This window comes from Budorcas taxicolor, chromosome 16 (assembly GCF_023091745.1).
Source record: "Budorcas taxicolor isolate Tak-1 chromosome 16, Takin1.1, whole genome shotgun sequence".
NCBI lineage: Eukaryota > Metazoa > Chordata > Mammalia > Artiodactyla > Bovidae > Budorcas > Budorcas taxicolor.
In genome coordinates this window covers 42,658,031-42,796,772 of record NC_068925.1, presented here as the reverse complement: position 1 = coordinate 42,796,772, position 138,742 = coordinate 42,658,031, and the positions used below count along the sequence as shown (strand labels likewise).

Here is a 138,742-nt window from a genome sequence, read left to right as displayed (position 1 = left end):
TTCTCTTTTTTAAACCCATTCAGGCTGCTGTGCGGGGGATGGATTGGTTGTAGGGCAGAAAAAAAAGAAGGCAGTGATAGTGAACCGGTGCGAGGCCGGGCGGGGGTGGGGGGAAGAGGGAGGGGGGACTGGCTGATCTCACGTCTGACCCACCTTGCCTCTCTTCGCTCAGGGCTGCGCTGCTACGCCAAATTCCACCGGAACCGCAGGGTCACCCGGAGAAAGGGGCGCTGCGTGGAGCCCGAAACGGCCAACGGCGACCAGGGGTCTTTCATCAACGTCTAGCGGCCCGCGCGAGGCGCCTCTGCACCGGCCTGGGGACTGGGCTCCGGAGATTTGGAGAAGCCGGGCAGTTTTTTATAACTAGCGGTGGCAGATCAAATGCGGGACCAGCTGACTGAGGCTGCAGGCTCAGATCCAGGACGCTCCGTCCCGAGCCCTGGACAAACTGCCCCTGCCCAGGAGCCGAGCAGCAGCACACCTGCACCCACCCCTGGGCGGACTGGACACCGACACCGCCTGCGCATCCCGGTGTCCGTGTTCTCCGCGATGGCAATGTCGAGAGTGCCCTCTATCGTCCAACAGCAGCACTGCAACGGTTTCAAGTTTCAAAAGAAAGAGGTTTTTGAGCTGGAAAAGAATGGAAACTTCTGGAGAGATGGTGGTGAAGTCGCTCAGTCGTGTCCGACTCTTTGCGACCCCGTGGACTGTGGAACCAAAAGGCGGGAGATGAATACTGAAGCACCTTCTATGTACCAGGCAGTGTGCTAAACGCGGGCCATACGTTATCTCGTTTATCATATGACCTTTTAAAGTAGGCATAATCACCATTTTACAAGTGAGGAAACTGAGGCAGGCTTAAATGATCTTGTCCAGGGTCCCAGGTCAATGCTCCTCAAACCTTCACCTTGTGTAAGAATCCCCGGGGATCTGGTTAAAAATGCAGATTCCAGTTCAGTCGATTCTGCATTTCTAACAAGGTTCAGGGCTTGCTGATGCTCCTGGCGACCGGGGACCCCACTGAAAGCACCAGGTCCCAGGGAGTCAGGAGTGGAGCCAGCGTCTGAACCTGGGTCTGCCCTGCTCCAAGGCTCACATCCTTGCTCTTCCACAACCAAGGACTCATTCCAAGTTCTCCACGGCTTTCAGTGAGAGATGTGTGTTTCCTGGTGGTTCCTTTTGCTGTGGTGAAGGTCGGAATAACAGACAATTCTCTTCCTTCCCTGGACAAAGGTGTATCGTTTAAAAGAAAAAAGAAAACGTGCATTAAGCACCTGCTTGCTTACAAGGCAGGATTTGGGCAGATTGGAGAACTGGTGTTCTGAGACAGGAAGTGTTTAAAGGAAACAGTAGAGCTGTTCCTAATGTCTCTGACCCTGCTCACCCCGTCCTGGGATGTGCACTTTGGAGGGGCCTGAAAGCTGCCACCCCAGGGGTTCTTTAGCTTTTGGAGTTCATGACCTTTGAGAATCTAATGTAAGCAGGGGCTCAAAAACACACATTGCCAGTTGGCACCCACTTTGTATACGTCTTTAGTGGTTCTAGGCCCCCAGAGACCCTCCCAGGTCTACACTTCTTCAACAGAGTGTACTGAGGAGTTTGGGGGCATCTCTTCTACCTGCATCCATCACAGGCCAGACCCATGAGCCCACCCGAACACCTTCCTGAGCTGATGTGACTCTAGCAGCCAACTCAGGAGAGTCACTTAAATCCTTCCACCTGGCATCTCACTCCCGACCAACCCTCGGGTCCAAGGCAAACAAGGTTGCAAACCTTCCCTCTCCAGATGCCTCGCTGGCCTGGACCCCAGCCAGAGGGACCACGCCCACAGGATGCCAGGGCTGTTTACTCCATTGGGAAAATCAGCTGGAGTCAAGGGTATGGCACCGAGGAAGATAAACAGATCTAGAAGAAACCAAACACACCGGCTCTTTTCTCCTTATTCAAGTTCAAAGGGCATGGGAATCTTAGGGAGGGGAGGACCACAAGAGATCAAAGCCGGCTATTTGAACATTGAATCTGCCTGCAGTTTTGTCTGTTTGAGACCAGACAAGGCCTGTGCTGTGTGCCTCATATGGGGTGGCCGATTTGAGGTCATGATAGAACCCTAGCGGGGGTGGCTGCAGGCATAGAACCCAGAGTTGCTTTTGTCTGGCGGGGCGGGGCGGGGTGGGGGGTGCGGTGGGCAGTGGTAAGGGTGTCCCTGGCCATCAGTGATGGAAACAGAAAAAATTAGGACAAAGCTGGAAGGCTTAATGGAGCTATCAGTGCCTACCAAGGGAGCTCCACAGCTAGAAATTCAGGGCCTATCTCTTTGCCCTAGCTACTTCCATTTTGCATTTGCAAAGGCAAAGTGGGTAGAATTCTCTTAACTCCAGAGTTAGGGGTCTCAAAGCCCCCTCTGTGTTTAACAAACCTCTCTGCCAGAAGTTCTTCCTTAGGTCTTCCTTAAATTTCTTTTGCTGGTGCATAGGCCAATATTCTCAAATCCAGGGTTCAACAAACTTATCATAAAGGGCCAGATAAATATTAATATTATAGGCTGTGTTCCAATGAAGCTATTTATGAACACAGAATTTCAGATAATATCACTTGTCACAGATGATGATTCTTTTGATTTTCTAAAACACATTTTAAAATGTGAAAACCTCTTAACTTGCAGACTACACAGAAACAGGCAGTGGGCTGGACTTGGACCCCTGGCCATGGTTTACCAATCTCTGCTTTAATCTGCTGGTCTCAGCCTTGGCTACACATTAGGACAGGCTGGGGAACTTTCAAAGTTTCCTGAGCCCACCTGCAAAGATTCTGGTTTAATCTCTCTGGGTTGCGTCTGGGCATTGTACTTTTGCAAGGCATCCGGGTGGCTCTAACATGTCACCTAGGCCTGGCCCTGGGACTCCTGCCCTCACCCTCATGCTGGAGTGCAGCTGCTGACAAACGGCCTGCTCCACCACTCACTACCTTGGTGACCCTAGGAGACTTCATTAAGGTCTCTGTGCCTGGATTTCTTTATCTGTAAAATGGGGCTAATCACTCTTCCTTCATAGGGGTGTAGTGAGATGTAAATACAAAATCCTAGCAACATGCTTGCTACAGTGCCTGGCACATAATAAGCCCTTAGTGTTAGCTAATTTATTTTCTGGGATGATTTTAGCAGGTGTTCTGTTTTTTGACAGTGATCCATCACATACTCAGAAATCAGTTCAAAGTCACCATTCAGGATCCTTCCTCAAAGCATGTTCCCTGGAACATGGGGCTGTGAGATGCTCCCTTAGGAAAGAGGGGATGTGGTTCTGTGGTCAAAGAGGTTTGGAAAACTGTTCTGGACTCAGCCCGAAGCAGCATGTACAGATTCTGTCCACTAAGGCAGAGCTGTGGATGTCAGTGGCTATGCAACAACAGGATCAGGAGTTTCTAAGTATATCCCCCCTCCTCACCCTGAGGCTCGGAAGAGCTGAGCAGGAGGCCAAGTGGAAACCAATAGCTACTGGGACGATCACCTGTGCCCCCTACATTCCTCCTGAGGGAGCTTTCCAGCCATTCCCCAGAGATACTCACTGTTCCCACGGGGCTGCCTTTCCGTGACTTGTCTGGTGATGCCAAGAGTGGCTCCTGAGCCTGCCAGAGATGGGCGAAGGGTCAGAGGACACGAGAACCATGCCACATGGGAATGTGACAGCTTCACCTGCTTCTTGAGGAGTCACCGAGCCATATGTCGTGTCGCGAAGCCAAGACCCCTTCCACCACCTAGAAGCTACAGGTGGAGCCTTTGTTGTTAAGTCACTTAATTGTGTCTGACTCTTTGGCACCCCATGGACTGAAGCACGCCAGGCTTCCCTGTCCTTCACCATCTCCTGGAGTTTGCTCAGATTCATGTCCATTGAGTTGGTGATGCCATCCAACCATCTCGTCCCCTTCTCCTCCTGCCTTCAATCTTTCCCAGCATCAGGGTCTGCCTTTCTTCAAGCCATATTCAACACATCCAATATGATCTAATGTCGAGATGATGGGCATCAGCTTCCTGGAAGGGATCCGCTTTGCAGCTGGAGAGACATCTATGCAACCTGCGAGGAACATGTTTATAAAACAACAGAACAGCAAGGAAAAATGGGTGCTGGGAGAGACAGCAGGAGAGGCCAACTATTTAGGCTTCTCATTGGGGGTTGCATGCGGTTGACAGGGACACCATGACCTTCATGATGATCATCACTCCTGTGGGAGAAGGGTGGGCATGTGCTGGGGAGGGCATGGTGGACTTGCCAATCTGAAGAACCAGGGGCTTCCATCACAGGGAGTATATTTACTGAATCCTAAATCAGGATGGTGGTCTGGTGGAGGATAAGCAGCCTCTTCTGGATGCAAAAGACTTTCTGGTCCCTCCGTCCTTTTTTTGTTATTGTTGGGACAAGGAATAGCGACTTTATTCAGAGACCCAGCCAACCCCATCTTGCCTGAGTTAGAGTTCAGGCTCCTTTTATATTTAAAGGGGAAACTCAGACACTTTCTGGTTCCCATCAGTCTTCATCTCTTCCTCCCTGCAGTCAGTCATTCATAGGTGGACCTGATCAGGATGTTCCTTTTGTGCTAAACAAAGATATTTTAGCTTAATGCTCATTATCTGGGAAGCAGGGTTCCCAGTAATGGGCCATTATGTGTAATTTAAGTTTATAGGCAATGTCCCTGTAGTGATTAATTTGTAATAGGATACAAAAGGTCTTCCCTATCACAATTCCCATTGTCAATGTCCGTTCCACAGTCTTGTGGGGGAAAGACCTGGGAACTTGGCAGAAATGTGGGATCCCCACTGGGACCTACTGAATCAGTATCTCTAGGGGTGGGTTTTCACAAGTTCTCCAGGCTGTCCTAGTGCACAGTAAAAGTTCAGAGACACAGTAGATGCAGAGAGGGAGACAGGATGGTCAGACGGCCACGGACATTTGGATGATTCAGGGGCGTTTGCATATGAGTGTGAGGTTGACCAATCTGAGATCCACTTTGCCTGGTTAACAACCAGCAGTGACCAACTTGCAGGCTCCAAGGCCCTGCCTGCTGGGCTGGAACTGGCCTTTATTTTTAGAGGAAATGAAGTGGAGCATCTGGGCCTGGGGCCTCAGTCTTTGGGTTTTCTGGCTCTTGGGCACTTCCCTGGGGGACTGTGGTTCCTATTTATAAAGTATGGGGGCAACAGGGAAGTGGGGAGGTGCTACGTCCTTGAGTCCCATGATGGCGTGTTGCATGTCTCTCTTGAGCTGTAAATAAAGAGATGGTGGTTAATAAGCTTCCCTGGTGTCTCTCTCTGCCCCTCCAGATGGTCTGTCTTGCAGACAGGGAGCACTGTCAGGGTGTTTCGGGGGAACTCAGCCTGGTATTTCTCCAGCTACTTATTCATTCACTCTGTACCTTAGATTAAGCATTTGCTCTGAGCTAAGCAGAAGAGAGTGGCAGAGGATGAGATGGTTGGATAGCATCACCTATTCAATGGACATGAACTTGGGAGAACTCCGGGAGATAGTGAGGGACAGGGAGGCCTGGCGTGCTGCAGTCCATGGGGTCACAAAGAGTCTGACGTGACTTAGCAACTGGACAACAAAGCAGTACACAGGCGGATAGGGTCTCCACCCTCACCTGGCCTGCATCCTGGTCCTTTAACCAGACCATTGTGGGGGAATTTCATATTTTTATCTTCTCTCACTTTCGGGTGGGGGCAGCTAAGGTCCCAAAGAGATTACAAGGCTGGCCATATACAAGGCTGGCAAGCACATTGCAGGCAGAGAGTGCTGAGAAAAGCAGGTGCCCGCTTGGGCAGAATGAGGAAAACAAAGCACCGCCACCTAAGGCCAGGCCTGAGCAGGCTCAGATGCCGTCTTGGGAAAGGGCGTGAACTGGTTGGCGGTGGACTGTGTTAGCACCAGGAAGGACATCTGTTATCTCAGTGGCAGCTCCAGCCAGCACCACCCAGCTGTGCAGACCAGACCACCTCCAAGCCTAGCTGATCAGAGCAAGGCTATGTTATGGCTCTCAGTGGCTCTGTGTCCTAAAGCCGAGGGAGGGTCCAAACCCTCCTGGGAGCCAGAGTAACCACAGATGTGGGAAGCACCTAAAGGCCAAGGGTCCTTGTGGAGATTTCCCTGCCCAGGCACCACTGAGGGACTGGCTCCGGCAGCCTGGACAGGGAAACCCCCCTAATCCAGGCTTTCTATAACACAGGCCTGGGGTGCCAGTGTCAGGATCCTCTGAGGGGCAGACCCACGGTTCTGAGGCTACCCAGGCCCCTGACTCAATCTCTAGGGGTGGACTTGGGAATCTGCATGTTGATAAGTACCCCCTCACCCCACCCCCAGTCCTGAGGACTACTGCACCAAACCTTCCTGATAACTCACATTCTTCCCTGCTAAGGCCCCAGGTAGCTGGCAAACCTCCCACTGAGGGTGGACCCCAGGAATCAAGCCCAGGAGGTCCCCTTTCATATAAACAACTGCTCAACTCAGCCATTGTAGTGCAAAAGGCTCCAGAGACAACACAGAAATAGATGAGCACAAATGCATGAACATGGTTGTGTTCCAACAAAACTTTATTGACACCAAAGGGCAGCAAGCTGGATCTGCCCTTGGTCTGTAGTTTGCCAGGCTCTAGTTGTTACTGCTGACCCTGGGATCAATGGTTATACAAAGGCATGCTGGGCTTCTAAAATCTCCCTTTGTTGTGGAATGTCAACTCAAACCCATTTCTGCTAAGGAGGGTCTGAGCAGTCTGAAGTGAAGGGTCAAGACCAGTTGAACCTGAGGCCATGGGGACTTCGATGGTCTGTGCTAGCAACGTGCATGAGGCCCTCAGGGGATCAGGTGGCTGGATTGGCAGTGTCTCGGGGTTCTCCAGAGAAACAGAACCAACTGAGCATTTGTATTTATGTATCTTTAAATGTCTATGTGTTTACTTTTTCTTTATATATGTATTTATATAAAGAGATGTATTTTAAGGAATTGGCCTATGCTACTGTAGGAACCATCAAGTCTGAAATTCGTAGGGCCAGCCAGCAGGTGGGAAACTCAGGCAGGGCTCAATGTTGCAGGCTTGAGGCCATGTTTCTTATTCCCCAAGACCTTAGTTTTTGCTCTCAAGGCCTTCACCTTATTGAGTGAGGCCACCCACATTCCTGCAGGTCATCTCCTTTACATGAAGTCAGCTGCTTGTTGATGTTGACCACATCTGCAAAATGCCTTCACAGCAGCACCTAGAGCAGTGTGTAATTAAATCTTTGGGTACAACAGCCTGGCCAAGTTGACACAAAAATATAATCACGGGGGCGGGGGCAGGGGGAGCTCCTGGAGCTGGGCTCCCGAACTCCAGATCCAGATCACAACACTTGGGTGTGTGGTAGCATTGTCTGTGATGTATCGTGAAGCTCTAGGCCTCCTTGCTCCGTTTGCCAGCTTTAGCATCAGGTGGCAGCAGCTGTGGTTACCATCTGTTATATATGTGGGCATGGGTGCTTTGGTATGCCCAGAGGAGTGTCTGGACCTGAAATTCCACTTGGGGTGGATAGGATGCAAGGGTGCTATGAGTGGACCCATGTAGGCAAGTGGCTAACAGGGGCGCCCCTTCCTTTCATTGCACCCCCACCCCCAATGCTGTATCCTGAAACCCACCTGTTTGTGCTGGGAGGCCAGCCTCAGGACAACTGGGCTCCTTCCACAATGGTGATTGGTCAGTGCGGTAGGGCTGGGTAGTCAATTGTGCGCATTGTGGTCCCAAAATGTCCCACTGTGTTCCCACCCTTGACCTTGAGTCAGCTCCTTGCACATAGTGAAATCCAGGGTTAGCGGAGAAACGCATTCATCTGAACACTACCCTGACCTCTGTTTACTGAGCTGACTCCAGTGCACGAGGCACACACCCTCTGGAGTAGCTGGAAGTTGTTAGAGCCCATTTTGCAGAGCAGGAGAACTAAGGCACTAAGAAACAAAGGCCACTTGTCCAAAGTAATGTAGTTACTTAGTGGCAGAGCTAGGGACAACTACCCAAGTGTCTCTGAGTCTAAAACCTAACTGTGGGTAATAATTCCCTGGCATTCTAGTCATTAAGACTCCACACTCCCCTGCTATATGGCACAGGGAGCCCAATCTGGTGCTACGTGACCACCAAGAAGGGTGGGATGGGGTGGGTGGGAGGCAGGCTCAGGAGGGAGGAGATAGATAAGCTGCTGCTGCTAAGTTGCCTCAGTCATGTCCAACTCTGTGTGACCCCATAGATGGCAGCCCACTAGGCTCCCCTGTCCCTGGGATTCTCCAGGCAAGAATACTGGAGTGGGTTACCATTTCCTTCTCCAATGCATGAAAGTGAAAAGTGAAAGTGAAATTGCTCAGTAGTGCCGAACTCTTAGTGACCCCATGGATTGCAGCCCACCAGACTCCTCCGTCCATGGGATTCTCCAGGCAAGAGTGCTGGAGTGGAGGAGATATATATATATATGTAGCTGATTCGAATTGTACAGCAGAAACCAACACAACATTGTAAAGCAGTTATCCTCCAATCAAAGGAAAAAAAGAAAGAAAGAAAGATTCTATGCTTCCAATGCAGAGGGTGTGAGTTTGGTCCCTGGTCAGGGAACTAAGATCCCGCATGCTGTGTAGTGCGACCAAAAATTAAAATAAAACTTGATTATGTCCACCAGCCTCATGTTCCTCTCAAAGGCCACAAGTTCACTGAGCACCTACTAGGAGTCAGTCACCGATCCTCACCCTCGGGCCTATCCACTTGGCAGATCACAGGACTGTGAGCTCAGCCGGGGCTATCAAGGCTGCTGTCCAGGCCAGCGGGGGTGGGAGGTGGGATAAGAGCTCTGGCCGCAGGTCCCAGCCCTGGGCTGCCTGAGCCAAAGGTCACCCACTCACCTTCAGGCCGCCTCCTGGAGGGCTCCCCAGAGAGAAAAGGGGTCGAGATTCCTCCCAGGGGCTTTCCAACTGGTGGAATCCGAGGAGGCACCCTGCCCTGTCCCACCACTGCTTTCTCATTCTTCTCTTATCTCTCCGCCAGCTCCTTAGTGACCCCCAGCATGTGAGCTGAGACCTCGTGGAGCCTGCAGCAGAGACTGAGAGCGGGTGAGCAGGCAGCAATGGGTGAAAGCAAACACCAAGATAAACCCTGCCTCAGATAGGCATCCAGGGCGCCACAGGGCTCAGCAGCATAACCGACCTTGTTTGTGTTTCTGAGCGATCACTGAGGAGCAGCCAGAGCTCTCACGTGCCTCCTTGGACTCCAACCCCATCCACGTGGAGAGATGGGAGGCCACACAGAGAAAACGAAGCAGCAGCCTGAACTCAGGACAGAACTGGGACAGGCAGTGGAGGCGAGAGGCAGTCAGCATGTTTAGTGAGGGGCCTGTGAAATCAATCTGCCTGCCAGCGCAGGAGACATAGGTTCGATCCCTGGGTCAGAAAGATCCCTTGGAGAAGGAAATGGCAACCCACTCCAGTATTCTTACCTGGAGAATTCCATGGACAGAAGAGCCTGGTGGGCTACAGTCCATGAGGTCACAAAAGAGATGGACAACAACAATAATAATCTCAAACTCCCAATCCAGCAATCCTCTTTATGTCACCAGATGTATGCATGCATGTGTGTGTGTGTGAGCACATGTGATCTCACAGTTGTTGTTCAGTTGCTAAGTTGTGTCCAACTCTTTGCAACCCCATGGACTGTAGCATGCTTGGCTTCCCTGTCCTTCACCATCTCCCGGAGTTTGCTCAGATTCATGTCCATTGAGTCAGTGATGCTATCTAACCATCTCATCCTCTGCTGCCTCTTTCTCCTTTTGCCTTCAGTCTCTGGGATTAGCAGATACAAATCACTACACACACACACACACACACACACACACACACACACACACACAGTGGATAAACAAGGTCCTACTGTATAGCACAGGGAACTTTTTTCAATACCTGGTAATAAACCATAATGGAAAAGAATATGATAAAGAATGTATAGATACATATTGTTGGTGTTTAGTTGCTAAATCATGTCTGTCTCTTTTGCAACCACATGGCCCATGTAGGCAACCATGCTCTTCTGTCCATGGGATTCTCTAGGCAAGAATATTGGAGTGGGTTGCCATTTCCTTCTCCAAGGGATCTTCCTGACTCAGGGATCAAACCTATGTCTCCTGCATTGGTGGGCAGATTCTTTACAACTGAGCCAATGGGGAAGTCCACAAATATTATATACATACAATTGAATCACTTTGCTGTTCAGCAGAAATTAATACAATGTTGTAAATCAACTATACTTCAATAAAAATAAAGAGGATTGCTGGAGAATAGATGAGGGGAATGAAGAAAATGCCGTAAGACTGAGAGTCAGAGTGCAGCTGAGGGGCTGGACTTGTCTTGGGCAACGGCCGGTTACATTGCTTTCTTTCTGGCTGGCATCTCACATGACCACCGGGACACAGCAGAGCACAGGCAGTTTCCTTTCTGCCATCTCCACCCTCACCATGGGGTCCATAGGGCGTTGTGATGAGTTCTCTGATAGCTGACTTGAGCACGCGGGTATCTGGAGGCATGGGGAAATATTGAAAAGAGTTCAGTGAGGCTGTCCCAGGATGGGGCCCACCCAGCAGTGATTTTCATAGGGCCCCGAGGAGCTGGCGAAGCAACTGGAACATTAGAAATTATTGGCTGCATTTTAGGGCTCAAGAAGGAGTATTTAAGGAGACTGACTGGGGCCTATAAAAGTTAGTGATGGATGCTGCTGTAAGTCTCAATTCTGTGCCATTGGGATAATTGTTTCAGAATCAGTCTCCCAAAATGAAGGGCATTATTATAATAAAACTCGCATTTACACCTACCTTTATATATATATATATATATAGGAATAAAATCGATAAATTGTCTCTATTAATGATAAATGTTCATCTATGTATATATGAACTAATTTAATAATTAAAGAAAAAAAAGAATCAGTCTCCCTTTCTTATGACTAGTGATACAAACAGATGCCTCCCTGGAGAGGAGGCTCTCACACCTCCTGGCAATGTCCAGGCTCCTTCAGAAAACCCAGGAAGAGAAGGGCAGAGTTACCCACCCTAACATGCCCCCCCAACCCCTGGGGCACGTGCTTCCCCAGGAACCATCCCTTGCCTGGCTCTGAGTGAGTGATGCCAGGAACACTTATTGACAAGTCACTTATTGATGATCTTATTGACAAGTCACAATGACCTTTGATACTTTCAGAAACTTAGTATCAACCAGAGACCAGGCCAGAGGATCTGGGAGCTCAAGAAAGCCATACTGACTCCAACCCTACAGGATTCTACTCAAGTTTCATCACTTCTCCTGCCCGTTTCCCACTGTCTTTGCTCAGAAAGAAAGAGGTCATGTCCTCATATACAAAGAACCACCCTGACTGATCCTGAGTGGCCCCAGCCTGCAGCAGCTTGAAGCAGGACTTTGGTTCCCGGCCAGAGATTGAGGTAAGGTCTCAGCAGTGAGAGCACCAAATCCTAACCACTAAAAAAGAACCTTGATGCTGGGAAAGATTGAGGGCAGGAGGAGAAGGGGCAAACAGAGGATAAGATGGTTGGATGGCATCATCAACTCAATGGACATAATCTGAGCAAACTCTAGGAGATAGTGAAGGATAGGCATGCTGCAGTCCAGGGGCGGCAAAGAGTTGGACTGAACAACAACAAGACCAGTGGTCAATGACAAGGCCCTGGCCCCTCAGCTTTGCAGAAAAGAATTCCCACAAAGACAGAAAATACTGAAACAAAGTATTTATTAGGAGGAAAAACAGAGTACAGTAAGTGTGGATGTACACAAGGGCGGGCTCAGAGGGAGAGTGTCCCTGTGGTAGTTTGAGTCACTTTTATGGGGCATTTCTTCCAGGCTTCCTTTGCCTGGTTCTGAGGCTGCACTGGTTTAGTTCAGGGTCCTCCCACATGTGCATGCCCATCTCTTAGCCAAGATGGGTTTTAGTGCAGATGACAGTAGGTAGGTAGACATCACTTACTATGAGGGGATGCCCTCTCCTTTTTTGACCTCCAAGGAGCCTTTCTGCGCATGTGTAGTTGGGGAGGTCTCCTTAACTTCGAGTATGAGGACAATGTGGTCTTTTATCTCTTATCTGGCAGGGCCCAGCTTCTTCCATTATCTTCCTTGTAGGGAGTTTCTGCTATTATAACTGCGTCCCCTGTGGCTCAGAAGTAAAGAATCCATCTGAAAGTCAGGAGCCACAGGAGACGTGGGTTTGATCCCTGGATCAGGAAGATCTCCTGGGGAAGGGCATGGCAACCCACTCCAGTATTCTTACCTGGAGAGTCCTATGAACAGAGGAGCCTGGTGGGCTACAGTTCATAGGGTTGCAGAAAGTCAGACACAACTGAAGCAACTTAGCACACATGCACAAACTGTTATGAAGTTTCTGTCCACAGGGGAGAAACTGTTCCTAACACTAACCCTACCCTACCCCCTCAACAGGAGGCCCATCTATCTCCTGCCTCATGACCAACGAAACACCTCGGCCTTCCCCTACCCTGCCAGACCTTAGGCCAAGAAACACAGAGCTGGTGTGTTTCTCAGCTTCTCACAAGCTGGGAAGAAGCACTGGGGCAGAGGTCTCCAGATTGAATCCGGATCCAGCATGAATCCTGGTAGCACCCAGGGGCCACAGCTCTGCCTTTCAGGCCCTTCCCTGATGAGCTTCCTGGGTAGGGCCTGCTCTCTCACAGGTGCCTGTGACTTTCGGACAATATTTTGGTTACTTTCTCTGTTTTGTTTCTTTCTGTTGATGTCACCCACTTGCAGAAGGAAGTGGCCAGATCACAGCAGAACTATTGAGTGTCCGGTACATTGTGGCCCAGAGGACAGTTAAAAATAATTTCAAAGCCTTATTCAGTGCCTCCCACAGCCTGGGGCCTGTTTATCGCTCTCTCCATTTTTGAGATTCAGAAAGAAATTCAGAGATTAAGCAACAAACCCAAGGTCACACAGATATAGACTGGCAGCACTGGGTGGGGATGGGTGAAGCAGGGGTACAAAGGCTGGGGAGGCAACAGCATGCTGAAACACTGAGGTCCATCTCCAAGGCTTTGCTAGTGGGAAAGAGGTATAAGCGTCTCCCAGTCCAAGGGGCCTTTCCCTGCTGCTTCAATTCAACAGACATGTATCAGGGGCCAGGAGCTGCTGAGAGATGCCAGAATATGCTATGGTTTTTTCATAGCAGTACAGCAGTGATTTGCTTATTGAGCACCTACAAAGTGCCAGAAGTTATGTCAAGCATGCATCACCCTGAGGTTTAAGATCACTGCTAGGAGGCAGGGCAGGGATCCAAATAATATCATTGAAGAACACAGGTGAGCATGGGGAAGAAATGGCTGTGACTGCTTCATTGGGCATCTGTATAACCAGCAGCACTGAGTGGCCTCCTGACAGAATCTGGATTATTCCGAGGACAAGTGGGTGGCAGGTTTTCCCCCGTGCCCATGATGGAAGTCGTGCCAACACACTGGTTTAGCTGGTGTATTCCCTGAACACTATGTGCCAGCCAAGTGTGGAGATGGCAAGACCCTCCCAGGGCTTGCAGTCTAGATTGGGGAGGGTGAAGGAGGACAGACAATAACATGTCAACAAGTAAATGGAGAGGTCAATACCTTCAAGAACTGATAAGTGCTACAAAGGAAAAAAAACTGGATGGTTACTACCATCTTTGAAAACAGTTTGACAATTTCTTAACAGCTTAAGTATACACACGTCATGTGGTCAGCCATTCCATTCTAAGATAGTCACCCAAGTAGGCCTTCAATAACTATTCCCTTAATGCATAAATTAATGCATCTATTCTGCATGACAGTTTTTTGGGTTTTGTTTTGTTTTCAATTGTGGTAAAAAGAAATAAAGTTTACCATCCTAACCATTTTTAAGTGTACAGTTCCAGTAATGTTAAGTACAGGCTCCCCTGATGACTCACACAGTAAAGAATGCCTGCAATGCAGGAGACCCAAGTTTGATCCCTGAGTCAGGAAGATCCTCTGGAGAAGAGAATGGCAACCCACTCCAGTATTCCTGCCTAGAGAATCCCATAGAGGCTACAGTCAGAGGTCGCAATGAGTCAGACATGACTGAGCAACCAACACACACACACAATGTCAAGTACATTCGCCTTGTTGCGCCATGTCATTTACTTTTCATCCTGAAGGTACTGAGGATAAAACTCAGCTGAGACAGACAGAATTGGTGAGGGACATGAAAAATTTAAACTTGACTTCCAGAAGTGTACTCCCTAAAAAATATGGCCCCAAAGCCTGTGCTTTGTGAAGGTCCACTTGTCCTTCCATAGTCAGAGTGGGTCCTGGCAGGAACTCTGGCTCCTTTGAGGACAGTTTCACTTTCTTTTGTCCCTTTGGGCTTCCTCCCCACCCCTGTTGGGTCTGCCCCACCTCCACCTTGCCCCAAAGTGCCTCTGGCCCCTGCTGGTCAGATGAAGGCAATGTCACTGCAGGGACATTCCACAGATACAGTCTTATATTTCATCTGGCTCCAATCTGTCTTCCCCTCCTTGCCTCACTCCATCTTTGCATCTCAGCCCAGGCTGTATTTTCCTGCGAAAATACAGTGGAGCTGAGTGGCTACATGTCACAGTCCTGAAACCAGACCTCTTTGGTCTCCAGTCCAGTTTCATACCAACTAAGGAAGGATATGCCTTTGGGCAAGCCCCTTAACTCCTCTTAACCTCAGTGATCTTATGGTAAATCAGGATAAGAATGGCACCCACACCACGGTGGTTGTTATGAATATTTCTTATGAGCACTTTTCACATTGTCTGCCACAAAATTGTACTTAATAAACGTCAGCTCTAATTCCAGGTATTGTTTGTTTTGTATTTTCTCCTTATGAGGTGATCAGTTTTATTACATACCTACATCCTTGGATTAAACACCTCTACAACTGAGTGACTTCACTTTCACTTTTCACTTTCTTGCATTGGAGAAGGAAATGGCAACCCACTGCAGTGTTCTTGCCTGGAGAATCCCAAGTGACGAGGGAGCCTAGTGGGCTGCCGTCTACGGGGTCGCACAGAGTCGGACACGACTGAAGTGACTTAGCAGCAGCAGCAGGATCCAGGGTTTATAGGAGACATCTCTTAGAAGGAAACAATAATGTTATAATATCCACTAGTTATTGAGGAATTCCTCTTTTCTAGGTACTATGCCAGTAACAATAATTTATGACAATTAACTAATAATGAATATCAAAACAGTAGCAAGTCCTGATCAAGGGCTGTCTGCCAGGCAATGTTCTAAACATTTTTACATATTAACAAATCCATATTAACAAATTCAAAATAACCATCCTTCAAGGAAGATACTATTATTTCTCTCATTTTACAGATCAGAAAACTGAAGCACAGAGAGGCAAAGTGACTTGCTCAAGTAGAACCAGTAAGTGGACAAAGTTAGGACTCAAACTCTTTTCTCTGGTCCAGCTAGTCCTCTGGGCTCTGAATCCCAACAATCGTGCCCAGTGTAGCTATCTGTCCGGTCTCTGAAGCTTACCAGCCCTCTGTTACTCTGGCAGATGTGCTATTCTGCTCAGGGGGCTGGACAGCTGTGTCTCCAAAAGGGACATTCAAATAGGCCAGCGGACTCCGCGACCTTGCAGAAGACCCCACTGCTGCTGCTGCTAAGGCGCCTCAGTCGTGTCCGACTCTCTGCAACCCCATAGACGGCAGCCCGCCAGGCTCCCCCGTCCCTGCGATTCTCCAGGCAAGAACACTGCAGTGGGTTGCCATTTCCTTCTCCAATGCATAAAAGTGAAAAGTGAAAGTGAAGTCGCTCAGTCGTGTCCGACTCCACACCCACCTGGAAAACTCCGCTCTTTGTATCTAGAGAGAGTCTGTATCTTGATAGGATCTTAGGACCCACCCAGCCAGTCTTTCAGGTTTCCACGTGGTCTCTCCCCTCCTGGAAATAAGAATAAGCACTCAGAGGGACGCACCCAAGGGGGTCCCAACAGTCTTGAATAAGTCTTCCTTACCTTTAACGTAAGTGTCAGTATCATTTTTTCTTCAAACATGAATTAGTTCATTCATCCTCAGAAGGATTCTATGAGGTAGGTAACCGTCTTCACTTTCACTGGGGAAGGAGGGAGGAGAGACTGTGCCCTCAGGGATGAGACACCAGCTATTATCACATCTGCAGGTTGTACTTGGAGGTTCCCCCAAGTTCTCCTGGCTGCAGGTGGTCCCGTCAGCCCACCTGCTGGGATTTTAACTCGGCGAGATATTGCGCCCTTTGCGACACAAATCTGGAGATTCTCCAGCCGCCCGCCACCCCGTCCCCGACCCCGCCCCGTAACTACCTGGGCAGTGGCGCGGTGAAGGCTCAAGCAGCACGACGCCGTCTCCTAGATACCGGGCCGTCGTCACATGACCTACTCACGTGACCCCCCCAGCCCAGCTGGGGTTGGAGCTCTGGCAGAGGGCAGCCGGCGGGGCGGGGCTGGGCAAGTTTGTTTCCCGAGTTCGGAGACCAGGAGCCCCCGCGGTTGTGGCGCAGGTGCTGTCCGGTTGGGTCGCGATGGAGCTGCCAGCCGTGAACCTGAAGGTGGCGATGGGCGGGGCGGGGGTGGCGCGGGGCGGGTCTCCCGGAGCGTGTTGGGTATTTGCGCTTTTAGTAGGTGATTTTAGAGGTGAAGATTTTAGAGGTAGAGGACCGAAAATCTGGGGAAAGTGGAGTGGTGGGGAGAAAGAGAACGAACAGAGCCCAGGTGTAAGGAGGTGGGCGGATAGACCATACCAGGGAGACAGATCCAGAAGGCCAGCAGGAAAGACCGAGAGGGAGCTGGAGGCGGGAAGCGGCCGTCTCTTCCCTAAGTCAGACCGGTTCAGCTGGGAGCGCTCAGCCCCTGAGGCTCGCTTTGGCCTGCGCGCCCAGAATTTCTCTGGAGAAAGAGGAAAGCGTGGCGGGGAGGGACCCAAGGAGAGCCCGAGGCTGGACTTGGAGGCAGGACACCTCCCCTCCACCGAGAGAGGGGTAAAGCGTTCATCTGGACCCCCAACACTGCCCTTACCGCCTCTCTTGTTGGGAAGATCAAGTTAAGGAAATCAAATGATCCCAGACAGATGGTTTTTCAGAGTTGATAGATTCAACGTCTTTATTTCTTAAGCAACACAGACACCAATAGAATTTACTCAAAAGCAGAACCCCCCAACTTTGCACATTTAGGAAAACACTGTAGGTCGCTGGGGTGTCTTCATTTCCTGAGCTGTAAGAATGCCAAAGGCTGTTCTTCTTTTTCTCCCCGCCCTCCTCCAGCCCAGTGTTTCTTGGCTGGGTTTGCCACTGAGAGGCTGAAGCCTTTAGCTTTGGTCAGAAAGGTTTTAACCTTGGACCAGACCTGCCATCTGCGGCCTGGGTACAGTTTCCTTTGAGATTGTATGCAGGAGTACCCTCTTACTCACCCTTAACAAAGCATTGTGCACCCATGGTGTCTGGTCCTAAAGTAAGAGATAGATGACTACAGAACAATACATCATCCATATTTGGATTATTAGACATGGTCTGTGTTGTGACTTCACGTGGGCACATTTCCTTAATATTGAACACTTGCTTCAGCAGACCTCTCCGAGGCTTCCAGTCAAGCGCTGCAGGGGGAGAGATGGCTGTGACAAGGGAATGGGCTTGGATTGAAGGTTTAGCAGGGAAGAAATTTACACGAGGGCAACTGAGGTTCGTTGGTATCAACATTCACTCTGTTCCAGGCTGTGTGCAGTTAATGCCGACTACCTTTTCTCTGATTAGAGACTTGCCTAAAATAATTATTAAGGGGGAAGGAGGAAAGGGACAGAGGAGCAGGAACTGACGAGGGAGTGAGCCCTCATTCTTGGGGCGTCTGTGGTGTGCCGGGTTATTTATTTAGTCACATCAACCTTCTGAGATTTTTGTAGCTGAGCCAACTTCAGCTCAGACCAGATAGGTAACTTGTCAAGGCCCCACAGAGATTAAGTGGCAGAGTCAGAGAATTTGAACCCATCAGGGTCAGACTTCAAAGCTGTGTCCTTTCCTGGCCACCATTAGTTAGAGCCAACTGCTGCTTTGACAGTTAGTGCCCAGTGGGAGGGCTTAGTCTGTTTGTGGCCTTTTTTTTTTTTTTTGGAGAAACTTTGTGGGCCTCACAGGCCACATGTGACCACAGATGTGAGCTTTGCTGGCTTTCAGTGCCCACAGTGAAATAGCTGGTCCTTTCTTTGACTTGGGAAATAAAACACCATATCTCTAAGGGTCTTAGCTGCTACCAATCAGAGACAAGTAAGTGCTGAGAGGTCGTGAACAGCTAGGGTTGCCAGGTGACATTGAGGACATCCAGTTGAGTTTGAATTTCATATCAACAATGAATAACTTTTTAATCTAAGTATGAAAAGTGAAAGTCATTCAGTAGTGTCCAACTCTTTGTGACCCCAGGGACTGTACAGTCCATGGAATTCTCCAGGCCAGAATACTGGAGTGGGTAGCCTTTCCCTTCTGCAGGGGATCTTCCCAACCTAGGGATCGAACCCAGATCTCCCACATTGCAGGAGGATTCTTTACAGCTGAGCCACCAGGGAAGCCCCAGGATACTGGAATGGGTTATCATATCCCTTCTCCAGTGGACCTTATATCCCAGGCAATATTTGGAACAGTCTAGAAAATTATTCATTATCTGAAATTAAAGATTAACTGGGGGTTCTGTTTTTGTTGTTGTTTTTTCTGGCCTCCCACAGGAGTCTAAGTGGTATATTCTGAGATCAGAACCCCTTGGGAGCTCAGAAAATGCCCAACCCCCTGACCCTGCACTACCCTTGCTCTCCTTTCACAATTCCTGGGGCATTGGCTCAGTGCCTGCTTGTGCCCAGCCCACCCACAGTAGGCAGTGGTGCCAGGTGAACAGAAGCAGCTGCCCCGGGCCCTCCAGGTAGTTCCTAACCCAATGCCACACATGAGGCAAGTCCTGAGCTGAAGGAACGTCATTGTGAGCGTTTAGAAAGTTCTAGACTTGGGTTCATGAGGGCTTGTAAGAAAAGGCCCTTGGGAGGAGGGTGCAGGGGGTTAGTATAGCATGAGGGTTAAGAATTCCGGAACCTGACTGCACAATAGTCAGGGACGGCCTTGTCTCGGGGCTTCCCAGGTGGCTGAATGGTAAAGAACGCACCTGCAATGCAGGAGACATGGGTTTAGTCCCTGGGTGGGAAGATCCCCTGGAGTGGGAAACAGCAACTCAACCTGGCAGATTACAGTCCATGGGGTCACAAAGAGTTGGACACGACTGAAGCAACTGAGCACGTGCACAGCCATGTCCCAGAGGCTGACTACCTAGCAGGCAGGGTGTTGAATGTTTCACACACCGCTCCACCTCTCCATAGCCACACAACATCCCCATGGAGCATTATTATCCCCACTTGAGAAGAGCAAGCGGCAGTTGCGTGAGCTCAGGTGATGGCGTGGAGTCACACAGCTCTAAGTCATGGAGCTGGGGTCTGACCCACAGACTTGGCTCCAGCAGCCACACGGCCAGCTACTGCCTGCCTCTCCCTCCCCTGTCTGGCAGCCCTGACTGCTGCCCCCTGGACTCAGCCCTTGGGGATCCTTGGGGATCTTGCTGCCTCATTCAGTAGGCCACTGAGTGTTTGCACAGGACTAAGAAATATATTCTGGGTTTTTTGTTTGTTTATTTTTTGTTTTGGCCCCACCACACGGCTAGTGAGATCTTAGTTCCTTGACCACGGATTGAACCTGCACCCTTGGCAGTCCTTACCACTGCCCTGCCAGGAAATTCCCAGGAAAAATATGTTCTGTATATTAATCTGTATGGAGGGGGATTCCCTGGTGGTCCAGGGGTTTGAACTCCATGGTTTCACAGCTTGGGGCCCAGGTACAATCCCTTGTCAGGGAACTAAGATCCTGCAAGCCATATGGTGTGGCCAAAGAAAAAAAACAAATTCTTTATGGTAACCTCAAGTCTGTCGACCACCTGGCTAGGCAGTCCCAGCCCCACTGCCATGGGCCCTCCAGTGATAAATGAAGGGTCTGAATCCTGGTCCGAGAACCCCCTCGGTTTCCCCTTAGCCTTCCTTCCTCCTGGTCAAACATACTCATTTCCATCCACCCTTCCCTTGCTCTTCCAGATCCTAGCACTGTAGTACAGTGGGTAGAGCACTGGCTTTGGGGCCAATCAGATCTCCCTCTAAGGCCAGGCTTTGCTGCTTACCAGCTGTGTGACCTGAAGTAGGTTTCTTAACCTCTCTGAATATCAGTTTCTTCACAATAAAAAGAGAATAAAAATAGACCCTACCTTCTAGGATGATAAGAGGAGGATCCAGTGGTCCAGGAGGTGATGTAGCTTCACAGTTTTGTTGTTTTTTTATTTTAATCTTTATTTTATGTGTTTATTTATTTTTGGCTGCACTGTGTCTTTGTTGCTGTGCAGGTTTTCTCTAGTTGCAATGAACGGGGCCCAGTCAGTCTCTAGTTGCGGAGCATGGGCTTCTCACGGCAGTGGCTTCTCTTGTTGCAGAGCACGGGCTCTAGGGTACACAGGCTCCAGTAGTTGTAGCACATGGGCTCAGTAGTTGTGGCCCATGAGCTCGGTTGCCCTGCAGCATGTGGGATCTTCCTGGATCAAGGATCAAACCAGTGTCTCCTACATGGGCAGGTGGATTCTTTACCACTGAGCCACCAGGGAAGCCCACATCACGTTTTTATTAGCAGAAAAACTCAGACCCAAGCGACTGATTCTGCGATTTGCATCTAAGGTCTCTTCTCATACATAACTGTTTGAGCCAATGAATCTCTCACAGCCTCAGTGTCTTCATAAGTGAAACATAAGGGTTAAAACTCTGCCCCAGACAGTCACAAGGATGACATGGGCCAGGTGTTCAGGGCAGCGTAGATATGTGGCAGGCACATCTGCATCAGTAGCAGGGGTTGCTGTAGGTGACATGATTTCAGGATGACTGTCTGCAGAGGTTGTGGTTGTTGTTGTTCAGTCGCTCAGTCATGTCCAACTCTTTGTGACCCCATGGACTGTAGCCCACCAGGCTCCTCTCTCCATGGAATTCTCCAGGCAAGAATACTGGAGCGGGTTGCCACTTCCTTCTCCAGGGGATCTTCCTGACCCAGGGATCAAACTCACATCTCCTGCATTGGCAGGTGGATTCTTTACCACTGAGCCCCCAGGGAGGTGGTTACAGCTATTTCATGGAAACATCCAGTGACTATCAGATGCCTGTCTCTTTCTGGTTGAGGCACCCCTGTGGGACACGAGGACGATAGATGCTGCCTCAGCATTACCGGGGAGGAACCCAGGGCTCCAACACAAAAGGAGGTGGCCCCTGGACCAGAACTCAAGTCTCCTACCCCCAGTCCAGCATCTTACAAGCCCCTGCTGCCATGGCCGGTCTCTCTCCCCTGGTCTTCTGACACGTCGAACACGCTGGGAAAGAGCCAGGCAGCCCTGCGGGCCAGGCACTATACGAGGAGTCCAGGAGCTCAAGTCTCTCTCCTCTTGCCCAGTCGGGAGCAGTCAGGCCGCTGGGGCACATGCTGGACACATGCGCCCCTCTCTCCCCCATCTCTGTGGCTGTACCTGAGACTCCCCAGCATTCTCTTGGTGACCAGAAACCTCCCCCAGAGCCAGCATACAGTTCTTTTGTGCTGAGATAAGGGCTGTGGGAGATGGCAGGGCTGGTTTGGCTGGGTTTCTTTTTCTTTTTTAATTTCTACTGAAATGTGTTGTTATTTAATCGCTAAGTCATGTCTCTTTGTGACCCCATAGACTGCAGCACGCCAGGCTCCCCTGTCCTTCGCTGTCTCCTGGAATTTGCTAAGATTCATGCCCATTGAGTCGGTGATGCTATTTTGCTATCTCATCCTCTCCCACCATCTTCTCCTTTTGCCTTCAATCTTTCCCAGCATCAGGGCCTTTTCCAATGAGTCAGCTCTTCACCTAGCCAAAGTATTGTAGCTTCAGCTTCAGCATCAGTCCTCCCAATGAATATTCAGGGTTGATTTCCTTTAGGATTGACTGATATGATCTCCTTGCAGTCCAAGGGACTCTCAAGAGTCTTCTCTAACACCACAATTCAAAAGCCTCAATTCTTCAGCACTCAGCCTTCTTTATGGTCCAACTCTCACATCCGTACGTGACTACTAGAAAAACCATAGCTTTGACTATATGGACCTTTGGTGGCAAAAAGATGTCTCTGCTTTTTAATACACTGTCTAGGTTGGTCATAGCTTTCCTTCCAAGGAACAAGCGTCTTTTAGTTTCATGGCTGCAGTTATTGAGTATAGTTGATTTCCAGTGTTGTGTTAGGTGTGCAGCAGAGTGAGTCAGTTAAACATATACTTATATTCACTCTTTTTTAGATTCTTGGCTGGGTTTTTTGTTGGAGCTTTCCTGCACATTCGACCCCTCTGGGCCCGAGTGGGTGTGCCCTCCCATTACAAAGATGGGGAAAGTAGCTGATGAGGCTAGTCTTCATGGGTTTCTTTTCCCACAGCTGAAGAGACGTGCTCCACTGGTGCTAAGTTTCCTAAATATTGAGCAAACAAAAGTGATGTCGTACCGAGGGGAGGTGTGTCTGCTAAAGGCCCGCAGGATTTCCAGGTCATACTGTTTTCTTCCCCAAAGAGAGGGCCTAGTTTGGGGGCTTAGCCAGGTGCTCACTCCATATTACAGGCTTTTCTGGCTCCAGGAAGTACTTTATCCCACAGGTTACAGAGTGGTTTCCTCACAGGCTTTCCTGCATGTCGCTGCCTTTCCTTTTCTGAGCTCTGCAGACCAGGCCTGGAAAATCCCATGGATGGAAGAGCCTGGTAGGCTGCAGTCCACGGGGTCACTAAGAGTCTGAGTGACTTCACTTTCACGCCTTAGAGAAGGAAATGGCAAGCCGCTCCAGTGTTCTTGCCTGGAGAATCCCAGGGACAGGGGAGCCTGGTGGGCTGCCATCTATGGGGTCGCACAGTCGGACGCGACTGAAGCGACTTAGCAGCAGCAGGCCAGGAGCATTCCTTTATTAAAGACCTGCTGTGTGCACAGTCTAGAGGTGGGAACCAGAGCAGTTGGGAATGAAGACTGTTTCTGAAATAGAAGTTGAGGGAGGGAAGGACTCAGTGTTGATGTTGGGGAGTGGAGAAGTGATGTGACTGTGACTCCTTCCTTGGTTTCTTGTCTTAGTTAAAAACCCAACACCAGGACCACCTGGCTGGCCGCGTGTGGCAGGTCCCTTCCCCTCTCTGGGCAGGACTTCCTGTAAGAGGGGACTGAGTTTTGCTCTCAAAATAAAGATCAGAGTTCTCTCCCACGCCTCCCAGGCTCAGCCCTGCCCCCACCCCCATCCCAGCTTCCTGTCCCTCCTCTACTCTCCTCTTCCACTCCAGCCACATGGGCCTCTTTTCAGTCTCCAGAAGGTTCCATGCTCCCTTCCGTCACAGAGCCTTTGCAGGTGCTGTCCCTTCGGCTCGAAATGTTCTTCTTTCCCCTCTGTCCCTGGTTAACTCCTTGCTCACCCATTTCATCTCCCTGAAACATCATCCTTCAGAGAAGCCTCCAGTGCTCCCCTCCTCTGATCCAGAATGAGGGTCCTTTTCTTTGCTGTTACTTCCTTCTCAACAGACTGTCTGTTCGGACCCCACGCTCCTGAGGTAATTTTTTGGTTAGCAGGTGTTCCCCCCCACCCCACTCGGACTGCCAGGTGTCAGTTCTGGAAGGGCAGCCTAGGACTGCATCTACCCAACTTACCTTTGAATCTGCAGGGTGGAGGCCAAGCAGGTGTCAGCGATGCCAACTTAACCTGTAAATGATTAAGTAACCTGGCACAGTTTGATCACCCTTCTTCAGTCCCTGTAGCATCCTGGATGGCTTAAGTGGTAAGGAATCCACCTGCAATGCAGGAGTCATAGGAGGCATGGGTTTGATCCCTGGGTTGGGAAGACCCCCTGGTGGAGGACATGATAACCCACTCCAGTATTCTTGCTTAGACAATCCCATGGACAGAGGAGCCTGGCAGGCTACAGTTCATGGGGTCTCAAAGAGTTGGACATGACCGAGCACACTCATTCTTCTGTGTGCTTAGTCAGTCGTGTCTGACTCTTTGCAACCCCATGGACTGTAGCCCACCAGGCTTCTCTGTCAGTGGAATTCTCCAGGTAAGAATACTGGAGTGGGTTGCCATGCTCTCCTCCAGGGGACCGTCCCAACCCAGGGATGGAACCCAGGTCTCGCGCATTGCAGGCAGATTCTTTACTATCTGAACCACAAGGGAAGCCCAAGAATACTGGAGTGGATATAGTTCAGTTGAGTCGCTCAGTCGTGTCCAGCTCTTTGTGATTCCCATGGACTGCAGCACACCATGCTTCCCTGTCCATCACCAACTCCCAGAGCTTGCTCAAATTCACGTACATTGAGTCAGTGATAGCATCTAACCATCTCATCCTCTGTCGTCCCCTTCTCCTCCTGCCCTCAATCTTTCACAGCATCAGGGTCTTCTCTAATGAGTCAGCTCTTCACACAAGATGGCCAAAGTATTGGAGCTTCAGTTTCAGCTTGGGCTTCCCTGGTCACTCAGCTGGTAAAAAATCTGCCTGCAATGCGGGAGACCCGAGTTCCATTCCTGGATTTGGAAGATCACCGGGAAGGGAATGGCTACCCACTCCAGTATTCTGGCCTGGAGAATTCCTTGGATTGTATAGTCCATGCGGTCACAAAGAGTTGGAAACGACTGAGCAACTTTGATTTTCACTTTGTTTCAGCTTCAGCACCAATCCTTCCAATGAATATTCAGGACTGATTTCTTTTAGGATTGACTGGCTTGATCTTGCAGTCCAAGGGACTCTCAAAAGTCTTTTCCAACGCCACAATTCAAAAGCATCAGTTCTTTGGTGCTCAGCTTTCTTCATGGTGCAACTCTGACATCCATACATGACTACCGAAGAAGCCATAGCTTTGCCTATGTGGAGCTTTGTCCAAAAAAGTAACGTCTCTGCTTTTTTACGTGCTGTCTAGGTTTGTCATAGATTTTCTTGCAAGGAGCAAGTGTCTTTTAATTTCATGGCTGCAGTCACCAACCGCAGTGATTTTGGAGCCCAAGAAAATAAAGTCTGTCACTGTTTCCATTGTTTCCCCATCTATTTGCTATGAAGTGATGGGACTGGATCCCATGATCTTTGTTTTTTGGATGTTGAGTTTTAAGCCAGATTTTTCACTCTCCTGTTTCACCTTAATTGCTTTCTGCCATAAGGGTGGTATCATCTGCATATCTGAGGTTATTGATATTTCTTTCCGCATTCTTGATTCTAGCTTGTGCTTCATCCAGCCTGGCATTTCACTTGATGTCCTCTGCATATAAGTTAAATAAGCAGGGTGACGATTTACAACCAGGGCATACTCCTTTCCCAATTTGGAACCAGTAAATTGTTCCATGTCCGGTTCTAACTGTTGCTTCTTGACCTGCATACAGATTTCTCAGGAGGCAGATAAGGTTGTCTGGTATGCCCATCTTTAAGAATTTTCCAGTTTGTTGTGGTCCACACAGTCAAAGGCTTCAGTGTAGTCAATGAAGCAGAAGTAGATGCTTTTCTGGAATTCTCTTGCTTTTTCTATGATGCAACAGATGTTGGCAACTTGATCTCTGGTTCCTCTCCCTTTTCTAAATCCATTTTGAGCATCTGGAAGTTCTCAGTTCACATACTGTGGAAGCCTAGCTTGGAGAATTTTGAGCATTACTTTGCTAGTGTGTGAGATGAGTGCAATTGGGCAACAGTTTGAACATTCTTTGGCACTGTCTTTCTTTGGGATTGGAATGAAAACTGACCTTTTCCAGTCCTGTGGCCATTGCTGAGTTTTCCCACATTTGCTGGCATATTGAGTGCAGCACTTTCATAGCATCATCTTTTAGGATTTGAAATAGCTCAGCTGGAATTCCATCACCTCCACTAGCTTTGTTTATAGTGATGCTTCCTCAGGCCCATTTGACTGCTCACTCCAGGATGTCTGGCTCTAGGTGAATGATCACACCATCATGATTTTCTGGGTCATGAAGATCTTTTTTGTGTAGTTCTTTTGTGTGTTCTTGTCACCTCTTCTTAATATCTTCTGCTTCTATTAGATCCATACCATTTCTGTCCTTTATTATGCCTGTCTTTGCATGAAATGTTTCTTTGGTATCTCTAGTTTTCTTGAAGAGATCTCTAGTCTTTCCCATTCTATTGAACTCCTCTATTTCTTTGCACTGGAGTGGGTAGCTTATTCCTTTTCCTGGAGATCTTCCCAACCCAGGAATCAAACTGGGGTCTCCTGCATTGCAGGCAGATTCTTTACCAACTGAACCACCAGGGGAATCCACTCACTCCTCAGTCCCAGGGGAAAACCTCAGAAGACTAGTTCTACTCTGCCTCGGTTTCCACATCTTCATAATAGGAGGGCACATCCACTCAGGCCCTGGGTGGAACAACACCTGGCTAAGTTGGGATTGAATCCTGGCTCTACTCTGTGACCTGGAGCAGATTACTTACCATTGAGCCTTGGTTTTCTCAACTGTAAAACGGGGGGAATGGTGCTTCAGAGGATTGTAAGGATGAAACATGTTCACAGGCAGAAAAATCTTACCTTGGTGCCTGACACATAGGAAGCACTCATTAATAAAGGTAGGTGGTGACCAAGATTCCTTCCAGAGCTAGCCTTCTGTCATATTGTTCTTGTTTGGTCTCTCAGTTGCGTCCAACTCTTTGCAACCCCCTGGACTGCAGCACGCCAGGTTTCCCTGTCCTTCACCAACTCCTGGAGTTTGCTCAAACTCATGTCCATTAAGTCGGTGATGCCATCCAACCATCTCACCCTTTGTCTTCTCCTCCTGACTTCAATCTTTCCCAGCATCAGGGCCTTTTCTAAGGAGCTCTTCACATCATGTAGCCAAAGTATTGGAGCTTCAGCTTCAGCATCAATCCTTCCAGTGAATATTCAGGATTGATTTCCTTTAAGATTGACTGATTTGATCTCCTTGCAGTTCAGAGGACTCTCAAGAGTCTTCTCCAACACCACAGTTCAAAAGCGTCAATTCTTCAGCATTCAGCCTCATTTATGGTCCAACTCTCAGTCATGTAGGCTCAGCTTTTTTGGTGTCTTGAGACCTCTGTAAAGTCGGGCGTGTTGGTCCTTAAAGAGCCATTCTCCTAGTCCTTTGTAGCTGGAAGAGGAGTTCTTTAGGGGTTGGGGACCACAGTCTGGACTTGGTTCACTTAACCTGAGCACTGGGGGCAAGGTGGGGTATCCTGGCCATCTGCCCTGGATGTCATCTGCCGCCCACCCCGTGTGGAAAACATCCATGTGTGTCCAAGCCCAAAGAGCTTCTCTCTCTAGCACAAAGGTTAGGAGCCCTAGTTTTGGAGTCAGACTTACCATTTAATTACAGTTTTGCCATCAGTGGAGTCATGATCAACTTAATTTACCTCTGAGCCTAGTTTTCTTGACTGTAAAATGGGAATGATTCTAGTATCTGCTTCAGAAGCTCAGAGAAGGTCATGTGAGATATTGGGCCCAGGGCCTGGCACATTGCAGATGTGCAATGTATAATAACTCTCTCTCTCTCTCTTTTTTTTTTTTTTTGCTATACTGGGTCTCCATTGCTGCGTGCAGGCTTTCTCTACTTGCGGTGAGCTGGGGATTCTCTCTAGTTGCCACACTCGGGCTTCTTGTTGCCATGGCTTCTCTTGTTGCATGGGCTGTAGGTTTGTAGGCTCAGTAGTTGTAGCACACAGCACCTAGTTGCCTTGTGGCATGTGGGATCTTCCCAGACCAGGGATCGAACCCGTGTCCACTACATTGGCAGGTGGATTCTTAACCACTGGACCACCAAGGAAGTCCAATAGTAATTCTTCTAGAAATGCAGCCAGAGTTCCTTGCTGCAGGTGGCATCCTCTCCTTAACACCCCCACCCCCCTGAGCACAAGACTAGAAACCTGGGCCTTTCACTGCAGTCCTTGCTGTGTCCGCCCTTGCTCTCTGGGCCCAGCATGCCGACGCTGCCTCAGGCTCTTGACATCTTTGGACCCTTGGTGCCTGGAGCAAACTCCCTTAAAGGTCCTTGTCCACCACTGGACCCTACTCCTGCCATCTCGCCACCACCCCCGACCTCAACCCCATCCTGGCCCTACCCCTCCTCAGGACTCTGGGTGTTGTGTCCTTGCCTCTGCTTCTGGGAGTCCATCCTGGAACACCCCACTCTCCCTCCCCTGTGCCTGGCTGGTCCCCAAGTCCCCTTTAGCACCAGCTCCGAATTCCCCGCTTCTTCCCCCTGCCTTCTCCATAGCATCCATGTGCTCCTTCCTTCCTTCTTTTTTTTTTTAAAAAATATTTATTTGGGACTTCCCTGGTGGTCCAGTGGTTTAAGAATCCAGCTGGCAATGCAAGGGACATGTGTTCGAGCCCTGATCCAGGAACTAAGACCCCACATGGCGAGTGAGCCACTAAGCCCTCGCGCTGCAGCTAGAGAGCCTGCATAACACAGTGAAGATCCCACGTGCTGCAGGTAAGACCCGACATAGCTAAACAAATAAATGAAAAAATATTTACTAACAGAGATCTTTAGTTGCAGCATATGGGATCTAGTCCCCCCCCCCCCCCATCAGGGATGAAACCCTGGACCCCCTGCATTGGGAGCACAGAGTTTTAGCCACTGGACCACCGGAAAAGTCTAGTACTGTCTTCTTTATTTGCTTTGCGATCAGGACTCTCTTGATTTCCGGGAATAGAGACCAGTTTCAGTAAAGAGGGCTGTCTCTGAGGACATATGTGGCAATAAAAAGAGTGGGACAGTGCATGGACCTAACATGTTACCTTCCTACGGAAAAGCTCCTGGTGAAGTCCATGCTCCTTGCCGAGGTCCTCCAGGCCCACCTTTCCCCTCTGGTCTCCTGCCCCCGGGCTGCTCTCCCAATTCCTTGGATACACTGGGCATCTGCTCAGCCCCACACGGCTCCCCAGCTCCAGTGTACTGAAATCAGCCTCATTATTGAGCCCCTCCCAGCTATCAAGGCTTCCTCTGGTTTCAGAACAGATTTCCAGGTTCCCCAAAGGAGCCTCCAGCTTTGGAAGCAGGGAGGGGTGTGGGTGTCAGCTCCCCCGAGGGACTGGGGAGGGGTGACCTAGCAGTGTCCTCTGGCCTGACCTGTGCTCTTCCTCCTCCTCTGCCACTGTTGGGGGCCACTCTCTTGCTGGTGTTTGAGCAGACATCCCTGAAGCCCTCTTAGGTCCTAGGCAGGGGCTTCTGGTGTTTTTTGGTTCCAGAAGCTTTGCTGCCCACTCATCCTACCACCATGGTGGTCACGGTCGCAGTACTCTTCTTTACCCCACCCCCTCTTTTTTTGTGCCACAGGTGATCCTCCTGGTTCACTGGCTGCTGACGACCTGGTGAGTGAATGTGGGTGTCCAGTTCTGTGTCCCCCTGGTCTCCCAAGATCTGGGTCCACATGCCTCTCTGGGGTCTTGTGCACGTGTATCCTGGGTCCTGTCCACATGTATTCCTGGGGTCTTGTCCATGTCTCTCGACCAAGACTAAACAGCTCATCTGTCAAGATCATCATCATCAAGCTCCTGTGTCCCAAGGATGTTGGAGGGGCAGGTGGTACCTAGAGGCCTTTGCCATCACTGACCCTAGGAATTTCTGGCCTTCATCCTCAAGAAGACAGCAGCCCAAGGGGCAGTACTAACAGCTCAGACCTTTCTCCAGACACTGCCCAAGCCCTTTGGGGCTTGGCATCCCTCTGGTTCCGCCCCTAGGGCCTTTGCATCTGGGGCTGTGAGGTGCTGAAGCCTAGGGGCTGGCCTCTCATACCTTGCTGGGGTGGATGTCCGGTGGAGCTCTGTGTGTCTGTGACCTTGGGTGAGCCACTCAAACCCCCTGAGTCATTTTCTCACCTATAATGTGAGAGTATTACTGACCCTCCCACTTATCCTATTAAGTCATCTGAAGGTGCAAACACGATTTCTGAAACCATAATAACTGCTGACATTTATTGAGGGTGCCTTCTGGAGGTTAACTCAGCAGCTCAGCAAGTAGACGCATGATGAACCCGAGTACAAGGGTGAGGTCACTCACTTAGAGGTGGACCCTCACTCTCATTTCATACCCCCTGCCCAGAGACAGTAGACTCAGGATTTAGACTGACCCTGGTCATGTCCTTAGCCCTGCCATGTTCCAGCCGGGTCACCTTGATCAAGTGACTCCACGTCTCTGTACCTTGGTTTCCATCTATAAAATGGATGCAAGGATGCATGGCCCTCAGGAGCTGTGAGGGAGAAGCATGGCCTTGCTCTGCTCACCAGACACTGCCCAGGCCTACACAGGGGAGGCCCAGGGACCGCAGGGTGATTTTCATCATTACCTTCTGCTTTATCTGTTGAGTTTCTGGGGAGATTTTTCTGCCCAGCCAAGACTGGAAACCACTGAGCTCACATGTGCATTTTGCAGACGTGGAAGTGCAGTGTACATGTTCATGGGTATGAATAATGGGAGCAGTGATCATCATGGTTAATGGTCTTAGGGAGCAGAGTGAAAATCCAGATTTCTCAGGCACACTCCATGAGACTGAGTTAATGAGTCCAGGCCGGGCCCCCAGCACTTGCTTTCTCAAAACCAAAAAATGAGATGACTGATTTCCAAGTAAGCCCCACGGTGCCCTGTACTTAACTGCTTTGTACATGTTTTCCATATGGTATACTTCAGGGAATGTCATTTACATTTGTGAAGCTCCCCACTCTGCTTGGGCTGTCCAGGGGGTAAGAGCATGGCCTCTTGAGCCAGACTGCTGCTGCTACTGCTGCTAAGTCACTTCAGTCGTGTCCAACTCTGTGCGACCCCATAGACGGCAGCCCACTAGTCTCCCCATCCCTGGGATTCTCCAGGCAAGAACACTGGAGTGGGTTGCCATTGAGCCAGACTACCTGGGTTTAAATCCCAGCTCTGCCACTTAGCAGCTGTGTGACCTCAGGCAAGTTCCTTGACCTCTCTGGGCCTCAGTCTCCTCATCTGTAAAATGAAGATGACCGTAGTGCCTCTTTACAAGGGTTGTTAATGCATATGCATATAAATTAACCCATTTAAAGCACTTGTAACTGTGCCAGGTACTAGTAAGGGGTCTGGGTTAACTATTCTTTTCTTTGAATTGACAAACAGTTTAGTTAGTAGCGATGCACTACAAAACAAGAGAGTAGGCATTGTGTTAGAAGGTGGTCCTTACAGTGGGGCAGTCAGGGAAAGAGTCTCAGAGTTAACATATGAGCTGAGGCTAAAATGACAAGAAGGGACCAAGTGTTCAGGCAGAGGGAACAGCAAGGCGATGGATGGGAGGTATAGGCTGGGCTGTGTCATCAGACCCCACAGGGCCCTGTAGACCATGATCAAGAGTCTGAATTTTCTTCCAAGAAAGTGTTGGAGGACTTTCAGCAGAGAAATGACATCCCCTGATTTACCTTACTGGTTGCTGTTTATGGAGGAGTTAATAAGTGTCTCTAGTGGTGAAGAATTTGCCTGCCAATGCAGGAGACGTAAGAGACACAGGTTTGATCCCTGGGTCTGGAAGATCCCCTGGAGGAGGGCATGGCAACCCGCTCCACTATTCTTGCCTGGAGAATCCCATGGACAGAGGACCCTGGCAGGCTACAGTCCATGGGGTCACAAAGAGTCGAAATGACAGAATTGACTTAGTATGCATGCAAGCACATTTATGGAATGACCAGGATGGGGCAGGAGTGGAAGTTAGGGCAACAATGGGGAGAGGCTACAGCGAAACGATCAATCCCAGTAGGAGAGGATAGTGGTTCGGACAGGGAGGGATATGGCCGGATTCCGGATCTGTTTAGGAAACAGCCGATGGGATGTGCTGACATTTTTGGCGCATGGGTGGGAAGTAGGGGAATGGAAAGGGAACGAGGCCAAATTGTGGTCTCTACTTGTGAGGGCCCTGAGACCTAGTGCCCCAAGATGTGACCTGTAGGAGGGGTGGGCACCTAGGGGGCACCTCTTGACTTGACTCAGGTGCCTCCTCCCGCAGGGGCTGCATCGTGTTCCAGGGCCCCTATGCCTGGACCAACTTCCCCATCCTGGCCTTGGGCGTGTGGGCCGTGGCACAGCGGGACTCTGTTGACGCCATAAGTATGGTAAGCTGGGGGAGCTGCCAGGGAACCGGCTTCAGGGTGGTCGTGGGCCCAGCTCCGTCTTCCCCTTTCCCTGTCCTGTCTTCTCTGCCTTCTTTTTCCCCCATTTTCCATTTTCTAGAGTCCAGGCTCCCAGCCCACATGTATCTTCACTAGCCTGGCCTGCTGCTCTGCCTGCCTGGCTCAGAGAGTCTCCTCATTTTTTTCCCCAAAAAGGGCATAGGGTGGACTCCCACCAGTGCCCCATGAGATTAGCCATTCCTGGAGGGCAGTAGGGCATGTGCCAGTAACCCCCCTTGAGGGCCCCCCTAATAGGGAGGGCCCCTCATGAAGAGGGAGCTCCACCACTTTATGAGGTCAGAGTGGACACAGTCTGGCTAAACTGTCCTACCGGGAGCCCCTGGACACCCGCCCAGACCCCATGGCTGTGAGCGCCAGCACTGGCCTCTCAGGATGGTTAGAGACTGATTTCTTCGGTGGTGGAGATGGAACCAGTGAATTCCAAGGGACCTTCTATCTAGGAGATTCTGAGCCCACGTCTTGTGCCTCATCATGGCCTCAAGGATGAGAAGAGTTGGGGGAGAGGACTCTGTCAGAGGATAGGGACCCCATCCCTGCTCTTAGCCCTGCAGTACCCATTTGGGCATCTCGTCTGCAGAGTCCCACCTGCTGTCTTGGTCTGTCTTCCAGCAAACCCCAAGGACACAGTAGGGCACAAATGGAGCTTCCGGTCTGGTATATTTGGTGGGGGGATGGGGTGACAGGGCAGCAGCGCGCTCATCAACCCTAATGACACCGTGGTCACCCCTCGGCCCTGTGCCTGGCTGTCTTGCAGTTTCTGGGTGGCTTGGTGGCTACCATCTTCCTGGACGTGATCTACATTGGCATCTTCTACCCGAGGTCCAACTTCTCGGACACAGTGCGCTTCAGCGCAGGCATGGCCATCCTCAGCCTGATCCTCAAGCCGATCTCCTGCTTCTTCGTCTACCACATGTACCGGGAGCGTGGCGGTGAGCTCCTGGTCCACGTTGGTGAGGCCACCACCTCCAGCCAGCTCCCCAGTGCCCCTCCCACCAGCCCCGGTGCTGGACTGCTGTCTCCTCTCCTCTCCTCAAGTCTCTGCCTTGCCCACCCCCCAGCCCCTACCCCAGGGAGCCAACCTTGCCCCCGAGACAGGGATTCAAGGTGCAGAGTGGGGCCTGGTATGGGCTCTGGGCTCCAGGCTGAAAGGTGTGCAAGTTTCTGGTCTCCTAGAGGAACCCAGGGGTCCCCTGGCCATCCGTGCCTGGCTATGGTGCCATGTCCTTCTCTCAGCTTAAACATGGGTGCAACTGGGGGCCTGATCCCATAGGCACCTGCAGGGCCAGCTTCCCCTCTCAGCTCCCTCTAGCCCCATCACTGGAACCCCCTTTCCTGCCACCTATGGGGTCTGGGCGACCAGGGGAGAGCCAGTGCTGGCCTGGGTCCTGGGGGCCCCAGCCAAAGCCAACCCTGAGCTGGAGCCCTGCTTGTTGCAGCCCTTCCCCAGCCCCCTGTGACACCCGTTCTCATGTCCTTTCTGAGAGAAGTGGGGAGAGCTGTGGTCTGCCTTTCACTCTTGACAAAAGTGGCCTGAGACCTGCTGGGGGAGCAGCTGGATTGAGGACGGGAATGGCCCAGGGCCGCCCACCCTTGGCAAACCGCCAGGCAGCCCGGACCTGCCCCAGGGTAGGGAGGAGCCAGCGCTGTCCCTTCATTAAACAGATGAGGAGACAGAGGCCTGGGGCGCTGGGGGCTTGTTCAAGAGCACAGGACAGATGTGGGGAGTAAGGATGGGAGTGAGGGGTACGGCACCCAGAAGCCAACAGCCTGACTGGCACCGTCTGGGCTCTGCAGCTGCGCCAGCCCGGGGGCCCTTCTGGAGGCTGTACAATGATGTCCACTGTCTGGGAGAGGAGCTGGAGGGGAGCCCGTGGGTCCGGGGCTGGGCATATCTCGGCCAGATTCCTGAGCGCGTGCTGCATCGGTTGGAATCCTAGTGTCCTCTGCTTGAAGCTTTATAATCTCAAGCAAGGCAGTTTATCTTTTTAACACTCGGTTTCCTCATCTGTAAAGTAGGGACAAAAAAAATACCCTGCTCTATAGGGTTACAGGAAGATTGAATAAATGATACATGCTAAAGGCTTGGTGCCTGGGGCTGCTGCCACTGTCTGTCCTGGGTGCCTGGATGCCCAGCTCTGGCTTTTCTGGTTGGGGTGGGATGGGTGGTGGGGAGTAGGGGGACCTTGGTTTGGCCTCGTGGAATGTCCTAAGTCTTGACCCTTCATTTTTTTCTTTCTCTCCAACCCCCCAGGTTCCCTTGGGCCCTCAGAGGAGCGCAGTTCCTACCAGCCAATCGACTCCTCAGAGGTGCCTGCCGACCCTGAGAGCAAGGCTCACATGACCCGAGGATACTGAAGCCCAGCCCAGGGACCAGTCTGACAAACTGTGGAGCCGGCAGAGAGGAGGCCTCATCACCTTCTCTGTGCCTTGGACATCATCCTAGGGGGTGCTCCTGACTGCCCCCTGCTTTCTGAGAACTAACTTGTGTCCTCCAGTTCCCCATCTTCAGGGATTGCCTGAGTCAAGTGCCCTAAGAGGCCCAGAGTCCCTATGCACAACTGTCCCCAATTCTTCGAGCCCTCTCCTCCCTTCCGGGTAGCCCACTGGTCCCAGGCTGGGAACTCTTGTTGCTTTTGTCCCCTCCACCCTTAGCTGCTCCGTGCAGGCCCCAGGCCGAGCCATGCTCGAGCCTGGCAGGATCAGGCCTCTAGGGGCCAGTGGTGCCCCCCACCTCCGCCTCTCCTGAGGTTGGCCATGCCCTCCCGCAGGAGCTCTGAGCCTTCGGTCCTGCTCACTGCCAGGAGCACAGGGGGTGAGGACCCCTGGCTTCTCACTACCTGGTCAGTTGGTGCCTGGGGACCCCAGGGCTGGAGGCAAGAGGGGTCTGCCACCCCTCAGACCCCCATCAACCTCCAGCTGCAGGCCACAGCATTAAAGTTCAGGGAATTCTGCAGCCAAGTGTGTTTTGAGCCGTGTTTCCTCTCCTGTCAGAGCTGGGGCCTGAACTTGCCATTCCCAGGAAGATTTCTCCTGTGAATCTCCAGGGTGCCAGGGCTTAGGTGCTTGTTTTCTTGTGACAGGAGGAAATGGGGGCTCGTGACCAGCTGGGCCTGCCGGGTGCTCAGCTCTGGCCTAGCGGAGGCCCCAGGAGAGGAGGGCACTGTCCAATGTGTCAAATAGGCATCCATGTCTGAATTAAGTGACAGGTATTGGTTTGAATCCTGCTCTGCCACTGACTGTGTGCCCTTGGGCATCTCAACTTTTGGACCCTGTATCTGCTGGAAGAGGGCTAATAACCTGCCCAGAGAGAGACGACGCAGGTGAAATGTACAGTGCCTGACCTTCAGGAGGGCTTCCTAAATGACAGCAAAGTTTTTGGTGGGGCTGCTCCCTAAGCCCATGCTGATGTTGGTCAATAGTCCAGGGGTGGCCTCCCCCTGGCAGACCTGGTATCTTGGACTCAGAGCAAACTGGGACAACTGTCCAGAAGCTCCAGGGGTTTCGTGGCCAGGACTCTACCCCACCCCTACTGGGATGGGTATTGACCACTGGGCCCCAGGCATCTGGACTTTGTCAGGCCATCCTGGCTTGCTTGTCCCTGGCAGAGAGAGGTTAAGGCTGGGTGCACAGCCCCCACTGCCCCATTCGTCCGTATCCATCCATCCAAAGAGGCTGAGTGCCTGCCAGTGCTGGGCATGGGCCTGGGGCTACAGGGGTGAACTCAGGTCCTGCCCTCAGGGTAACAGACACTGGGAGTCCTCTGTCAGGAGGCCCAAGCCCTGAAAAAAGGAACATGGGCCTCTGAGGAAGGGACCCAGGAATGCTCTTGGGCCCAGGAATGCAGAGCAGCTGCAGAAAACCGGAAATAGTCTCATAGTCAGACGAAGGCAGACAAATAAGCCATGGTTCATTCATTCTAAGGAATACTGTTCAGCAGTTCAGATGAATAAACCAGACCTATTTCTATCAATGGTGGTCCCCCCAAACATCAGTTGCAGAGTGGCACATGCAATATGAGAGCGTTAGTGTGAATTTTAAAAGCTCATAGAAATACTTTGTATTGTTCATGGGTGTGTATGTGGTAAGACATTAAAGTGCTGACTAGAAGGACCAGTCTCAAGTTCATGATTGTGGCCTTGGGTGGGAGAGAGGTTCCAATTCTCTCCCCCACCCCCTCCCCACCCCGCCCTTTAAAAGCTGCACTGGGTCTTCATTGCTGCACACAGATTTTCTCCAGTTGCAGAGCGGAGGTTACTCTCTGGCTGCAGTGCGTGAGCTTCTCACTGTGGTGGCTTCTCTAGTTGCAGAGCACAGGCTCTGGGTGCGTGAGCTTCAGTAGTTCTGACGTGGTGTACTAGGTATACTACTTCCAGTGGCGCATGGGCTTAGTTGCGGCATGTGGAACCTTCTGGGACCAGGGGTCAAACCTGTGTCTCCTCCACTGGTGGGCGGATTCCTACCCACTGCACCACCAGGGAGGTCCCCAGCTCTCTTGTTTATACCAGTTCCTGGCACGCGGGAGGCTGGCAGTGTATGTGCTCCTTGAACGTATCAGGAGGCCACCATGGCTGCAAATGAGGACAGGAAGAAGGAATGTCAGGGAGGCAGCAGGGGCCAGATGATGCAGAGTCAGAAGGTCATTTCAAGAACTTTGAATGAGACAGGAGCTGCTGGAGGGCTTTGGGCAGAGTTGGACATGGTCTGATTTATGGTCTAGAAGGACAGTGTTGGACAGAGAGGTGGGGGTGGTGACAAGTGGTCAGGCCAAGCAGAGCACCAGGCACCAGCTATATCAATCTAGGGGAGTTCTTCAGGTACTTCTGCCTGATAGGGATAGAACAGGTCAGGAATAGGTCGCAAAGATCCCTTAGGGAAATGGCAACCCATTCCAGTATTCTTGCCTGGGAAATCTCATGGACAGAGGAGCCTGGTGAGCTACAGTCCACGGGGTCACAAAATAGTCGGACATGACAGCATAACAGGTAGCTGTAGAAGTTCTAGTAGGGCACTATAGATAGGGAAACCTAGGAAACGTTGGGAGACCACTGTAAGTTGATGATCACTCAAGAAAGCTATTGGAAGGTAGTGGAATTACAGCCTTGCTAAACTATAAAGTCATAAATAAAGGCACGAGATATGCCCCAGGCCATTGTGTGTGTGCGTATGTGGTAAGTTGCTTCAGTCGTGTCTGACTTTGCGACCCCGTGAACTGTAACCCACCCAGGCTCCTCTGTCCATGGGATTCTCCAGGCAAGAATACTGTAGTGGGTTGCCGTGCCCTCCTCCAGGGATCTTCCCTGACCCAGGGGTTGAACCCGCGTCTTTTATTTCTCCTGCATCGGCAGGCAGGTTCTTTACCACTAGCATCACCTGGGAAGCCCCAAGGGCATTAGGTGAAAGAAAAATGTCACCTCTTTTCTTTTGATATAACAATCCTAAGAGGTCAAGAAGAGATGGCAAGAATACACAGAAGAACTATACAAATAAAGTCTTAATGACCTGGATAACCATGATGGTGTGGTCACTCGCCTAGAGCCAGACATTCTAGAGTATGAAGTCAAGTGGGCCTTATGAAGCATCACTACGAACAAAGCTATTGGAAGTGATGGAATTCCAGCTGAGCTATTTAAAATCCTAAAAGATGATGCTGTGAAAGTGCTGCACTCAATATGCCAGCAAATTTGGAAAACTCAGCAATGGCCATAGGACTGCAAAAGGTCAGTTTTCATTCCAATCCCAAAGAAGAGCAATGCTAAAGAATGTTCAAACTACTGCACAATTGCACTCATCTCACATGCTAGCAAGTGCTCAAAATCCTTCAAGCTAGGCTTCAACAGTATGTGAACTGAAAACTTCCAGATGTTCAAAATGGATTTAGAAAACACAGAGGAACCAGCGATCAAATTGCCAACATCCGCTGGATCACAGAAAAAGCAAGAGAATTTCAGCAAAACATCTGCTTTGTTGACTACGCTAAAGCCTTTGTGTGGATCACAACAAACTGTAGAAAATTCTTCAAGAGATGGGAATATCAAGCCACCTGACTCCTGCAAAACGTGTATGCAAGTCAAGAAGCAACAGCTAGAACCAGACATGGAACAATGGACTGGTTCGAAATTGGAAAAGGAGTACATCAAGGCTCTGTATTGTCACTGTGCTTATTTAACTTATATGCAAAATGCCTGGCTGAATGAAGCACAAGCTGGAATCAAGACTACCAGGAGAAATATCAACAACCTCAGATATGTAGATGATACTACCCTAATGGCAGAAAGTGAAGAGGAACTAAAGAGTCTCTTGATGAAGGTGAAAGAGGAGAGTGAAAAAGCTGGTTTAAAACTGAACACTCAAAAACCTAAGATCATGGCATCCAGTCTCATCACTTCATGGCTAATAGATGGGGAAAAAATGGAAACAGTGGCAGATTTTATTTTCTTGGGCTCCAAAATCACTGCAGCCATGAAATTAAAAGATGCTTGCTCCTTGGAAGAAAAGCTATGACAAACTTAGACAGCTTATTAAAAAGCAGGGACATCACTTTGCCACCAAAGGTCTGTATAGTCAAAGCTATGATTTTTCCACTAGTCATGTACAGAAGTGAGAGTTGGACCATAAAGAAGGCTGAGTGCCTAAGAATTGACGCTTTCAAACTGTAGTTAAGAAGACTCTTGAGAGTCCCTTGGACAGCAAGGAGATCAAACCAGTCAATCCTGAAGGAAATAAACCCTGAATATTCATAAGGACTGATGCTGAAGCTCCAATACTTTGGCCACCTGATGCAAAGACCTGACTCACTGGAAAAGACTCTGATACTGGGAAAGATTGAAGGCAGGAGGAGAAGGGGATGACAGAGGATGAGATGGTTAGGTAGCATCACAGACTAAATGGACGTGAATTTGAACAAACTCCAGGAAATAGTGAAGGCCAGGGAAGTCTGGCCTGCTGCAGTCAATGGGGTCAAAAAGAGTCAGACACAACAACTGAACAAAAAGAACAATCCCTAGTTTGACCTCAGGTCAGATACTCTCCTGACTGATAGGAAGGATAAGCTCATGATGTAAGCTTCACATCTTCTGGAAGAAGGTTGTCTTTTCCCTTCCCTTTCTCCTTTGACAATAAAATTGTAGTCTACTTAATCCTGGGGCAGAGTTCCCTCACCTGCCCACCTGCATCTCTTACAAGCATCCTATGTTAATAAATCTGCTTCTTGCCTATCACTTTGCCTCTTGCTGAATTCCTTCTGTGCTGAGACAAAGAGCCTGAGCTTCATGAAGTCCTGAAACCAGGTGTGTGATCTTAGTTGGAAGACTGTGGGTTTTAGCTGGGTTCAAGTCCCAATCTGAGGTGAATTGTTTCATGCCCACGGCAACTTGGTATTGGAGGCACCAAGGAAAACACCAGGCACTCAAGCACTGATGGACAGTGCTGGACTCATGCCGAGAAGAAGCTGCATGATCAGCATCAGCAGTGGTCATCACTTTGCCAATAAAGGTCTGTATAGTCAAAGCTATGGTTTTTCCAGTAGTCATGTATGAATGTGAAAGTTGGACCGTGAAGAAGACTGAGCACCAAAGAATCGATGCTTTTGAACTGCAGTGCTGGAGAAGACTCTTGAGAGTCACTTGAGTCCAAGTGAATCCTAAAAGAAATCAGTCAGTCCTAAAGAAATCAGTCCTGAACATTCATTGGAAGGACTGATGCTGAAGCTGAAGCTCCAATACTTTGGTCACCTGATGTGAAGAGATGGCTCATTGGAAAAGACCTTGATGCTGGGAAAGGCTGGAGGAGAAGGGGGCAACAGAGGACAAGATGGTTGGATGGCATCTTGAACATGAGTTTGAGCAAACTTCAGGAGATAGTGGAGGACAGAGGAGCCTGACATGCTGCAGTCCATAGGATCACAAAGAGTCGGACACAACTGGGTGACTGAACAACAAGTGGTGTGTGTCCCCTGGGACCAGCAGGTCTCTGCCAGCAGCTGATGGGCAGTTTGCTTGCTGGGCCCTCTCATGTCACAGTGGAAGCACCTTATCCCTTCTTGAAGGACAGATAAAGCAGTGGGGTTGGCGGGGTGCCATATGACAGGCATGTTTAAATGGAACAAAAGAGCACACACTGGCCTGAAAGAGGGTAAGATATTCCCACACCAGGTGATGAGCTTGGCAAGGCTGCATGGGCTCTCCATCTCTCAGTGAGGAAGTGTCCCAGGCCAAGCAGGGTGGAAAGGCCACACCGCAGAGATTACCTCTCCCAACCTGGAAGCTCTGGGGTCTGTTCTGAAGGCAGAGCAGCAGGTGTCACTCTTGGACTAGATACAGGAGAAAAAGAGAAAAGAGGATATCAACATGGCAAAGTCTGGGGTTCAATCAGCTAGAGCTACCACTCACCAGGAGGAGGCAAGGAGGCCAGGTTCAGGGCAACGATGCCAAAAACTTGGCCCCTGTTGCACCAGGGCTGAACTGAATCTCAGAGACAGAGTTTTGGGTGAAGTAGAAAAGAATAAGTTTATTGCTTTGCCAGTTGAAGGGGGACATAGTTTTATGGGGCAGGAGTCTTCTGTATCCTCCTTTGCCTGTAAGGCAATAAAGCTGTTCTCTTCTATTTCACCCAAATCTCTCTCTCCAAGATTCGAGTAGGCCCTGGTGCCCAGAGGCCAGGTTTTCGGCATCAACAAGGCCACGAGCTCAGTCTCCAATGGGTCACGCTTGAGGTAATGGGGCTTTCTAGCCAAAAATTCTCACCACTGTGGTCTACTTTTCTTTTTTTTTTTAATTTGAGCAACTTGCAGCTCATGTGATCTTAGTTCCCCAACTAGGGGTCAAACCACAGGCCCACAGCAGTGAAAGTGCTGAGTCTTAACCACTGGATCCCACCCCCACCCCCTGCCCAGGGAATTCCCACTTATTCTTTTTAAAAAGCCAGTTTCTGTAGGGATTTGGAAAGAGACTATATATTTTTAACGTATTTATTTTTGACTGCACTGGGTCTTCGTTGCTGCACATGGGCTTTATCTAGTTGCAGGGAGCTGGGGCTACTCTTCATTGCAGTGTGCAGGCTTCTCATTGCGGTGGCTTCTTTTGTTGCTGAGCACCGACTCTAGGGCGCAGGCTCTGTAGTTGTGGCACACAGGCTTAGATGTCCCACGGTGTGGGGCCCTAAATGGGAAACCTTAAAAAGAAGGGCTAGCTTTGCGATTTAGAGCTAAGATGGCGCCTAGCGGAAGAGATGAGGGCGCAGCTTAAGTTGTTAGTCAAAATTTTTGATTGGCTCTCTTGATTTCCGTGCACGTGGACAACGCGTGATCACCATAGACCCCTGTCATGATGTAAGCACGTGGTAATCTGACCTTTAACTTGATTGGTAGAACTATGGAAAGTCCCTCGCAAAAACCCCCCTGCTTGCCTATATAAATCAAGAGCTTATGACAATAAAGCAGAACTGCTTAGACAGAACCCCTGTTGCGTCTGATTGTCTCTCGCTCACCGAGGGGCTGGGTTGGCGGACAGCAGGCTCACTTTTCCTCAGGACCTCTCAGCTCTGCTGAGGGAAGTTCCACTGCCTCTCTCTTTCTGCGGAGCACCCCCCACACCACAGCAGGTGGGATTTTCTTGAACCAGAGACCAAACCCACGTGCCCTGCTTTGACAGGCGGATTCTTAACCACGAGACCACCGGCGAAGCCTGAGTGGCGATATTTTAGTCTATAGTGTTATCTGACATTCTAGAAACTCAACCACAGGGAGCAAATTCCTCTTGCCTTTGGTTCCCTGCTGGCGAGAACTAGAGTTACCTATCTTGTCTACAAATCTTCTATTTCTTGTCTTCACAAAACTGAGCCCTCCAGATTTAGGAATCAGAGAAACTCCCCTGGGAGGGCCGGTGTCTTTTCTTATTGTCAAAACTGGACCAGAGCAGGAAACACCATCCCTCCTTTGCATCAGGCCCATCAACCGATAAGGGTTTAACAGATAAGGGTTTGTTTATACAGATTTCTTGATCAGAAATCCCCTGTCTCTAGTGATAAATGTCTTCTTTTCTCCGGAAACAGCAAGGGTACCTTGCATGCGGGTGTCTCATGACCTGTTTCAGGGAAGAAGAGCAGGAGAGTTGGGGAAAGGTCAGAGGGACTTGCCTTCTGCTGTTTTCTCAAAAACTCCTGTAGCTTAAAATCCCCTTGAAATTAAAAGACGCTTGCTCCTTAGAAGGGAAACTACAACAAACCTAGACAGCATATTAAAAAGCAGAGACATCACTTTGCTGACAAAGGTCCGTCTAGTCAAAGCTATGGTTTTTCCAGCAGTCATGTACAGATGTGAGAGTTGGACCATAAAGGAGGCTGAGCATCAAAGAATTGATGCTTTCTAATTGTGGTGCTGGAGAAGACTCTTGAGGGTCTCTTGGACAGCAAGGAGATCAAACCAGTCAATCCTAAAGGAAATCAACCCTGAATATTTACTGGAAGGACTGATGCTGAAGCTAAAGCTCCAATACTTTGGCCTCCTGCTGGGAAAAGCTGACTATTGGAAAAGACCTGATGCTGGAAAAGATTGAAGGCAAAAGGAGAAGGGGGCAACAGAGGATGAGATAGTTAGATAGCATCATTGACTCAGTGGACATGAATCTGAGCAAACTCCAGAAGACAGTGAGGGACAGGAGCCTAGAGTGCTGCAGTCCATGGGGTTGCAGACCCAGTGACTGAACAACAACAAAGCTTAAAATATTCTATCTGTCAAGGTGCCATATTTGGGGATAGCATGTCCTGAACCCCATCACCAGTCTGACCACCCATTTATCTATCCATTTATTATTAATTCCATAAACATTTATTGAATGCATTCTACAAATTTTTAAAAAATTGAAAAAACTGTCAGGAAACAGAGATCAAAAGGTTTTATAAAACATTACTGTTGTTCAGTCACCCAGTGGTATCCAACTCTTTGCAACCCCATGGACTGCAGCACACCAGGCCTCCTTGTCCCTCACCATCTCCTGGAGTTTGCCTAAGTTCATGTTCCTTGTATCGCTAATGCTGTCTGGCCATCTCATCCTCTGATGCCCTCTTCTCCTTCTGCCCTCAATCTTTTCCAGTATCAGGGACTCTTCCAGTGAGTCATCTGTGTGCTTCAGATGACCAAAATACTGGAGGTTCAGCTTCAGCATCAGTCCTTCCAGTGAATATTCAGGGTTGATCTCCCTTCAGATGACTGGTTTGATCTCCTTGCTGTTGAAGGGACTTTCAGGAGTCTTCTCCAGCACCACAGTTCAAAGGCATCAACTCTTTGGCATTCTGCCTTCTTTACGGTCCAGCTCTCACAACCGTATGTGACCACTGGGAAGACCATAGCCTTGACTATATGGACCTTTGTCCAGCAGAGTAATGTCTCTGCTTTTCAACACACTGTCTAGGTTTGTCATCACTTTCCTGCCAAGAAGCAATCGTCTGCTGATTTCATGGCTGCAGTCATCATCCACAGTGATTTTGGAGCCCAAGAAGAGGCGCCTATCTTGATTCTGGCTTGCAACTCATCCAGCCGGGTATTTCTCATGATGTGCTCAGCGTATAGGTTAAACAAACAGGATGACAGCAGACAACCCTCTCGTATTCCTTTCTTGATCTTGAATCAATCAGTTGTTCCATACAGGGTTCTAAGTGTTGCTTTTTGACCTGCATATAGGTTTCTCAGAAGAAAGGTAAGATGGTCTGTTATTCCCATCTCTAAGAGCTTTCCACAGTTTGTCACGGTCCACACAGTCAAAGGCTTTAGTGTAGTCAATGAGACAGAGATAGATGTTTTTCTGAAATCCCCTTGCTTTCTCTATAATCCAGTGAATGTTAGCAATTTGACCTCTAGTTCCTCTTCCTTTTCTAAACCAGCTTGGACATTTGGAAGTTCTTGGTTTGCATAATGCTGAAGCCTAGCATGCAAGATTTTAAGCATGACCTTACTAGCATGGGAGATGAGTGCAATTGTCAAATGGTTAGCACATTCTTTGATACTACCCTTTTTGGGAATTAGGATGAGGACTGACCTTTTCCAGTCCTGTGGTCACTGCTGGGTCTTCCAGATTTCCTGACATAGTGAATGCAAAACCTTGATGGCATCCTCCTTTAGGGATTTGAATATTTCTGCTGGAATTTTCATCGAATCCACTAGCTTTATTAACAGCAGTGCTTCTTAAGGCCCACTTGACTTCTCACTCCAGAATGTCTGGCTCTGGGTGACTAAAATATTATATCAGAGATCTAAACTCAGAATCATAGATTTGAACTTGAAGAGAGCTTACAGCTCCCCTAACCAATTTGAAAGTCTCTTTTATTTCAAATGCTTTGTTCAAAAGAAATCTTATCTAGTATATGGAATGGAGCTAGTCTGACAAAGCACATCCCAAGCTCCCATCACCAGTGCCACACTAAGGTAGGGCCTCTGAGCACAATATGAAAACTGGTCCCCTGATCCTCCTTGTTCCACAACTGGGGACACAGCCCAGGAAGAGGAGACTCAGACAAGAGCACATGGAAGCTTCTTGATTTTAGAGCCAGATTGTGACTGTGCAAAATGGGATGTCAGGTAGAATTTCATAGAAAAGAAATAGGGGATTTCTCTGGTGGCTTAGATGATAAAGAATCTGCCTGCAGTGAGGGAGACCTGGGGTCCATCCCTGGGTCAGGAAGATACCCTACAGAAGGGAATGGCAACCCAATTCAGTATTCTTGCCTAGAGAATTCCATGGACAGAGGAGCCTGGCAGGCTACAGTCCATAGAGTCTGCATGGAGTTGCTTGGACATGACTGAGCAACTAACACTTTCACTGATGGTCCAGTGTTTAAGACTCTGGGCTCCGAATTCAGGGGGCGTGTTTTCAATCCCTGAGGAACTAAGATCTCGAATGACATGCTGCATGCCATGGCCAAATAAAAAAGTGGAAAGAGATATAACTTCTATCTGTGAAAAACAAAGTGACTGAAGTTAAAAATTCAGTGGATAGGTTAATTCATAGAAGAGATTCACCAGAGGAAAGAATCAGTGGCCTTGAAGATTAGAGGTGAAGGATGCAGCAAAAACAGGCAGAAAACAGGAGAAGTTAAACAAAGGACAGAGTCAGAAGGTCCAATAAAAATATCATCAGAGTTTCTGAGGGAGACAGTATGAGAGAGAGGTAACATCCAAAGAAACAATAGTGGGGAGTTTTCCAAAATGGAAAGACACCAAACCCAAGATCCAGGGAGCCAAACAATCTCCAAACAGAATTAATATGAGGAAATCCATGTTTATCAACATAATGGAACTTTGCTCACTCACTGGTGTATCTTCTGCACCAAGAATAGTGCTGGCTTCCAGTAAGTCCTTTATAAAAGTTATGGAATGGGGGCTTCACTGGTGGTCCAGTGGGTAAGAATCTATCTTGCAATGCAAGGACACCAGTTTGATCCCTGGTCTGGGAACATCCCACATGCTGCCAGGGCAACTAAGCTCATGTACCACAACTACTAAGCTGGTGCCCTAGAGTCCATGTGCTGCAACAAGAGAGTAGCTCTGCTCACTGCAACTAGAGAAAGCCTGTGCGCAGCAACAAAGACCCAGTGCAGCCAGTTAAAAAAGTTATGGAATGAACGGATGAATGAAAACAGCAGAACATCAAGGACAAACATTAAGATGCCAAAAGCAGTTAGATACATATTGTCCTAAAAAGGAATGACAATTGTCAACTGAAAAAAACCACACAGACTAAAGGTGGAAAATTATGTTTTATTTGGTGTACAAAACTGAGGACTTAAGCCAGGGACACAGCCTCTCAGAAAGCTCTGGGAAACAGCTCCAAAAAGGTAAGTAAGGGGGAAGCCAAGGTATATAGGAGTTTTTGCAACAAAGACCAGCTAATCGGAACATCAAAAGGTTACTGTTAATTAAAGAAAACCAGACATTTCACGTAGATGCATGTAGCAATTTTCTAGGTATGCGAAGACGCAAAAGTCTGGGCTCCTTGATGTCATTCCTTTGATATGCATCTCAGTTACCTGGGGCCAGTATCCTGTGCTTTCTCATTCTGAGTGTCCTCAGGGAGCACCTCATGGGCCCCTGTTATGCAGTGGCTTGACAACCGCAGCATCCTTTGTTTACTGATATGGCAGCAACATTTTTTCTTTCATAAAATTATACTGTCAGCTGATGTCTAGCGAGGTATCTGTCAGGATGAAATACATATTCAGAGGAACACCAGTGGAGATTATCACCAATAGACATTCCCTACAGAGGTGTCTCAGAGAAGGCAATGGCACCCCACTCCAGTACTCTTGCCTGGAAAATCCCATGGATGGAGGAGCCTGGTAGACTGCAGTCCATGGGGTCGCTAAGAGTCGGACACGAGTGAGCGACTTCACTTTCACTTTTCACTTTCATGCATTGGAGAAAGAAATGGCAACCCACTCCAGTGTTCTTGCCTGGAGAATCCCAGGGACGGCGGAGCCTGGTGGGCTGCTGTCTATGGGGTCGCACAGAGTTGGACACGACTGAAGCGACTTAGCAGCAGCAACAGCAACAGAGGTGTCTGAAGAACCTTTTTGTGGAAGAAGGAAATTTTTCCATAAGGAAAATCTGACACCCATGAAGGAAATATTAACAGTGAACATGTGGCTTAGTGCTCAGGACAATAATACTATATGTCAGGAGGAGCGGAGCAGGCACAGTGCCACCAAGTCCATTTGGGGTCTGAAGGGAAGGTAAATACTGGATTACCTTCAGACTTTGTTAAATAAATACACATATTAAAATGTTTTGGAGGACCACTGAAAGAAAAAAAATAAAATGTGTAATTTCCAAAACAGTGGTGGGGAAAAATATGAGGAAAAAGGAAACCTTGATTGATTATAAAAAAGACAAGAAAGGAAGATCCTCTGGTGGTCCAGTAGCTAAGATTCCTTGCTCCCACTGCAGGGGGCCAGATTTGAACCCTAGTCAGGGAACTAGGGGCCACATTCTGGAACTAAGAGTTCAAATGCCACAGCCAAAGATCCTGTATACCTCAAGGAAGATGGAAAATCCCACGTGCGGCAACCAAGACCCCACACAGCCAAATAAATAAATAAAAATTTAAAAATAAATTAAAAAGACAAGAAAGGAGGAAAAAAAAACATGAAATGTGACCATTAGCAAGCATCAAATAACATGGTTTATATATATATATATAGTCATACATTTGTAAACAACTTTTTAAAAAATTCCAGCCAAATTGTGTTTTAAGAACCATGTAAAATATATAGACACAGGAAGCCTGAAAGTAAATGGATGAAAAAGTTAAACCAGGCAAAGAAGGACCAAAATAGAGCTGGTAAATATAATTACCAGACTGATTTGACTTTAAGACAAAAAGTATTACTAGAAATAAAAGAGGACTTGAAATAATAACCACACCCTTCAAGAACTGCTTTAATTTAAAGGCTCTTTAGAGTACATCACGAGAAACCCTGGGCTGGAAGAAGCACAAGCTGGAATCAAGATTGCCGGGAGAAATATCAACAACCTCAGATATGCAGATGACATCACCCTTATGGCAGAAAGTGAAGAGGAACTAAAGACCCTCTTGATGAAAGTGAAAGAGGAGAGTGAAAAAGTTGGCTTAAAGCTCAACATTCAGAAAACGAAGATCATGGCATCTGGTCCCATCACTTCATGGCAAATAGATGGGAAAACAGTGGAAACAGTGTCAGACTTTATTTTGGGGGGCTCCAAAATCACTGCAGATGGTGATTGCAGCTATGACCAACCCAGATAGCATATTCAAAGCAGAGGCATTACTTCACCAACAAACGTCCGTCTAGTCAAGGCTATGGTTTTTCCAATGGTCATGTATGGATGTGAGAGTTGGACTGTGAAGAAAGCTGAGCACCGAAGAATTGATGCTTTTGAACTGTGGTGTTGGAGAAGACTCTTGAGAGTCCCTTGGACTGCGAGGAGATCCAACCAATTCATTCTAAAGGAAATCAGTCCTGGGTGTTCATTGGAAGGACTGATGCTAAAGCTGAAACTCCAATACTCTGGCCACCTCATACGAAGAGTTGACTCATTGGAAAAGACTCTGATGCTGGGAGGGATTGGGGGCAGGAAGAGAAGGGGATGACAGAGGATGAGATGGCTGGATGGCATCATCGACTCGATGGACATGAGTTTGAGTGAACTCCAGGAGTTGGTAATGGACAGGGAGGCCTGGCCTGGTGTTCATGGGGTCGCAAAGAGTTGGACACTACTGAGCGACTGAACTGAACTGAACTGAAAGGCTCTTTGGCATCACCTTGCCAAACAGCTAACTCTCATATCAAACCCGTGAAACAGTCGAGTAAGTCTCATCACTCCTCTTTTACAGATGAGGAAGGAGCCTGCGATTCAGAGAAGCTAGAGACTTGCCTAAGGTCAGACAGCAACCAATATTGATCACGTCTTCTGACTCCAGGCTCCGTGCTCTCCGTATTTAGAAAGGAGAAAATGGGAAACAGCAGGGTTGGGCTGGGTGAGGAACAGCACATAGGCAAAGAGGCTTGGCAGGGAGAAAATGCCTGGAAAAAGGATTGCGCCGACACACCGCGGAGGGGAGTGGGTAGAGGGGATTTCAGCCAGTTTTGATGGGACCCAAAGCTTTGTGCAAGAAGTTTGCACAAGGCCACCTACCTTGCCAGTACTCTAGCGCGGAGGACGGTCCCTTCCAGTGCCCTCGAGCTCGCGCACGCGCAGACACCGGCCGTCGGGCTCAGAACTCCCACGCAGGCGCTGCGTGCACCCTCCACAGGCAACGGCTGAACGCCGGGCAGGCGCGCTCTCTGACGTCTCCCAACACATATCCGACTTACTTGGGTCGTTAGCGGTCCGGCCTGAGACCCCCTTCCGTTGAAGGTGGACGGAAGTTGAAGGTGGACCAGAGAAAGACAGACACGCGGGAGGGCAGGTCCAGGAAGGCAGGAAAACAGTTCTGGTGGGAAGAGAAGAGATGCTCTGATCACCTTAACCGGCCAAGGATTGAGTGCCTGCGGGGCAGGGGGCAGACAGGGTGGGGTGTGAGGAGAAGGTAGATGGGCAGGTGAGTCCAAGCTCAGGACCAGGGGAGTTGGAGGTAGGAGAGGATATTGTGGATTGAGCTGTCTCGACTCTCCTTTGAAAAGAGGTAGAGGTCCAAGTGGTCCTGGTTAGGAGCATGCACTGTGGGGTTGGACCCCAGGCATAGCCCTTCTGCAGCTGCTGATCTGCTTTAACCTTTAGGCTGGGCAGGAACTACTTCTTAGGGCTGCAGAGAAGATTAAATGACAGGAAGCATCCTAAAGGCTACATGATGCTGAGTACCAGCCGGTCACTCCTTTAACACAATGTACAGGCCCCTGCTATGTGCCAGATACTGTTTATTCTATGTGCTGTGAATACAGCAGGAGAAGAGACAGTGGCTTCAGTCCGCTGAAGGGAGAAGAGCAATTTTTTCAGTCTGTTAGGCGGGGAAAAGTCATGGAGAAAAATCAGGGAGAGTGAAAATAGGGAGTAGGGAGGGTAGTGTGGAAAGGGCTGGCGGAATGGTCAGGGAAGGGCTCCCTGTGAAGTCTGAGCAGGATTTGAAAGAGTGAGGGAGCATGGGAGGGAGAGAGAGTTCTGAGCAGAAGGGACAGCAAGTGCAAAGGCCCTGAGGTGGGAACATGCACAGCATTTTGGAAGAACATGGAGGAAGCTGATGTGTTCAGAGCAGAGAGAACAAGGGCAGGGATAGGTGAGGGGAGGTGGGGTAAGCTAAGGGTGGGGAGCAGATAGCATAGGGCAGGGGTCAGAGAGTAAACATATGCAGCCATAGATAAGCATGACCAAAGTGTGGGACTATGTTCCATCGTCACTTTGTACATAAAATAAAGGTCCCTGAGGTAGGGCTTCGAAGCCTTGGTTGAGGACTGAGTGGGTGGGGGAAACTTTGGCAGTCTTTGAGTTGAGTCAGGGCACACTTGGATCTCAGTGTTCACAGGTCTCACTCTGCCCTCCGTGGGAAGGAGGCTCTTGGGTGTGGGGACAAGGGCAGAAGTGAGGAGACCAGTTAGGAAGCAAGAAGAGAGGGTGACTTGACCCAGGGAGGTGAGGATGGAGGCGGGGAGCAGCGGCAGATTCTGGGTGTCTTTGGAAGGTAGGACAGATGGGGTTAGCTGATGGATTGCATGTGAGATGAGGGAGTGAGGAGTCGGGATGTCCCGATGGAGCCGTCCTTCTGGAAGAAGAGCGGGATGGGAGTCTGGGTGAGAGATGTCCGAGGCTGAGGTCGCCTGGGGTGTGAGCATCAGGGGAGCGGGGGTGGGGGCTGGGATTGAACATGGAGAGGAGGAGGAACCAGCAGAAGAGACTGGAAAACAGGCAGGAGGGAGGGAGGAAAACAGAGGGGCAACCTGGAGTCAGGGAGACAGGGACTCTGAGGAGACTAAGTAATCAGTGTCCTGCCCCCAGAAATCAGAGGGCTGGGCATTCCCTGGTGGTCTGATGGCTAGAACTCCGCACTTTCACTGGGTTTGATGAGCCTTGAAAGGAAAGCTATGACAAACCTAGACAGCGTATTAAAAAGCAGAGACATTACTTTGTTGACAAAGGTCCATATAGTTAAAGCAATGGTTTTTTCAGAGTCATGTAAAGATATGAGAGTTGGGCAATAAAAAAGGCAGAGCACCGAAGAACTGATGCCTTTGAACTGTGGTGTTAGAGAAGACTCCTGAGATTCCCTTGGATAGCAAGGAGATCCAACCAGTCCATCCTAAAGGAAATCAGTCCTGAATATTCACTGGAAGGACTGATGCTGAAGCTGAAACTCCAATACTTTGGCCACCTGATGTGAAGAACTGACTCATTGGAAAAGACCCTGATGCTGGGAAAGATTGAAGGCAGGAGGAGAAGGGGATGACAGAGGATGAGATGGCATCACTGACTCGATAGACATGAGTTTGAGCAAGCTCTGGGAGTTGGTGATGGACAGGGAAGCCTGGCATGTTGAGGTCCATGGGGTTGCAAAGAGCCAGACATTACTTAGCGACTAAACAACAACAGGGAGCTAAGATCCTGCAAGCTGGGGGCTGAGAACTGGCCAGGGGTGTAGCATCTCAGAGGTCACCTAGAGGAAAGGATCTTCGGGGTGAGGGGAGCCTGAATGCAATGAGGTCAGCAGAGGTGAAGGTGGGGAAGGAATTGGGATTTGGGAGTGATGAGAAGGGAAGACATGGCCTGGATCCTTCCTGGAGGCTCAAAAGGAGAATTTTGTTGTTGTTTGGTGTTTTTATTTTCAAAGATGGAAAAAAATAACCACCATTTAAGTGCTGATGGGAATGAATCAGTCAAAAAAAGGAAAGTGTTGATGGTGGGGGAAGTGACTTAAGGAGTGGGGACAAGGCCCTGACGCACCATAGCCTGTGTCCTGCCCCCCAGCTCTGTGTCCTAGTGGGGGTGGGGGGCTGAATCAGCTGTGGGGCTATGGGGATCGAAGGTGCTCTTTCTGAGTCACAGAATGGGACCTCAGAGGCCGGTGGTGGCCCCAAGTGCTGGATTTGGGCAGGGCAGACAGGATGGCCTCCAGAGCACAGAGGAGGGTCAGGCTGGGAGTGGGACCACACAGGATGGAGGAGGGGCTGGGAGAGACTATGGATACAAAGGTGACAAGTGGGGACACTTAACAGCATTTCTCTTTATATATATTTCTTTATTTTTGTTTATATGTTAGTTGGCAGTACTGTGTCTTAGTTGCAGCACACAGGATCTTTAATTGCAGCTTTTGTTATTGTTCAGCCACTAAGTCATGCCTGTCGCTTTGTGACCCCATGGATTGCATCATGCCAGGTTCCTCTGTCCTCCACTATCCCCTGGAGTTCACTCAAAATTCATGTCCATTGAGTCAGTGATGCCATCCAATCATCTCATCCTCTGCTCATCCTCGCTCAGTCCAACCTCTCATTCTCCTTTGCCTTCAATCTTGCTCAGCATCGGGACCTTCAGGTGGGATCTAGTTCCCTGACCAGGGATGGAACCCAGGCCCCCTGCACTGGGAGTATGGAGCCTTAGCCTCTGGACTGCTAGGAAGTGCCAGCATGTCTCTTCTGATGTCCCTATTTGATGGGTAAAATAGGAACAAGTTCTGCTGTAGGGGGTGAGTGGAGAAGAGATGGCAGAGGCTTGAAGACAGCAGAGAAAGTGTGAGTTAGCATCTGGGAGGGCTGGGACGAGGGGGCTAGAGTCTGATTCTCCAGCAGCATTGGGGGCCCCACTTGAGACTGAGGTGGTACTTTCTGAGTGAGGCCACCAGTGCAGTTGTAGGGTTTCCTTTAGTCACTTTAACCTGTGTTGTCATTTTTCTGAGTGAGTGGCAGAGAGGAGGAGCTGGGAGTGCGCAGAGGGGATGGTTAGAACACTGGATGGTTAAGCTGCAGGAGGCAGGAGAGAGACGTCAAGGATCAAAGGACAAAGGGTGATGAGAAGAGAGGACTAGGTCTCACGCAAGGTCCAAAGGAGAGAGCTGGAAAGATGGGTGTGGGCTCTGAAACAGAAATTAGGGAGGGGTGCCGTTATTGAGGATGACAAAGTCTGGGGGGACCCTGGGCACCAGTGGCTGAGGTTGGTTGAAGGACAAGATAGTGGGAGGCAAGAAGATCAGGGACTCACAGACCAGGAGTTAGAGGGATCATCCACGTGGAGGGTAAAACCACCCAGAACTTAGGTGTGTGTTGGACAAAGTGACAGTGAGCTGAAGCTGAGATCTTCAAAAAATAAATAATCAGGACTTCCTTGCTGGCTCGCCTGGAGCTTAGAAGCAGAGCATTCTAGAGAAGAGAGGGAGAATGATTGGGAAGTGGCCACAGGAATCAAAGAGGGGCACCTCATCCTGCCTAGAGGTCTGAAAGAAAGAGCCCCTACCTGACAGGGCTGCTGGGGAAGCGCAGTCCACAGGAATCTGTCATCAGTGTTAGAAGGAGTGGGTGCCGGAAGACATGGGAAAATGACAAGGGAAAAGGGTGGTAGGGGGCTGGGGAGAGGAGACCCAAAGGGGCCCTGAACAGGACAGCCAGGCTGGACCTCAGGGCAGCCAGGGATGCTGGTGAAGGGTGGGGTTGGGGACCAGGGATGGGCATGGCTGGGTAGGAGCTGGGCACCCTGTCCTTACGCCTCAGAGCCCCTCTAATCAAATAGGACAGCCAGCTGTGGTGTGGAACAAGATCACTGCCCCTCGCCCCCAGCTCTGCCCTGGAGCACATGGAGCTGAGACCTGATGCCAGACACAAGGAGAATGTGCCCCCCAGGCCGGCAACCTCCCTGAGGCCAGGCAAGAGCTTCAGTGGGTCTGGATCAGAGGTGGCAAGAGCAGGGCCCCCTTGGGTAGCAGCCCAGAGCCCCTTTCGCAGACAGGCCAGCCCAGGGCCTTGTTAATTCCTGAGATTAGCTGTTTGAGGCCAACTGGACCAGGACAAAGTCTTCCAGCCCAGGCTCCAAGGGAGGATCCGGAAGTCAGGACGTGAGGTGAAAAAGGGGGAAACAGGAGCCCCAGAGCTAGGTCTTTGCAGTGGTGGCTGAGGAACCCCCCTGCTCAGGTGCCTGTGGCTTCCAGGCCACAGAGCTGTGCAGCCAAGAGTGGGAGCAACCCAAGAACCAGTGCAGATTCCAATTCACACGCCAGGTTCTCTGTGTTCTAGCTGTGTGACCATAGGCCAAGATACTTAACCTCTCTGAACTTTAGTTCCTGTCTGCGAACTTTCATGGCCCATTCTACCTGCCAGGCCCTCCGAGGCATCTCACCAGCACCCAAGAGGCTGGGTGGAAGGGAGGCGGGCTGGGGAGACTGGTGGCGGTGGAGTGGGGTTGGGGGGTGGTGGCTGTGAGGGGGAGAGCTCTAAGCCCCACGCCCTTGGTCCCCAGAGCAGCTCCCTTTTAACTTTAATGTGTGGGTCTTGCTTTGACTCCAGCTGTGAGCCACCCCTCACCTAGCACCTCTGCTCAAGCTGGACACCAGGGAGTCGTCCTTGATGCTTCTTTCCCCTTCACCCTCTTTCATGCCTTCACCTTCTCAGCAGATCTGATCTGCCTCCTCTCTACCCTCCTACTGCCCCCAACTCAGCCCCATCACCTCTCCCCTGGGAACCCCCTCAGCAGCCTCCCTACTCTCTCCCTGCTTCCCGCTGCCCTCCTCCGAGCCCCTGCCCCATCCCCACTCTGAGTCCCTGCACTGATGCCAGGGGTGCATCCTGGCATCCATCGGTCCACCACTTTTGGGGTGCATCCATCGGTCCACCCGGGACAATAGGTGACACAGACCTCTGGACTCTGGGCTCCCTCCCCTGTCCCTCCCGAGCACTGACCACAGAGTCCTCCCCCAGTGCATAACTGTCTGTCCTTTCTTTAGAGCCACGGAGACTCCGGAAGAGCCTGGGTGTTGGCCTGGCCAGTAGACATGGCCAGTGGGTGCCCGTGGGCCCGGCTGAGAGGGGAGGGCCTGCTGCCACGCCGTGCTTGGGGACAGTGCTGCACCAGGAGCCTTGCCGAGTCCAGAGCAACCTGGCCAGCCCCAGCCCCAGCCCCAGCCTGGGCCTCGTCCTGAGGGACACAACCAGCCATCTGACCAACTCAAGCTTCCAGCAGCAAGTCAACCTGCAGCCCTTGGTTGGGAGACCCCAAGACTTTGCGATCCAGCAAAGTAACTTGTGCACCAGGGAGACCCACACAGCTGAGTGTGGACGTCTCACCAGCCCCCAGCTCTGGTCAGAGCCTCAGAAGAGCTTCTGGCCCCACCTGATGCCCCAGGGAAGCCCCCTATCCCGAGGGCCACTGGCTCACCCATCCTCCAGTCTGAGGCGGTCCTGGCTGCTGGCCACAGATACCTCTTGCCCAGACATCAGGCTTACTACACGGCTGGCCCCACTCAAAGGGCCCGCATGGTCAGACCCTAGATCCCAGTGTGGCCTGGGGGGCTGGACCTCCAGGCTCGTGGGGGAACCCCTGACCCTGAAAGACCTGGCTGTCCCTGCCCAGAGCCCGCCTCAGGCCCCATCCCAAGCTGCCATTCACCAGCTGCTGGTCTGTGTGCAACGCCTGGAGTGTGAGGCAGTGCGGCTCAGGTGCCAGGCATCCCAGGAACCCCCAGGCCCTGTGCTGCAGGAGCCCTGGACCAGAGCTGGCCAGACACTCTCTGTCTGCTCCCAGCCCAGCCAGCCTGTTCTTGATTCCTGGGATGAGAGGAGGAGACACTCCCGAGGCCTCAGGGGAACTCCCGGTTTCCCAGCGACACAGGGGGCCCAGGAGGGTCTCTCAGACTCTCAGGCAAGCAGCAAGCGTGCATCACTGAGGACCACTCTGGAGATGCTGCCTGGGGATGCCCTTGACCCTGAGCAGGTGGTCCTTTCTGCCTGCCCACTAAGGCAAGGAGAGCAGTGCTCCCCAGGGACTACACATGGCTGGGGGCAGAGGGGGGACCCCCTGCTCCCTCCAGAGGCGGACAGCAGGGAGGCCAGATTCTGCTCTCCAACCTCGTCCAGTTCAGCCCGGGGCATCCTCCCTGGGCGGGAAGGAGGGAACAGGGCCCCAAGGGAGCGGATCAGCAGGGAGAAAGAAAGGCCAGCTTCCGGACTGCCAGACAGAGCCTCCGTGAGGAGTGCCCTGCAGGTAGGGGCCAGAGGAGTCTGGGAGTTAGGGGACCCTAGGTTGGGGGCTGCCCTCCCTTCCAGGAATTCTCAGTCCAAGCTGGCTGTCACTACCCTGTCACCCTCCCTCCAAAGGGAGGCCTTGGAGAGGCAGGTTTAGCAGGGGGTATCTAGTCCTGCTTGCTTCTCGGCCTGAGAGTGTGTTGTGTTCTTTTATTTTCCAAGAACAAAGCCAGAAACACTGTGAACCTGGAGCCTGAGTTCGGCCGGTGAGGATATGTGCTGTGGCGTGGGGACCGAGGCCACGCTCTGAGAACAGCTCCTGTCCCACTTGCCTGCAGATTCGGGCCTGATGGCGATAAGGCCCGGCTGGCAAATCCTTGCAGAATTTAAGGGGGAGGGAACCTCCCAGGCCCCTAAGGACAGGAATGTGGGGGCTGCTGCTTCCTGGGATCTGAAACGTGTTAGGCTGCCCTGCACTCTTGGCAGTCAAACAGGGCATTCCCCTGCCTCCAGGAGCCCTTTTTTATGGGATTTCCAAGGCTAGCCCTCTGCAGAGGAAAGGCCTCCCGGTGTCCAGCCAGCCCTCCTGCCTCAGGGTGGAGCATCACCCTCCATGCTGGAAAGGCAATGTGGGCGGTGCTGAGGCCCCAGCTGCTCCCTGGGGCTGGGGGGCCAGGCCCACCCCTGGTCAGCCTCATCTGTCCCCAGCTGGCAGTGGCTGTCCAGATGTTTCAGAGCATGGTGGCACTGGGCACAGCGGCGGCGGGCAGTGGCGGCAGCTGTGGCGCTGGGCCAGCGGCAGCTGTTACGCAGGGGTCTGCAGGCACTGCGGTGGGCACTGTGGCTCCGGGAGGCCCAGCTGGAGGTGGCGTGGGAGCGACACACTCAGACCCTGCTGGCCCGAACCTTCCAGAAGGTTAGGAACCTCTAGATTAGGGCATGGAGAGGTGACGAAACACTTGTGTGTCTGGGGAGGAGGCTTTCTTGAGGCACAGGTTGTTCCCCCTGAGTGATTAGCAGTAGAGCAGGCAGGCATCAGTCCAGACACGTGACTGAACTCTGCTCAAGTTCAAATCCTGTTTCCACCGCTTTCCTTTCCTCCACATTTTCTCACTGTGTGATCTTGGGGAAGTTACTTGACCTCTCTGTGCCTTAGTCTCTTTAGCTCTGAAATGCACTCACAATAGTACATACCTCTCAAGGTTGTTGTGAGGTTGTGCTGTGCTTATTTGCTCAGTTGTGTCCGACTCTCTGCAATCCCTCTGTCCATGGGAATTCTCCAGGCAAGAATACTGGAGTGGGTTGCCATGCCCTCCTCCAGTGGATCTTCCCATCCCAGGGATGGAACCCAGGCCTCCCTCATTGCAAGTGGATTCTTTACCAGCTGAGCTACAAGGGAAGCCCCATTGTGAGGTTAAATTAATAAATATAAGGAACTCAGAATCCTGCTTAGCACATAGCAAGCCCTCTGCTATTTAAGTGGTTGCTTTTGTTTTTTTTCAAGTAGGGGCTTCCCTGGTGGGTCAGCAGTAAAGAATCTGCCCGCCAATGTAGGAGATGCAGTTTCGATCCCTGGGTCAGGAAGACCCCTTGGAGAAGGAAATGGCAACCTACTCCAATATTTTTGCCTGGGAAATCCTATGGACAGAGAAGCCTGGTGGGCTATAGTCCATGCTGTAGAAAGAGTTGGACACAACTTAGTGATTAAACAACAATTTTTTACTAGAGGTTTGCTAGCCAGGACTGGGAGGGCATTTCGGTGTTTGTCCCTCCTTAGGAAAAGTGTTTTGAGAGGGTCTAGCTCCAGGTTTTGTCTCCCAAGGAAAACCTTGCCTCTTGGGCTCCATTTCTCCATCCATCCATCCATCTATCCATTCATTCCCAAAGAGGCAGAGCCATCTAATTGGTTAAGACCAGTGTCTGACTTTGTCTCTGCCCTTTCCGCTCAGGGCATACTTGAGCCATCAGCCAACGTCCCTCTTCCCCTTCTCTCTTGACCTAGTGGAGACACTTGATTCAGCAGCACAAACAAGGGCAGCCTCACGTCCAGGCTGGGCCAAGACCCCTGTCCTCCAGGGTAGACCAGGACCAAGGCCCCTCAGGAAGGAAGCCGGTGATGAATGGTGCCTGGAGAAGAAGGTAGTCTGGGACACCCCAGGTTGGTCAGTGTGACCTGGACAGTGCTTGTGGCCTTCCCTCCTTGTCCCCCAGTTCCCCTCAAATGTGGTCAAGGATTTTTGCAAAAGGATGTCCATTGCGGCGTTATTTATACCTTTGAAAACTTCAAAACAGCCTAACTATCCAACATCAAGTGAGAAAATTGTAATTTAACCATGTGATAAACATTTGGCAACTGTTCAATATGATGTTTATCAAGATTTTAAAAATTCCTCCTCATTCTTTTTTTATTTTTTGTTTCCATATCTTTATTGGTGTTTTTTCCTATTATAATAATCATAATAGGAATGCATGCTTGATTTGAAAAAACATTCAAGATAGTTGCAAGTATTTCAGTTAATTCAAAAGTTTCATCTCCCTCCTTATGTATCTTATCCTCCTTCCTAGAAGTAGCTTTATGGGTATTTGCATATGGGTATTTTTAATGGTGGGAGAAAAAAAAGAGGGTTAAAAAAACAGTACCTAATGGGCTTCCCTGGTGGCTCAGTGGTGAAGAATCCACCTGCCAATGCAGGAGACATGGGTTCGATCCCTGATCTGGGAAGATCCCACCTGCTGCGGAACAACTAAGCCTGTGTGCTACAGGTACTGAACCTCTTCTCTAGAGCCCAGGGAATCACAACTACTGAGCCCCTGTGCCACAACATTGAAGCCTGTGCGCTCTGGAGCCCATGCTCCACAACAAGAGAAGCCACTGCAATGAAAAGCCCGCTCAAATGCAACTAGAGAGTAGTTGCATTTAGTTGCAACTAGAACTTGCCAGAACTAGAAAAGAGCCCATGCACCAATGAAGACCTAACACAGCTCCCCCCACCAAAATAGTACCTAAGAAGGAATTCCCCAGCAGTCCAGTGGTTAGGATTCTGTGCTTTAAAAAAAAAACCAAACTATTTATTTTTAATTGGAGGATAGTTGCTTTACAATATTGTGTCAGTTTCTGTCCTATGTCAACATGAATCAGCCATAGGTATACATATGTCTCCTCCCTCTTGAGCCTCCCTTCCCATCCCACCCCTCTAGGTTGTCACAGAGTACCGGGTTTGAGCTCCCTGCATCATATAGCAAACTGAGACATAAGCATTACTATATGTAAAATAGACAGCCAGTGGGAATTTGCTGCAGGACTCTGCTTTCATGCCAAGGGCCTGGGTTCAGTCCCTGGTTGGGGAGATTCCACAAAATGTGTGGCTAAAAAAAAGGAAAAATAGTACCCAAGATGGGCTTCCTTGATAGCTTAGTTGTTAAAGAATCCACCTACAATGCAGGAGACCCCGGTTCGATTCCTGGGTTGGGAAGATCCGCTGGAGAAGGGATAGGCTACCCACTCCAGTATTCTTGGGCTTCCCTTGTGGCTCAACTGGTAAAATTTTAATATAAAATTATATTTTATATTATAAAATATAATATAAGATTTTAATATAAAATATTTAAATGTTGCATAACAATGTGAATTAATTAACACCACTGAACTGTTCACTTAAAATGGTTGTGTTTAAAATATTTATTTTAAAACAATTGTGTTTAAAATATTTACTTAAAATGGTTAAGATGGTAAATTTTATGTGCATTTTAATTACCACTGTTAAAAATAAAAATAAGTAAATAAATCTCATTTCCCCCTGCCCCCCCCCCGCAAAATGCTAAAATGGAAATAATGGTCATTTCTGGAGCAGTGAGGTTTAAGATGGCTATTTTCAGTTCCTCAGTTTTCCATCCCAACAATGTATTGTTTTTGTTCTTCTTTTCATTTTTAAAATTTTGTTGATTTAGTTGAGGCTCTGCTGGGTTTCTGTTGCTGTTGGCAGGCTGTCGCTAGTTGCAGGGAGTTGGGGCTCAGGCCTCTCACTGTGGTGGCTTCTCTCGTTGTGGAGCACAGGCTCTAGGCTCATGGGCTTTAGTCGTTGTGGCTCTTGGGCTCTAGAGCACACATTAGTAGTCGCGTGCACAGGCTTAGTTGCTCCGTGGCACGTGGGAGCTTCCCAGACCAGGGATTGAACCCACGTGCCCTGTTGGCAGGTGGATTCTTAACCACTGGACAGACCATCAGGGAAATCCCATTCTTATTTTTAAACAATTGTGTTTAAAATATTTATTTAAGTAATATTTATTTTAATGCATGTTTGTTGTAAAAAACCCAAATGGTATTAAAGAGAATACAGCAAAAACAGAACCCTCCCCACAAATTACTGACATATCAGGAACAGAATGTACTGTCTGGAATAGAACAGGCGGGTGGCTCAGCGCACCTTTGCTCCTGCCGGCAAATAGTCCTTCAGGACTGGGGTGGATGGGTTGGGACTGGATGCCCTCCCTAGGCTGGGGAGAACATCAGTTTCTATCTGGGCAACTTCACTCTCAGTCCAGGGAGTCTGAGAGAGGAGGCGGGAGCCCAGCCGATTCCGTTGTGTTCTGGGCCGAGGCCAGATGGAGGAGACAGGGGAGTCCCGATCCTGCAGGCTCTGCAACATCTGTCTGGTGAGATGTGGGGTTCTGGGGAAAGGGGGAGATGGATCCAGGCGGGGCAGGGCCCGAGTCCCTACACTGGGCAGACAGAGCCAGGCAGGGTAGGCCCAGGCCCCCACACTGGGCAGGGCAAGGGGGCAGGGGCTCCTCAGTGAGTAAGTGAGTGCTTATTGAGTACCCTGGCAACTTCCCAGACAAGATCTCATTTAAGTCTCATGGTGACCTTGGCAAGGCATTGTTCCCATTTTACTGATGGGGAACTGAGGCACAGGGAAATTAAGTGACCAGCTCAAGGACACATAGTATAAGAGGGGCACATCCCGCATTTGTGTGCCGTGGAAGATGGATACAAGCCAGACAGAAGCTTGTATGTTAGAACTGGGAAGTCCTTAGACATGACTCACTCATGGGGAAACAGAGGCCCAGAGATGGAGAGTGACTGGTCCAAGGCCACTCAGCCTGGCATCCCAGGACTCAGTGGTCCCTCCTGACCCTGTTGCTCCCCTCCACTCACTTTCTCTTCCCACCTTCTTCCCTCCCTTAGTCTTCCTCTTGTGGTGCCATCAGAACGGATGGGGCAGGCAGGAGAAGGGGGTCCAGGGAGAGGCCTCCCAGGCTACGCTGAGGACTCAGAGGATGGCGAGGCCCCCCCACGCCTGGCGCTCTCCTCCTGCAGGTGCAGCCTGGGTGGCCCTACTGGGCCCTCAGCATCGGAGAACCTGGCTCTGCAGGTAGGGGGAAGAGAGAATGGGGACCACTTTCCCTGAGGCAGAGAGGTGGGATGCAGCTGGGGGACGCCCTTTAAGTCAGTTTTTCACAAAATATATATTTATTTGGCTTCACTGGGTCTTAATCGCGGCAAGCAGGATCTTTAGTTGCAGCATGTGGGATCTAGTTCCCTGATCAAGGATCAAACCGGGGCCGCTGCACGGGAGTGTGGAGTCTTAACCACTGGACCACCAGGGAAGCCCCTTAAGTCAATTCTTGACTCCTGGTGTTGATAGAACAATGAAAATAAGAAATGAATACATCCACCATTTAGTGAGACACTAAGACCTGCCAGGCACCACCCAGGGGCTGGGATTTAGTTATGCATGCGTGCTCAGTTGCTGAGTCCTGTCTGACTCTTTGTGACCCCATGAACTACAGTTCATCAGGCTCCTCTGTCCATGGGATTTTCCAGGCAAGTGGAGTGGGTTGCCATTTCCTCCTCCAGAGGATCTTCCTGACTCAGGGATCAAAACACATCTCCTGTGTCTCCTGCGTTGGGAGGTGGATTCTTTTTTTAAAATTTATTTATTTATTTTAATTGGAGGATAATTACTTTACAATACTGTGATGGTTTTTGCCATACATCAATATGAACCGGCTACAAGTATACATGTGTTCCCCTCATTCTACCCGCCCCCACCTCCCTCCTCACCCCATCTCTCCAGGTTGTCCCGGAGCACTGGCTTCGGGTACCCTGCTTCATGCATTGAACTTGCCCTGGTCATCTATTTTACATATGGCAATGTACATGTTTCAATGCTATTCTCTCATATCATTCCACCCTCACCTTCTCCCACTGAGTCCAAAAGTCTGTTCTTTACATCTGTGTCTCCTTTGCTGCCCTGCATGCAGGATCATCAGTGCTGTCTTTCTAAATTCCATAAATATGCATTAATATACAACATTTGTCTTTCTCTTTCTGACATACTTCACTCTGTATAATAGGCTCCAGGCTCATCCACCTCATTAGAACTGACTCAAATGCATCCCTTTTTATAGCTGAGTAATATTCCATTGTGTATATGTACCATGGATTCTTTACCACTGAGCCACCTGGGAAGCCAGGGATTCAATTATAAGCAGAGCTTAAAGTCCATGGAACCGATGACTCAGTGCAGGGACAGATAGAAAGGAAATTAACAATCACAAAGGATGTGTGTGTGTATGAATACCACCCAAGTTAAGTGTTGTGAAGTGAAGGAACACAGAGCTACATGAAGATTTTTTTTCCCTGTTAACTATTTTATTATGGGACATTTTTATCTTACACAAAAGTAGGAAAACAGAATAAACAGCTTCAATGTACCCATCAAGAAAATCACCTCCTGAGAAAACTTGTTTCATCTGTACCCTAGCTAATTCCCCCACAAAAACCCCAGGCATCCTATCATTTCATATGTACATATTTCTGCAGCATCTCTAAAATAGAGTCTTTTTTTTTTTAATTTTTACTTTATTTTACTTTACAATACTGTATTGGTTTTGCCATACATTGACATGAATCCACCACGGTTGTACATGCGTAAAACAGAGTCTTTTAAACAACAGAACCACCATACCATGGGCTTCCCCAGGTGGTGCTAGTGGTGAAGAACCCTCTTGCCAATGCAGAAGACACCAGAGACACCGGTTCAATCCCTGGGCTGGGAAGATCCCCTGGAGGAGGAAATGGCAACTCACTCCAGTACTCTTGCCCGGAGAATCCCATGGACAGAGGAGCCCGGCGGGCGGCCATCCATGGGGTCAGACAGGACTGAAGCAATTGAGTACGCGCGTACCACCATACCATGACCACACCTAAAATATGGATAATTCCTTAACACCAAGAAATAGTTGGTCAACGTTCAAATTCCCGCTTCTACTATGTGTTACCATGTTTGAATCGGGATCTGAATAAGGCCCATGTGCTGCCATTGGTTGAGGGGTCGGCGGAGTCTGTGGCGTTCCCTCTGAGCTTCTTGTTGTTTCTTCCTCTCAATGATCTGGTGAACAAACCAGCTTGCCTGCCTGGCAGCTTCCCACGGTCTGCATTCTGCTGGTTGCGTCCCCTGATAGAGTTTTCTGTGAGAGCTTGTTTTGTGCTGCGTGAGTCTTTGTTGCCGCGGGGGCTCTCTCTAGTTGTGGTGAGCGGGGGCTACTCTCCAGTTGCGGTGTGCGGGTTTCTCACTCCAGTGGCTTCTCTCGTTGCAGAGCACCGACTCTAGAGGTCCCGGACTGAATAGTTGTGGCACACGGGCTTAGTTGCCCCGTGGCATGTGGGATCTTCCCGGACCAGGGGTTGAACCCGTGTCCCTGGCATTGGCAGGTGGATTCGTAACCACTGGACCACTAGGGAATTTCTCTGTGAGAACGTCTAACAAAGGGAGCTGACCTCGACCCGAGTTCAGCAGAGATGGGAAGGGTGCATGGTTGGCTGGTAGAGGAGAGCAGACAGGAGCGCCGGGCAGAGGGAACAGCACGTTCAAAGGCCTCTGACAGCGGACCATGGAGAAGTCAAAGAAGGACAGTCAAGCTGGAACCCTGTTAGTGCAGGGTTGGAGGCCAGGGTGGTCTGAGATGAAGTTGGAAAGGTGTGCAGTGGTGTTGGGGGGCAGATCATCAGAGAGGGCCTTGTTGGCAGTGGGGAGCAGTTGAAATTTTCATCAGAGCAGGGAGACTACTACTGGAGGATTTTTGCAAGAGAGTAAGATGCCTGCAATGCAGAAGACCCAGGTTCCATCCCTGGGTCAGGAAGAGCTTCTGGAGAAGGGAATGGCTACCCACCCTAGTATTCTTGCCTGGGAAATCCCACGGACAGAGGAGCCTGGTGGACTATAGTCTGTCAGGGTCACAGAGTCAGACACAATACAGCGACTGCTGCTGCTGCTGCTAAGTTGCTTCAGTTGTGTCCGACTCTATGTGACCCATAGACTGGACTATGCAGCCCGCCAGGCTCCGCCGTCCCTGGGATTCTCCAGGCAAGAACACTGGAGTGGGTTGCCATTTCCTTCTCCAATGCATGAAAGTGAAAAGTGAAAGTGAAGTCACTCAGTCGTGTCCAACTCTTAGTGACCCCATGGGCTGCAGCACACCAGGCTCCTCCGTCCATGAGATTTTCCAGGCAGGAGTACTGGAGTGGGGTGCCATTGCCTTCTCCTAACACTTGAAAAATATTTCTCTAGGGGCTTCCCTCGGAGAAGGCAATGGCACCCCACTCCAGTATTCTTGCCTGGGAAATCCCATGGACGGAGGAGCCTGGTAGGCTGCAGTCCATGGGGTCGCTGAGGGTCGAATACGACTGAGCGACTTCACTTTCATTTTTCACTTTCATGCATTGGAGAAGGAAATGGCAACCCACTCCAGGGTTCTTGCCTGGAGAATCCCAGGGACGGCGGAGCCTGGTGGGCTGCCATCTATGGGGTCGCACAGAGTCGGACACGACTGAAACGACGCGGCAGCAGGGACTTCCCTGGAGGTCCAGTGGTTAGGGCTCCACACTTTCACTGCAGGAGGTATGGGTTTGATCCCTGGTCGGGGAACTAAGATCCCACAAGCCTTGAGGCACAGCCAAAAAATAAAAATACAATTTTAAAAAAAAGAAAAATATGACTCTGGTTATGCTGTAGACACTGACCAGAGGAGTGGGGGCAACAGTGGATGCGGGAGGCCAGGTAGGAGGCAGCAAAGAACTGCCAGGCACCCAGAAGTGATGGTGGTGCGGCCTGAGCAGATGGCATGCCTCACTATCCTTACAGCAGCCCCATTTTACAGATGAGAAAGCCGAGGCTCAGTGAGGCGAGTGGCTCACCCAGGGCCTCAGTGGTGTGTCTGGCACATGGCAGGTGGCCGTAGCTGCTGTCATTACGACGAACACCAGCACTTTCTCTTGGCTGTCCAGGTGCTTTGGGGCCTGGCAGCGTTTCGTGCAAAGAGGGACCCGGTATCGGGACCACGTGGCCAACCGCCAAGCAGGGACCCTGAGGACGTGCTTGCAGCAGTGGGTGAAGATGAAGCAGCTCCGGGCCTCAGACGGGGCGAAGGTGGCCCAGCTGTCCCTTTGTTGGCAGAAGGCAGGTGAGTGAGCAGCTGACCAAAGGGCTTCCCCTCCCCGCACCCAGCAAACAGCACCAATTCAGCTCCTTCTGCAGTTGCCCTGGCTGACTTACGGATTCTCAGGATGGGAGGTGATGAGATTGGGAGCTTTCTCAAGGGTGCAGCCTGGCAGACCTGGGAGGGTCCCTGGAGCAGCAGGCCTTGGTGGGCCCCATCCTGGCCGCTGTCATGAGCTCCTCTAGAGGAGAAACCCATTCCATCCTCTACCTCGAAGGGCTGTGTAGCGCCTGTTCCTGGGAAGCCCCAAATCTAAGGGAGACACACAGCCGCTACACCTGAGACCAAATAGGATCTTTGAGGTGTCCTGACGGGGGAGGGTTTGGAGGTGGTGGGAGGGGGCAGTGCCCATGAGGAGAGAGGTCCTAAGGGGCTGAGGCAGTGACCGCCAATGGCTTTGAGCAGAGAGAGGTCACTGATTCATCTCTTGTCTACTTCTTAGGGAACATGGCTCTCTTCAGCTCAGTCCCTGGAGGGGCCACAGCCCATGGGCTGAGGCTGATGGCCGCGGCCCGGGTGCTGCCTCAGGAGCAAGGCCAGGGCTCTCTGCAAGAAGCCTGCCGGAAGCTGGCCCTCCAGCGGGTGCTGTTGCTCTGGAGGACGCGGCTGTCTCAGCGCCAGCAGGCGGAGTAGGTGACCACAAGCTTGTGACCTGGGGTAGGGTCTGGGGGAACCTAGGGTGGGCGTGTGAGCAGTGCTCAGCACAGGATGGAGCATTCCATAAGGAACAGGTGGCATCCTGCTCCTCCCTGTAGTCTCAGCCTGGGGCCTGGCACCCCATGGTGCCCGGCAGGTATGGGGCTGTGGGAGGCGACCCAGGGACACTGAGACAGTGGCTGAGCAGAGAGCTGGTGGCAGGGGGTGGGGAGGGTGGGAAGGGCATGCAAGGGGCACAGACGTGGAATCCCACCAGGATGGCCGGAACATGATGGGAGGTTGGTTTAATGCTCAACTCCCTCCTCAGAACCTGAACCCACCTCTCACCCATCTCCTGGTCAAGTGGGAAACCATGTCTGTCTCCTCACCAATGCCCCCCAGTATTTTGCAGGTGCCTGGACTGCCTGTATGCACAGAGTAGATACTCTAAATGAATAAAAGTGAGCCACTTTTCCCTGCCCCCAGTTGCCTTACTGGGGCTTCCCTGGTGGCTCAGTGGTTAAGAATCCACCTGCCAATGCAGGAGATGCAGATTTGAGCCCTAGGTTGGGAAGATCCCCCAAAGTAGAAAATGGCAACTCACTCCAGTATTCTTGCCTGGAGAATCCCATGGACAGAGGAACCTGATGGGCTACAGTTCATGGGGTTGAAAAGAGTCAGACACGACTGAACGACTAAGACACAACATAGTTGCCTTATTACACAGCTTGAGAAACAGGTTCAGAGGGGTCAAGCACCGTGCTCTAAATCACACTGTGAATCTTTGGCAAGAAAGTCCCTATAGTGAGACCTTCTTCATGATGCTTTTATACAAGACAGGATGCTGGGATTCAGGGCCCAGGCTGATGGTTGTGGGTGAGGGGGCTGGTGGAGGTCAGGAGGGGTCAGCTTCACTAACGGGATGTCAGGAGGAATGAAAACTAGCTGCTGCATGGTTAAGAATTCTGCCCTTAAAAGTTGTATACCTGGCATCCATCAGCCCCACACCCACTTGGTCCACTTGGACCCTCAGTCTCTTTTAATGCTGGAACTCCAGGGAAACTCAATTCACCATGATCCTTCAGAATGTAGCCGTCCCTCTGCCAGACTGTCCTCTGGCATTTGGGTACCAGGGCACTGTCCATATCTCCCTGCGACATGTCTGGGGTTCCCTGTAGCCTGAGACCAGTGCTAGGATCCCAGGTCTAACACTGTTTGCCGTTTGAGGAAATAACCTTTCCTCAAGCCTCCGTTTCCCTACCTTTGTAACCAAGTGGAGGCAGAAATACTGGTGTGGGCTCTTGAGTCTTGGGTCTGTGGGCCTGGGCCTGGCTCCACCCCACTTCCCAGGGAGTGTGGTGAGACTCAAGCAGGTGATCAGGCAGGTGGAGCTGGGCTCTTGGCCTCAGCTGCTCATGAAGGTCACCCTGGCACTTTGGGAAGCCCAGGCGGCACCCACACCATTAAAGCAGAATCTAAAGGGGTGGGGCCCCAGTGGGCCCCAGTGGACATCGGTATCTCTTCGAGCCCCGGCTGGTCCCAGTGTGCAGCCAGTCTGGTGCTGCCCAGCTCTGCGCCCTTCCAGCACCCCCAGCCACGGGTGAGGTGCGACCCCGGCACTCCCCTGCCCCCTCCTATAGCTCCTTCTTCGAGGGCGTGCAGTGGCGGGCACTGAGGCACATCATGAGGGGCTGGCGCCTGAGAGCACAGGATCCAGGCAGCGCCAGGATTGCCTCGGGCCCAGATCTGCTGGGCGGCGCCCTGGGAGGGGAGGCCCCGCCAGGCTGCAGCACACACCGGAGAAGCTCCCAGGACAAGGTGAGGGGCAGAGGGTGGGGAGGAGGACGGGGGAGGAGATGGTGGCAGGCCAGGGCACCCAGGACCCCACACCTCCTTCCCCAGGCTTCCAGGGCCCCTGCCCTCCTGGAGATGCTCCGATTGAGCTTTCTGTGGGCAGTGGGTCGGCGACAGCAGGGGCGATGTCTTCTGCTCTGGCGGGCGCGGGCCCAGCAGTCCCGGGACGCAGCGAGGTGGCACCAGAGCACGCTTCAGAGGCGGTAAGGACCCCTCCCAGGACGGGAGCCGTGCTGCCCGCCCCCACTGTGGATTTACTGTTTCCCAGCAATCCTTGCCTTTCCATCTGCATCCCCTTGGGGTCTGCATCCCAGAGGGCCCCCCTCACTCCCCAGACTCAGGTACTGCCCTCCTACCCTGCCCTGCTGCGAGGCATGAGGGGGAGGGTAGGGATCATGTGAGGCAGGGTATTCATTTCTCCCAGAAATTTCATGGCTGTGGTCAACTCAGCTTTGCCCCACACTGGCTGCGTGATCTCGGGCAAGTTGCTTAACCTCTCTGTGCCTCTATCTCCCCATTTGTATGGGGTTCATACTAGGGCTCTCACTGGTGGGACTCAATGAGGTAGGGGCACGCACATCCCCTAGCAAGCACAGTGCCTGGCATTAGCAAGCACTCAGTTCGCAGTACTGTTCATCACAGCATTTGGCATCGGGGGTCTCGGGTCCCATTGTATCCTGACCACCCGTCAGGATGACCCTCAGGGTAGCGTTGAAGCCCTCCAGCCACCAGCAACCCCTCCTCCTCCATGATGGAAACAGGAGGAAGGGTCACCCAAACGCCTCCTTGCTGCTGAGGGGAGGGGAGGGCAGGGCCAGGCTGGCCCAGGGTGGGAGTGACCACCTGAGGGTGGACACTCCCCTTCCCAGCACCCTCCTTGACTGGAGCCACTGGGCAACAGCCCAAGGGGCCCAGAGAAAGCTGGCTGCCCGCTGGGCCTGGGATCGGAGGGGCAGGGCTGCCCTGGGCCTGTGGCGACAGCGGCTGGTACAGCGGCGGGAGGTAGAGCGGCGGGCCCAGGAACGGGGCCAGAGACTGCAGCGACATGCCCTGAGCCACTGGCACTGCTACTGGCAGAGTGAGTCGGGACGGGGCACCAGCGGTGAGGGAGGGGCCAAGATCCAGCAGGGACATCCAGGATTCAGGTCCTCTAGCACAGAGTCCAGTGATGGACTGGGTGACAGATTGGGACCAGGGATGGGGGGGCGGGGTGTGGTGTGTGTGTGTGTGTGTGTGGATGCTGTATGCTTGGGTTCACACTCCCCACTCGTCCATTCCCTGATTGTATGGACTTTAAACAAGCTACTTAACCTGAGTCTCAGCTTATTCATCCATAAAATGGGGACACTGGTACCCACCTGCTAGGGTAGTGGTGGGGCTTCTATGAGACAATCCACATGGAGTGCTTGGCTCAGAACCCAGCTCCTTGTGGGTGTGACCATCATCATCACCATCTTCAACTGCATCCTCATCATCCTCACCTGGCCTTTAGGAGTCAGGGGGTCCTCAGAGCCCAGCACAGAAAGCAGGGGTCAGTGGGGCCATTTTAGAGGCTTCTCACTCCTCCAATGTCCTATCAGTGGGCTGGCAAGTGGGGACTTGGCTGTTCAGAAAGTTTGTGTCCTGTCCACTGGGGACAGCAACTTCCCTGACCCAACTGTCACCCAGGGATATTGCCCCAGTGTTGCCAGACCTCTGTTTTTACAGAAAAGCTGGAAATCTATATTTTTGTGTGAATTCTCCTGATTACTAAACATCATCAAGAAATTAAAAAGAACTCTATGAGTTGGTTGGCTTAGTTACCAGTAGAACACCTATAATGGGAGCATTTTAACCCAGTTAGCCTTTCCCGCTTGGGTAGAGGATTGAGACTGGCAAAGCAGGGGCCCATGGTTCCCCAGGGCCCAGGCTGAGGCTGGAATGAGCACTCAGAGGCACCTCAGCATCTCTCTGGCCATAGGACAGGCGTTCCTGCAGGAGAAGTGCCAGCGGTGGATGCAGGCCCGCTTCCAGGGCCTGCAGAGGGCCATGTTCTGGGGCTGGCAGCAGGCAGCAGCTCGCCGGAGACCCGTGGCGGCCAGTCCAGAGCAGCTGCTACTGCAGAGGTGGGTGCGCGAGGGTCATCACCACCTCAGAAGCAGCAGGGAGAGAGCCTAGGGATGGGAGGCTGGGTGGCCTCTGCAGCTCGAGAGACAGGCCAGGCTGGAGACCTGGCATCCAGGCAACAGGGGCATGAAGGAAGACCCCAGCCTAGAGTCAAAACCACCAAGCTTCCATTCTCCATGCTGTTCAGGAGGTGGGGGACGGTAAGCCCCTAACCCCTCCCAATGCCCTGACAAGCCCTGGGTCTCCACCTCCTGGCTGGGTCAGCCCTTTGGTTTCAAAGCTCACTGCTAAGATGGGGGAACCAACTCCTCAAACAGCCACTAGAGCGTGTGTTCCAACTCCACATCTTGTTTAATGAATCACAGCACAGGAGAATACCATAGTCAAAGAAAAGCGCGAAATCTGAAATAGAGACGGTCTAGTGACACATGTATACAGATCATAGATGCGTGTGGTTTTTTAAAAAATTATCTTTGGCCACACCCCACAGCCTGTGGGATCCTAGTTCCCCAACTAAGGATTGAACCCAGGGCCCCTGACAATGAAAGCATGGAGATCTAACCACTGGACCACCAAGGAATTACCTGGATGTGTTTTCTCCCAGGGTTGGTTCTATACAAACTCACAGGCATTCTCAGTGCTCCCACAGAAGCAGTGAGCCATTCACTGCAGAGTAGCTGATGTTTTCTTGGCCCCTCTGACCACAGTCCCCTCACTGACCTCCTGCCCTAGAGTTGCTGTGTGAGGGCAGGCAGGGTGTGGCTGTTCCCCTGATGTAGGGGACCTGGACCCACATCACCAGGCTCCCACACCATCCCAGGCAGCCTGCCCTCAGCAGCCAGGGTGCACGCATGCCGAGGCCCCTAAATGAAAGCCAGGGCTCTCACCTGTCACATATCAGTCCACACTTCCTTTTTTTCCTTTAAAAAAAAAAAGTATTGATTTTTTTTTGTTTTGCCCATGCTGCATAGCATCACATGTGGGATCTTAGTTCCCTAACCAGGGATTGAACCCAAGGCCCCTGCAGTGGGTGGAAGGCAGAGTCTTAACCACTGGACCTCCAGGGAAGTCTGGTCCAGATGTTCTTAAGGCACCGAGGCTGTGTATACAAAACTGTGTATAACCTGTGATGGTTTGTGGACGAGTTTCAGGTGTAGCTTTGAATACCTGGACTGGAGTACTGCAGTCCACGGGGTTGCAGAGTTGGACACGACTGATCGATTGAACTGAACTTTGAATAAATGAGAATTCTGACTGGGAAGCCACCTAGGCCCCTCCTCTGCCCCTGTTCTACAGCCACTTCCAGGCCTGGTTTGGAGTCGTGAAAGCCTCCTGGGCCAAGCGTCCAGCCTTCCAAGATGGTCTGAGGAGACGGATACCCGGGGCCACATTTGCCAGTGAGGCCCCAGCGATCACAACCCAGCCTCAGGAGCTGCATGTGGCCCAGGCCTCCTGCTGGAAAAGCCGAGAGCAGGGGTGCCAGGCAGACAGGCAGCTGAGGAGGACCTGGGCCCAGCAGGCCTTTGTTGCAAGGCGAGTGGCCCCAGGCCAGTGTTGCAAGGCCCTTCGGCAGGCAGGAGAGCGCTCCAGGGCCCAGGCCCTTTGCTGGATGCTGTGGGCACCTGAGTCCTGCCAGCACTGGGTCATTCGAGACCATACTGTCCCGACTCTGAGCGCCAGGTGGGTGCCCTCAACCTGAGGGCAGTCCCGTACTATGTGGGGCCAGCTTAGACCTTGAACTTGTTTAGAGTCAGGGTACAGGGTATTTGGTGGCTAGTGGTGGGGCTCAGGGGGCTGAGGGTGATAGGATAGGACATCCTGGTCATTGCAACTAGTCCTGGGGTCAAATGCCAGCTCTGTACTCTCCAGTCATGCCACTCCCTCCTTGGGCAAGTCTGACTTTGAAGGTCAAAGATAATAGCCCTGCCTTGCAGGGTGGCCCCAGGGTTATCGTGGGCATGCTCTCAGTTCAGCTCAGGCCAGACGCACACCAGGTGCTGATAATATACAGCAGTGCTTGTCGGGGGATGGAACATAGGAGCAGTGGGCAGGCCTGCTTTCTCTCTGTCCCTATGTGTAATATTCTGCCGGTCTCTGTGCCCATTTGAACCTGATTTCAACAGAAGAGGGATGAGGGAGGGGAGCATAGGCATGGGGCTTTGCCTGGACCCGCTGGAGGGTCCCAGCCCTGATGACTTCGGTGTGGGCTCCTCCTTCCCCTCAGGGTCCAAGAGACCTGGACCAAATCAGCGACTCAGGGGCATGTCCAGCGAAGTGCCATCACCCACGTCCAGCAGGCTGGGCCCAGGTGCTTCCTGCGAACCCACTGGTCCCAGTGGCGAACAGCGCTGTTCAGAGTGTGGCTAGAACCACAGGCAGAGGTCCAGGAGGCCAGCAGAGCCCACCCAGCCAGGCCCAGGGCCAGCCTCCGGCGCTGGCCTGGGCTGACCACCAGAGGGCGCCTCCTGGTGCTGATGAACCCTCCAGCCCTGAAGAGGCAGGTGAGGCTGGGCCCAGGTTGGGTGGGAGGTCCCAAATGACCCGAGGGCCAGTGGCCTCAGAATCAGCTTGATTCAGCCCAGGCGGCCAGCGTGGCTGGATGCTTCTCCAGGATCCCAGTGGCCTTGTGGACACCACGCCTACGGGTTCTCAGACAGCCTCTGGTCTGGCAGTCACCCAACTGTGGGACCATCAGCAAACATTTACTGAGCACCTGCTGAGTGCCAGGCCAGTGCAGTCTGCTACAAGGACACACCCTGGGTGGCAACTGTCAAGGAGCAGACACCTGAACTCCCAAGTCAAGGTGCAGCCTAGGATCGAGATAGGTGATTGAGTTCAGTAGAAATGGTGACAAAGAGCTAGGTGGCCTAACAGGAGGGGAGAAGCCACAGTGAGTGCGTCACTCCAGGCACCAGGAGTGCCACTGCATGGCAGTCTAGGGACACTTCATTGCAGGACACACAGTATTCCTCTAGATGACTCGCAGCATCACGAATCCTATTCTAGGATGCCAGGAAGCATGCCATAGCCTCTAGGAAGGTTCTAAGAAAAAAAGATTCAAGTCATTTATTTTAAATGGAATTGAAAAGGACTAACTTTGGTTGCAGAATCTGCATTTTCACCTATGTGGGGCTATGGCAACTGCATATTTTGAGGTCTCTGGGTATTTTCTTTCTAGATCTGTGTTTCAAGACTTTCTAGATCTGTGTTTTCAGAGTATGTTATAAACACTTCCATTCCTGTCAGCAAAGGCAGGCAGGGATCCCGTCTACTGATGGAGAAACTGAGGCTTGTAGAAACAAAATACAGTAAATGCCAGGAACGGTCAGTGGTACTAGGGTGAATTCCAGCCCCCCCGCCCCGCTTCTACCGCATGCACACACGTGCCCAGGCAGCCCTCACATAACGAGGACAGGCTTTATGCCATCTCTTGGTGGCACAGGCTCCCTTCGAGAGCCCCCGCCTGAACAGAGCAGTCGCTGGGGGCTCCAGCCCTGGAGTCAGACCACTCTGGAGAGGTAGGGCCTCAAACGAGTAACCTTTAACTTCGTCACTAAGTAGGGAGAGAAACGCCCACCTCACAGGCTGTACCTGACACAGGCAGGCTCTGAGCGGTAGCTATTATTGGTCCACTCACCTTCCAGAGTCTCCAGCCACGCGGGAGGATGGGGGAAGAGGCAGTGGCACGTACCAACAGCCACATTACTCTTGGCCCTTTTCTGTCCCCTCTGGAAGCCTCACAGGAGAACCTGAGGCAATGTGAACCGTCCCACTTGTGTGCACACAAACAGAAGTCCCCTGACTGGCTGGGGTAGGACAGAAAAGGAATCCTGCCAGGTCGCTGGGGTTCAGGTTTTTCTCTTTGTTCCTTCAGACCCGCAGCTGCAGACCATGGGCCATGGGGCCCAGCCCGACCCAGCACCGCAGCCCCAGTGGATGGAGGCAGGGAGAAGCGTCCTGGGCTCAGAGTAAGGAGACCCTCCCTCTGGGGATAAACGAGGTCTGAAGTGCAGCGGTGAGTTAGTTACCAGCCCTCACAGGCCTGGAAATCAGCCATCGAGCTCTCTGCGAACCTGTCTTATGTATTTACTGTCTTCCCCACCCATCTCCTCTTCTGGAACATTTCCCAATGTTGGGAAAACAATGACAACTTCTCCCGCCCCACCCGGTTCCTTCTCTTAGGGCCACAGGAGACTTGGGCAGCTGTGGTGGAAGCAGGGACACTGGCTTCATTTGCTCAACACCATTTCTTGTTCACCCTTCTCTTACAGTTCAACCTCCAGAAGCATCGGGGTGGGTAAGTCTGCTCCCCTGAGTGATGTGTTAACCCCTTCCAACTCCCCTTTCCAGGTGACAGCCAGCCTTCCCTCAGCCCCACCTCCCAGCTCCAGCTGCAGGGGCCCAGGTGCGCCTGCTGGGCCCAGGACCAGTGCCCTGCGGGGCCAGGAGGGGACTGCAGCTCTGAAACCAGAGACCTTGAGGGCAAGACAAGGCATCTGGGGTAGGAGCAGAGGGTGTGCGTAGAGAGGGAGAGGTGAGGATGGGGGCCGGGCTGAAGGGTTTGCCTGACCTGTGGCCAGAGCCGGCGCCCCCCGGCCAGTGCTTGTCCCACAGGATCCCAGGCCCAGGCCTGAGGCTCTGCCCTTTATCCTGACCATGGGGAAGTCGTAACAGCTGTCAGGACCCACCAGGGCCTCTCCCCTCAGGAGGAAGTACCTGCAGTGCTGGCGACTTGAGGCCCGGCTGCACCGGCTGCAGAGCTCCCAGCAGGCCAGGCTCCGGGCAGCCATGTGGCAGCACTGGGTAGATGCTCAGGGGGTGGAGAGGCTGGCACGGACACTGGTGAGTGGGGGACCCCTTCCCAACCTCACGCTGATTGCCCATCCCGTCCCTTTCCCAGCCCTAAACCCTGGACACGCTCTCTCCAAGTTTGGTCTTTGAACCTACCAAGCCTGAAACCTTGGGAATAGGCCCAGGGACCTGCATTGTCATCTCAGATGACATCCCCTTGTCACACCTCCCCTTCCCCCGAGCTGGGGCTTTTGGCCTGGAGCAGAGGGAAAGGCCCGTTCTACCCTCAGGGCTGCAGGTGGGGAGAGGCAGCAGAGAGGCTGGGGGCTGCCGGGGACAGCGGTGGGCCCAGCTCAGGGCCTCCTAGCAACTGTCCCCACAGCTCAGGCAGTGGCACCTGAGATGGGCCTGGCGACTGTGGCGGCGGCGCATCCTGCGGTTGCAGGTGGCTCAGCGGTTACAGAGTCAGGAGGACGGCTGGGTCCTTTCCCAGGTACCGGCGGGCGGCCCCATCTCCAGCAGGCCCTTCCCAACAGGGCCACACCTGGGCATTCCTGAGCTGCACCCTCCCTGGCAGCTGTCCCCAGAGCCTCTCCATTTTCAGGGAGGGTCAATTCAGTTAGGAGAAAACAGCCTGGATTCCTTAATTCAGCTGGTGAGGAAGGGCTCCGCCCAGTCCTAGTTACTGGTTGGAGGACAAGGCTTGGCCCGTGACACAGCTGTTGTTCACACCAGCCCGTGATGGCTGTGGGTTGCTGAGCGTCACCCCTTCCTGACGTGCAGAGCCCAGCTTCCCTGGTCACAAATCACACATATCCTGAGCCAGGGCTTTTGACCTGGGGCAGAGAGAAGGGCCCTCTCTTCCCTCAGGGACAGAAGGATCTGGGCCCAGTACTGACCACACAGACCTGGAAGGGAGCCACAGAGCTCCTCCCTCCTGATTCCAGGCCTTTAAGAAGTGGTACCAGGGTCTGGCAGCCAGGGGCCTGAGGGCCAGAGCCAGCAGCAGCGTGAGGCCCTGCAGCGAGGCAGGCCTCAGGAGGCCTGGAAGCAGGCTGGAAGCTGCCAGAGCCCCAGCACTGGGTGGACCTGGGGCGGAGAAGGGGGCCCAGCTGCAGCTGTGACTTGTTCTCATGGAAAACAGATTGGAGCTCCACCCATCTGCGGAGCGCAGGCTCAGGCCACAGAGCGCCCAGGCCAAGAGCTGTGAAGGACAATAAAACGCCCTCCTCAACCCCAGCCGCTTCTCTGTCTCTCCCCTGCCGGCCAGCCCCTGGGATCCATTTCCTCTGCCATCAGGCTGCCCTGTGGACACTTGCCCCCTCTCCTGCCCCTGAGCTGGTGAAGACTCACAAGAGGGACTGGGACAGGGACCAGCCTGTGTGCTTGTGTCAAGTCACAGCCCCTGGGCAGCGGGGAGCAGTGCCAGGCAGACAGCTTCCTAGACAGGGTGCTCCGAGGGGAGGAAGCAGCTGGCAGGAGGAGGGGGTTCTGCCTGAAAAATAAGCCAGCTGAAGAAGTCAGTCAGGCTCAGCCAACCTCATCTTCACCCTTGATGGTAACAGGCAGGGTATCCTTTCACCCTTCAGGGCCAGGGGAGAAATGGGAAGGCCAAGGGTACAAGGGTTCAAACACCTTTAACCCTTAGGCAGTTTCTCGAGTCATGGGGATAAGTCTTTCAAACAGCAGCACTGTAGAAAGGGGAGAAACCCAGTTGAGCTCTCTGCTAAAAGGAGGCCAAAACTATTAGGTTTCAGTTCAAGGTCCGTCCAGGGGCCGCTGCCTGACGGGGCAGTTGGCAGGCGGGGCAGTGGCTGCCTCTTCATTCCCAAATGGGTGGCACCCGGCTGCCAATGCTGGGAGGTGGAAGGATGAGACACTATGACCTTGTCTCCTCTGCAGTCCCACAGGGCCTGCTGCAGTGTTCACTGTGCCTGTTCTCCTGGCGCCCCAGGAGCGAGGTCACTGGCAGTCCCAGGCTGGCCCCAAGAGGCTCCATTAGCAACAGCCCTTCTGGGGGTGGACGGCGTTCTGCCTATGGGGTCCTTGTGGAAGGGGCTGCTCCCCACCAGAGCACAGACTCTCAGCTGAGCTGGAACACCAGGTTCCCAGGTGGGGTGGACTCAAGTCCAGCCAGAGCCTGGGAACCTCACACCAGTCTAGCTGCCATCATTGTATCAGAGGGTGGAGGCCAGGGCTGGGGAGAAATGAATAGGGGTCTCCCAGAAAGCCAGGATGGAGATGAGGAAGGCGGGACACAGTGGCCTCAAGCTAAGGTTGTCAGGGTGCAGGGTCACAGCGCCTCTGTCTCCCTCTCGTCTTGGGGGGGCCTGCTGAGAAGCTCAAACGTGTCTTCCACCACCTGCCACAGGCAGTTGTCCAGCGGAAACTCGTTGTCCACCAGGTTGACCAGGAAGTAGTTGTCGTGGATGTACTGGATGATCATGCGGGAGGGGGACTCCTCCTCATACAGCTTGCCCCACTGCTCAATCCACAGCGCGAAGGCCTCATCCTGCACGTGTGCACATGCGAGCACACAGGCACACACACAGACACACACGGAGTCGCAGACACACGCACAGAGAGGCACAGGTACGCACAGTCACACACAGAGACAGACACACGGAGACGCAGGCAAACATACAGGAAAGCACAGGTACACACAGTCGCACATACAGAAACACACACACAGAGACGCAGGCACACAGGTACACGCAGTCCCACATACAGACAGAGATACACAGACACAACAGCCAGGTTAACAGAGCTGCCTCTACGCTGGGCCTCCATGCTCAGCATCCCAAGGGCTTCTGCTGCTGCCCAACAGGACATATTCCAAGAACTCGGCATAGCCCATTGCCAGTACCACCCCCCTCCCCAGGCAAGAGGTAATACACCGTGAGTCAGAGTCAGGGTGCTGCCAGCCCCGGGGGTGCGGCCTCCAGCCACCTACCCAGGACCTGGCAACACCACCCGCCCAAGGCTCTGGAGGTAGGCAGGGCAGGCCTTCTCCTGGGCTCCCTTACCTTCCAGAACATGAAGCTGACGGGGTCCACCACTGTGGGCTGGATGATCTCTCGGCCAGGGAAGATGCCCCAGGTGACCGCATTGGGCTGCAGCTCGGGGGCGTTGGTGATATTTTCACCCTGGGGGAGGTGGGCAGGAGCAGACTTGGGGTGCAGACAGCTGCAGTCCTCTCACCTGGAGCGCGCAGCCCTGTTCCCCTCTCCACCCCCCAGCTCTGCAGCTCTGTGACCAGCCACAAGCCTGAAAGTCAGAAGTCATCCTGGCCTTTTCTGCCCTCCGCCCGAAGCGCCAATCAGCTCTTCTTTCAGTGGTCTGCTCACTTCCTCTGATGTTTCATCTGGCCAGGCCTCTCTTTGCTACTTAGACCACCAGGCCTGGGGACTCTTGTCTGCCCAGCCCTGTTATTCACACAGCTGTCTACTGGGACCTGCCCCCAATCAAACACAGGGCCAAGGCTACCTCTTGCCTATAAGGGAAGCCTCAAATGCCAAGCAGGACAATTGAGACCCCTAAGGACCTGGGCCTGGCTAACACTTCAGCCTCCCACTGACCCCATTCAGCAGTGAGGCCTTTGCACACCCTCGGCCCTTTCTCTGGATTGCTCTTTACTCCTCATCCTTTAAGATTCAGGTTACACAAGATCCCTCCCATCGCCTCCTCTGACCTCTCAAGTTAGACATCCCTCCCGCATCTCCAGCTTCCTCTGCTGAAGTTCACTGTTACAAAGTGCAGCCACTTGCACCCATTCATAATTATCCACTGATGGCCTCCTCACTAGGCTGGGAGCTCTGGGAGAGTGAGGCCTGGCTCTGTCTGCTAATCCACTTGGCATAATGCCTGGCCCAGTCGGGTGCTCTGTGATTGCTGAATGGCAGAGTAAATGTGCCCTTGGCCCTGGTGCTCTGGCCCTGTCAGACACCCTTTGACCCAGGGCTGGCCTACCTTCACATCCACGATGTGGTAATTCACCCGGAGCTCATACTTCTTCAGCACCTGCAGAAGCGCCTCCACCGTCTCTCGGGAAGTGAAGAACTCTAAGTAGGCCTGCGGGAGGGAGACAGGCACGTAACCTGCAGGCCTCGCTGGACACCTTCCATGGGCGCTGCTGAGCGAGCTCTGTGCTCTGAAACACTGGACGCTTGTCCTGCTGACCGTGCTGGGGAGGAACTCATGAGGACACGTGTGGCAGGACACTTAAGGTGTCGGGATGAACAGTGGCCACTAGCTGGAGTTAGCAAATACATGAATGACAGGGAGAGGAGCAGGTTATGTGCAGTTTCTTGGTCTCGATGGGTCTGAGGGCCATCTGGCACCCTTCCATCCAGTGGAGAAAGTGTCCACAGAGAGACCGTTTCAGAAGCTGTACAGGGAGCCCAGAATGGCAAGAGAGGCCTGACACACCCAATCCCTTGTCTGCTGGGTGGAGGGCTTTTCCAGCACTACCTGGCCATCAGGAATTAAGCTGGGTTTATTTATTTATTTAAATTTTGGCCACACCATACGGCATGTGGGATCTTAGGTCCCTGACTGAGGGATCTAACCCATCCACCTGCACTGGAAATGTGGAGTCTTAATCACTGGACGCCAGGGACTCCGAAGCTGGGTTTATCTAAATTCACTTGCTATAATACTCATAAAACTGCAAGGTGGGGGCTGTTAGCTCCATTTTACAGATGAGGAAACTTAGGTTCAGGGAAATTAAGGAACTTGTCTGCACTGACTGTACACAGCAGAGCTGGTATTCAAATGCAAGCCTGTCTAACCCCTGAGCCTTCAGGCTTCAGTTTAGAATGTAATTTTGACCCTAGCAGCCCCGGAGAAAGGGATCCACAAGGAACAGTAATAACAGCTCCCAGTTAGGGGACGTGTCCCACGTGCTAAGCACTTTACGTGCTTTGTTGTGTTTCATTGCCAGAACACCTAGCATATCCCCATTTTACAGAAGGGAAAGCTGAGGCTCAGAGCGGCCAAGTGACCATTCTACCCAGATCTGTCCGACTGCAAGCCTGAGCTCCTGTCCACTTTGATTCACTGCTGCTCAGAATAAAAAGTCCCCGAGAGGAAGGCCGCTCTGTCCTCAGCCCTGGAGAACCCCTGTATGCAGGTCAAGGGGTGGGTAGCTCTGTGGGTCCCTGCCACACCTTCTGGAAGACATAGCCCCCACTGGGGCCCCAGCCCACGATGGGGTCAGAGGACGGCTTCCCGTTGATGTTGGGCTGGGAGTTGATGGTGAGGATGCCCCGCCGGTTCACTCTCAGCAGCTCCTCCTTCATCAGGCTGGTCTCGGCCGCCAGGGGCTCATCATTCCAGGGCAGGCAAGTCACCTAAGGAGGGTGAGCCCAGCTGGGGCAACAACCCAACCTGGCACCCTGGGTCCCTCCCTGTTACAGTCCCCATCAGAGACCTAGCCTGTCTCTGCCTCTGTAAGCCCCTTCCAGGCACCCCACATGGGGACCCCCTGACTCACCTCCTCCCTTGGCCAAGGTGCCACATCCAGACGTGGTGACAAGACTCAGGGTAGGGCGTCTGGCCCACGGGACAAGGGGTAGTACCTGGGGATCCCACCCCAGCTGCACTCACTTTGTAGCCGTTCTGGTTGGGCTCTCCCGAGAGGTAGTGGGCAAAGACTTGGAAGACACTTTCCTCACTGGTCAGCTCCTCCCCCCACATCTTCAGTAGCTCTTCCTTCGGGGACTTGCTCTTTAGGTAGAAGAGGTAGTAGTCCTTCAGCTCCCCAAAGGCCGGAGAGGAGGAATTGCCCCTGGTGGAGGAGGTGCCCTAGGTCAAGTCGAACTCCTGACCTTGGGCTCCAGACGGACAATGGCCTCCACCTGCCCCTGGGGTGGTGCATTCCTGTGAATTGTCCGAAGGGCTCCTCCACACTCAGACTCCTTCCAGGTAAACAGAACCCCACTCACCAGCGGCCGTTGGGGAATTCGTCCCACTCCTGCGTGCGGTAAATGTAACTCTTTGGTCTCGAGGCCCAGAAGATGGGCCGGACATCCTCCACCCGGCGCTTGGGGTGGGCACTGAGGGCCCAGGGCAGGGGACGCCTGGGTGAGAATGGAGACAGAAAGGGTCAAGGACTGGACAGAGGGAGGGAGGGAGGCAGCACTGAGCCCAGGTTCTTCCATTGAACTCAAACATCAAGCTGGACAGGCAGTTCTGGCTGAAACTGGAACTCTAAGACACTAGACACTACACAACCCTGTGTGCCCCATAGCAGCTGGCACAGCTAGGGTGCACACTTTCTGGGACTTCTGACTTCCTGACCCACCCGACTCTCCTCTGTAGCTCCCAAGCCTGAATTCAGGGCCTCTGGCCTCACCTGGGGTCCTCGATCCAAAGCCCCAGGCGCTTCAGCACCTCGATGGTGGCCACCTCGCGGTTGAGGGTGTAGAAGTGGAGGCCTGGCACCAAGCCACTGGCCAGCAGCTCCTGGCACAGGCTCACAGCCTGCTCGATGCCATAGTTGCGGATGGCAGCGTCATTGTCTTTGATGGGCTCGATCACATCCTTGATCTGCTGCGGCACCTCCAGTTTGGATAGCTTCACCAGCTGCCGGAGGGAGTGGTAGCCCTGCCCAAGATATGGGGGTGCAGGTGCCATCTCCCGGCTCGTCTCTCACCCCACATGCCCATCCCCCCACTGGGGTCTCCTGGCCTCTGTAATGCGACACAGAGAGACCCAGGACAGTCAGGCCATAAACTACAAGCAACCTTGCCTACTGCAGCTTTTTCTACTCTGCAGATTAGAGCAGCTGCCCACAATATCCCTTGGGCTTCCCTGGTGGCTCAGGTGGTAAAGAATCTGCCTGCAACGAGGGAGACCCGGATATGATCCCGGGGTTGGGAAGATCCCCTGGAGAAAGGAATGGCAACCCACTCCAGTATTCTTGCCTGGAGAATGCCATGGACAGAGGTGCTAGATGGGCTACAGTTCATGGGGTCACAAAGATCAGACATGACTAACACTTTCATACTTCATAGCATCTCAGCCACAGGCCTGAGGCAGCCCTTTGGACCCTAGATGGATCTATTGATAGCACGGTGGTCATTTAAGCCAGTGGTTCCCAAGCCTCACCAATCACCAGAATCGCCCACCACATTTAAGAAATAATGGACAGATTCCCAGGCCCCACCTCAGATCTACTGAACCAGAACTTCAAGGCACGGGGTCTGGAAATCTATCCTTTGAAAAAGCTCATTAAATGATTCTGGTGACAGTGAAGTTTGGAAACCATTAACCAAAATTTATAATGAGAGTAATAACCCCTTTTAGTGACACTTATCAGCAAGCCTCTCCAACAGGTACTACTGCTATTTGAGAAGACATCACGGGTGTGTAGTGGCTGGCAAGACAGCATTTTGCAAAGACTGAGCATCCGTTTAATGAAAATCTAATGACCATCAGAAAGAACTTGAGCCTGAACCTGGCACTTCACCCCAGAGCCCTGGCTAAGGGGGAAGTGCTAGGATGAGCAGGGACAGTGGTGGTAGTCCATTAGCCCTCCTGGGACCCTCACCTGAATAGGGAAGATGCCAGGGAGGATGGGGCAGGTAATGCCTATCTCAGAGCAAGCCTTCACAAAGCGGAAGAACGTGTCAGCCTCAAAGAATAGCTGGGTGATGATGAAGTCAGCTCCCGCAGCCACCTTCTCCTTCAGGTGCTTCAGATCGGCTTCAAAGCTCTCTCCTTCAGGGTGGCCTTTGGGGTAACCTGCCAACAGGGATACCGTAGAAAGAGGCTGGCTCCACCTGCTCAAGGTGAGTGATGAAGAAACCAGAGAGCCAGCAGTGGACAGCTCCGGACCCATACCTTCTAGCCTCTCAGCACGGACAGGCTGAAGTGGTGATGACTGAGCTGCTCAGATGAGCCCCTCTCCCCGAAGGTGACTCTTGGTGAGAGCTGGCTTAGAGTCAGCACCGCTCCCCTCCAAGAGTGGGGGTGGACTGCCCTCAAATTCCCACACTGTCCTGCTTCATGGTCCGTGCATAGTCAGGCCAAGCTGACTTGGATTTGGTGGCCACAGAAAAGAGAAAATGCTATATTCACAGTGGCTGGGCAGCTTGGGAGGCTGGGCTTGACTCTAGGTACCGGATGAAAACAGTGCTTTTAATTTCACATCAAAATCACTCAGCGGTTCCAGACGTTACAGTCAGAACCACGTTACACAAGGAAGAAGTGAAGAGAGCGGAGAGGTTCTGCTTGAAGAAAAGAATGGAGAGAACATTGTAATTATTCCTAAATGCCCACAGGTCTGTCACCAGGAAAACAGAATAACCTTAGTTCCTTATTCGCCATATCCTGTGCTGCTTCTGATGGCAGAACTAGAATCAGTTTCAGAGAGCTGCCTGACAGTGGAAAGAGCAGCCCTACAAAAGAACAAACTCCCAGAGTGTGAAAACGCAGGCGGGGGGAAACGGATGCCCAATGCTGCGACAGCAGGGATGTCTGGGAGGCAGGGCCAGACCTCCCCAAGGCACATCTAGATCCAGGAACGGTATACCTTACCCCACCCCACCCCACCCCACCCCATTTCCCTAAAGGACTAAACTCACTAGTGGCTCTGCCTGCACTGAAAGACCAGAGGACCTAATGAACTACAAGCAGAGCACGGGCTTCCTCAGCCTGAGGCCAGGGCAAAACCCTAAGGAAGTGACAGGCCTGAACCCAGGCTGTTGGGCAGCCAGGCTGCTTTGCTGTGACAAGGCAGTTTCACTCTTAAAAAAGCCCGAGTCATCAAAAATGGATAGAAGAACTACTGTTTCAGGGATAAGGGGGTGGGAGGATTAAACACCAGACTGTTACACTTTTCAATAACAAGGCTATTTTTCCAGCAGGAATTTCAGAAACAGAGGTTTTAACAGCCGAAACTCTAGAAAACCTCAACAGCACCCAAGAGATCCAGCAGTTGCTGACGTTTGGGTTTTGCTACATTCTTATTCTATGGTGGCCAGCTGGGTGCTTCCTAATCCACCCGTCCGCCTTCTCATCCACTTCACCATGAGCAAGGCACCAAACCACTCGGCAACTGTATGCTCACAGCTCTGCTGGTTTCTACTTGTGACCATCCAATGCCCACCACACGTGGGCACATTCCCCAATCAACCACTGTCTTGTGGCCCCGTGAGCAAGGACACTTGAATTCCCAATTCCTCATCAGGGCCTCCCACACTCATCTACCTCAACTGCCTATTCTGAACACTGAGAACCGTGGGCCTATACACTGGGGGCCTGGGGACACAGCCCAAAGCCCTCACAAGAAGTCATTTCCTTGAAGTCACATGGCTTACTTTTTAAAGTTCAGATCACTCCGATGTTCCACTCCATAACATATCTGGGGGTTCATTTTAATAAGACTGATATAATTTTCTCCAAAACATCTGAAAAAAGTCATCATGCAAAGATGATGCACCAAATGAATCCCTGGACGTCCAGTGTGTCTGGCACACACTGCCTCATCATATCTAAGCCCCTATTCGAGAAGCTTAAGGCCCAGACAAGAGTGTGGGCAAGAGGGAAGGCTACACCCTCTTTCTAGTAGGTGAACCTCACCTCCCGGCTGTAGCTAAAGAAACTAGAGTTGAGACTAGAGTTCTCTCTCCTGAGATCTGGATTTATCACTGAGGCCTGCAGGTCCGTCTTGGCTACACTCAGGAGCAAGCAGTGGGTCACGTGTGTCCCATACATATCAGAGACAGGGAAAGTGTACCTATCAGATCTACTGGATGAAGCATGGAGCAGTGGAAGGCAGAGATGGGGCTCTGTGGCCCCAGCGAGGATGACGGAGGGCTGGGGATTCCAGGGCTTAGTGAGGTCTGATGCCATTTCCTGACCTTATTCTGAGAGTCCCTGCCCTCGGAATCTTAATAAATATATTACTTTTGTTTGAGGAGGAATAGAGCTGGGGAACAGGCTAATACCAAGAAAAGGCAGAGGAACAAAACTTTACAGTATGAAGGGATACGAGGTGGGGGAAAATCCTTGGTTCTGATTCATGTTCACCTTGAGCAAATAAAACCTCACTTTGAAACTGTTCACACCTCCCTAATACAGTTAAAAATAATGTGGCCCTTTTCCATTTCACATGAAAACATAACATCTTTTTTTCATCAGGTCAAGAACACATACATATCTTCCTTGGAAGTCTGAGTAGTTAGATTTGGGCCACCAGAAGTTGAAGAAGAAGGGGAGAGGAAGGGGGTCGCAACGGTGGGCTCAGATATAAGGACAGAGGAGCCCTGGCCATAGGACAATGGCTTGTGCTACATGAACAGAGAATCAAGTTCAGTTCTGGAACTTTTCATTCCATTGTATTCAGTTGTATAGTACTTTCAAATTCAAAATGAAAAGAAAAGCTGCTCTGTATCAAAACATCTGAGCGATGTTACATTTTTAAAAACGGATGGAGGACTTCCCTGGTGGTCCAGTGAGTAAGAATCTGCCTGCCAACGCAGGGGACACAGGTTCAGTCCCTGGTCTGGGACGATCCCACATGCTGGGGGGCAACTAAGCCCGTGCGCTGCAGCTATGGAGCCCACGTGCGCTGCAGCTATGGAGCCCACGTGCGCTGGAGCCCAAGCTCCACAAGAGAAGCCACTGTAGTGAGAAGCCCGAGCACCACTAGAGAGCACCACCACTCACCGGGACTAGAAAAAGCCCCTGTGTAGCCGCGAAGACCCAGCACAGCCAAAAATCAATACGTTTTTTAAAAATAAAACTGGAAAAAAAAATTAGGGGATCGTGACACTCCCAGGAGTGTGGTGTATGAGAGGAGGAGGAAAAGGCAGAAGACGTGGTCTGTCCAAGCACCTCTACACCTCCATCACTCCATTCCATCACAGCACAGGCCTCCCCCCACAGTGCAGGCAGGCCCCCGTGGTGCAGTGAACCTTCGGGGTCCTCACCTGTGCCTCTCCTTCCTTCTTCTCTCAGGCCCCACCCACTGGGATGCCCCAGCCCCTCACCTGCCACACAGACGTCAAAGTAGTCACCAAACTCGTTTCGGATGTGCTTCACCAAGTCCGTAGCATAGTTGAAGCCTCCTTCCTCCTCTTCCCACTGGTCACCTATGGGGTCTGCAGGGTTGGAGGTCACAGTGCTGGGTCTCACCCCACCTCCAGGAACCTCTCTGTTCCTTCTCCCCATGCCCACACCCAGGGCCAACAGAATCTCGAAGGCAGAGCCTTCCTATTGCTGAAGTTGGTGTCTGCACTTTCCACTGTAGCACTTGGTAACAGTGGGAAGGACGACAGCAGCCAAGCCAGCAAACAGTCGCCAGACACAGATGCGGGAAGCAGCTGGCAGAGACCAGCTGCTGCTCTGCATTCAGCCCGGAGCATATGAGATCCCCCCACCTGCTCACACCTAGGTGTGTCCAGCCACCTCGCCCAAGCCCGCTGTTCGCTCTCCCACTCCCTGGGAACCGTTGCCTCCTGGGAGAAGCTTCCACTCATCTCGGGTGAGACATGGTCTTTGGGGATAGGGAGCATGAGGCCACAAGGGCCCACCCAGCAGACTGCCACTTCCCACACCTGTGTGCCCCAATGACAGCCTGGGCCAGAGGCATAATCAGCTACTCTCACTCCTGGGACACAAGTCAGAGCCGAACTCTGTGACTGGGTCAAAAGCCGGGAGCAGGAAGGGATCGATTCAGTCGTGTACATCACAGCGGGTTATCAGGCACCGGCTGTGGTCCTGACTGAATTCCTACTGAGGGGTCAGAGGTCAAAATGTGGCTCCATCTGTGTGTTGCCCATGGTCCTCTTGACCCACACCACCTACTAATGCTACTGGCAGGGATGGGACCTGGAGAAAAGTGAAGGACCACTGCAGAAACAGAAGAGGTCCTCCAGAAAGCAAGACCCCAGAGAGCAGGCCGCTGGCTCCACACCTCCCCTCAGCGCAAGGATGTTCTTCAGGCCCAGCTGCTTGGCTTTGTGCAGGTGGCCCGTGATCTCTTCCCGGCTCTGATGGCAGCAGGTCATGTGCAGGATGGTCTCCAGGCCGCAGTAGTTCACGGCGGTGCTGGCAATCACCATGGACGAGGTCTCCTTGTCGGAGCCAGGATCCCCAGCTGGGTGCCAGGTCACATCTACAAAGAGGGGGCCACCCGCTCCCATCCGGTCAAACCTGTAGGGAATTTCTTTCTGAGGAAGGGCTCCTGGAGGTGCACCGCCCGTGACCACCTTCCCATGGGGTCTTGGACTTAGAGAAGCCTCACCTGCAGGTTGGCATCAGACTGACCTGCATTCACATCCTGGCTCTGCTACTCACCAACTGCGCAATCCTGGGAGAATTACTTAAACTCTCTGCGCCTCAGTTTTCTCATTTCTACAATGTGGCAGGGGACAGTGCCTACTTTTTAATAACATTCTGAGGATATCATGACAGATGGCTCCACAACTCAAGAACAGTACTGGGTACGCAGTGAACAAGCAATCGGTGTGCTATTATGATTACTCTTATTGCAAAGATAACAACAATAAAGCCATCTTCTGTGAGAGCGGCACTTTGGACTTTTCAAAGTGCTTGGATATTTACCATCTTGGGTGAATTAAGACATTTTGATGGATAAGGGTTCAGAGCACTCTGAGGAGTGCTTATTCTAGGGAAAAAGAGGGTCAGCAGACACGAGTTTCTTCCATGCTACCTGCCTCTGCCACCCCCCAGCCTCCCACCACTGCCCAGTCCTGGCAGCAGCCAAGAGTCTTACAGAGCACAGCCACATCACCAGGACTAGTATCAAGAGCCACATGGATGCTGTGTTATAAGCTGTGAAAAAGTGAAAGTGTTAGTCGCTCAGTTGTGTCCAACTCTTTGTGACCCCATGAACTGTAGCCTGCCAGGCTCCTCTGTCCATGGAATTCTCTAGGCAAGAATACTTGAGTGGGTAGCCATTCCCTTCTCCAGGGGATCTTCCTGACCCCAGGATTGAACCCGGATCACCTGCATTGCAGGCAGATTCTCTATCATCTGAACCACCAAAGAAGCCGATTATAAGCTATGGTGCATTTGCACATTTTTGTGCCTTCAAATTTCACAACCATGGGAATGACACATAAGTGCAAGCAATACAAAGCATAAACTTTAAAAAAAGAACTGCGATTCATAAAGCGCTAATGTAATCCAGTCGGCATTTCTCGATTTCAAGGGCATAATCCAAACTTGCTAAAAATGCTCTTCAAGCCACTGTTTTTTAACTTTCTAAACTCTACTCATGATCTAGCCACAAACTCCATCAAAAAATGTTGTCGGGGAGAATGAACATTTTTAACTCATGAAGACTGTGAATAAAAATTCCACGTGCCTGGAGAGACTTTTACAGACCAGAAAGTGGCAAGTTGTGTATCAAAGCATCTCTCCTGGCTTGGTTTCTTTCCACCCCTTGGAGCTACCTTTTTTCTGCTGGATCAAAGTGCAGCCCAGCCGCAGGGCACAGTTCACCTATTCACCTTGCCTCCACTCCCCAGTCTGTACTCCTTATCTTACACCAACTCACCTGGAGATGAGATTGACAGCACCCTGGGCAGTTCGGGGAGGGAAGAACTCTAGGGAGAACCACTTGTCACCAGAGTCCATCCTCCGCTTCATCTTCTCCCGGAGTCTCTCACATCGCTCGGGGTCCAACCCCGGCGTGGAGCACCTTGAACTGTCCTTGGAGCTCTCGCTGCCGCTGCTGCTGCCCTCCCAGCGGGGGCCAGGGCCGCCGTTCCCTCTGGGTTCGTTCACCATGGCCAAGATCCTGCTGCACGGGGCGAGGGCAGGGGGCGTGAGACTGCAGGGCAGGTGGCCGAGCCCCAGCATGGCAGGGTCAGGTGAGAGATGCTGCATTTTCACGCAGGAAGAAGGCTGGTGAGGGTCTGGGTGACAAGGCCCCCACCCAGCGACTCTGCAGTAAGGACTGTCTGCACTGCCTCACTCCAAGCTTGGCCCTCCGCTGCTGCCTGACTCCAGGGACGTCAGCCCCCACCCGGTACATGCTCCTCAGCCCCTGGGTCCTCCGTGACTGCTACCTGATGGAGGGTGGCACTGAGAGCCTTCCGCTGCCAGCCTCCAAGGCTCTCATTCCCAGGGAGGGGCAGCAGTGCCCCACTGGGAAGACCTTGGGTTTTGGACGGTCCATCTCCGCCGGGGTAAACTCAGACCCCGGACCTCTGAGTTCCTGAGAAACGAGGAAACTTCCCCAGCGGGTGTGCCTGACTGGGCGGAGCCATGACAAAGGAAGAGCTTAAAGCTGTGGCTGGGGCCAGTGCGAGGGGGCGGGCGCAGGATTCCAGGCGAGAGGGAGGGCTGAGGCACTAAGCCTTGAAGACGGATAGGAGAAGGGGGACGTGGGGCTGCAAACCGCAGCGTTTGCGTGGAGATGAGGTCAACAGATGTTCGGGGCAACTGGAGCACTCGCCAAGAAGAACAGTTCAGCCCTGGAAACATCTCCTGGGACTGGGAACAGTTTGTGTGCACGCAGGATGGAAGGGCTTAGGGCTTGACAAAGCTGCCAGATTTCTCCCAAGTTTGTGCTTCTCTGACAAGACCATGTCGTGGGTTAGAGGTTGACATTGGCTGGGTTCCAAAAGTAGCCAGATCCAAGCTCTGTAAGGGCACGGATTTATGTCCAACTTGGAACAAAGACTGTCCAGTCTGTACATGCCTTCCAAGCTGTTGTCCTTACACACATCAGTGAAGTCAGTTCAAGAAACCGCACAGCCACCACAGCTGAAGCCCTGAACCATGGCAACCACAGGCAGGCCAGGCTGACAGAGGGCATGGGGCCGTGGGGCAGTTTGGTGGGAAACGTGGGACACACTACTCATACACCGCAAGAGTATCCAGTGTGCAACTCAGAACATTAGAGGAACAACCAGGCCAAGATCATGTGTTTCAGGGAATACCTGCTGCCAAGCCCATGTTCTTAACTAGTTTGGGGTCCCAGACTCATGAGAAACTGATGAGATCCAATGCTCCTCTACCCTAAAACATACACAAGTGTCCTTGGTACATCCAGGGTCAAGCAGTTGACTCCAGACTGTGCTTTCCATCCTGAGGGATGCCCGTTTTGATTCTGACCTAAAGCTCTAGTTTCTCTGAAAGGGATGAACACGAAGAGTAAGAAAGGGGAGTGTGTCAAGATCACACTCTGGCCTCTCCTCAGAAAGCAAGCGTGTGCATCGTTAATCATCTGCTGGACCAAAACAGGAGCAGGGAAGAGGTTGAACCACCTACAAACTAACTGCTCTTTCCTTTGTTCATGAAGACTTCCTAGCTCTGACCAGGTACTACTTGTTTCAGCATTTTTTCACGTGCTGCCACTTTTCATTTTAAGCTAGGACCCCAAAGAACCCTGTTGCAGCTGTGGATTCACATGTTTATCTCCCCTCTTCCCAGTTCCCTGAGACCAGGGCCAAGTATTCTACCTATGGTATCCCAATGCCTGGGATCCGGTAATAACAACTGGCACTCACTGGGCACCAACAGGCCAGGTCACACCGTTCTCAAAACAACCCTCCACCAATCGATGTGCGTGCTCAGTCACTCAGTGTGTACAACTCTTTGTGACTCCATGTAGCCTGCCAGACTCCCGTGTCCATGGGATTTCCCAGGTAAAAATACTGGATTGGGTTGTCCTTTCCTTCCCTAGGGGATCTTCTGGACCCAAGGATCACACCGGTGTCTCCTCCTCTCCTGCACTGGCAGGCGGATCCTTTACCACTCAGCCACCTGGGAAGCCCCTTTGCCATTTGATGAGCACTTACTTAATCGGTGCTAGGCACCCGGAACAGTGGGGAAATACTGGAGTCCACCACACTTAGAGGGGCCCGGGTGGGCACTTGTGTGTAGCCTGATGCAGTGGGCGTCGGGGACAGCAGTGCCAGAGGCCCTCGGCTCTTCTCAAGGGGTTCAGCAGCTCTGGCGCGCTGCGAACAGAATCACCGCGTCACTGGGTCACGGGCGGGGACGGAAACCTAGGCCCAAGTCCGGTCCCAGGGCTTGGGGTCACCACCACACCTCAGGGCCGCCTCAGCCCTGAAGTCCTTCCGTCCAGGTTGGGGGCCGAAACTGAGTCTCTGCTCCAGGGTTGGGGGGGTCGCAGGGCAGCCAGTGGGGGCTATATTAGTCTCACCGAGGGCGCGCGCGCAGAGGGGGCTGGCCAGCCTCCACCGCTCCCCGCGCCCCCCGCAAGAGCCCGCCCCCGGGTGGATGGCCCCCAAGGCCCGGGTCGCCCCTGCGGGCGACAGACGCCTCGCCGTCACTCACCCTCTGGTCACTGATGACTCAGAGCTCGCGGCCTCCGCAGCGGCGTGGCGGCTAATGAGGCTCCGGCGGAGGGGGCGGGGCTCGGGAGGAGGCGAGGCGCGGGTGTCAGGTTGCTAAGGGAGGCGGGAGCAGAGGACGGAAACCGCCCTCGCGGACCCCCCGGAAGCCCCGCCCCCAACATGGCCGCGCCCAGAAGTCTCGCTGGAAGCCGGCCCTCCGCCGTCATGTGACGCGACCCCTCGCCCCACCCGTCTGCAGCCACTCCCCGTCTCCATCCTCAAGCTCGAGAGGGCCACGTGACACTCCCGGGACCAGTCACGTGAGGCGCGGATCCCTGGGTGGAAGGGAGGTGGGCAGAGGGGTCCAGAGTGGCAGTAAAGGAGGAAGATGGCGGGATGCAGAGGGTCCCTGTGCTGCTGCTGCAGGTGGTGCTGCTGCTGCGGTGACCGTGAGACCCGCACCCCGGAGGAGCTGGTAAGGAGCGGGTGGAGTCGGGCTGAGAAGGGGGCGGTTGCTGAGAGACTGCGAGAGGCGTTGCCGGGGGTGGGGCCGGGTCGAGCTAGGCCCGCAGGTGGCTGCGGGTGGGGCCTGGGCTCCGCACCCCGGGCTCTCGAAGCATCTGCCCGGCTTCACGTGCCCAAGTCTGGGGTCTTTTCTCCTAAGCCCTCCCTGGAATCTGAGGGAAGATCTAGGCCACCTCTAGTCAATCGCATCCATGTTAATTTTTTTAGTTTCCACCTAAAAGGAGTTTTGAATGAAATGAGCATTTTCAGAATGAACCCCTTCACTGGACTTTGCATATCATTTCCAGCGCTCTGTCACTGTATCCTTCACCCTTTCTGGGTCACTGATAATCCAGCTTCCCTCTGCAAAGCACCCTGGGAAAACTTGAGTTGTATCCTCAGAGTTGACAAATATCTCCTGATGTAAGACTCTACATGTTGTCAGAAGGAACCTGAATTCTTTCCCTCTTAAGCTGGCAGGTGACATCTTTGAAGTGTCCTGAAGATGAGTGATGATTTGAAGAATGTATGGTAGGAGTGAAGAGCTCAGCTGATGACTGTATACCCTCACCGCATCACCCCCATCCCAAAATGGTTTTTTTGTTTGTTTTAGATGTTCCCATTTGATGATAATGGCTACAGAGGATTTAGAAATTCTTATCTGATTTCAGTAAATATCTCTGCCTCTTTCCACTTTTAAAAACATTGAAAGGGTCTCCCTTCTCTGGATTTGTTTTTCTAGACCATCCTTGGAGAAACACAGGAGGAGGAGGATGAGATCCTTCCAAGGAAAGACTATGAGGTAAGATTCTTAGATGCTGTCTTGGGTAACAGAAGAAGTGAGTGACCAGCTCACTTCAGACTGAAGCAAAAGCATTAGGATTCCAACCAGAGATGCTCTATGACCTTCTCTTCCAGGGAGTGAGTAGGTAAGAGATAACTTCTTTGTCAGAAGGGGCAGTTTAAGAAACCCTTTTCTCATTTTAGCCTCAAAGCAGGGTCTGAGTGTGTCTCCAGGCTTTCATCAATCTATTGCACCTTAACCTGGTTAGAGCATGTGTTTGCCATTAGACTGTTTGCTTTTGTAAGTTGTAGAAACCCAGAGTCAAAGCCACTGAGAGCATTTGCTTGTAAACAGGTGTGAGCCAGGAAGCCTTGCTTTTCTTCTAAGAGAACTGAGTTTTCAGATGATTGTTTCCTGCCCAAGCAGCTTCTCTTGGAATTGTCAGTCCTTGGTTATAGTTCCTGATTTCATGCACGGGACTCAGAGACAGAGTGTGTGTGTGTTTTGTGTGGTGGGGAGCACTAAGGCCAGTGCTGCTAGAGTATACCTTTTCTTATTTAGTCAGCTTATAGTGACATTACTATGACTTTTGAAATGGCAAAAACAAGCCATGGTTGTGATAGAGGATTTTCATATGATTTGCAAAAAGAAGCTAGGGAAAAATCTACAATCCTGTTCATGAAAAGATGACTATTCGTTTTACTAAACGTCCTTTGCCTTGCCTTCTTTTAAATAACGAAATTCTACTAGATACGCTATTTTAACATGGTTTTCCCTCCCAGTTTATAACAGATTTTTGTTTATCAATAGATACTTTTCTGTAATTCATTTTTAAACGGGGAAATAGTATTTCATTGTCTATGAAATAAGATGATGTTTTTTATCTGACTTTTCTATGTTACGAATTGCGTGGTGGTGACCGTCCGTCCTTGTTTAATTGCTTTCTTAGAACTAATTCCCAGAGTGAGATTAATCTTGTCTATACTTAATGACTTAAAAAAAAAACCATGTACTTAAAAAATTCAGTATTCTAGAGCAATAACATATCCAGACTAATTTTCTTTCTAATATTTTATCTACTCTTGCTGTAGAATTTAGTGTATCTATTATGATTTGTAGCTTCTCATGGAACTTTTTTTTTAAGTTCCATGAGAAGCTACAAATCATAAATGTAGACAAAATGGGCAGAATAGTACACTGAAAACCCCCTGTACTCATCAGACAGCATCGTTCAGTCATGCCTAACCTTGTTTCATGTGTGCACCCATCCACTTCCCCGTTCCCATATTATCTTGAAGGAAAGTCTATACATCATATCATTTCACCCATAAATAATTCAGTTCAAGTCTCTAGTGGATAAGGACACTTTTTTCCCTGTCATAAGCCAGTGCCATTTTCACATCTAAGAAATTCACAATAAGTCCTTGATATCAAACAACCAGTGTTTGGGTTTTCCAGTTGTCTTATAAATACTTATAAAGTATTTATATAAGTGCTTATAAAGTCGTAAGTACTTTCTCATAGTTTGTTTGAATTGGGTTCCAAGTAAGGTCCTAATGTTGCACTTGTTTGATACATCTTTTAAGTCAAATAGGTTTGAGATGAAGTTGATTCCACCTTTATCATTGTTTTGTTGTTTCACCTTTGTTTTGTTGTTTCATCTTTTTTTTTCCCCTTGCAATTGACTCAACAAAATAATTTTAAGAGTCTAAAATTTGCCAACTGTACCGCAGTGGTATAATGTGTTACTCTGATGTGAGTGCTTTTAATCAATCAAAAGGCACTATATCCAGTGATGTATTGTCTCATATTTCTTCTTAAAAATAATTAATTTATTTTATTTATTTGGCTGCGCCAGGTCTTAGTTGCAGCAAGCGGGACCTTGGATCTTTGTCAAGGCATGCAAACTCTTAGTTGCAGCATGTGGGGTCTAGTTCCCTCACCAGGGATGGAACCTGGGCCCCCTGCTTTGGGAGCATGGAGTCTTAGTCCCTGGACCATCAAGGAAGTCCCATAACTCTTAAATACGTGTTTGCTTGTACACAGTAGAAAGATTTGCAAGAATTAGTATGATGATCCATTTCGTGCTGTCACCTTGCCATCCCCCCTTGAACCTGGTGATATCATTCTGATGGTTACAACCGATGCTGTCCCAGCCTTTATCCTCCTCCTGGGATCTCAACACTGCCTGTCTCCTCCATTGATCTTCTGTCCCTTCACTCTTTTTGCTAAGTTGCACTCATCAGTAATGCATTTACTCTCACTTGATATGCATATTTGTATAAATTTTATGGGTTAATATTCTTCCATGTGAGTCATTAATATTTCTCAATTAACCATCTTCTTGAGAGCATCTGCTATAAGAGCAAGTTTAGTTAGGCATTGACTCAGAAAAGCCAGCTCAGATTTTATTTATGAGGGATCAACTAGAAAACCCTTCTGCTGAAGATCTTTCTAAAATGTGCTCCTTCCTGCCTTAGTGGGCTTCCCTGGTAGCTCAGCTGGTAAAGAATCTGCCTGCAGTGCAGGAGACCTGGGTTCAATCCCTGGGTTGGGAAGATCCCCTGGAGAAGGGAATGGCTACCCACCCTGGTGTTCTTGGCCTAGAGAGTTCCATGGATAGAGGAGCCTGGCAGGCTACAGTCCATGGGGTCGCAAAGAGTTGGACACAACCAAGTGACTAACACACACAGTTCCTGCCTTAGTAAGAGTTCATTGTACGTACTTGACTTTTTCTTTAATAAGTTGGGGGCCTTACAAGATGTTAGAATCCCCGTTTTGACATCCATTCTCGTTATAGATGATTTGAATAGTATCAACTTCCTGTTTGTGGGATGAGACCATTCCCAAGGAGTATTGTTTTTCTGTGTGTCACAGAACCTATAGTGCCCTTTTGAGGTAGAGAAAGGCTCCCCCTCAGAGCTGAGGACTTAGAATAACAGGCCTCCCCCCTCTGAGTCATTTCAACGCCAATACCCCTGCTAAGCCTTCCTGAGTGAATTTGGGCTACACCTCTGTCCCCATTTGCGCCCTATAGCCGGATGCCATGCTTGCTCGTAACCATGGACATCAACCCTGCAGCCTACCTATACAAGTTTTATTTTTAAAGAATTTTATTTTAAAGAAGTTGTTAGTTTCCCAAACCAAAGAGTAACATATACAGCAGAAATAAAAGAAAATTAGTCATGGCAAAGGAGAAGTAATTATCTGATTTTAATAACAGATCGTACAGTTCATGGGTACATGTTTACCAAGTGTCAAATTTTCAAAACTTAAAAAAGGTTGGTGTTCTTGTATTACAGTTCTTTCTAAATGTCCCTTTTAATAGCCTTATTGAGCTATAATTCACATTCTGTACAACTTACTCATTTAAATTGTACATGCAGTGGTTTTTAGCATATTCACAGAGTTGCACAACTATCATCAAATCAATTTCTGAATATTTTCATCACCCAGAGAGAAAACATGCATCTGTTAGCAGTCACTGTCCACTCTTCTTGCCCCTGACCATAGGCAAGCACTAATCTACTTTCTGTAACTATACCTTTGCCTGTTGTGGACGTCTGCAAACCTTTTCAATGTTTATGGAACCTAAGTGTTATTAGAACCATCAAGCAAAGAATTGCTAGTGATTTTTATACATGTTGGGCATGAAGGATATCATAATTTTTCAACATGTTAATTTTTTCCCATTTGTTCCTAGAATGTGATGTCCTTAATAGATTAAAACGTGTATATACATACACACATATATGTATATGTGCGTGGACATACAGTTAACCCTTGAACAACATGAGTTTAAAGTGCTCAGGTCCACTTATATGCAAGTTTTTTTTGTTTTTTTTTTTTTCAATAAATAGTGTATTTTCATTTTACAGATCTTTAAGTGTGGGGAAAAGTTTGTGTTCCATTAGAGATCACAATGTGTGGAATCTAAAGAACTAGGGTTGAGTCCTGATTCTGTCCACATTATTTCAGCTTCTTGTCCTTGGTTGAGCCATTTATCAAATTCTTCATTTTTGAGAGAGAAATAGCAAAATGTGGATTTTTACCTGTGTGGAAAGTTGCTTCCCCTAACCTCTTTGTTGTTCAAGGGTTTACTGTTTGTGTGTGTGCGTGTGTGTGTATGTGTGTGTATATGTAAAGTGTTTATGTATATACATATTATCACTAGATAAACATATGTTTAATCATTCACTGATGGGTCTAGTTTCCCAGCAGAAATATTGTTTACTGGTTGATTTTTTTTCCTGATTGTTTTTTTTTGTTTTATAATCAGGCAGACAGTTTTGTTTCTAATATAAAAAAATGTTCACCATATTTGCCTGGAGAATTTTAAGTAATATCCAGATGTGAGTGGCTACTGAAATACCACCTCAGAGTTAACCATTGTGAACGGTTTTCCCAAATGTTTTCTATTGTATGCTGACATACAAATCTTTGTTTAATCAAAATAGGATGCTATTACACCATTTAATCTGCATCTGCCTTTATTTATTTATTTTGCATCTTGCCTTTTTTACTTAATCTTTGCACATTGGCCACATCTGTCCTTGAAAACCTGTCCAAATTCTTCTAATGGCTACATGAATGTGTGCATGCTAAGTCACTTCAGTTGTGTCCAACTCTGTGCAACCCTGTGGACTGTAGCCTGCCAGGCTCCTCTGTCCATGGGATTCTCCAGGCAAGAACACTGAAGTGGGTTGCCATGCCCTCCTGCAGGGAATCGTCCCAACCCGAGTCTCTTATGTCCCCTGTATTGGCAGGCAGGTTCTTTACCACTAGTATCACCTGGGAAGCCCTATGACTACATAGTCTTCCATACTGGGTGGATAATAGTTGATTTGATCAGTCACCTGCTGCTACTCCAGGACCCTTTTGGAAAAGGAATTTGGACTTCGGGTAGTCACAGAAATGGAATGAACTGTCACACGTCACACCTGCGTTGGTTTAGCGGCTGACTCTGAACCCCTGTGTGGGAGTGTGGCCACCGGGCCAGTGTCCAAGTTTGTTCACTAGCTCATGTGTAGGTAGCAACAAGTTACGGGGAGAGAGCACACAGCAGACTGTTTTCCTTTGGTGCCAGACTGTTGCTGCTTGTGCATGATGTAGAAATAAAATCACTTCCTTTGAATTGTTCCTCAGAAATGCCCCTGGCACACCTACAGATCGTTTGCAGAACTGCTGTGTTCTGTAAAGTTTAAGGAACTGTTTTAGGAGCCAGGCTGGATCTGTGCCTCTTCCTAACATAAACTGGAAGTTGTTTTTTAAAACAGTCTCCACGTTTGTCTTGTGACTCACCTTTTTCACAGATGCTAACTGCAGAAGATACTTAAAATTAGACTTGCTAAATTAATTTGGTTCTGGTTAATGGAAGCATTTGTTCGTTAATGGAGTAAGTTGGGTAGCACCAATGAGGGCATGAGGTCTTTTAGTGTTTGGCAGAAACAGGGCACTTAAAAATATGTAGTTTAAAACTTCCTAAAGCGTAAAATATTCACCTACAGGGGTGCTGCTGAAACGTCCATGTAAGTGATTTTGATTAAGAAGGACCTGAGGGGGTCCAAGAGTCTCTGTTTCTAACAGTCCCCTCCTGGGTGCAGCTCTGGCCATCAGTGCTTTGAGTGGTGGGAACTGGAAGGTTTATCCTTTCCAGGTTATGGTAATTCTTCCTATCTGCTTATGACTTTTTCTTTATTCACACATCCCTCTTTCAGAGTTTGGATTATGATCGCTGTATCAATGACCCTTATCTGGAAGTTTTGGAGACTATGGATAATAAGGTGAGTTCCTTATTGATCTTTTGGGACCAAGTAGGTTTTATGACAGCCTCTTTTTCTTTTTTTAATTTATTTATTTTAATTGGAGAGTAATTACTTTACAGTATTGTAGTGGTTTTTGCCATACATTGACATGAATCAGCCATGGGTGTACATGTGTTCCCCATCCTGAACCCCCCCCACCTCCCTCCCCATCCCACCCTTGAGCACTCTGTCTCATGCATCGAACCTGGACTGGCGATCTGTTTCACACGTGATAATGTACATATTTCAATGCTGTTCTCTCAAATCATCCCACCCTCACCTTTTCCCACACCGTCCAAAAGACTTTTCTATACATCTGTGTCTATTTTGGACAGCCTCTTTTTTGTTCTAAATAATTCAGTGATTTTCCTTAACCTCTGGACTCTTAACCCTTTTCATGGGATGTCTATTAATACCGTCTATTAACTAAATTAAATCTATTAGTTCCTTAGTCCTTCAGCCTGCCAGCAGCATGTCCACTGTCAGTGTACCTGGCCTGGCCCTTCGCATTCTTCATTCTTGCATTGTAAAGCTTACCTGTCACACCAGACATCGTCTCTGTGCTTGCTGTCCATGTGGAATTTAGTCTGACACTGGTTGGCTGAGATGTAGTCCCTCCTTGCTGCCATCATAATCCTGAGTCATTCTTTTCCTTTGTGAACAGAAAGGTCGCAAGTATGAGGCAGTCAAGTGGATGATGGTGTTTGCCATTGGAGTCTGCACCGGTCTGGTGAGCAGGCGGGGAGATCGTGGGCCAAGGGGCAGCAGAGGGCAGAGGGCATGCGCCAGTCTGGCAGATAAGTCATGTGTCCTTATAACAGAGAATGCCTTTTTTCTTTCTTTCTTTCTTTTTTAAGTATAATCTTGATACTTTTTTTATACTTTTCAATTTATGAAATGAAAGTGAGCCATGCAACGCTTATGCCCTTTAAAGCACTCGAAGTCTTGCTCAAGACCTGTCCTTTGTTATGTGGTCCCATTAGGTAGATGGCAGAGTGGGGAGAGTGCTTAGTGGATGCTGAGGTCACTCTGCAGGGAGAAAGCAACATGATGAGAACAAAAGTGTGGCTATTATGCTCTTTGCTCAAGCACAGCATGCTAGTAAACAGGACATCGCGGATCTCCGTGAACTCATTACGCCGTCCCTCTTCCCTGAACCCTGCTCATTTTACCTAGAAGGTAGAGCTGGCAGTTGTGGGTAGAGGAATACGCCTGAGTGCACAGGGTTCTGGGTCAGCACGTTCACAGATGAATCCCAGACGAGAAGAAATCATGAAACATCGCCAAAGATTGTCATAGCAAAAGTCTGGAACCATAACTGCTGACTCACTGTGCTTCAACCCGGAGCAGAGAAGCTGGAAGAGTTTGTAATCCAAATGATAAATGTCACATCTGATTTTTGTCAATACCTTGTTAGAAAAGGGGATTGTCTTCATCCATCCAGACTGCTATAGCAAAAGTACCATGGACTGAGGGGTTTAAACAACAGGCATTTACTTTTCACAGTTCTGGGGTCTGGAATGTCCGGGCCAACAGATCTGGTGTCTGGTGAGGGCCCAATTCGTCATTCACACATGGGCGTCTTTTTGCTGTGTCTTCAGGTGGCAGGAGAGGCAAGGGAGCTCTCTGGGGTCTCTCTTATAAGGACACTAATCCTATTCATGACCTAATTACCTACAGAGCCCCCCCCCCCCCCCCGCACGTCCTAATTAGAGGAGATTAGCAATTCAACATATGAATTTGGGAGTGGGCAGGGGAGACCACAAACATTAGCCCATAACACTGTATATGTATTCTTAAGCAGTAGCCTGTTCATCACCTTTCTCTAGAATTAACCACAGGTTTCAAACTTAATTCTACATAACATACCCATTAAGTGTAAATACATATTTAAACATAACATAGCCACAAGAACTGACCACAGGTTTTAATTTCAGATTTTTACTGTAGTAAATTCAGAGATCAAGGAACATCTTACTATTTAAGATTAATAGCATTCAGGAGGCCTCTTTGATAATGTTCTGCCATTGTGGGGGCACCGTGGGCTGATGTAATTGTTTTATTTTGCTATATAGTTGCCTGGTTGCAGATTACCCTGTAATAAGCATAGTCACTAGCCATATAGGTGTTAGTCTTTCTGCAACTGTCATGTCAAAAACTCTAGCAACTCCACTGAACACCCTCCTGTTGTGGGAAAGCAGACCTGCCTTAATAATGTAGCAACCATTTCCTTTTGCTGCTGGCTCTCTTCTCCTTTGATCTGTCACTGTTTATTGTTTCAGTATTTAAAAGCCCCCAAGCACTGGTTTGTGGGAAGACCAGAGTTAAAGGCACAAAGCCTTTGATCCTGAATTCACATGGTCAGAAGTCTTCCCAGTTCTCTGAAGTCCTGAGCATGCACTTCAGAGAGTGACCTAGTGGAACAGGAGTGGTTTTCTCTTATTCACCAGGCTAACCATTGCCTGTACAATGGTTATAAATCAAAGTCATGACTTAGGACGAAATGGTAATAACCGAGTGCCAAAGAATCAATGCTTTTGAATTGTGGTGGAGAAAACTCTGGAGAGTCGCTTGGAATGCAAGGAGATCAAACCAGTCAATCCTAAAGGAAATCAGTCCTGAATATACTTTGGCCACCTGATGCAAAGAGCCGACCCATTGGAAAAAGTCCTGATGCTGGGAAAGATAGAGGGCAGGAGAAGGGGGTGACAGAGGATGAGATGGTTGGATGGCATCATCAATGGACAAGAACGTGAGCAAACTCTGAGAGATAGTGGAGGACAGGAGCCTGGCGTGCTGCAGTCAAGGTGGTTGCAAAAACTCGGACATAACTTAGCGAATGAATAACAATAGACGTGCAAGAGGCGTATACTACTCCTGAGTAGGTACTGGCTTTCAAAGTAATATTCTGATACCCTAATCCTTTCTACACTTACCCAGCTAAGGATCACTGAAAATGTGTTTGGATTTCTTCTTTTGACCCTGCCTTTGGAAGAGCAGAGCAGGCCCTCACACGCCTCTGTGCTGTTTCTAAGCGCTCTCAGTCTTCCTTGGTCTTAGGTTCTTTTTTTATTCTTATCCCTATGTGTTGTAACTCTCCTTCTGACAACTTAGCTACACCCCTTCTTTTGTCCTCAGAAGGGCTGTGGGACCAGACTCAGATGGGGCACTCCTTGACTAAGGAAAGGCCTGTTCACACATGGCCTGTTGGTAGCATGGGTGCGTGTGACCAACAAGAACAAGCGGTGGGGGGTGGGAGGCTATGTTTCCAGGGGAGTGCCTATGACAGCGTGGAAACTCAGGTGACAGCTCTTGTCCTCTTCCCAGGTGGGTCTCTTCGTGGACTTCTTTGCTCGGCTCTTCACGCAGCTCAAGTTTGGAGTGGTGCAGGCTTGTATCCTTTACAGGGGTCACAGTGTTCCCCAACATGTGTGGTTGCTCACCCTGCTTTCCCATACAGAAATGAGTTTACAGACATGATCTTTGAAGAGCTACTTATTGGCCACTTGGGTTTAAAGTTTTTCATTATTATCAAAGGACACAGAGGAAGACTTGAATAGAAAGATGCTCGTGGTCATGGTAGTAACACAGGAAGCCCAGATACCTGTTTTTTCTCATCAGTCTGTGAACTGATTGTGGTTCCAAGGAAAGTCTCACTAGAATTGTTCATGGAACTTGAAAATTCTCTTCCTAAATTTGTGTGGAATCATAAAGAGCCCAAAGTATCTGAGACAGCTTTGAACAGCAGGTGGGACTGGCCATCCTAGATGTCAAGATTTACATAATTTAAGATACAGTAGTTAACCCAGTGTCATATTGGTACAAGAACACCCAATTAGACCAGTGGAAAGTACTAGAGAAGCAGAAACCGGCCCACACACATAGAGCAATGCAGTGAGTGAGAGAGTAAATATTATAAGTCAGTGAGAAAGGATGGGTTTGTTAATAAAAGATGCTGGGAGATTGGTTACCCATCTGGAAAAATTCAAAATTAGATTCTTACTTTGTACTATACATTAATTCCAGATGGATTAAACATGTAAATAGGCAAAACAACATTTGAAGAGACTGTAACATCAAGACCAGGGAGTAATTTCTAAGAACTCCAGAAGGCATGAAGATCAATAAACTTGATGACATCAAAGTAAACATTTTGTTTATACACACGCCAAAAAAAAAAAAAAACTCCGACAATAAAACCCCATAAACAAACTGAAAAACAAGTTTACAGCTTAGGAGAAGTGATTCTCTGTGCATTTAAGAGACAAATAACTAGAATCCATAATAGAGGGAGAACGGCAACTCAGTTAAGAAAAAAGCCGAAACAGCTCAGTAGAAAAATGTACAAAGGATGTGAGCAGACAGTTCTCAGAAGAGGAAAATTACCTGTGGAAGAGCGCTCACCTCACCACCAGCAGGGAAGTGAAAATTAAATACACAGGAAGGTGGCGCCCCTGACTCCTGTGTTTGTGTTCTAGGTGTGGCCCTCAGGCATGCACAGAGATGTTCATTGCATCTCTGGGATTGCAAAACACTGCTGTCACACCAGAGGGGCGAGTGGGCCAGTTGTAATTCGGGTGGTGTAATTTTAATTTCACAGAGAAGTAAAATTGAACCAGAGCTTTTAGATCAACATGGCTAATTCTCAAAAAGTGTTGAGAGAGAAGGCAAGGGTAGAAGGTGCATCAACCACAACGCCACTGTTTCAGTTTCAGAAACACTGAGAACAGTGTGGATACACACGGACATGTTCCAGGGAGGATGTGCAAGGGTTCAGGTTAGGGGTTTCTTCCAGGAGAGAGGGAAACACAAGGGGTTTTGTTGCTGTTTTGAATGGTATCTAGTGTTTTAATTTTCAAAAAGCACCTGGAGCAGATGTGGCTTAACACTGAGATTTGTTAAGGCTCTGAGGGTATAGATGTTTGTACATCTTGTAATGTTTGAAGTATTTCATGATTTTAAAATGGTTCCTAGTGTAGGAGACAAAGGTTTCCCAGGTGGCTCAACGCCTGCCCATGCAGGAGTCGCGGTTTCTACCCCTGGGTTGAGAACATCCCCTGGAGAAGGGAATGGAGACCCACTCCAGTATTCTTGCCTGGGAAATCCCTTGGACAGAGGAGCCCAGCAGGCTACAGTCCATGGGGTTGCGAAAGAGTCAGACGTGACTTAATGACTGAAAACACCAATGAGAAGACATCTCAGACAGTTGTGTTTTTGTGAGGTTTATCTGTGGAAAACAGGAAGAAGTGCAGTAAGCAGCCCCCGTGCTTCAGAGGAAGAGAAACTGCTTCATATCTAGTGGTGGCAGGACCACCCCTGCTGGCAGGCTCCTTTTCCTTAACCCCATGTCTGCAGCGGTGGAGGAGTGCAGCCAGAAAGGCTGTCTTGCACTGTCCCTCCTGGAACTCTTGGGTTTCAACTTGACGTTTGTCTTCTTCGCAAGCCTTCTTGTCCTAATTGAGGTGAGGTGTGATGGGGATGAGGCAGTGGGGGTCTTGCCTCTTGCTCATGAGGTTGTTGTCCATTTTTCTCCATCTTCATTTCCACAATGTCAAGACACTGATCTAGTCTTAAGAGTATAGATTCCTGTAGAAAAAGTGATCTCTCTCTCACTTAGGTTTTCTGAAAGTGGTTTCAGGCTCTGGGGAGATAAAAGGGGAACAGTCTAGACTAGAAGGTTGCTTCTCAACCTTGGCAGCACATTAGAAGAAACACCTGGGGAACTGTAAAAACACCTTAGAATAACAAATGCTTTAAACCTTAAGGAACTTTAAAAGTGACCAGCTTAGACAAGTGAGGTAAGACTCTGGAAATAAAGGGCAGTATTTGGCCACCTGATGCGAAGAGCTGACTCATTTGAAAAGACCCTGATCCTGGGAAAGATTGAGGGCAGGAGGAGAAGGGGATGACAGAGGATGAGATGGTTGGATGGCATCACCGACTCGATGGACATGGGTTTGGGAAGACTCCAGGAGTTGGTGATGGACAGGGAGGCCTGGCATGCTGCGGTTCATGGGGTCGCAAAGAGTCGGACACGACTGAGCGACTGAACTGAACAGATTGATTGTTGAAAAGCCTCCCCTCTCAAGAGATGTTAAATCACCAGGAACTTGTTAGAAATGCATCAGGCCTACAGAGTGTGGTGCTGTCCAGGATGAGGCCAGTGGGTTCTGAGTTTCTCAGTATGCCTGCTCTCCCCCTTAGCCAGTGGCAGCCGGTTCTGGGATCCCCGAGATCAAATGCTATCTGAACGGCGTGAAAGTGCCTGGAATCGTGCGTCTCCGAACCCTGCTCTGCAAAGTCTTTGGAGTGCTGTTCAGTGTGGCTGGAGGTCAGGAGGGTCTTTCTTTCTTCCTTCTTTTTCTTTTTTAAAAATATTTATTTATTTATTTGGCTACGCTGGGTCTTATTTGGGGTGTGCAAGCATCCTCAGTCATGTCCAACTCTTTGTGACCCTGTGGACTGTAGCCTGACAGGCTCCTCTGTCTCTGGGATTCTCCAAGCAGGGATATTGGAGTGGGTTGCCATTTCTTCCTCTAGGGGATCTTCCCAACACAGGGATCAAACCCGCATCTCCTGCATTTCCTGTGTTAGCAGGCGCCATTTCTTTATTGCACCACCTCAGAAGCCCTGTTACTTGCAGCACACAGGATCTTTTTGGTTGTAGCATGTGGAATCTACTTCCTGACCAGGGATCAAGCCCAGGTCCCCTGCATTGGGAGGTTGGAGTCTTAGCCAGCGGACCACCAGGGAAGTCATCAAAGCGTCTTCCTGACCTTTATCCTTCAAGCCTTCCAGGGGTGAAGGCGACAAGAATCATTATGGGTGTACATTAAGCAGATGTGGCCTTGAAGTTTCTGCCCTCAAACAGATCTCTGTACTTTTTGTTGATGAGTTAGTTTTTAAATGTAAATGCTGTTAATAAGTTACCATTCAGAGCTGTCTGACCAGTGCACCATTGAGTTTCAAAGTAGAGCGCCTGTCTAGTTGGTTTGTGGAGTTGGCTTTTAGCAAAGTCAGCAAGATTTTTATGCCAGATGGTAAATATTTTAGGCTTTGTGGGCCAAGTGGCAAAAAGGAGCTATTATGTAGGTGCTTAAACTTATATAACCACTTCAAATGTATCCATTCGAGAATGTAAAAAACCATTCTGAGCTCTTGGGCTATATAAAAATAGGCAGCAAGCCTGTCTTGTCCCACAGGCTATGATTTGCTGACCCCCAGTTTAGAATTTCAAGGTTGCTTTCTCTTATTTGATGGGGATTTGACTCACTCTTACTGTTATCAAGTCGCTTGATCACCTCTGTTTTATAGTTGTCAAGAGAAAGGTCTGTGTAACAAAGATTGTTCTGTGCTGATAGATTGTCTTGCCTTTTTCCACCTGTTCCCAGGGCTCTTTGTGGGGAAGGAAGGCCCCATGATCCACAGTGGAGCAGTGGTGGGGGCTGGCCTCCCACAGGTAAGGGTTGATGGGCTGTTGGGGGCTAATTAGCCTTCAGAGTGGGCCTCCTGGGCAGGGGCGTGTCCGTGGTTAAAGTTGGAAAAAAATCCATCAAGAGCACCCTAACGTGGCCTTGGTCTCCATTATCAGTTTGGGTTGATGAGAAACTATGAGGTCTATCTCCCAGGAGAGCAGGTAGCTGGTATCTGGAGGTTGTACTGGGGCCCTGTGGGGTCCTGGGAGCAGAAATGGAACAGAGAGAAAGTTTAAACGAAAGTTACCTGGTGCTCCCACAGCCGTTGCCAAGCACCTGCACACAGGGTGGCTTGCAGAGCATCTCAAGAGAGGCTGGAAGCCTTGGCTATGATGGTTTCAGGCACAGGCCAACGCTGATACCATTGGATGCAGCAAGGGAATAACAGCTGCTGTTCATCAGGTGCCATCTGGGCCAGACTCTCTTGTCCCATCTCCTCTCTTCTTTAAAGCCACTTCAGGGACTTCCCTGGTGAGTCCAGTGGTTAGGACTCTGAGCTTCCACTGCCATGGGCCCAGGTCCCATCCCCGGTTGGGGAACTAAGATCCGACAAGCCATGTGGCCCAACCAGAAAAAAGCCCCCTCGGGTTTAGTTGTCCTCCTCATCATCATTCTTAGATGAGGAGCTGAGGCTCAGGGAGGCCAAGGGGCTCACTCGGGACTCCCAGACTCCCCTTCTCACAGGCTGGTCCACAGAGGAAAGTCTCAGTTCCTTGTGAACTGTCACTTGTAAACAGTTTATGTCTCACATTCTAAGGGAGGGAGTTGGCTGTGGTCATCGTGTTGTCCAGGAGAAGGAGAGAAGTCCCTGTCGTCCAGAGCCCATCTTTCGATCTCTCCTGTTACTGCCTCATCTCATCTCCATGCACCGGCCTCTAGGAAGTAAGCTGAGAGGTAGAAGGAGGCCGGGCCAGGATGGGGCGGTAGTCTGAGACTTTGTCAGGCAGTCACTTGGCTCTTCCCTGGTGACTGCCCCGAGCAGAGCTCACGTTGTCTCCCGTAGCAGCTTTCCGTTTCTCTCCACCCTTCACCCAGCTGTTTCCCCTTTTCCTTTCAGTCTTGTTGACTATGTAGAAAATGCAGTTTCTGAAGAGCCTAGGAATCCGGGGATGGAAAGAAGTTCCTCTTCAAAGTCACCTCTTTTAGCAGCTGCTGTCCTAGACTCTCCTCCTTGTGGCTCCTGCCCAGGAGCGGTCAGGCTGCGGGGACTCTCAGTGCTGTGGCTTCCTGCAGCCTCTGGCCCCTCCCTAACTCTGTTTTCTCCCATTCTAGTTTCAGAGCATCTCCTTACGAAAGATCCAGTTTAATTTCCCCTATTTTCGAAGTGACAGGTATGGAAAGGTTAGAAATTGGGGTGTTTTTGTTTTTTAAAAAAACAAGCTGTTCGTTTATTGCCACTGAGATCTTGTACTTGCTGTAACCGGGCTCACGGTCTCCCCAGCTTGGGTAGGCTGCATGCAGAACCCGACCATCAGGAAGGAGATGGGCTTTGAATTATTTTTCTGAAGATTAGGAGCACAAGGGGCAAGCAGGTATCACAGCTTCTGTTTTGCCATAACCTGGGGCCTAGAAGCATCTCTGGCAACAAAGAACATGGTCCAAATCAAAAATACAACCGAGAAAGTTCATTGGCATATTATCAAGATTGGAGTTTATTTACTTGGTCCGCCACTTCAGGCTTGGAAGGCCTCTGCACCCTGTGCAATTTGCAGGTATTACTGACCTGCATGCCTGCCAAGGCCCTGCAGTCAGGGGCTCACACCCGGGTTGGGGTCCACCTTCTCACCTTCCTGCCGGGCACTGTCACCTGTCCTTCTGCTTGCAGCCACACTTGGCCATTTTCTCTGGTATTGGGCTTTCTGGAAGGAAGGTCTAGGGAGCCGGTGGCTCAGTGGTGACACCGGAAATCTTCAACCTGCCTTCTGAGAGTACATGCTTGGAGTTGACTAACATCAGGGAACCCCCTGCCTGGCGGAGTTCAATGGGGGAGAGCATCTGGCTGGTTAGTGAACTATGTTCAGTGCCGAGTCAGTTTGGCAGAAACCGAAGCCCTTTGTGAGGCCTGACTGTTCTTGGGTCTCGAGATAATAAGATGTCGGTGCATAAGGAAGTAAGAAAACTGCCCTTTGTAGCCTGAGGACTGTTTCTCAGATAAACCATCTCTCTCTCCACCCCTCAGAGACAAGCGGGACTTTGTATCAGCAGGGGCAGCTGCTGGAGTTGCTGCGGCTTTTGGGGCCCCCATTGGGGGCACCCTGTTCAGTCTGGAGGAGGGTTCGTCCTTCTGGAACCAAGGGCTCACATGGAGAGTGGTAAGGAGGGGCTTCCCTGAGCTTAACCACCCACCCCCACCCCAGATTTCATCTGGACAACTCTTACTCGATACATTTACCAGGAGTTTTTTTCCTCCTCTTTCGCTGTTTACCACAGACATACTTTATGTACAGTCATAAGTGTCTGAAAATAAAAGGAACAGAAAAGGTGGACCATGTCAGGGCTAACCAAAATAAGGCTGGTGTAGGTGGTTCCATGGTAAAGAATCCACCCCCAGTGCAGGAGACTTGGATTCAGTCCCTGGCTTGGGAAGACCCTCTGGAGAAGGAAATGGCAATCCACTCCAGTATTCTTGCCTGGGAAATCCCATAGACAGGGGAGCCTGATGGGCTGCAGCCCATGGGGTTGCAAGAGAGTCACACAACTGAGCAACTCAACAACAAAAAGTAGTTTATTAGTGTTAAAGGAGACTTTGAGACAAGGGGAATTACCAAAGTGAATAAGGGACATATCCCAGTGGTAAAAGGCTCGATTTAATGGATAGTTTCAGGTTAACCTGTAGTTTTGATGAGGCCAGACTGACTTCCTTTGCTCTAGATGCCTGTATCCTCCTATGGACTGTTCTCTACTTCCCATATTAACTCCTGTGGACTGTTCTCTACTTCCCATGTTAACATCCTTCCTGTCCCCAGTGAGACGTTACCCTCTGATGACGAACTATCTGACTGGGAAGGTGAGACCAGCTGTGGTCCTGACTGAGCTCCCATCTGCTTGCTCGGGGAACACATTCTGCCTCTGGTGTTTACTTTTCCTCTTTTAGCCTAGGGTCTGGTGCACCATAGACTTTAAATAGTCCAGAAAAGGCTGAATGGAAACTCCCACTAGCCTGATTTCCAGCTTTTCACACTTGAGGTGAACTTACAGCCGTGGTCACCAGAGCCCCATGTCCAGACCTGGAGTTGGAGATCTCTGTGTGGAGCAGTAGGTTTACGGGAGGAAGTAGGACTTGTGTCTTTCAGCTGTTTTTGTTTTTGTCACCTGTTTCCCAGCTCTTCTGCTCCATGTCTGCCACCTTCACCCTCAACTTCTTTCGTTCTGGAATTCAGTTTGAAAGTTGGGGTTCCTTCCAGCTCCCTGGGCTGCTGAACTTCGGCGAGTTTAAGGTATGTTTTGTCCTTGCCCTCAGAATTTCTTTCTTGGCCCATGACAACTGCTCTTAGGTAAAGTATCAGCGAGAAGCTGGCAGAGAGGTAGGTGCGCCTGGGCGCTGTAGCCTCCTGCACGCGTGTGCTCAGTGTGGGCAGGATTCCAGCACCGCTTCGCCTCTCGTTTCTGTCTTCCCTGCTCCTGCCTCTTCCTGTTCTCACGGGCACTCTGGTTTTTCTCTCTCCCTCCCCTGCCCTTTCTCTCAGTGCTCTGACTCTGATAAAAAATGTCATCTCTGGACAGCTATGGACTTGGGTTTCTTCATCGCGATGGGGGTCATTGGGGGCCTCCTGGGAGCCACGTTCAACTGTCTGAACAAGAGGCTTGCAAAGTACCGTATGCGAAACGTGCACCCGAAACCTAAGCTCGTCAGGTACCCTCGCAGTCGCCTCCCCCACCTGCTGCGGCTCCCGGGCCCTGTGTGGACTGGGCCATCTCTCCTGAGGAATAGACCCCCCCTTCCCACGCCAGCTTCCAGGTCACGTCTAAGACTGAGAACATAAATGTGTTTATCAGACAGACCAAGAGACTGCGGCTGAGCTTAACTTATATCAGAGCCACTCTGGCTCCCGGCCTGTCTGGACTTGGCCACGGGGACTCATGGCAGAGTCAGTATCGGCCCCGCCAAGAGGTGTGCTGTCATGAGACTCTCACCCTGGGACTTAAAGTGGGAGGCCATTCATTCCTTGGAGAGAGATGATGTGGCTGCAGCAGCCTCACCACTAACCACCTGTACAGATTTGTACATAGAGATTGTTGGAACACAGCAAGCCGCTGATACATTCTGCACATGTGCTGACTCCCCAGGGGCAGCTGTGCATGCTCTGGGGGCAGGGAGGGTTGGGGGTAGGCAGTTTCGAGTTCCCAAGACCAGGTATCTTTTTAATCCATGCTAACAGCTGTGTTTTGCCTCCTAGGGTCTTGGAGAGCCTCTTGGTGTCCCTGGTGACCACCGTGGTGGTGTTTGTGGCCTCCATGGTGTTGGGAGAATGCCGCCAGGTGACTTCTGCGGCTCAAGTTGGGAATGACTCCATCCCACTCCAGGTAACCCCCTGTGCACCTGCTGCCCTTGTCCTATGTCCACAAAGACGAAGCATCCAGAATGTATGACGTGCCTCTGTTTAGAGCCAGTATATGCATTGGGTCACTGTTCCACACCTGAGTCAGATTGCTGGGTGGGGGATGGGGATGGGGGCTGGGCTTCGTAGCTGTCATTTTACCTAAGAGAGGATGTTCACCAAACTGGCTCTTTTTCACTTTTGTGAACAGTCCTGGTCATCATAGAGGGGACTCCTCTCTCCCCTGACCCCCACAGTGAGGTAGGCATTGGAGCTTAGTTTACAACATGTGTTGGATCTGAGAGTGGACCCTAGGGTGGAGGCTGGAGATTCTCTCAGTACATGTCTTAATGGCCCCTGGGGAGCTACTGGAGTCCCTCCGAGCCCCTTTGGGCTTTTGTCTAGAACGGCTGCATCTTCCGTGTCCCCAGGAACACTAAATAGCTAGAATGTACTCAATCAGAGATCAGCAAACTATTGTCCATGGACCACATCTAGCCCTTGGCAACTGCTTGTTGCTGCCCCGGAGCTAAAAATGGTTTTTACAGTTCTAAGAGTTGGGAAAAGAAAGCCAGAAGAACATGCACTAGAGACTATATGTGGCTTGCAAAGCCTAAAATAGTTACTCTCTGACTCTTCGCAGGAAAAATCTGTCGATCCCTATTACTGGTTATTCCCCAAGGCCACCTCCTTACCAGGCCAGTACTTTCCAAAGTGTGTTCTAAGGAGCATTTATACACATGATTCAAGAGCAGACAAATGGAAACAGATTCAGATGAGATAACCAGGCCTAAGTAGGTTTCTTGAACACAGGACTTCTCAGGGCCTTTAAAGTTCCAGTAAGTGTTAGGAATGTTCGGCGTGTTCTTTGTGTGCCAGGCGCTCCACTAAGCACTGTACGTACATGACCTCACTTAGTTTTTACCATGGCTACTCTGGCTAGTATTGTCCCCACTTGACAGATGAGAAAACTGAGGCAAACTGAGGTCTTGCCCAAGACCAGTCAGCTAGTAATAGGTAGCCTGAGATAGGTGTCATTCCCATGTTATAGAAGAGGAAACGGAAGCTTCACGAAATGGAGTACCTTTCCCGAGGTCACAGAGGGTGACAGGGTGCGAGTTGGGTCTGTCTGATCATGGAGCCTGTTCCCTGCTTGTTGCAGGTACACTGATTTCCAGCAAGTGCAGTGGAGCTCCTCTATGCACTTGACCACAGGACTCTTTCCAGTGCGCCTTCAGCACTGGGTTCCTCCAGACCTAAGTTGGGGAAACATTGCGTTGTTGGTTATTAAGCTGTTTCCTCAGCTTGTCCACCCTCGACAGCTCTGCACACACACATCCCGGTTGCCCGCTCTTCCCTGCCAGGTTCTGCCCATAGGGGGCGCTCCCTTGTTTCCTGCAGCAGCCGTCATCTGGCTGTGTTGCCCAGCCAGGCGCACCTCGTAGGATTATACTAACCCATGGCCTGCTATCGTTACAGTGTCCACATAAGGGCATCTCTACAGTGTCACTGATGGAATGGGATCCAGGAACAATTCGTCTCCTCAGTTAGCTTTGCAGTAACACCCATTAGTTGTTTGCCGAGGGACAGGTACGAGGTTCACCCCCTGTGCTGCTGAACACCAGCAGCCAGAAAACAAACACCCCTCTGATGAGTCTAGCAGTGCCAGGCTCTCATCTGCTCACACAAGATGATGAAGAGGGTAAGAGGGCTGGGATGTGAAGAAATCTCGTCTTTTCCCATCTTGGGTTTTGTTCAGCCAGGTGAGGGATGGGCAACCAGGAGCAAGGTATCTGCAGTAGGCCTCATATACACAGGTTTCTCCTGCAGCAAACTCGGGGCAGAGGCTTTTTCCACTTGGAACAAAGCTGGGCTTAGGTCCGCAGTGCCCTGGACTCTCCTCTGCAGACACCTGACCACTCTGGGCCTCTTGTCAGGCCTCTACCTCGTCCTCCATGGTCTGTGGTCCCTGGGGACCAGGCTTCCCCCAGCGCCTCTGACAGAAGTAGCACTGAGCCAGACCCACAGTGAATCATGGCTGTGGTTATATTTTTGTTGCAAATGTGCGTGAATAAGGGCCGTCATCCTGATTCTTTCTCAAAATGTGAGGAATACAGTATCACAGTTGGCTGCTTTTGAATCTCGATCTGTTTTTGCTACCTGTTTTATTATGAGTAAAGTTTGCCTGCCAGGTTTGTTGCAACCTCGCTGGAGACGTCCCACTTGAAATCTCAAGTGCCCTGGTCAGGGACCTGTGTTTGACTTTTTGATTCTTGCTTCTCAGGTCACATCAGAAGATGTGAATTCAAGTATCAAGACCTTTTTTTGTCCCAACGAGACCTACAATGACATGGCTACCCTCTTCTTCAATCCCCAGGAGTCTGCCATCCTTCAGCTTTTCCACCAGGATAGTGAGTCTCAGGGGTTGGGCTTTGGGGCAGTAACAAATGATTATTCACCCGCCCTTTCCGTTTACCCTCAGACACATCTGGGCTTACCCGTAATTTTGAGCAAGAACAGGGCTTTTCGTTGGTGACATCACCCAGACAGAGATAGGCTTTCTGCCTCCAGCACTGGAGGTGAACCAGACAGGATACAGTAGGACCTGCTGGGAGCCGGGTAGTCTGGGAGGCCTTGGTAAGCATCTTAGTGGGACTCAGGTCAGTCTGCTCTTGCTTCACAGGTACATTTAGCCCCGTCACTTTGGCCTTGTTCTTCATCCTCTATTTCTCACTTGCGTGTTGGACTTACGGCATTTCTGTTCCAAGTGGCCTTTTCGTGCCTTCTCTGCTGTGTGGAGCTGCTTTTGGACGTTTAGTTGCCAATGTTCTCAAAAGGTACTCTGTGCGTGTGTGTGTGTGTGTGTGTGTGTGTGTACACATGCACTTATGCACATGTGTGGCAATCATAGCTTCCTACCCAACCTCACAGGCTTCCCTGGAGGCTCAGCAGTAAAGAATCCACCTGCAATGCAGGATACCTGGGTTTGATCCCTGGGTCGGGAAGATCCCCTGGAGAAGGAAATGGCAACCCACTCCAGTATTCTCGCCTGGGAAATCCCTTGGACAGAGGCGCCTGGCGGGCCATAGTCTGTAGGATCTCAATAGTCCGACATGTCTTAGCGACTAAACTACCCTCACCCCACCACACACTGTATGATTTTGAGCCATGTTCTTGGTCTCTTTCTTCACCAGCTACATTGGATTAGGCCATATCTACTCCGGGACCTTTGCCCTGATTGGTGCTGCGGCTTTCCTGGGTGGGGTCGTCCGCATGACCATCAGTCTCACGGTCATCTTGATTGAGTCTACCAACGAGATCACTTACGGCCTTCCCATTATGATCACCCTGATGGTGAGCACGCCCCTTCTAGGCTTTGTTCAGATTCAAGGCCCAGTTCCCCCCACAGCAGCCTATTTTCAAGCCTTTCCTTTGTATTTCAGGTGGCCAAATGGACAGGGGACTTTTTCAATAAAGGCATTTATGACATCCACGTGGGCCTGCGAGGCGTGCCGCTGCTAGAATGGGAGACAGAGGTGGAAATGGACAAGTAAGGCCAGGATTTCTCTTTGTGTCTTAGTTCCAGAATTTATGAAGTCTAGGGCCCAGGAACTTTTGTATTAGGGGGTAGTAGTACAGATTCTTGGGTTGGAAGAAGGTAAGTAACAGTAGCAAGCACGTTTGTCCCCAAGTGTTTTCAGGAGATTGGAGTGGCCCCGTGGGCTGGAGGCTGGGGTGGCCAGGGTCGCTTCATGGACTATTCGGCTGCTGTGGCATTCTGGTAAAACAGGAAGTGTTATGATTGAACGTTTAAGCGTCCAGTCATTGTGAGTGACAGCAAGCTGCCTCGTGTGCCCAGTGAAGAGTTGTCTTATCAGTGGTGACTCCTCTGGGCATAGACACCAGCTTATCCATCAGGCCTGTCATGTCTGGAATCACGCAAGGTGCCTAGAGTCTGTCCTGTAGGAGTCAGCCAGCTTCCAGAAAGGACCAGCCAGGCAATATTTCCAACATTGCAGGCTATGTGGTCTCTATCACAGTTATCCAGTTCTACCATATTAGTGCAGAAGCACCTGTGGACAACATGTAAATGAGCAAGCGTGACTAGATTGGACCTGTGGGTGATACTTGCCATCCCTGGTCTAAAGGGACACCCAAAGATTCTCATTTTAATTCCTGTGTCATTAGCAGTTCAATGGTGACACATGGCATGTGCCATGGGGTGCTGAGGAGGGATGGCTGAAACCCTGGGCAAGCAGATGGGGTTCATGGTGAGGGGGCATGTATTGAGATGAGGGTCTTGGCCCACCCACCTGACAAGGCAGGGAAGAGCATATTCCAGGCGCAGGGAACAGTGCCTATGAAGGGGATGGGAGTACCAAGGAACACGTGTGTTCAAGGATCGGCTGGAGGTGGTTCAGAAGAGGGACCCTGGTGGTCCAGGCAGCACGGAGAGGAAGCGCGGCCATGTCACGGCTGCTCCTGGGGCCACGGGCTCCGTCGTGAGGCTGGACCACTTCTCTCCCTCCCCCAGACTGCGAGCCAGCGACATCATGGAGCCCAATCTGACCTACGTCTACCCGCACACCCGCATCCAGTCCCTGGTCAGCATCCTACGCACCACTGTCCACCACGCCTTCCCGGTGGTCACAGAGAACCGGGGCAACGAGAGGGAGTTCATGAAGGGCAACCAGCTCATCAGTAACAACATCAAATTCAAGGTAAAGAAAGGGACCCCGGAGGAGGGGTGGACCACGGACAAGTGGTTCCCTGACACTCACACTGACCCCATACTTGTCGCACCCTGTAGACAGGGTGGCCCTGGTTGGCTCTTGTGAAAGTCAGCACCCTTGTCATCGTATGCGACAGTGAGTAAGGACTGGCCAGTGAGTAAGGACTTCATTAGGCCATCAGGATGTGTGTGCATTCTCACTCCAGCAAGCATGCGGATAAGTGGTGGTTTTAATCAGCCCGCCAGGCTCCTCAGTCCATGGGATTTTCCAGGCAAGAATACTGGAGTGGGTAGCCATTCCCTTCTCCAGGGGATCTTCCTGACGGAGGGATCGAACCCGGCTCTCCCGCATTGCAGGCAGATTCTTTACCATCTGAGCCACCAGGGAAGCCCAGTTTTAATAGCAGTGGTTAGCATTCGGTGCAGGTTGTCCCAGAGAGGGTTCTGAATTGCCAACAGTGGGAGCTGACCTACTTAAGAAAAGTCCGTAGGAAGCTGTGGGACGGACAGGGAAGCTGAGGAACCAGGCGCGGTGCACTCTGGGTGAGCAGGTGGCTGGCGGCTCCTCTGTGGGTACCAGGAGGCAACAGCGTTGAGGGAGGGTCCCGCTGCCTCACTTGGGCTGCGTCCCCACCCTTGGCTTTGGAGGTTGGGGGCACATCAGTTGACAGGCCCGCAGAGCTATGACATGGGAGCACTGCCTTGCTGTCCCCACATCAAAGGAGTCGGGCCATGGGGCCGGCAGAAACCTTGGGCTCCAAGAGGCTCCTTGAAACACAAGTCTCTGAGCCACCATGCAGGTTTCTTGACGTTTTGGCGTGGGCCTGTGCCTTTTGACCCCCAGGGTCATCCACCTCCTCCCCTGAGCGGATGCTGGCCTGCCCTCGAGCAGCCATCTGTTATCACTGCCCCTTCCCATTCTCAGAAGTCCAGCATCCTCACCCGCGCCGGCGAGCAGCGCCGGCGAAGCCAGTCCATGAAGTCCTACCCATCCAGCGAGCTGCGCAACATGTGCGACGAGCACGTGACGTCCGAGGAGCCAGGCGAGAAGGAGGATCTCCTGCAGCAGATGCTGGAGCGGAGGTGAGGGGGCCCCTCGCCTGGGGCCATCCCTGGGAGAGCGGGCGGGGCTCGGGGCCGTGGACGGGACACAGTCCTGCTGAGGGTGCCCTAGGCAGCGTCTGGTTTTTGTATAACAGATACACCCCCTACCCCAACCTGTACCCTGACCAGTCCCCGAGCGAAGACTGGACCATGGAGGAGCGCTTCCGCCCGCTGACCTTCCACGGCCTGGTCCTGCGCTCGCAGCTCGTCACCCTGCTCGTCCGAGGAGTCTGTTACTCTGAAAGCCAGTCGGTGAGTCTCCCTTCTTGTCCTCACCGGGCCTCTGGAAAGCATGAGGGCGCTCGGAACCCAGTCCCCGCACCTGCTGCCGAGCAGTGCGTGCAATCCCTGCTGCCCTGACGCTGAGCAGGGCTCAGAGTCCCTCCAGGGCCTCTGCACCTGTTGTTAAGTGTCCTTCTGCCCAGTAGCCTTTTAATATAACTTCTACACTTCAATTTCTGCCATGTGTGCACTTTGTTACATGTGTTATCCAGAGAAATACCTTTGTTCTTGTTCATTTCCCTGTAGTCTTTTTTTCTCTGTGGTTTATGTGTGTTCAAAGTGGTCCGTACAGTGACCTGCAACACATTTCACCCTTTCAGATGTAGCCTGAAAAACTCACACAGAAACCTAGTTCCCAAACGAATTTTCCTTTGGGTCTTGCCCGTGGGCAGCCAGCCTGAGGTCACCAGCTCACGTGTGCAGGACAGGAAGGGCCACGGATGGAGTGGCTCGGGCTTGGGGGTATGGCCTGTGGGAGGCCCAACCTCACTGGAATGGCCCAAGGGACGAGAGTTGGAGGAATGAAGCAGGCCAGACTACACAGGGCCTCGCCTGCAGGCAGAAGCCACCAGTGCTGGCCTGAGGAAGCCCTGGGGGTCAGCGGTGGACAGCAAAGACCATGGGCCGAGGGGAGAGAAGGGGAGGAGGATTGGGGAGGAGTGGTGACCGGTCTAGAAGACTCAGGATGCAGGAATAGTGGCAAAGCTCCCTTGTGACTTTTCTGGGCTGACTTTCCTGGAGCTGCTGTTTCCAGTCACTGCAAACTGGGCAAAATCCCACAGGCGGGCCCCTCAGACGCTTCCAGCAACAGCAGTGTGTCCTTGCTTGGTTTTGACGGCCCTGGGACAGAACGCCCGGTCAGCCGGGCTGTGCTTCCTCTGAAGGCTCCAGGAGAGGATTCGTGCCACCCTCATTTGTGGTGGGTGCCCTCGGCCTGCCCTGGCTGGAGGCACATCACTCGTGTCTGCCTCTTTGTTACCTGGCCCACCCTCTGTGCCCTCTCCTGTTTTAGCAGGACGCTAGTCCCTGGGTTTGGGGCCCACCCTCCTCCATGTGATCTCCTTACTTGACTACATCCGCAAAGGCCTCTTTTCCAAGAAGGCCATGTTCACAGGTTCTATGCATTAAAATGCAGATGAATCTTGTAGGGGACCCAAGTCATCCCAGCTACAGCTACTATTACCACTTTTCTCATTGAAACTCTAGAATAGCTCACATCTGTTCTACAGATGAAAGGGATGTTCAGAGAAGTTAGGAGACCAGCCCAGGGGACACAGCTAGGGAATTGGCCGAGAAATGGCTTTGGAGCAGGAGGTTTCACTCCAGAGCACCTGTCCTGGCCCTGCGCTGCCTGGCCGGCTCTGAGACCTTGAGGGAGGGTCCCCTAAACATGGCTCCTCCAGTGGCCACATCTGGTGCGAGGACAGTGTCTGGGTTGGGATTGCAGAGTGCCAGCCAGCCACGCCTCTCCTACGCCGAGATGGCTGAGGATTACCCGAGGTACCCCGACATCCACGACCTGGACCTGACCCTGCTGAACCCGCGCATGATCGTGGTGAGCAGGGCTTCCCTGGGGGCCGGGGCTGGGTGAGGAGGCTGAGGGCCCATCCCGCATGGCCTGCTCCTTGTCTGCGTGGCCAGCATCACATCCTGGGTGGGCAGGACTGGCTGCGGGTCACCGTGTTGCCTTCTTTGCAGGACGTCACCCCGTACATGAACCCCGCACCCTTCACGGTCTCGCCCAACACCCACGTCTCCCAAGTGTTCACCCTGTTCAGGACAATGGGCCTGCGGCATCTGCCAGTGGTGAACGCAGTGGGCGAGGTGAGTGGAGCCTGTGAGGCGGTGCCTCCTGGAGGGGAGCCTCTAAGCTCGGCGATAGACGGAGCAGCAGCACCCCACAGGGGTGCCCCCCAAACTCAGCCTGCTCTGCGCTCCCCCAGCAGAAGTGAGGGGCAGAGGGCTGGGCGGGAGAGAAGCAGCTCCGGAAACTTCCCCTTTGGCCTCCTGGGTGTTTCCTACATGCTGTCTCCTGTGTGGCTGGCAGGTGGAGCCAGTGTCGCACTGGTCTTCCTTTCTGTGGAACAGCAAAGCTTAGGCCTGGAGCTTCCCTGGGGGTCAGTGGTAAAGGATCCGTCTGCCAATGCAGGCAACTTGAGTTCAATCCCTGAGTTGGACAGATCCCCTGGAGAAGGAAATGGCCACCCACTCCAGTATTCTTGCCTGGAGAATTCCATGGACAGAGGAGCCTGGCAGGCTATAGCCCATGGACTCACAAAAGAGTCGGACACAGCTTAGCAACTAAACAACAAACTTCTCTGTATCCTAAAATCTTTCTCTTCTTGTTGGACTTGGTGGTGCCTTCTTATGGGAAGGGGATCGGTTCTCTATCTGTTACGGGAATTTGTAACACTGAGAGAATTTCAGACAAAGTACTCAAGAGAGTGTTAAAAGATAAACTACCTAATTATTATTACAGATTTTTCCATTTTTTCCTTCTTAGAACATTTTTTTTCTTACTAGAGCAACATTGGTATTTGTAGAAAAGTGTGAAATTATAGATTGAAAAAAAAGACATGGCAAGCCCTTATCTGTATAGAGGCAGCCATGTTAACTTTTTAAAGTATCTCTTGTTTTTTCCTCTGCATCTAGGAGTGAGAGACTTTATATGTCAAGTTTCAGTGAAAATGTTACCACTGCCTGTACTGTTTTATATCTTAATTTTTCAATGAATCTATGGGAAATGACTTTCCATGGCAAAAAGTATTCCTTTAGGACATTTTAATGGCTCAAGAGCATTCGTTGCACAGCTGCTTGGTCACTTACTCATTTCTCTGTGGTGGGATATTTAGTTAAATTTCACTGTGTGAAAGTGAAAATGTGAGTATGTTATTTACACGACTCAGTCGTGTTTGACTGTTTGTGACCCCATGGACTGTAGCCCGCCAGGCTCCTCTGTCCATGGGATTTTCCAGGCAAGAATACTGGAGTGGATTGCCATTTCCTTCTCTAGGGGATCTTCCCAACCCAGGGCTCACACCCAGGTCTCCTGCCCCGTGTCTCCAGCATTGCAGGCAGATTTTTTTTTTTTTTACGGTCACTTTAATGGTCACCTTTCTGAGGCTTTCAGTCAGTGCCCCCTAGCTGCCTTGCAGGAAATGACCCTTCTCCAAAATGAGGGCTACCCAGCAGAACCCCGATAGCGTGCATGCCCTTACATGTGTTTAGTGGCTGGAGGTGGAATCGTGCTCCTTGGAACACAGCTGTGCTGACAGTTCTGGGACACCCACCCCAGTGAGATGTGAGTCACTGCAATGACTGTGGGAACCCCCTGGTTTTCTGGACTCCTCTGCTGAGCTTCTTTCGCTGGTGTGGGGAGGAGGGTGAGTTCCCTACACAAAGCAGTTCTCTGGATACCAGCTGGGTGTCCTCAACTCAGTTCAATCCTGACACTGTCTACCTGGGGATGGTATCATGTCCCTTGGGTTAAGGGCTCAGCCCCACAAGACGGTTCCCCCTACCCACCTCCCCAACCTCAGTTCTCAATCGAAAGTCTAGGTTGTCACCTGTGCTCCTGACTGACTGGCTATAAATAGATGGTTCCCATGACCCCCTGCTCGCAGAATTCAGAGACACTCATATCCTTTCGTTAATTTCTTGCTTCATTCAGTCATTTATTTACTCATTCACTCATTCATGATTGATTGATTGATTGATTGGCTGTGCTGGGGCTTGTTGCTGCACAGGCTTTTCTCTGTGGTGAGCGGGGGGCTACTCTCTAGTTGTGGTGCGTGGGCTTCTCATTACAGTGGCTTCTCCTGTGCAGAATACAGGCTCTAGGCAGGTGGGGTTCAGTGGCTGTAGCTTCTGGGCTCTAAGGCACATGTTCAGTGGTTGTGGTTCACGGGCTTAGCTGATCCACGGCATGTGGGGTCTTCCCAGGCCAGGGATTGAACCCATGTCTCCTGCACTGGCAGGCAGATTCTTTACCACCGAGCCACCAGGGAAGCCCCCCCTTATATTCTTTTATAATAGATTGTAGTCCATAACCTGAGAAGGAAATGGCAACCCACTCCAGTGTTCTTGCCTGGAGAATCCCAGGGACGGGGGAGCCTGGTGGGCTGCCATCTCTGGGGTCACACGGAGTCGGACACGACTGAAGTGACTTAGCAGCAGCAGCAGCAGCAGTCCATAACCTGGAATGGGCAGATGGAAGAGATACACAGGGCAGGGGATGGGGGATGGGAGGCTGAGCCCTACCTCCTCTCTGGCAGGCTGGGCACCCTGCTATCACCTCACAGGTTCACCAGCCTGGACGCGCTCCAAACCCTGTGGTTCAGGTTTAAGAGAGGCTTCATGTCACAGGTGTGGTTGATTACATCTATGGCCATTGGCGATGGAGTCAACATTTCCCACTGCCCCCCACCCCCACCCCACTGGGTAGCTAGGGCTGACAGCTCCAATCGTCTAGTCATACACTTGGTTCCCTGGGAAACCAGCCTCCATCCTTAAAGGCTTCCCAGAAGTGACATCATTAGCATAAACTCAGCTGTGGTTGAAAGGGGCTTGTTATGAATAACAAGACACCCTTATTTTTCACCACTCAGGAAGTGCTGAGAGTTTTAAGAGCTGTGTGCCAGAAACTAGGGTGATGACCAAATATATTTTTCTTACTATGAATCCAATATCACAGTGACTCAGGTAGTTCTGAATGGTGAAGCTGGCTGGGTGTGGTGGCTGTGAAGCTACAGACCATGAGCTCTGCTTAAGAAGACATTCGTGTCCAGATTCCAGCTGGACCAGCTCAAATCTCTGCAGCTGGATTTGTCCCATTGGCCTCCAGCTTGCGATCCCGAGCTTTCTCTGTATCTCGTTTCCGCCTAGAAATGAGGTACCCTTCAGAACAAGCGTCCTGATCATGTTGTCGGGTCCGCCCTGGTCCTTCCGGGACCTGATCCTGGCCCTGCCACCTGAGGCAGGCCGGGCAAGCTCTGTTCACTCCTGTCAGTTCTCTTCCCAGTGGGTTCCACTCTGCAGGTGACTTGGGTCTTTTCTTCCTGGTCCTAGATCGTGGGGGTCATCACGCGACACAACCTAACGCACGAGTTTCTGCAGGCCCGGCTGCGGCAGCACTACCAGAGCCTCTGACGGCCGGGCTCGGGCTCAGCCTCACCGCCGCGTGCCGGCTGTCCTTGCCGGAAGCCGCCTTGGGGGGCAGCAGCTCTGGCTTCGCCACCACGGCTGGCCGGACTGTTCCCGGGCACAGAAGATCCCCAGTCACCCACTCGCTTGGAAAGCCTACAGTCATCGAACACTTTGCCGTCAGAGATCCTGGGGGTGGTATGGGACCATCAGAGCCTGGACTTGTCTGACTGCTCAGCAAGTATCTTCCCATTTTCTGCTCCCTGCGTTCCTCCATCCAGTGCCAACCTAGGCCCCAACCCCACTCCCCGCTAGCACCAGGACCAGTGGGGAGTCAGGCCTCGCCCGCTGGAGGGTGACCCTCAGAGCAGGTGTCCCGCCTCCTCTTTGCCACTTCCCTAGGGAACCCAGCTGTTGCCTTAAAGCATCATGGGAGGTGCTTTGGCCAAGGCAAACACGGGTTGGGGGAGATATGCCAGTGGCAGAATTCAGTGAATGAGGAATTGGGCCCTGAGAAAACCACCCACGTTTCAGAGAGCACCCCCCCACACAACTCACTGGGACTCAAGTTGACACCGTCACTAGTTCTTTTTAAGGGAAGTTCTTCTGGGTGTGAGGTGGGGCCCCTGTGGTGTGAACCTCCCTGGAACCACCAGCTCCAGAAGCACAAAGCGTTTAAATCCTGCTCGTGCTCCCTGAACTTTATGATAAAGCTGACAACAGGGTCAGATTTCCACCTGTCCCAACTTTGAGCATTTCGGCTTTCTCTAATTTCCCAGTTACCCATGGTCTCCTTGTACTGTATTTTCACCCCGGTCCTTCTCCTCTCCATCAGATTACTAAACTTCACTCAAGTTCTGCCTGCCCTTTCGTGGTGAAGCAGCCACAGCCCAGAGGACCTTGCATCACCCCTAAAAGCAGGGCTCCCTTATATAAAACTGCTTCACTTGACCCTGGGGAACAGTGCCGTTATTCATAAGGCGGGAGGGAGTGAATCCTGAACCAGGAATGTGGATGGGTCCGTGCTGTGGCTGAGAAAGCCGGAGTGGGACTGCACAGCAGGTGTTCAGGAAGAGGGTGTCTGCCCTTCATAAGCATCTCGCACTCGCCTGCTGCTGGCCATCCCCACCATCCCGAGGGGCTCAGCAGCGGCACCCTCAGGAGGGGTCCGCAGTGAGTAGGGGGAGGTGCTTCCTGCCAGCTCACTCCCCAAGGTTTTAGTATCAGACATAGGAAGCCTCCCTCTCTGTTTCTGTGACGCAGTGTCCCTCCCGGCTGTTTGGTCATCTCTGAACAGGCACCCAGAATGAGCATCTGGGTGTCAGGCATTTGCACTTACTTTCCTCTTTGTTCTCTCTACTTTCAGCAGCATCTTTTTTTCTTTTTTAAATTGGAAGAGAATTACTTTATAAGGTTGTGTTGGTCTCTGCTGTACAAGAGCTCGAATCAGTCATAATTATATACATATACACACAGCCCCCTCTCCGGAGCCTCCCTCCCTCCCATCGCATTAGACAGCCCCACAGCAAATGTGCTTGAAGACTCAAGATGGCATCTGTTTGCATTTAGTTGTTCCTTTTTTTTTAATCATGGAAGTTGCCAGAGGGCATCAGCGCCAGGCCACGGCAAGGCTATTCTCTCCCCTGAGCCCCCCTGCTTTGTTGCCAAGACTGCTGCTCAGCCTGGGGACGAGGACCCGTCCTGCCTTGCCAGCTCTGGTCCTGTGCTCCACGCACTCTAGGGAACAACCCCTGCACCCAGGGGCCGTTTCCACATCGTCCCCAGTGACTAGGGCCCCTCTGTTCTTCCTGTTTTCTCATCTCTTTGATCAACATGACTTTGACATAAATTTTTTGACTCCCTTGGGTGCACTTGACTTATGAAACAAAGATGAACATTCCAGTAAGTAATTGAGGAACTCACCAGGACCAAAAGAGCAAGCCCTCCTAAGTGTGATGGTGTTCAGCCAGCTGCCACTGTTCTCAGGCAGCATCTGGAACTGGAACCTGCTTCCCTCTTGCTGCCACTCTCCCCTTCCTGAAATTGACAGGACTGAGGTCCTCCCAGCTTCAGGGGGCAGGGTCACACGGCTGGCCGGGAGGCTGCCCTGGGTGAGTGGTGTTGGCATTTATCCCTTCCGCACTCCATGTTGTGCTTAAGTCACCTGATATTTTGTTCCCATCGGTGCAGCCCAGAGATAGACGGCAGAATGCAGACACCTCCCTCCCCCTGAACAGATGCATCAGACCCAAACCCAGCCCCTCTGGAATGGCACGTCATTTTCTGTCCTGGCGTCTGCCCTTTCCAGACAAGCCCAAAGACTAGCACAGCTCCACTTGTACCACAGTTAACTGTCAGCCTCATTCCTTTGATTTCTGTTGGTTAGAAATCCGCATTTCAACATCTTGCCTGTTCCCAGCACGGTCACCTCCCGGGGATGTGGCCCCTCAGTAGATTCTCAGGGGCCAAGCTTGGGATTGGCTAGAGGTGGTTTCCTGTTCCCCAGCTGAGGTGTCAGAGGAGGGAGCAAGTCCCACCCAACTGTGGGACCTTTGTGCTCTGGGAAATAACTGCTCATGACCACAGAGGATGAGATGTTTAGATAGCATCACCAACTCAATGGACCTGCATCTGAGCAAACTGGGAGATAGTGAAGGACAGGGAAGCCTGGTGTGCTGCAGTCCATGGTGGCGTAAAGAGTCAGACACAACTCAGCGACTAAACAATAAAAACGGCTACATTTCATTAACGGTTCCTGGCTGGAATGGACGCTTGCTTGACCCAGCTGACCATATGGCATTTCTGAGGCAAAGTCACGTACTGACATGGCCCTCGGGGATGAAGAAGCCTGCAGGAAGGCCAGCAGCACCCTGGTGGCCCCACAGTATTGATGTGCAGTGTTACGCCACAGCTTGTGGACTTTGGTCATCTCGTCAGAAGCAGCTTCCTTTCTTTTTGCACTGTTTGTTTATACAGTAACGTTAGCTAATTCTATGGTGTATATAAATTGTATTTTTTTTTTAATTTGTAAAGTTCTATTTTTATTTGAACGCTTGGAACTTGGAGGTTCTCATTGTAACCGTAATGTGTCAGAATAAAACGTCTCCATCCATCTCCATCATCCTTTTGTCTGCACAGTGCCCTTTTTTTTTTAGTGTGGTGAGGACTTGTTTTCATTTCATTCCTCCCCCTCTCTAACATGTACAGATTGCAAAGCTGGAGAGGGGTGTATAGCCTCAGGTCTCCTGTAGCTCTCCCAGCAGGACTCTTCATCCTCAGGGGGCCACTTGGCACCTTAACATAAGAACCACTTAGTCCTACGGATATCAGCAAAAACCACAGCAGTCGCCCTGCTCTGTCCCCCCTTCAGATCAACACTGTTGGGCTTGTTCACAGATCCTTTCCACCTATAAAACCACCTGTCCTCACAGGCACTCCCTCACACAGCAGCTGGTGGAGAATCCATTCACTTCCTGCCGGTGCTTCATTTAGGATACCGCCCCACAGGCAGATTCCCCCAGTGTCCAACCAGAAGAAATCAGACCTTGGTGCCAGCCTCCACCTCTCAGGGCTTTTGGGTCACATTTTGTTTTGCCTGAAATGTGATTTCTTAGTCTCTGGGTGATCTGCTTCGAGTTGCTGTCCCTCAGTGACAGAAACACTGGCTGGGCTTTCCTGGTGGCTCAGATGGTAAAGAATCTGCCTGCAGTGCAGGAGACCTGGGTTCAACCCCTGGGTTGGGACGATCCCCTGGAGGATGGCATGGCAACCCACTCCAGTATTCTTGCCTGGAGAATCCCATGAACAGGGGAGTCTGGCAGGCTGCAATCCATGGGGTCGCAGAGTCAGCCAGGACTGAGCGACTAAGCACAGTGGCAGAAGCAGCCTCGGTCTACTCAGGCCCCTCCATGCATCCTCCCTCACCCATCACCCCTTCACCCATCCCTGCTTCAACCTGTCCCTCCTGCAACTCATCACCCCTTCCACCCACCCCCCAGTGTCCTCTAAGTTCCAGGGGCGTCTCATGTATTTGGCACGTTCAGTCAATCCCATCCGTGAGAACCTGCTGTGTCACTGTGACACCTTGGCAGTGAGCCCAGTTCCCCCCTCCCCTGCCAGCAGCCGCTGCTCCTCAAGTCCCAGACCTTCCTTTCTCTCCACCCTCCTGGTCCTTAGTTTTCCATCTGGTCCTCCTGTTCTTAGTTTTCCACCCTCTGCATTCAAAATCCACACAAGGAACATCTCTTTCAGAAGCAGTTACCCTAGAGTTCTTTCCCTACCTCCCTGCCTAACCATCAATTCTCTGCTGGCCTCCCCCTCACTCTACACAGAGCATATTACTACTTTACTTCGTCTTCTCTCAGTTTCTGTACAATCTGATCAACTATATGTAGGGTGCCTGCTGTGCCACGTGCTGCAGGGCCTGCTGAAGGGGCATTTACCTCCAGGAGCTTGCAGATCAGGGACACAGACCCAGTTGCATACCCAGGCATGTTGTGGTGACTGGCAGTAGTTATAAAATGCTGCCAGTGATGAGCTTGATCTGTCCTGGGCATGTGGTATCCTGGAAGGCTTCAGGGAAGAAGTAGCTTTCTTAAATGAGCTTAAGAAATGAGTAAAATGCTTGGGAGAGGTGGGGAGCTCTGGATTAAGGGCATCTACGTGGAAGGAACAGCATGAATAAAGGCATGGGGAAGTGAAGGTGTAGGGGTGTTGGAGGAATGTCATAAAATCCGACACGGGGAGTGTGGTGTCAGGGGTAATGGGTGGGGAGGTGGCGCGGAGCCCTGCTCCCTGGTGCAGGTAAACCGGGGCAACACCCTTTTCAGAAGTCGATACAAAGAAACTACCTCTTCAGCAGCTCAATTTTGCTGTGAACTTAAAACTGCTCCCCCAAACAAGTTAATTACTTTAAAAAAAAAAAAAAAGAATGAAAAAGGAACTGAGAATTCTCTCCAACAAAAGGTAGAATGACAAGGAATATCAGGCTGAACTCCCTTCCGGAAATGAAAGAAATCACACCAACCCGAGCCTACTGTTTCTGTCCATGGTGCTGAAGTTTATTCATTTTCAAACTGATGTTGGTTAACAGGTGATAAAAACTTAACACATGGGTGGGAGAGGTGGAGAAGCCACAGTTAAATCACTTTGTCTACATTTAGCATAAAATGTGAGAAATGTTGACAGGAAGCTGATGCTTGAATAGAACACTTGTCACAACTCAACTTGATGGCAACCAGATGCGACAAAGTTGAGTGAGAGACCCCAGGGGATTCTCTTGAAGACTGCCCGGGGCCTGGCCTGCCTTTTCCTCCCTGGCCGTTATCTTCGATACTACAAGAGAGCAGAGACATGTTTGGTTTGGTGACCTGACTCCACCGGAAAAGTCAGCTTCATCAGACTGTGCTCCCTTCCCACCAGCCTCCACTCCAGCCTGACGACCCTCTGACTTCTGTAAACTGGTAAACAAATTGCCCGTTAGGAGCTAGTAAAGTCAGTTCTGCCCAATTTCAATCCTTTGGAATCTGATGATTCTGCAAAGGACATGAACTACCAATCAGCAGAGCACAGGTGATTTGGCCCCATGAACAATTTAAGTCCCCGGGGCTCGTGGCAGTGAAGTCTTTTTTTCTTAGCATTTTCTCAGCCAACTGTAGCTGAGGTTGGTATCATTGTCCTGAGACTCAGAGCACAACCCCCTCCCCACCAGTTTGGGGCAGAAATTTCAAAGGGGTTGCTTCTATGCTGTCCCTTTCACAAGGTTTGAACATCAATGAAACCATAATTTCCTTCCTCCCCATCCCACTTCCATCCTCAGGTTCTCTTACCCGGAAGCTGTTGCAGCCCAATCCACTCTGGGCTCCAATCCTGTCCATCCTTCCCCCGAAGCAGCTGGACCTCCGCAGGCTCCGAGGGGCAGTGAGCAGTGCCCTCAGCTTGCTCTTCAGGAGGGCAGATCTATCAGAAGATTCCCAGGGGCCCCGCCCGAGGGCGTCCCCATCTCTCTGGGCTGCATTGACCTCCCCCATCCAGGGAGGCACCTCTGAAAGAGGGCTGAGAGGGGCCCCAGCTTCTTCATTCTGCTCACTTAATACTTGTGAGGGCACAGCCTCATCTTCTAAAGGCATCTTGTCCTCCAAACGGTCCAGCAAGTTCTTTACAAAAGGAAAACGGAAAGGGAGAGGTCTCGCTGCCTGGCCCAATGTCACAACCCCCCTCACCCCAGACCATGCCGCTTTCCTGGCCCTACCTTGAAATCCATCAGGTCTGCATTGGACACAGAGCCATACACGGGATTTGCTCCTGTTTGCCCTGGGAGCTGAAACGCCAGAAAGAGGAGGAAGCTCGTGGTGACGGCGGAGGAGCCCATGCTGGCGTCGGTCAAGGAATGGTCGGTCTGGTGCTTGCTGCCTCCTCTCTGGCTTCTTTGGCCTCTCACTGTTGGCCTTTGTCCGCCTCTGCCTCCCAGCTGCCCTGAGCCTCCTCTTTTTATAGCCCCCGGGCTCCCTGGGAGCTTGTCCGGGAGAGGGACGGAACCCTCCCCATTCTGTCACTTGCAGTGATAAAGCAGCTGAGTGAGGAAGCAGCAGAAGATGCCCTTTTAAAGTTATCAGTCCAGCCTGCTTGTCACAGCCCCTCTGCCTTGAGCAGCCCCGACAACCCCCAGGACCCCCAGCTGCAGGAGCCACATTCTTGTTGATTTGCCTCAAGAGGTTCCCACTTCAAAGGTGTGAGAAGAGCAAAAAAGAGTCCTTGGTTATCTCACAGCGATGCCTCCGGCTTCTTTCTCCTCGGCAACGGGACTCATGCGGGGAAGCAGAGGGTGACGGTTGGCGGGCGCCCAGCTCCCCTGTTGGTTTGCTGCTCAGCTGTCAGGGCTCCAAATAAGGGCGGGAGGGGAGGATGTGGCAGGCAGCCGGCTGCTCGGCTCAGGACAAATTAGTCCAGATGCTGGAGCTGGCCTCACACCTGACTCATCAGCAGTGGCGAGGGCAGAACCCGCCCCCCACAGGGCTACCCCCACCCCTGACTGTCCCTCTCAGTGTCCAGGTGAAGAGAAAGTAGTTTTCTAGAGTCCTAATTCAGCCGGAACCAAATGGGACCAATGTCCCAAGAATTCCACTCCCCAAAAGAAACACAAGACAAGTTTGGGGAACATGATCATTCCTGTGCAAAGCCTGCCCTCCTTCACTGCATGGCTCCCTCAAAGGTGTGGGGGGAACTTGACACTAGGAGGATGCTGATATTTTCATTTATGGAAGCTTGCTGCTTCTAGAAACTCAGACTCGGACTCAGCTGAAGTTTTTAATGCCTCGCACCTTCCTAGGAACACTCCCAAGGTGAAGTTGGCTGATGGAGGCAGCTGTGACCCATGCGGTTTCCCTTAAGGTCTTTCATGTCCTCTAAGGCCCAGCAAGCAATGAGCCATCAAGGTCTCTGTTTTCCTGGCCCCCCAAAGAGAAACACCATGCAATGAGCCTCTCTATCTGCAATGAATGGCCTCGTTTGGTGGTTGTTGCTCAGTTGTTCAGTTGCTAAGTTGTGTCTGACTCTGTGACCCCATGGACTGCAGCCTGCCAGGTTTTCCTGTTTTCCACCATCTCCTGGAGTTTGCTCAAACTCTTGTCCATTGAGCCAGTGATGCTATCTTGCCCACCTCTTCAGCTGCCGTCCCCTTCTCCTTTTGCCCTCAATCTTTCCCAGGATCAGGGCCTTTTCCAACAAGTCAGCTCTTCCCATCAAGGGGTCGAAGTATTAGAGCTTCAGTTTCAGCATCAGTCCTTGCAATGAATATTCAAGGTTGACTTCCTTTAGAATTCACTGGTTTGATCTCTGCAGTCCAAGGGACTCTCAAGAGTCTTCTCCAGCACCACAGTTTGAAAACATCAATTCTTTGGTGCTCAGCCTTCTTTCTGGTCCAACTCTCACATCCATACATGACGACTGGAGAAAATGTACAGCACTGGCCTCCATTTACTAAGTGCCAGACCCAACGCTATATACTCTTCAGTGCAATGTATCCAGAGGGGAAACACTACACTGAAGGAATGAGAACCCTGCGTTGCAGCCCAAAGCAGTTAAATTGCATGTATCTTTGTGACCTTCTTTTCCTCATCTGTGAGCCTTAAAAGAACTATTACTGTATAAACGCATTTTGAAGTGTGAACTGACTCACTGGAAAAGACCCTGATGCTGCAAAAGATTGAGTCAGGAGGAGAAGGGGACAACAGAGGATGAGATGGTTAGATGACATCACTAACTCAAAGGACATGAGTTTGAGCAAGCTCCAGGAGTTGGTGATGGACAGGGAAGCAGGTGTGCTGCAATCCATGGGGTCGCAGAGTCAGACACGACTGAGCGATTGAGCTGATCTGAAGTGTGAACTGCCATATAACTGTATGATACTCATAATGGTTATCTTTATTGTTTGGTTGGAATATGCAAGACATGGTGCTGAGAGCTATATGTGGATTCTTCCCTTTTCATCACCAGCCCCAGGAGTGGGTATTGTCCCCATTCACAGAGGGACAGAACTGAGCCTGAGAGCATCTGTCACTTGCCCAGTGTCACTCAGCAGGATCGGGACATGAACCCCAGATCTGATGCCAAAGCCTGTAATCTCAACCCACTTCTCAGATACTGCTGCTTCTTAGCACAAAGTTTCCTTAACAATCCCTTTAGTCTCAGTTCCTGATTAAATACTGCCTTAGTCTTAGTCCTTTAGATTGCCTCTGAACACCTCCTTGCCTTCCCCCTGCCCCGGGGCTGTAGCTTTGCATGCTTGGCAAGTCTGTAAGTATGTGGACTGTCTCAGGAAATCAGCATACCCAAGCCCCATTGATTTTGGATGCACACAGCAGCAAGTGGTATCTTGCAGTAAGCAGCAGTAGTGAGCTGGAATCCAGACCTTAGTTCCCTGATCAGGAATCCTAACCGTTAGACCAGAGAGGCCAGCAGCTAGGGCCTAAATCCCCAGTCCTTGCCTACTGAGATAAGAAGGAATTCTGATGAGGAGGTAGAAGGTAAAGAGAAAAGTAAAACGTTTATTAGAAAGGCAGAGTGCATGCAGAAAGACGCATGGGCGAACTCTGTGAGAGCTGTCTCCAGAGTCACACCTTTGAAAAGTTTAAATCCGTTATAAAGGGCCAGTTTTCCCGGTCTTTGTCTCCCCTCTGGCCAATAGTCTTGTTTTGCCCCTCCTGGCTAGTTTGTCTCAGGACCCTCCCCTCCCAACCAAATAGATTTCAGCACAAAGACACCTGGGGGAAAGAAGCAAGACTCATTATGACCTGGCATCCCCTGACTTTTGACCCCCAAGGAGACTCTGCACTTGTGTAGTGTCTCCCTTGTCCCAAGGAGGGGGAATATGTGATTTCTTGACCCTTCACTCAAACGATGTTTAGCCCTTCTCTGTTCTTGCCATGACTGTTATCTTAAGGTGTGCATAAGAGACAAAGCCTGGCTGTTTACCCTGTTTCTATTGTTACTTTCATTTCAGAGGGTAAACAGGAGTGAGAGAGTGCTTGCGTGCTCAAACAAGTCCAGAGGGGAAACACGACACTGAAGGGAGGAGAACCCTGCACTGCAGCCCCAAGCAGTCAAATTGCATGCATCTTTGGGGCCTTATTTGTGACCCCATGGCCTTGTAGCTCACCAGGCTCCTCTGTCCATGGACTCTTCCGGGCAAGAATATTGGAGTGGGTTGCCATTTCCTTCTCCAGGAGGATCCCCCCCACCCAAGGATCAAACCTGTGTCTCCTGCATCTCCTGCATTGTCAGGTGGATTCTTTTCCCACTGAGCCACCTGGAAAGTGCCTAACCTGGAGCCCACCTATGTCCTGTCTCAGGCAATGTAAACAGGAGGCTAGTAGTACAGGTCCAGCCTGAAGCCCCCTTTTTCTTGCCCCATGAAGTGTAAACAGGAAGCTAGCTATGAGTGCCTAAACTGGAGCCCATCTATCTCCTGCCTTACCGTGACCTATTTACACACCTAACTTGTTTCAGTCTACCGTCTAGAACCTCAGGAACTGCAAATGGAATGACAGCTCTGTCCTAGCCAGACCCTCGTCCACCTACGCTCAGTCCTTGGCTGGTCAGATGGAGAGGCTGTTACACAGCAAGAGGACAGGATATCCGGGCAGAGGACATGAGAGACATCCTGGGTAGTTTTATTCTAAAGGAGAAAGCAAACCCCTTTACTAATTTGGATTGGCCAGACTCAACTTCAAATCCAAAATGAGTGCAATTCTGAGTAGGGAGGCGTCTGGGAGGAAAGAAACAAGACTCATTATGGCCTGGTATCCCTTGACTTTTGACCCTCAAGGAGACTTTCTGCACATATATATCTCTGGGGGCCAAGAACCACCACATCCTGACGTATCCTGGAATGCGCTCACAGCTTAATTGCTCGGGTAGCAGGGTTATTATTAGCAGAGGATTCAGTGAGCAGCCACCCTGGGGGAACTGATGCTCCTCGAGTGTGCGTCACACGGGCTGTCTCCTGGAGATGCCTTTTGAGATAGGCCTTTGATGCAGGCAAGATTCCGGAAGGGCACCATGGTGGGTGGCCTCTGCTGTGGCTTAGCCTCTGAGGGCTGATGCTGCTCTTGCATCCAGCGCCTCTTCTGAAGTCTATCGGTGGCCCAAGGAAAAGTGAAAGTCCCATGCAAGTTTCCAGAAGCAGAATTTAGAACTTTTTTCAGTTTACTTTTATTATTAAAACTTTTCCCCTTTCAGAGTGAATCTGGAGTGGAGGCACGAGTGTCATTTTTTGAGTTTCTTCTTTTGTCTCTGGTTTTTTTTTTTTTTTTTTGCAGAAGGTGGGTGGCAAGAAAAGAATACTTAGTTTCTGCCCTAAGGACTTTGTACAGAACACCATCTCCTGCACTAACAGAGCCCAGGGAAAACAGACAGTCCCCAATATACTCAGTACCCCAGTGCTATGAAAGCCTTTGATTTGAGCCTGAAATGGAAAATGACTTGATGTACAGTTTCTCTTCCTTTCCATGTCCCTGATCCACCTCAGGATATGTGTGTGAAAGAATTAATATTTAATGGGGTGTTTAGAAGCCAGCCTGTGGGAGTGAAAAGCAAAAGACACAGACGACCAGATCCACCCCCCACCCCCACCTCTTCAACTAGCTGAAAAATCAAAAGCCTTTATTTCCTTATCACTGGAAAGAAGTCATCTTAGTCATGTGATGGAATGAGGGTTGCAAATGGCTGGGAGAATCCAGAATTGGGGCATCTCCAGTCTCTAGCTGAGTTTGGTTTCATGATCCTCCAGGGGGATGCTGTGGGCCGCTTCAGGGAGCCACGAGTGCCCAGAGACGTTACACATGTGCAGAACTAGTGTGAAAAACCCATCACATTCCTGGCATGACTCTGTCAGATCTAAATAGCCCAAAGCAGGAGCCCCAGTTGGAAGAAATTGGTAGGACACTGGTCCGTATTTAGGAATGGTTGCTTTAGACTTTGAAAATGATGTTCTGTTTCTTTGGTGCAAATTGGAGGTCACTGAAACTGGAATTTGGGGGCAGGTTGCCCAGGGGAAAAGGCCCAAGGCAAGTGTATTTGCTAAAGCTTTTGGGGCTTCTACTTCAAGTGAAATAAGAGTGAGGGGAAAAGGGAAGTATTAGTCAACTATTGCTGTGTGACAAATTACCCACCTCTTAGCAACCTTTTGTTTTTCCAGCTTCAATGGCTCTTTGGTGCTGTGCACGGTCTTTCTCTAGTTGCAGTGAGCGGGGTCCACTCTTTAGCTATGGTATGCTTGCTTCTCATTGCAGTGGCTTCTCTTGTTGCAGACTATGGGCTCTAAGGTGTGTGGGCTTCAGTAGTTGCAGTGCGATGGCTCAGCAGCTGTGGCGCACAGGCTTAGTTGCCCTCAGCATGTGGGATCTTAGTTCCCAGACCAGGGACAGAACCTGTGTCCATTCTTAATCAGTGGACCATCAGGGAAGTCCCTACCTAAGCAACTTTAATCAACACATATCTACTATCTAACAGTTTCTGTGGACCAGGGATCTGGCTCTGCTTAACTGGGTACCAACTTGCTCAGATCTTGCACTGGCTACAGTTAAGATGTTGGCCAGGGCTATGGTCATTTCAAGGCTTGGCTGGGGACCTGTTTTCAAGGTCGCTCGTGTGTCTTTTGGCAAGCCTTGGGTCCTCACTGACTGTTGCCTGGAGATGTCATTTCCTTATGACATGGACTCTCCATAGGGATGCAGCTGACTTCTTTTAGGTAGAGAGAAAAGCAATAGGTAAACCGCCATCTTTTTATAACCTAATCTTGGAAGTGGTATCCCATCATTTTTGTTGTCCTGTGTTCACTAGAAGTGAGTCACTAAGTCCATCCCATACTCAAATGGAGGTGCTTACCAAGGGCGTGAATACTAGGAGATGAGCATCACTGCAGACCATCTCAGAGGCTACCCACTACAGGTAAGGAAAGAGAAAGAGCAAATACACAGTGATATGTTACCAAGTTGGTCACAGCTTTGAGAAAACAATTTAGTGGTAAGTTGGTTGGTAATTGGTTGGTTGGTTGTTGGTTGGTTGGTCATGGTGCACCTCTCCAGAGAATTTCATGGGACCCAGCATCTTGGGACAGTCTGTGAGGAAATAAAAGGATGAGGGCACTGCATCAAATCCTTTGGGCTGCTGTAACAAAGTACTACAAACTAGGTATCTTAAAACAACAGGACTGTATTGTCTCACAGTTCTGAAGGCTAGAGTCCAAAATCAAGGAGTCATCGGGGCCACGTTCCCTCTAAAACCTGTAAGGTAGGATCCTTCCTTGTCTCTTGCAGCTTCTGGTAGCTGCCAGCAGCTTCTGGTAGCTGCCAGCAGCCTTTGGCATTCCTTGGTTACAGATGCATCTCTCTGATCTTCATCTCTTCCTTCTTGGGTTTCTCTCTTTTTTTCTTGTAAGGACCAGTCAGACTGAATTGGGCTTCCCTGGTGGCTCAGACTATAAAGAATCTGCCTGCCAATGCAGGAGACCCAGGTTCCATCCTTGGATCTGGAGGATCCTCTGGAGAAGAGAATGGCAACCCACCCCATTATCCTTGCCTGGAGAATTCCATGGACAGAGGAGAATGGTGGACGACAGTCCATGGGGTCAAAAAGAGTCAGACACAACTGAGTAACTAACACTCACTCGTTTACACTGAATCAGGATCCCACCCTACTCCAGTATGAGTTCATCTTAATTTCCTCCACAGTGACCTGATTCACCACACCCCCTCCAGCACACCACCCATGGACATACCTGGGTGTATGCCCTCCAAGGAGTACATGCCCTCCTTGGGGGCCTCACAGAGAGGAGGAGTCTCCCTTTGGCTAAGGCATGAGGGTTCTGCTTTCTCCCCCTGATGCAGGAAGAACCAAGTAGGGAAGCCTGGAGCGGGGGTGGGGAGGCAGTTAGGAAGCTGGTGTACCAATATGGGCATGAGTGGTGAGGGAAAGAAGGAGGAATGGACATGGTACCTGCCTGGGTGGTCCAGTCAAAGAATGAAGTCAAGGAATATTCCAAGGGCTGAAGTCATCAAGGGTGGGGAGCCCTGGAAGAAGGTTTACTCATTAGGGAGTGTCTTAGTTTAGGTTCTCCTGAGCCTGAGATATGTATTCAGGCAAAGTAGTTTATTTTCGAGACAATCCCAGGAAATATTGGCAGGAGACTGGGGAAGTGGCCAGGGAGAGGGGTTTAGTGATCACCATGGGCAGCTGCAGCTTAATACCCATTTGCTGCAGAGAAATCTGGGGACCAGTAAAAGATGCACGCCACCTGTGAACCAAAGGCAATACTCGGTATGGGTTGAGTCCTGCTCCTGGTCCATGTCAATTTCCCAGAACTTCCTGCCTGCCCCCAGGAAGTGGGCTCTGGCTGCCAGAGAAAGTCTGGGGACAGGAAAGTGGGATGCTTCCAGATGGAAGTAGGGCTGGTGTGCACTGTGAGGGCAAGGATTGTGTTTGGCAGTGTCAGAGACACAATACTAGGGGCCAAAGAATGGGAACCACTGTCCCAGGGCTGAAATGCTATAGAATGCCCACACAGTTCCATGAGGCCCAGCTCTTCATCCCATGAGAGAAACAGGCCTCTTAGTGGAAATGCAGTGAATTCGTGAAAAATTCTAAGAGACAAAGATAGCTGAGAACTGCAAGATGAACAAGACAAATGGTCAAGTTCATGACTTCGTGCTTAGACCTGGTTCGGAGGTGGGGGTGGGGAGGATGCATTCTTTTTGTGCCACAAATCATTCTCAGGAAGGTCAAAGCTGCCCCAAAAAGGATGGAGGGGGGAGTGTAAAATCTGTGACAAGAGATGAAGAATTCAGGTCCAACACTGTCCTGACTTCAATAGCTTCAACACTGGAGACCCAGCAGAGCATGCTCACCCTCTACTGAAGCTCCTTTTAGCTGCAAAGCTGTGGGCTGTGAAGCATGGGTCTGTGTCCACCAACATGTCTTTCTGGGTAGGTTACAGTGACAAGCATCCATGGAGATACATAATCTGGCAGCTTCTTTGGAGGACAAGGTTGATCATAGGTAAGTCAGGGAGATTAAGGCCATGGCTGTAGCTCCATGGGGATGTGTTTGAAGGGGCCAGGGCCACAGGTCAGGGAGGGCTGGTTTTAAAGGGCATCCTTAGACAGTGCATGTGCCATTTCACTGCTGACAAACACCAAGCACAGGAGGAGCTTGCTGAGATGTCATTCCGTTGGGTATCAGACCAGCAATTCCCACCATCCAGAAGTCACACTTGGCTCTTTGGTTTGTTTTAGAGTCCTTTTTCCTGGACCTTGGCTTAGGTGAAAAGCCTCAAGTAACAAATGTATCTGTATCATGCACAGACTCTATCACCAGAGCCCTATTTATGGAAGAACTGGACTTACCTGGAAGACTTCTGAAGTGCTGGCTGGGTTTGTAAAGTGGGTGTTCTGGGAGGAATCTGTCTTCATCATCTGACCAGGGGAGGGAAGTTGACAACAGGCAGTGGCCCCAGATGTTGAACTGACTGATGCCATTACAAGGGGACCATCCATCCCACCAGCAAGCCTAATTCACTGGCCTGGGACGAGGTGGATTGGTCAGTGATTAGGTGTATGGATGTTGGGCCAGCCTGTGTGGGCTTGAATCCTGGCTCTGCCGCTTTACCAACTGAGAGACCCTGAGCAAGACATATCACCTTTCTGTGCCTCACTTTGTAAAATGAATGATAATAAGAGTTCTTCCTGTATAGCTGTTGTGAGGGCTGATATGAGTTCATGGAACTGTGCCTGGACATTATAAGTTCTTTATAAATATTAACTATGCTAATTACTTATTACCACCTAGGGTCAAAACATTAGGCAAAGATGACTCACAGGTTTTTTTTGTTTGTTTGTTTTGAGAATAAATTGGTCCTAAAACCTTATTTTCAAAACTTTAATCTCATTAGATATCTATCACCTCAGATGCAAATTGGGTTAAGATGAGAAATAAAACAAAGATCCACCAATTCTGGTTCCCCCTCACTCAAAGAAACATCAGATGAGGACAGCAGGAAAGTCATGAGTGCAGTTAAAGGTCTGGAGCTCAGGGAAAGAGTACAGGCTCCAGATTCACAAGGATCCCTGCTCAAATTCTAGCTCTGGAACTTAGCAGCTGTATGCTTTCAGGTAAGATGCTTCCCTTTTCTTGGTCTCAGTTTTCTCGTCCATAAAATGGGGATACTTATAGTCCTGTTCTCCTGCTGAGCTGGTACCATAAAAGGCATTCTTGGCAAAGTAAACTGCATAGGTTGAAAGCAAGAGCAAGTTCCATCACATGACGTGGGATGCCTGGAACCCAAGATGCAGGGGGAGGGGCATCCTGAGAGGAGAGGGCAGTGACCCCCTACTAGGACTCCCAGCTGATTAAGGCAGCACAGTAGGGTTCTGGGGCTTGTCTCTTTTCCTGCCTTAGAATAAAAATCTTTCCTCTCTAGGGCAGAGAAGAAGTAAAAATGTGGGACCCCAAGGGAAGGGCACTCTGAAATGCTGGGCCTCTTTCAGGCACTTCTATGCTTGTGGGCTCAGGAAATGAAAATGCTATTAAACTCAGGGTTTTGAAGTCACCTTTCCAGGATGACATCAGGAATTGAAGGTTTGAACCTGAGGTTGGAGGCAGGAGGGAGAACTCACACTCATCAAGAATGCAAATAAGCCAGCGTCCCTCTCTCTCTCTCTCTGATACACACACACACACACACACACACACACACACACACACACTGCCCTCGATCTCTGAGAGCTTCTGGAAACAACAAATATACAGACAGTACCTCCAGTCACAGAATTCTAGGCAGAAGGAAGGCAAGGGGCAAATACCCTGCCACACACCCTCATGAAGCAGGAATACATCAGAGTCCATTTAGCTCCCACAGAGAAACTGTCAGACTTTCAAAAGTAGTTTCTGGAAAGTGTCTCAAGTGTCTGAGGTGTTTAGAGACATTTCAGAACAAGAAAAAAAAACTTTCAAGAAAAGTAGTCCCCCTCCCAGCAACTGCTTGATCATCAGCCCTTGAAGCCATGTGGGGACACCCCACCATTAAATGGACACCTTTGGGACTTGCAAGAAAACACAGAGTTGTTGTTGTTGTTTTTAAACGATGGGTTATTTTTTAAAACACTGAGACAAATGAATTTCAGAAGGAAAAACTATAATACTGACTTTATTTCATCATGGAAAATTTGTGTCCGAAGATAAGAACCATTTTATATAAAACAACCAAATAAATAAATAAATAAAAATAAATAGGAGTTGCTTCCAAGGGGATCAGGAGTTGATGGAGAATCAGATACAGCCATATCTGCAGCCAGGACCTCCTCTTAGTACCTCCTCAGCACTGTGGGGGGAAAAGAGAGGGTGATGATGACTTTGGGGTGGGAGACAGGAAGGATCTGAGCTTTCCCTCACTCTGTGACACCCCTGCCACCCCCCTCTTCAGTTCATCTGCACGTTTGGGGCTTTGGAATAACCCATCTCCCCGGACCTCCCCTTCCTCCTTGTAAACCAGGGATCCCCCTGGTGACCCTCCCCTCTGCCTTTGCAGCTTTAGACAGTTCAGGGGAAACCAGGAGGAAAAATGTTAACTACTCGTTCTGCTCCAAGGAGGGTCTGCTGAACAGTGACTGAGTTACATCCTAAAGATTCTGCCCCTTTCAGTCAGAGGCAGGAGGTGGATAGAAGGGGCTCCCAGACATGATAATGAATGTTGTCCAAATTTAATATTCCCAGAGAAGCATGCCTTGGCCCTGAAGACTGCCAGCAAAGAAGAGTGGTGTTCTTTGTTCAA

The 138,742-nt window shown here is 50.7% G+C and overlaps 7 protein-coding genes across 11 annotated transcripts in view; 4 read left to right on the top strand and 3 right to left on the bottom strand.

The window, feature by feature from the left end:
• Nucleotides 1-285, top strand: part of DRAXIN (dorsal inhibitory axon guidance protein) — a 12,410-nt gene extending 12,125 nt beyond the window's left edge. Inside the window, exon 6 of the mRNA XM_052654253.1 lies at nucleotides 173-285. Coding sequence (XP_052510213.1) covers nucleotides 173-285 — 113 coding nt within the window. The remainder of the gene's footprint in view (nucleotides 1-172) is intronic.
• Nucleotides 286-16,498: 16,213 nt separating this feature from the next.
• AGTRAP (angiotensin II receptor associated protein) lies at nucleotides 16,499-36,369 on the top strand. Of its 2 annotated transcripts, none has more exons than XM_052653798.1 (5): nucleotides 16,499-16,603; nucleotides 29,407-29,441; nucleotides 32,084-32,189; nucleotides 33,022-33,196; nucleotides 34,519-36,369. In XM_052653798.1, the coding sequence occupies exons 1-5, from the start codon at nucleotides 16,577-16,579 to the stop codon at nucleotides 34,620-34,622; spliced, it is 447 nt and encodes a 148-aa protein (XP_052509758.1). In that variant the 5' UTR covers nucleotides 16,499-16,576; the 3' UTR covers nucleotides 34,623-36,369. The 2 variants fall into 2 exon arrangements, with proteins under 2 accessions (XP_052509758.1, XP_052509757.1); XM_052653797.1 differs by having other exon boundaries at nucleotides 33,022-33,217.
• Nucleotides 36,370-53,502: 17,133 nt separating this feature from the next.
• Nucleotides 53,503-75,895, top strand: C16H1orf167 (chromosome 16 C1orf167 homolog). Its single transcript, XM_052653554.1, has 18 exons — nucleotides 53,503-53,572; nucleotides 54,647-55,902; nucleotides 56,106-56,149; nucleotides 56,592-56,799; nucleotides 57,886-58,006; nucleotides 61,201-61,255; nucleotides 65,173-65,348; nucleotides 65,827-66,013; nucleotides 67,661-67,838; nucleotides 67,923-68,077; nucleotides 68,744-68,976; nucleotides 69,835-69,979; nucleotides 71,277-71,660; nucleotides 72,205-72,481; nucleotides 74,331-74,385; nucleotides 74,718-74,822; nucleotides 75,154-75,293; nucleotides 75,719-75,895. Exons 1-18 carry the CDS (start codon nucleotides 53,503-53,505, stop codon nucleotides 75,893-75,895), a joined length of 3,966 nt encoding a protein of 1,321 aa, XP_052509514.1.
• On the bottom strand, nucleotides 74,945-91,109 carry MTHFR (methylenetetrahydrofolate reductase). 3 transcript variants are annotated; one of them, XM_052653717.1, is made up of 13 exons: nucleotides 91,056-91,109; nucleotides 90,554-90,715; nucleotides 88,303-88,628; nucleotides 86,695-86,933; nucleotides 85,769-85,879; nucleotides 82,324-82,517; nucleotides 81,127-81,377; nucleotides 80,717-80,851; nucleotides 80,379-80,559; nucleotides 79,940-80,122; nucleotides 78,741-78,842; nucleotides 77,798-77,917; nucleotides 74,946-77,283 (listed from the first exon to the last, which is right to left on the bottom strand). In XM_052653717.1, exons 3-13 carry the CDS (start codon nucleotides 88,605-88,607, stop codon nucleotides 77,065-77,067), a joined length of 2,040 nt encoding a protein of 679 aa, XP_052509677.1. In that variant the 5' UTR covers nucleotides 88,608-88,628; nucleotides 90,554-90,715; nucleotides 91,056-91,109; the 3' UTR covers nucleotides 74,946-77,064. The 3 variants fall into 3 exon arrangements, with proteins under 3 accessions (XP_052509676.1, XP_052509677.1, XP_052509678.1); XM_052653718.1 differs by having other exon boundaries at nucleotides 88,303-88,548; XM_052653716.1 differs by lacking the exons at nucleotides 90,554-90,715; nucleotides 91,056-91,109 and adding an exon at nucleotides 88,817-88,949 and having other exon boundaries at nucleotides 74,945-77,283; nucleotides 88,303-88,548.
• Nucleotides 91,110-91,389: 280 nt separating this feature from the next.
• CLCN6 (chloride voltage-gated channel 6) lies at nucleotides 91,390-124,533 on the top strand. 2 transcript variants are annotated; one of them, XM_052653430.1, is made up of 23 exons: nucleotides 91,390-91,529; nucleotides 92,301-92,360; nucleotides 98,060-98,125; nucleotides 98,811-98,876; nucleotides 101,474-101,540; nucleotides 103,502-103,608; nucleotides 104,351-104,477; nucleotides 105,538-105,605; nucleotides 106,894-106,952; nucleotides 107,801-107,933; nucleotides 108,945-109,058; nucleotides 109,308-109,474; nucleotides 110,019-110,145; nucleotides 112,444-112,570; nucleotides 112,843-112,996; nucleotides 113,354-113,513; nucleotides 113,603-113,709; nucleotides 114,694-114,880; nucleotides 115,817-115,974; nucleotides 116,091-116,247; nucleotides 117,725-117,832; nucleotides 117,976-118,101; nucleotides 121,345-124,533. In XM_052653430.1, exons 1-23 carry the CDS (start codon nucleotides 91,443-91,445, stop codon nucleotides 121,423-121,425), a joined length of 2,613 nt encoding a protein of 870 aa, XP_052509390.1. In that variant the 5' UTR covers nucleotides 91,390-91,442; the 3' UTR covers nucleotides 121,426-124,533. The 2 variants fall into 2 exon arrangements, with proteins under 2 accessions (XP_052509390.1, XP_052509389.1); XM_052653429.1 differs by lacking the exon at nucleotides 121,345-124,533 and having other exon boundaries at nucleotides 117,976-118,866.
• Nucleotides 124,534-126,741: 2,208 nt separating this feature from the next.
• Nucleotides 126,742-127,789, bottom strand: NPPA (natriuretic peptide A). Its single transcript, XM_052653553.1, has 3 exons — nucleotides 127,670-127,789; nucleotides 127,248-127,574; nucleotides 126,742-126,753 (listed from the first exon to the last, which is right to left on the bottom strand). The coding sequence occupies exons 1-3, from the start codon at nucleotides 127,787-127,789 to the stop codon at nucleotides 126,742-126,744; spliced, it is 459 nt and encodes a 152-aa protein (XP_052509513.1).
• Nucleotides 127,790-138,275: 10,486 nt separating this feature from the next.
• NPPB (natriuretic peptide B) overlaps nucleotides 138,276-138,742 on the bottom strand; it is a 1,194-nt gene continuing 727 nt past the window's right edge. Inside the window, exon 3 of the mRNA XM_052653552.1 lies at nucleotides 138,276-138,292. Within this exon, the coding sequence (XP_052509512.1) occupies nucleotides 138,276-138,292 (17 nt within the window). The remainder of the gene's footprint in view (nucleotides 138,293-138,742) is intronic.

What these genes read in the sequence shown, in the direction of transcription:
- AGTRAP (XM_052653797.1), top strand. Translation starts at nt 16,577, where the DNA reads ATGGAGCTGCCAGCCGTGAACCTGAAG. An exon ending in CACTGGCTGCTGACGACCTG is followed by an intron (nt 29,442 to 32,083) that starts GTGAGTGAATGT and finishes CTCCTCCCGCAG; the next exon opens with GGGCTGCATCGTGTTCCAGG. An exon ending in TGAGCTCCTGGTCCACGTTG is followed by an intron (nt 33,218 to 34,518) that starts GTGAGGCCACCA and finishes CCAACCCCCCAG; the next exon opens with GTTCCCTTGGGCCCTCAGAG.
- C16H1orf167 (XM_052653554.1), top strand. Translation starts at nt 53,503, where the DNA reads ATGGAGCTGAGACCTGATGCCAGACACAAGGAGAATGTGCCCCCCAGG. An exon ending in CCGTGAGGAGTGCCCTGCAG is followed by an intron (nt 55,903 to 56,105) that starts GTAGGGGCCAGA and finishes TTATTTTCCAAG; the next exon opens with AACAAAGCCAGAAACACTGT. An exon ending in TGGCCCGAACCTTCCAGAAG is followed by an intron (nt 56,800 to 57,885) that starts GTTAGGAACCTC and finishes CTCTTGACCTAG; the next exon opens with TGGAGACACTTGATTCAGCA.
- MTHFR (XM_052653716.1), bottom strand. Translation starts at nt 88,926, where the DNA reads ATGGACCGTCCAAAACCCAAGGTCTTCCCAGTGGGGCACTGCTGCCCC. An exon ending in CTTTGACGTCTGTGTGGCAG is followed by an intron (nt 82,518 to 85,768) that starts GTGAGGGGCTGG and finishes CCCTGTTGGCAG; the next exon opens with GTTACCCCAAAGGCCACCCT. An exon ending in TCAGCTTCATGTTCTGGAAG is followed by an intron (nt 77,284 to 77,797) that starts GTAAGGGAGCCC and finishes GCACACGTGCAG; the next exon opens with GATGAGGCCTTCGCGCTGTG.
- CLCN6 (XM_052653429.1), top strand. Translation starts at nt 91,443, where the DNA reads ATGGCGGGATGCAGAGGGTCCCTGTGCTGCTGCTGCAGGTGGTGCTGC. An exon ending in CCCGCACCCCGGAGGAGCTG is followed by an intron (nt 91,530 to 92,300) that starts GTAAGGAGCGGG and finishes TTGTTTTTCTAG; the next exon opens with ACCATCCTTGGAGAAACACA. An exon ending in TGGAGACTATGGATAATAAG is followed by an intron (nt 98,126 to 98,810) that starts GTGAGTTCCTTA and finishes CTTTGTGAACAG; the next exon opens with AAAGGTCGCAAGTATGAGGC.
- NPPA (XM_052653553.1), bottom strand. Translation starts at nt 127,789, where the DNA reads ATGGGCTCCTCCGCCGTCACCACGAGCTTCCTCCTCTTTCTGGCGTTT. An exon ending in CAGACCTGATGGATTTCAAG is followed by an intron (nt 127,575 to 127,669) that starts GTAGGGCCAGGA and finishes CCTTTTGTAAAG; the next exon opens with AACTTGCTGGACCGTTTGGA.